This window comes from Schistocerca gregaria, chromosome 1 (assembly GCF_023897955.1).
Source record: "Schistocerca gregaria isolate iqSchGreg1 chromosome 1, iqSchGreg1.2, whole genome shotgun sequence".
Taxonomy (NCBI): Eukaryota; Metazoa; Arthropoda; class Insecta; order Orthoptera; family Acrididae; genus Schistocerca; species Schistocerca gregaria.
The window spans coordinates 453955187-454099365 of NC_064920.1; positions in this window are offsets into that span (position 1 = coordinate 453955187).

Below are 144179 nucleotides of genomic sequence, written 5' to 3' on the forward strand. Positions count from 1 at the left end.
TCTACGGGCGCTGCATGCGGTCCGAGTTGCAACTTCAGTAATGATTCAGGCATCGCATGATAATACGAAAACATTAATACATGTTGTTTCACGACGCACATTGCCATCTAGTCGCTCTTCCTCACACTGAACAAAAGCTGAGTACCCCTGTTCTTGTTCTGAGGAAGATGACGATAGGAAAATAAATTTTTAATGACTCGAAGACGACAAAGTCAGAGGCGGAAGACAAGCCGTACAGATGCAAGTACAGCACAAACTGAGAGCTTCTATCAACAGATGCACTGCCTCCTCCGCATTTTTTTCCTCTGATGTCCTTCGGTGTAAAAAAACACCAGAACAGTTACCGATCTTTGTAATCTGCAAATACTCAAGGATAAGATATTTATTACATTCTATACAAGATCGTCAACTTGACGAAAAACCGCAGCACATGCCGATCTCTCTGTAAGCGAAGTAACAAGCTTGGACTTGACCAGAACGACGATTGTCTAGTCCAGTCCTTCATTCTGAGCACAAAAAAAAATCATTTTGACGACTTCTTGCTCAACATCCTATTGTATACAGGGTGTCCCAGCTATCCTGTCCACCGAAATATCTCTGGAACAATGACAGCTATTGGAAAACGACTTTCACCGGTATCAATGTAGTGCTGGGGCCCATGAATGTACATATTTGGAAACATTCTAAAACGAAAGCATATGTGTTTTTTAACACAAACTTATGTTTTTTTTAAATTGACCTCCTATATTTTTTCTTCAGCAATCCATAGCATGACAAAACACATACACAACAGCGTTGATTGCATCGCAATATTCCCATTACATCCCGAGATATTAAGACGCGAAGTTGACGCTTGAAACACCCGACATGCGCTGCTAGCGCACGTCCTGAGGCTCAGGCGTGAACCCCATGCTGCCTGTAACCGCGATGTGATTGACATGCGTAATCACACTTCCATACTTATCAAGAGGTCCGAAACGAATAATACGGTCTGCTGCCATCAACTCTCATAAGCACATAATTACTTCCCTCTTGCACGTTTTACGTATCTACCAACACAATATGAACCAGTACCGATCGGTGTACACCCGTCAGGTGTCTTATTTATCCTGCAACCCCAAAATAAGGTTTATCTAATGCGTTATATTTATATGACTCATTGTGCCTGCCGCGCAGGTCCTGGCTCTACCTAGTCAAGTGTCCAACGTAGTTCCCACTACTGCTACAGTTACCACTTCGCCTTGTTTATGATTTGCGACCCATGCAAACTCCTGTACTCCAACACCCTCCGAGCATCCCATTTGTTGTTGCTTTGGCGTGCAGTACACCGCTTGCCAGTGTAGTCGTGCATCAGAGTAATCTACTGACGGCACGGAGGTAGTACACATTGTGAATAAACGTTGTGTTGTAGAACTTATACTGTACAGTATAATGTACACACATGAAGGTATGGTAGAAATGCTGCTGATCTATGGAGAATGTACGTTGACGGAAAATATGTTATGAGATTGTTGTTTGTTGGTAGTACTGTTAGCGATCATTATGATTATTAAGTTAATATGTCTGTTTTCTACCCTACTCTACATACCTGTACTGTACCCTGTTGTAGGTGGACGAAATGCTGTTCAGCCAGAACGACTGTACAGAAAACGATTCCCTGACAAGCCATCGCCTTCGCGCTGGATGTTTGGTCGTCTCACATCTCGTCTACGTGAAACGGGAAGCTTAAATCCAAGACTTCGACATCGTCCTAGAACACGCACAGATGAACGTGCTGAAGTTGCTGTGCTCGCTACCATAGCTGTGAATCCTCAAATCAGCACACGTCAAATTGAATGTGAAGTTGGTGTGTCGAAATCAAGTGCACAGCGTATTCTTAAACGTCATAAATTTCATCCTTACCATGTTCATTTACACCAGTATCTTCATGGAAATGACTTCCGCAATAGGGTAACATTTTGTCGGTGGGCTCAGCAAAAACTTCTGACTAATCCAAATTTTTTTGCAGATGTTCTCTTTACCGACGAGGCATCATTCTCCAACAAAGGTACTGTCAATATGAGGAATATGCATTATTGGTCCGCAGACAATTCAAAAAGTTAATGTTTGGTGTGGGATTATTGGAGATACCATTATCGGACCTTTCTTTATAAATGGCATCCAAAATGGCAGACAATACTCCAGATTTATACGACACAATCTTCCTATTCTCTTGGACACCGTACCTCTGAACCGGAGAATAGTCATGTGGAATCAGCATGACGGATGCCCTGCACATAACGCCTTACGAGCGCGACGACTTCTGAACCGTAAGTTCCATGGTAGGTGGATTGGACGAGGTGGCCTAGTTAGGTGGCCTGCCCGATATCCGGACCTTACACCGCTGGATTATTTTGTTTGGGAAGCAGTGAAGGATGCTGTTTACCAACATGAACCAACAACACCAGAGGACATGAAGCAACGCCATATTGATGCTTGTACAGCCATCAGAGAGGAAACAGTAGCGCGAAGTAGGGCATCCTTCATCCGCAGAGTAACCCTGTTTATGCAATCCAATGGGCATCACTTTGAGCATGAGATGTGAACGCTATGTTTAGTATGTAGTGCTGGTATCACAGTGGAAGTTTCTACAAAGGGCCATTTTACCCAGTGATGTTAAGAAACATTTTTTTGCAACAATTTGTCATTTAACGCATTAGATAAACATAACATTGGTAATTATGTGATAATAAAACTAATTGGTTAAACATGTTTACATTCATCTTCTATGTCCTACCCGAACTTCCCAAATCAAAACATTTTTTACCTAAACAACGGTAAAACTTTTAGTCCACTTGCTCGTTTCACTAAAATCATCAACATGAATTTTGCAATTACGAGTGAATTATTAACTGTCACTTGCGCTAGATATACAGTAAAGTAAAGTTTTAACGTTGAACGGCATTACCTTTTTAGTAACGGATTAACGATAAGCGAAGTTTATTTTGTGACTAACGTTGCGGTACACAGATATGTTACAGAACCGCATCACCCCTAGCCTATGGTATAAATACCTGCTGGAATGTACGACGTTAATGCAGGATGGCAGCAGACCGTATTATTCGTTTCGGACCTCTTGATAAGTGTGGAAGTGTGATTACGCATGTCAATCACATCGCGATTACGGGCAGCATATGGGGTTCACGCCTGAGCCTCAGGACGCAGCGCATGTCGGGTGTTTCAAGCGTCAACTTCGCGTCTTAATATCTCGGGATGTAATGGGAATATTGCGATGCAATCAACGCCATTGTGTATGTGCTTTGTCATGCTATGGATTGCTAAAGAAAAAATATAGGAGGTTCATTTAAAAAAACATAAGTTTGTGTTAAAAAATACATATGCTTTCGTTTTAAATTGTTTCCAAATATGTACATTTATGGGCCCCAGCCCTACATTGATTACAGTGAAAGTAGTTTTCCAATAGCTGTTATTGTTCCAGAGATATTTTGGATGGACAAGATAGCTGGGACACCCTGTATGTGTGTGAGTAAAAACCAGGGAAGGTCATAAACTTGTATAGCCACGTGGCACTCAGGGGTGTGCTAAGCTTAAAGGAAGGTTTACTATCTTTTATTTCAAAAAATCGATTTTTTTAAATTCTGTTTTTGAATCCATAAAAGCGTATAGAATCCACTCCTGAAACTGTTTTTCCGAATACGAAACGGAAATGTTTGTTATTCGCGTTTGAACGAAAAAAAATTCACCTGCCTGAAATCGGCCTTTTTCACGCACCAGTTTTTTTTCTTTTGGAGGACTATTTATTGTACCGGTGCTTGGGAAGAAACACACAAAACTGAAATGAACGCTTATGTTTGGAAGTTAACCCTCAACCATTTGCGTTCTGGTGCGAAGACTGTGGAGATTACGACTTTCCTGGCAGTGAGCAGCTTCAACGAAGGGTATTCAGCAATTCTCAAGACCATGGCAACGATGGACGTCACCGTCACCCTGGCACTCTATTCGACGACTGCGTCGAACCAAGCATTCGAGCCAACCATTCGGACAACCACCGGATTCAAGCGGCCGAAAACCGCTTGTCGCCGGCAGTACGAGCGGCTCTGGAGCAGCGCAGGATGGCCCAGATCGAGCAGAACGCCCTCTATGAGGAAGAGGAAGGACTAGTTTATGGATCCGGAAAAGCAGATTGAACGTACGTTGCATAATATTGCATTTATATGTAGTCAAAACTTCATACGCGTTTTTCTAGACATGACGTTTTCTTTACCGCGCCGATTGGTAACTTCAAATCTAGTGAACCGATTGGCATGATTCTCTGTTTCCGAGGAAGATAACTAAACTGTCTAGGAGTTGTACCACTTTTATTCCAATCCATCAACTATAAATATTTTTACTTGGCGCACGAAGTCGAAAAATCGATGAAAACAACCCTGTTTTTTCTTTAAATGGCCACCATTTTGTTTCCTATGGTCCAAATAACTTAAGCGAGGTACAACTCCTAAAGAATCTTATATACTTCGCTAACGTCAACTCAATTTTGATTTCAGACGAGCCGGATGACCTGTGACATACCACGCGTGGAGGACTATATCGAAATTTTGTTTCGTTCCGACGGCACTTCCGCCTTTGCTCTTCGACATTTCCGGTCGAAAAAATTCCAGTTTGTAGAGGAAATGTCAGTAAACATTTTGACCAGAATTTACATTGATATCTATAACAAATCCAGAGAAAAAAATTCTCAAAGAACATGCTTTTTTTGGTGCCAAAGACAGTAAACCTCCCCTTAAATCCTCATTCCATGGCTGAACCGTCACTAGTGGTGTCACATAAGACTGTGTGAAGACGTTTACGCTTGAAAGCAAGACCTTGGTGCATTTACAACAGTCAAGAGCTTTGGATCACCCCATCCCTTCATTTGCTGTCCATATAACGCTAACAAGGCCACCTGTGTTTGGGCGACACCGAACGTACTCTGGGTACCCCGCTTGTGAAACTGGAACGAGTCAGAAAACCAATGAAGCTTACTTAGTAAGCCATTTTCACTTATTATCCCTCACACTCTCATTTAAAGCTGTAAGGGTGCTTCAGTAACAGCCACTTTGAATTTCCATTCCCCAGTGCTGCTCGAAAAAATAATTGCTTGTTGGGCTTTGTTGTTCAGGGGTTGTTATAATCTGCTCGCTGATTTAATTGGCGACTGACGTTAACACTTAATTAAGTCATCCAGCAGTAGAGTTGCTCTTCACCGTATGAACTCATTAGATTTTCCAGCCCGACTCATTCTCTAGAAGGTCACACTCAGCACAGTTAGTTAGTTCATTATTCGAGAGACAGCGAGAAAGCTGATAGCTCTCTTATTGTTGTTTAGCACAGGGTAAGTGCGAACGGATTTAATTACTTTCTACATTTACGTAAACTCTGTAATCAGCAAAACACTGACCTGAAGCTACGTACAACTATTTTTTTCTTTCTCCGAATCGTGTTTTCAACGAACATTCCTGCACTTCCCTTACCTTGTTGGTACGGTCTTTATGAAAGGTGTATCGTGGACACAACAGAATTGCTTTACTCTATCAAACAACGTCTCCTGAAGACCACATCTTCTTTCTCCCATGATTCCTATGTAAGATCTCTGAGTACCCCTGAAACACTGTCGTACTGGCTGAAATGGATGCTTTCAAATACAGTGCCATGCCTCTGATCTGCTTTGATCTTTCCATTAGTCCAGTTTCAAATACTCCAGAAGTACTCAAGAATAAGCCTCATGAGAGATTGTCTCCAATTGCCACTGCACACCCTCCACATGGATTGTATGAGACTCCGTATTACATCGGCAATGCTTGCTGGAGCACTTCGAGAAAACAAAACAACGCTCAGTAATATCCTAGAAGTGTTCTATCAGTGACATATGAACATACAGATCAGAAAACAGTGATACCTGTCTTTATGCAACACCATATTTAACCAGAGTGCTGTTCTTCTGAAATATAACGTTTGGAGTTATGTAAAGAAGGAGCAGTATCTTGGTCTGCACTGCCTCGCTGTTGTAACGTGTGCTCCTATAATTACTCTCAATAAGAAGGACTCGAAATCGCTTGTTGTACCCGATCTAGACGCTAGATATGCGTGACTGTCAAAGTAGAGCAGGCTGAAGCAAGACTAGACAGTGTCGAACCGTCGACGCAGACTTCTGCACATCGGTTACTGTGCTCCAGACGACATTTTGGACGGAAGCTGTACCGGCCGTTACGGCCACGCATGCAAAATGGAGGAAGCATGGTACTGTGCTCACATTCAGTGACACAGTACACTCTTATTTCTGCATGCTGTCCTCATCCACCCCATGTTCCATCCACGTATTGCTGTCATAGCAGTATTTGCAGCATAAGCCTAACAGTCTCAGTACAACAAACCCTGTTCTCTAGTTCGAACTCACAGATATGATCTCCTTCCCTTTGACGTCGATAAGGCATACTGCGAATAAGATTCTTACTTCGGTGACGAGTCTTCACTTGTCATGTAGACGCTTCGGAACACACAAGACGGGGCGCTTCTGGATCTGCGTTTGCGCTATCTCGACAGTCCAATTATAAGTTACCTATTGCTGGTACACTGTTGCACTCATCCTTCTACTTTAATTCATTGTGACCAATACTTCTACACATTGCAATTTTGACAGAGGTCACTGAGTTACGGTACAGCTAATGTTGATGGTTATCAGATTGTTTTCCTTTGTGAACCATCACAGGTAATCAATCATGAAATGTTAGAAGGCATTAGAGCAGTGATTCATTCTCTACTTCCTCCTGACCCACCAGAGCAGAATCTACATTATTGCTCCATCTGGAAGCTTTCTGCTTGTCTTTTCCCTATAGGCTTAAGTCGAAAGTTCCGGGAGTGCAGCCAAAGCAGCACATGCGAAAAGGGTAACCCCGTAGAAGTTGGGAACAAACTGATGAATTTTTCACGTGTCTGAGAGCGGAAGTTTTATTAGCTCCCGACAGAATCTATTGTCGAGTGGTAATAGTGGAGTACAAATAAACAACGCAAGAAAAATGAAAATCGTAATGCTGTGAAAGCTGAGCATTCTCTGTCGACAGTCTAGTTGTTGGCGGTACATTGTTCTCCACATCCTTCAAGTTTATATTCATTGTGACCATTATTCCTACAGGTTGCAATTTTCACAGACAGATAATTCTGCTGGATAGTACATTGTAATAATTCGTAATATCCATTGCGATAGCCTTCCCATATAGGATGCAACGAAGATTGCTGTGGTGCCATTGCTGCAAGGTTTGTTGTGGTTTAAATGTATTCAGGAATACGGTAATGGTGCGCCATGAGTTACTTCGTGACTTTTTTTGATAAAAGAAATAAATTTAAATCGCCAGCCAATAGGGTTCACTTGTCACTTAATGGTACAGAAGCTCGAGGGAATATTCTTTAGCGAACTTTCCTGAAGTAACTTGTGTTGTTTCTTGTAGCATCGCTCGGTACTGCATTGTCTCCTCTGAAGTCTCTTCATAGTGCCGACTTAGTATCCACAGCCAGCTCCACTCCAGATGAAAAGGTATATTACGTTTTTTTCCCCGCCGAGACGCCGAAGGATTTTCGAGTCATTGGCAGTTATTGTCAAGCTTTAAGATCATTCTCATTTATTGTTCCGTCTTAGTTGCATATTTTTAATTAGATTACATGTTTCAATCATTCTGGACCATCTTCAGATCCAAGCAGTTGACCCAGCAACTTCTTCTGTTTTCTCAAAACCACTTCAGATCTAAGTAGTTGCCTCAGCAACTGGTCTTGTATACTCTGAACCACATATCAGAGTGCTCTGATATGTGGTTTTGAGTAGACAATACGGGTTTCTGGTGCAACTGCTTGGATGTGAAGATGATCCAGAGTGATCGAAACATGTAATCTAATTCAAAATTTACAACTGAGACGGAACAATAAATGAGAATTATCTTAGTGATCTAAATAGTTGCTGAACCTCTCAAAACTACTATGTCGAGCACAGTGAAGATTGTCACGTTTCTAGCTCGGAAGTGCTTCGAAGTCAGCTATCAATATATGGTATCTCCCAAAGACAGAAATTAAATTAAGGGATTAAGTACCTGTCGATACTGCGATCCAGAGAAACAAGATATTCGGCGAAAAATTGATAGTGAACTTATCGAAGAAACCAGGTCAGCATTTTCCTAGTGTGGAGGGACCTCAGTAAATTAAACCATCATGCCAGCCCACTGCTCCCGAATCTGAATCCATTGCGTTATCCAGTACGCCATGTCGACACATAAGGTAACTTTAGGACCTCAGCTTGGAAAGTGAGTGACATGGAACAGAAGTAATTCGTTTATCTAACATCGGGACAGTACGTAGTTTGTTTTGTTATGGTCTCGTGTGTTTGTTTACGGTCTTTCTAACCAAAACTAGGCGAGTATTCACTAGAAGAGCTGCATGATACAGAAGGCGAACTTTCCGATTGTGTAGGTCGCAATACGGTAATGCTGTCATCAGCCTGAAGGTTAGTGGGAACACCAGTGCTTTATTAGGGATGGTGCTATTGCACGTGGTACGCTGTTGCCTTTTTTCGACCCCTGATTTGACTTACACAGGCAATTGCAGGTGGAGCTACAGTTCAGATTCATCTCCAGACAACACAGCAGTTCGGCATTTTTCACGTTGACCAACATTGGCAAAGGGGAAAAAGATCTGTTGAGTAACGCATAAAAATTCTACTCCTAGCAGCAGTCGAACCCAGGACCATTGGATCCTTAGTCTGGCAGTTAACCACTGTGCTCTTCTTTTAAGTATTAAATTATACATTTATTCCTACTGTTATAGGCGTAAGAAATAATTACGTTGTGAATTACTCCACTTGTTACGTCACCTTTTGCCCAGCTTGACAATCAGATTCTAAGGACAGATACACTTGCAGATATAGGAGAGTCAATCCATAAGAAAGGCGCAATACTTTTTTCCAAAATGCAACTTTTCTATTCACGGAGGTCATAGAAACATTCTTCCCTCTTCTGTTCAAATCTAATTCAATTTGTTTATGTGAGTCAAGCTGTCGTAGCATTCCGACAAGATGGCTGGTGCACTTGACGCCTGTCTGAAGCAACGTTTTGCTATAGAGTACAGATGTTGTCAGAATGAAACAGTGGCAAACTTCACAAGAATTTGAAGAATAGATATGACCGCTGTATAGTTAGTCGCTGGGCAAGCAGATTATCCGTAGAAATGGTCGTATCACACAAGAATGGATTTCTTCAGCATGTAATAAACGTTATAGAATGTCTGTACACAGGTACAAAAAAAATGGGTGCAGAGTCATAGCACAAAAGAAAAGCCTAGCCTTTGGCGAGCATTGTTCTTAACAGTATTTGTTAGACTATTAGATGACGCAATAGCATAGAGGAAGATAAAATCCCTACATGCAAAGAAACGTGTTGTTCCATTCGAATAAAATTTGGCTTTGAGAAGGGTTTCGTGTCAGAAACTATATGCAGTACGTTTTGTTGAAGTCAAGTGTTAATATGTAATCTGAAAGCCACTATTGATGTTACTGACTACCCTGTTATCTAGTCCATTTTTATTATGTAGCACATCTTTCACAGCAACGCTTGTGCCATCTAAAATTAGAAGTTTTTTTTGTGTTTTCCGTCATGTTCAGGGGCAGATCATTGATATTTACCAAGAAGAACAATAGGCCCATCTCTGTGGCACTACTCACTTTACATGACTTCAGGTTCATATCCTTTCATTGGTCAGCCGGAGTGGCCGAGCGGTTCTAGGTGCTACAGTCTGGAACCGCGCGGCCGCTATGGTCGCAGGTTCGAATCCTGCCTCGGGCATGGATGTGTGTGATGTCCTTAGGTTAGATAGCTTTAAGTAGTTCTAAGTTCTAGGGGACTGATGACCACAGACGTTAAGTCCCATAGTGCTCAGAGCCATTTGAACCATTTGAATCCTTTCATTGTTTGTTATCACTGGATGAATCACTTGTGTTTCTACTTTTCCGATGTGAAGCGGACCATTGTCAAGCTTTTCCTTAATGTTTTAACTTACGCGACAGTGTTTATGACCCACACAATAAAATGATTTTGTTAAATCAAATAAAATACCTACTGTCCTTAACCTACGATTTAGCTCTGACAGGGCTCCGCACATGAAAGGATTACTCTGCTAACTTCCTTTCCTGAGCTCCTGAATCCAGCCTGCGACTCTGTCAACAATTTATGTATACTGAAATGTGCCACCACTCTTATGCAGTGCTTTTCTCAAGAACTTTTGTAAATACTAGCAGCAAAGCTACCGGGTGCAAGTTAACAGTGTGTGTGTGGTTGGTTGGTTGGTTGTTTCGGGAAGGAGACCAGACAGTGTGGTCATCGGTCTCGTCGGAGTAGGGAAGGATGGGGAAGAAAGTCGGCCGTGCCCTTTCAGAGGAACCATCCCGGCATTTGCCTGGAGTGATTTAGGGAAATCACGGAAAACCTAAATCAGGATGGCCGGACGCGGGATTGAACCGTCGTCCTCCCGAATGTGAGTCCTGTGCGTGTGTGTGTGTGTGTGTGTGTGTGTGTGTGTGTGTGTGTGTCAGATATAGCGAGGAAGAGTATGTAGCGTTATGAGGTATTAAGAGGTCGAGCGTACTACGTCGCTACGATGGGTGGCCGTGTGCAGCAAGCGGCCCGTGGCGCCGCATTAAACAGTGCAGTAAAGGCGCCATTACAGGGCTGAAAGGCCGGCGCACGACGTTCAGAGCAGAGCGCCTCGTATTCACCTGTTTACGAGCACGGTGCAAGGCGACGGGGCCGCCTAAGAGCGCCCTTCGCCAGTAACAGCTCCTTCAATGGCGCACTAACAGACGCATCAAGGCTCCCAGCACGTAAGACAGCTTTCTCAAGATACCTCTCTTTTGTGGTAACACCATACGCGGCAACAATGGCTCCTTTTTGTTCATCTGCCTTTGATGATAGAAACTGTATCTAAATTAGTTCGTGCGTTTCTCTATGACCGTTCATGAGTAACTTAACTCATTTTGAAGGAAAATGGCACTCCATTGTCCGCGATGCATGAGATCTCTTAATATCCTATTCCTCTGACTTTGTTGTTTCAAAACGTCCGTCGCATATTTGTGTGCCTGACGGCGATTCGAACCAGTAAGCTTCCTTTTCGTGTGTAACGTTCTTACTGACTAAGCTATCCAGACACGACTCAAGCCGAGCTCTCGTAACTTTACTTCTGCATCTGTGTTTACATCCATACCCCGCAAACCACTTTATGGTACATGCCGAGAACACTTCTGGCACCACCACCTCCTCCCACCTTCCATTCAGAAATGCAACGGGGGAAGCATAGCTGCCTACAGACCTTCGAAGCAGCTAATGCAGCACGTCAAGAATGAATTCAGTGATCACAAAGTATGTATGACGTGTTTCGGAATTGCCAGTCGCGGTGGCCGAGCGGTTCTAGGCGCTTCAATCCGGGACCGCGCAACTGCTACGGTCGCAGGTTCGAATCCTGCTTCGGGCTTGGATGTGTGTGATGTCCTTAGGTTAGTTACGTTTAAGTAGTTCTAAGTTCTAGGGGACTGGTGACCTCAGATGTTGAGTCCCATAGTGCTCAGAGCCATTTGAAGCCATGCTGCATACCCACGTGAGACAGCGTTTTGAGCACCTAGTACAATGTTGATGGCCCTCATTAGGGATCTGCTTTTGGCCGCTTAGGTTAATCGTCCAATATCCAGATGTCTGGGGAATTCGGCTGTGACAATGTTGGACTGCATGGGATCGTGAGGGCAGGCTTCCTCGTCGTCGAAATTTCCGATGTGGTCGTCTGACCACCACAAGGGACGTGGACAGCTGTATTCTGCATTAAGCATTCACATCTGCGCCCGCCGTCCGAGAACAAGTAACGGAATCCCTGCAACGTTCTATGTCTTACAGGACCATTGGTCGGAGACATTCAACAGCCGCACTAGACTGTCATCAGCACCACCAGACGAACGGCTGCGGTTGGAGTAGAACTGTGAGAGGCGTGGGCCGTTGACGAACAGCGTCGAATCGCCTTCGGCGATGAACAACGATTCTGCACTAACACGGATGGCCGTCGTCGGCGAGTAGGGTGACGACATGGAGAGAGTTCCCATTCTTCCAAAACTTTCCCATTCTTCCAAAATTGTGTTACTCCTGGCGTCAGGGCGCGGGGAGCCACCGCTCAGGACTTCGGGTCACCGCTGGTAGCGATTGAGGGAAGTCCGAGGGCGCAACGGTACGCCACAGTCATCCTGCGTTCTCATGTGTATCGTGGTGTCAGTTTTCAACAGGATAATGCTCGTCCACACGTGGCTTGTTTGAATGTGGAGTTTCTTCTTGGATATTACAGTACTCGACAACAAAGAGACCATTTCGTAGATCAACTCCCTTCCATTGGCAGAGTCCAGGATATCAAGGACTGTTGCAACGGTTGTGGAACAGCTTGTTTCAGGAGACGATACTACTGTTTTAGGACGCGTTTCCGAACCGAATCAAAGCGTGCATCCCGACCAGATACTGGTGCAACGTCATACTGATCAGTATGCACATACTGCCAAATTCTTTGTAAATATGGCTCCATTCTGTAACCACTGAAATCACGTAACATACTCTCTCAATCCATGAAATTTCACTGCCTTTCCCCTCTCCTTCTGAGGGCTTCTTTTTTTCCGGCAGTATTTTTTTTCCGTAGATGAATCGTTTTCCTTCATACATTGAAGAGCGAAAGAAAGTAGTATAGGCGTGAATATTAAGATACAGTGTAATATAAACAGGCACAATACGGCGCCGCTCTCGGCAAAGCCTGTATAGGACAACAAGTATCTGGCGCAGTTGTTACATCGGTTGCTGCTGATACACTGGCAGGTTAGAAAGATTTAAGTGAGTTTGAACGTGGTGTTATAGTAGGCACACGAGCTATGACACACAGCATCTCCTAGGTAGCGATGAAGTGGGGATTTTCCAGTACGACCGTTTCACTAGTGTACCGAAAATATCAGGAATCAGGTAAATCATCAAATCTACGACATAGTTGCGACCGGGGAGAAATCCTGCAGGAACTGGACTAACAGCTGGCTGCGGTGGTCTCGCGGTTAAGGCGCTCAGTCCGGAACCGCGAGACTGATACGATCGCAGGTTCGAATCCTGCCTCGGGCATGGATGTGTGTGATGTCCTTAGGTTAGTGAGGTTTAAGTAGTTCTAAGTTCTAGGGAACTGATGACCATAGATGTTAAGTCCCATAATGCTCAGAGCCATTTGAACCATTTTTGAACTGGACTAACAATGACAGAAGAGAATAGTTGAACATGACAGAAGTGCAACCATTCCGTATATTGCTGCAGATTTCGATACTGGGCCACCAACAAGCGTCAGAGTGCGAGTTATTCAACGAAACAACACCTTTCCGACCCGAAGGTCCACTCGTGTACTCTTGATGACTGCACGACACAAAGCTTTACGCCTCGCCTGTGTCCACCATTTGGGCTGCTGTTGACTGGAAACATGTTGCCTGGTCCGACGACTCTCGTTTCAAATTGTTTTGAGCGGATGGCCGTGTATGGGTGTGGAGACATCCTCATGAATCAATGGACCCTGCATGTCAGTAGCGGACAGTTTAAGCTGCTGGAGGTTCTGTTATGGTGTGAGACATGTGTAGTTCGAGTGATATGGGAATTCTGATACGTCTAGATATGACTCTGACAGGTGACACATAAGTAAACATCCTGTCTAATCACCTGCAATCATAGCCAGGAGCATTCAGACGGACGGGTATTCCAGCAGGACAATGCGACACCTCACACGTCCAGAATTGCTACAGAGTTGTGATGCGAGTGTAACATAAGGACGTAGATTCCACGAAGTATCCACATCTACACGCATACTCAGCGACCTACCCTATTGTGCATATTGCAGGGTAATTTGTGTACCACTTTTACTACCGCCCCCCCCCCCCTTTTCATGTTGCAGCCACAGTGGTGCTCGAGAAGTTGTTGGAAATCCGTTTTCCGAGCCCGTATCTCTCTTATTTTTCTTCTCTGGGTGATGCAGGTAGGAGAAGCAGCATGTTGATTTCCTCTTCTAGGTACGCTCTCGATATTTTAACAGTAAGCAACTCTATGATTGCAAAATGCCTCTCTCATAGTGTCTGGAAATAGATAAGCATGACTATTTAGTTTTTTCGCGATTTGAATCTATGATGTAACGCGGTGCAATCCTAGGGTAAAGGTGCCAGACTGACTAACTATGCCGGCCGGTGTGACCGCGCGGTTCTAGGCGCTTCAGTCTGGAACGGCGCGACCGCTACGGTCGCACGTTCGAATCCTGCCCCGGGCATGGATGTGTGTGATGTCCTTAGGTTCGTTAGGTTTAAGTAGTTCTAAGTTCTAGGGGACTAATGACATCAGATGTTAAGTCCCATAGTGCTCAGAGCCATTTAAACCTTTTTTTTTACGAACTATACTCAAGTTTCGGTCGACGAGGGTTTTTTAAGCTGCCTCTGTCACGGATAGAGTACACCTCCAGAGCTTTCTTCCAGTGAATCTCAGTCCGGCACCTGACTTTCCTACGATTAGTTTTATTTGGTCGTTTCACTTTAAATCGTCGTACTCCAAGATATTTAACCGGTTTGACTGCTTCCAGTGATCTTTCAACAAACGTGTAACCATACGTCAATCGGTATTTCTGCAATAAGATATATTTGTTTGTTTATAGGGTCAGCTGACAGTCTGTGCACTAAACGGAGATCGACTAAAATTTCACATCACTACGATTTCTCTAGACACAACAGCGTCATCCTCGAATGGTCTCATGCAGCCTAGAACGTTGTCCGATAGGTCATTCATATGTACACTTTGTCAACAAAGGTATCCGTACACCCCAAAAACCATACGTTATTCATATTAGATGCATTGTGCTGTCACCTACCACCAGGTACGCCATATCACTGACCTCAGTAGTCATTAGACACCGTGAGAGAGCAGAATCGGGCGCTCCGCGTACCTTAGGAACTTGATCAGGTGATTGTTTGTCACTTGTGTCACGCGTCTTTACGCGATATTTCCACACTCCTAATCTTCACTAGGTCCACTGTTTCCGATTTGATAGTGAAGTGGCAACGTGGAGCGTACTGGCCGACTTCGTCTGTTGACTGACAAAGATCGCCGACAGTTAAAGAGAGCGATGGTGTTATGGTGTAGTCATGTTTTTCATGGAGGGGGCTAGCACCCCTTGTTGTTTTGCTCGGCACTATCACAGCACAGACCTACATTGATCACATAGGCAGACATCTATCCCGACCATCACACAGGAATTCCAAACTGCATCAGCATCCACTGCAAGTACTATGACAGGCGGAAGGTGAGAGAACTTGGATTTCATGGTCGAGCGGCTTCTCATAAGCCACACATCACGCCGGTAAATGCCGAAAGACGCCTCACATAGTGTAAGGAACGTAGACATTGGACGAATGAACAGTGGAAAAACGTTGTGTGGAGTGACGAATCACACGATGTGGCGATCCGATGGCAAGCTGTAAGTACAGCGAATGCCCGGTGAACGTTATCTGCCAGCGTGTGCAGTGCCAACAGTAAAATTCGGAGGCGATGGTGTTATGGTGTAGTCATGTTTTTCATGGAGGGGGCTAGCACCCCTTGTTGTTGTGCTCGGCGCTATCACAGCACAGGCCTACATTGCACCTTCTTGCTTCCCACTGTTGAAGAGCAATTCGAAGATGGCGATTGCAGCTTTCAACACTATCGACCACCTGTTCATAATGCACGGCCTGTGGCGGAGTGGCTGTACAAGAATAACATCGTTGTAATGGACTTGCCTGCACAGAGTCCTGAAGTGACTCCTATAGAAAACCTTTGGGATGTTTTCGAATGCCGACTTCGTCCCGACCGACATCAATATCTCTCCTCAGTGCAGCACTCCGTGGGAGAAAGGGCTGCCATTCCCCAAGAAACCTTCCAGCACCTGTTTGAACGTATGCCTGCGAGAGTGGAAGCTGTCAGAAAGGTTAAAGGAGGGCCAACACCACATTGAATTCCAGCATTACCGAGAGATGGCACCACGAACTTTTAAGTCATTTTCAGCCAGGTGTCCGGATACTTTTGATCACATAGTGTATTTCGAAATGCAAGTCGTCCTGTAACACTCGCGTACGGTAACACAGCACCTGTTTGAACGTATGCCTGCGAGAGTGGAAGCTGTCAGAAAGGTTAAAGGAGGGCCAACACCACATTGAATTCCAGCATTACCGAGAGATGGCACCACGAACTTTTAAGTCATTTTCAGCCAGGTGTCCGGATACTTTTGATCACATAGTGTATTTCGAAATGCAAGTCGTCCTGTAACACTCGCGTACGGTAACACGAGAATAGCTTTTGAAAGGTAGGATGAGGGGTTAGATTGCCTAAGTAACAAGGATATGTTCAGTTGAATTGCGGAGAAAACATTTTATTGCACAAGTTGACTAAGACAAGGTTTCGGTCGATGGAACAAATCCCGTGGTACCAAGTTTGTAATTGAGGGACGTTAGGGGAAGTGGTAACGGAGGGGGTGCCGGGAAGTACAGTAAGCGAGTTCAGATGAAGAGGCTTGCACAATGTCGACAGGTGCACTAGAAATGAGTAACTTGGGTGATGACTCATGCTGGACCCAATATGGTAATCCAATGGAAGGGTTTCGGTTTGGGTTTGACTAATACCTCGGGACCCTTATCCACTATCATGTGTAGTGCCAACAGTGAAGTTGGTGGTGTTACGGTATGGGAATGTGTTTCCCTTACTGCGCTTAACGAAACGCTAAATGCGATGGGATATGAAGACATTTTACGGCATTTTCTACTGCAACAGAAGACGCTGATTGTTCGTAACCGCATTGCAGTCTCCCCTGTCATGCAGCAGCAATGGTTTCGGGCAGTAACGTTCCTGAGATGTTCTGGGTTGCCCAGAGTTCCAATCTGAACCCAGTGCAACACCTTTGGGAGGTTATAAATACCTGACATTATTGGCTGGAGAGCCGCAAATGAATTCAGTAACGCCCACATCTATAAGTGCCTATCTCCAGCTAAATCCACAAAAAGCTCTATTCTACGCTATACAATGCTCTTATGTTTTACCAAATATTAATATCATAACCCTAGAATATAAACGTACATTGTACTTTAGTAGTGTTGTACCAGCGATTTTCCTCGCTTCTTGTGTACTTAATCTGCGTATTGCCCTACAAAGCCAGCAAGTATCATTATATCTCTGTAAAATATTATAGTATCACATCTCGAAAAACACACCCTTCAGTTGTTAGCTAGACACCGAGTGACATCATTGTCATCGACAAATAAAATTAATACCAGTTGATAATTGTATTCCATTATTTGCTTACTCTAGATCTCATACTATTATCACTGCATAAGAACACATATATTGTGCATTCATTGTGAAATATGTAAGTGTCCACCTTAAATTAGTAACCTAGAGCTCGGTTTATGGCATGTTCCTTCCGATATTGATTAATCTGCCAAGATGTTATTACTTTTGTGCTATGTTTTGTGTTCGATAAATGCTTTACAATTAAAGAATCATTTATAACGATACTATTAATTGGAAATTTTAATATCATGTCTTCTGTGAGACGAAAAGTACTGCAAAAGACACTACAAGCTATAAAAGTAGGCTTTGTGCAATAGTCCTGTTAAGTGAAAGATATTTATTCTGTTAGCTATAATGTGTCCCCTTTACCTCTTTCAGTCAGCCTGCAACAAATGTTTAATGTTAAGCGCCCTGTTCGAAATAATCTCCGCGATATTAAAAATTGGCGAAATATTTTTACCTATTGTATTTTCCATTTTATACGACTGCAACTGCGCTATTTTCCATTTTAAAAGATTCACGTTGCATTCTGTCTTATACTGTTACACACACGTTCATAAAAAAACCTAGAAAACATTTATTATTATTCATGAGATTGCTGCCATCTGGTGGTACTCCTCTGTATTACTCTGTCAGCCTGGCTGGCACCCGGCAGTATGTAACCAGTAGCCAAGACAGACACATGCGGCATTTCTTGATGTGTCACACTTGTATGACTCCGTCTTGCCATGAGGACACATTTATATTTTTTAATGTTCTGCTCACTTTTCATCATGAGGTAATGTTGTCTTAGGGATGTATTTATACATTATCTATAAAAACTTATGTAAAGGTAATTTTGTTTTATTTCAAATTCGCAGTCCGTTACGATGGGACGAAAACAAATGTGCGGATTATCGCACAGTGTGATTTCATAAGCTGTACACTGTGGTTACGTCTAAAAGAACTTATGTAAAATCGTTAATTTACGATTACAGATACAACAGCGAAAATATTTTTGTAATTTTTGTAACTTTGCAGATCTAAAGATGGCAGCTTAGTCCTGTCGAAACTAAAGATCCAGTGTACTTACGCACGATCAAGGCAGTAAAAACTTATGTCTACAGCTGTCTTTACATTGACAGTTTTGATAAGTCAGACGACTGCGAACCAGATTCCAGCTTCCAGCATCACTACGTTTTCTCTGATTTCGACTCTTGAGGAGCACTGGAATGTCATTCCTCTCCAGACATTCAGACACCTCACTGAAAATGTCCCAGCAGAGTTCAACTCGTCTTGAAGATAAAGCGTGAACACAGCCCATGTCAGTGATCACTAGTAAGTGTCCGGATATTTCTGATCCGACAGGATATGTTTATAGCTTCGCAGGAAGAATAACATTTCTCATTTCGACCTATCTAAATAAATATTAATTTCACTTATTATTTTGTGATTTCTAGATAAAATAATGTTGTCTGAATCAGCCAGTAGGCGCTAAATCGTGTATCTGCAGAACGTAGTTGGTGTTAGTGACACCGAAAGTGATCGGCCGTAAGCAAACGCTGTCACAAGAGCAGGTGGGGCGCTGCAGAGCAGGTGTGCGCCGCGCCAGACAAGAGGCTGGAAGCCGGTGACGTCGGTCGAGGAACGGCACCCTGTGCTGCGTCTGTAAGCACGCGCTTTCGAGCGTGATGTCAGCCGTGACAAACACGACCTCAAAACAGAAGAGGAGCCTCTCGGCCGCTCCTTGTGCCGACCCGCGCAGCGCAGCAGAGGTTTGTTTGCACAGCCGCGCGACACCAAACCCACCATCCCGCCATCCCACCATCCCACCGCCTGGCCCGTCTGAAAGGTTGTCGGCCGCGGTGGGGAGAAGCGAAGCGCGAGTGCGTGCAGAGGCTGCCGCGCCGGGACGACGGGCTGCCTTACCGTCCCGAGACGCCGAGCTGAGTTGCTCTTTGCCGTCGGCCAGCGTATTTTCTTCGAGTCTTTCGATGTACAAACACATAAAGAGGAGTACGACAAGGATGTAGATTGTCGTCAGTGTTGTTCAGTCTGTACTTTGAGAAAGACTTTAAGGGGTATTAAGATAATATACGAGAGCTGTGCGGAAAGTAAGGAGCGATCGGGTGCGAAATAGAAACTACAGTGAAAATCCGATGAAGCTTTGCACAGATGTATTGAACACTGTCTCTAATGTGCCCGTCGATCGCGTCACGTCGCTCTCTTCGGCTCTGAGCGCACGTTGAGCACGCGAAAATGCAATGTAAATAGTGCCTCCCGCCAAGTATGTGGACCTCGTGAGAGATTACGCCTGATGTCGTGTATCCCACATAACGTAACTGCTATTCGTTTCCTGCTTCATGACAATTCTCGCCAGCGCTCTGCAGGGGCAATGTCGATGCTCTTGCAGCGTTTTCTGTGGGAAGTGTTTGATCACCCACAATACAGCCCGTAATTGGTTTCCCCTGAGTTTCATCTCTGCTCGCATGAACTGCTGGCTATGAAGACAACATTTTGGCACAGATAATGAGCCGTGGACCAGCGTAAGTAATTGGGGGAAAGCGTAAGCGGCTACCTTTTATGACGACGGTGTCGGAAAGTTACTACCCTACGAGAAGTATCTGGAACGTACAGTTAACGGTTGCAAACAAAGCATTTTTTATTTTCACAGTGGCTTCCATTTCGCGACCGATGGACCTTACTTTCCAAACAGCCCTCGTAAAATGAATAAAAATTAATACAACGAACATTCAGAATAATAAGATCTGCTGACGACGTAGCTGTCTGTAAGGAGAATGTAAAAAACTGCAAATGAAACTGTAGGAAGAATTAACAACATATTAAAAAGAAAAGTACAACACAAAAATTAATACAAAAAAATCAAACTTATGGTATGCGAACATCAATATATCGCAGTAGACATTTGAGTCAATGGATATACCACTCAGACAAGGAAATAGCTTGAACTGGCAGTGAGATGTGTACGATAACAGATGGAAATTAACGAAGGATTCAAGCTGCAAAAATGAGGTTTTGAAGAGGAGCTGCTGAATGTGATCAGACTGATGTGGTCAGGAGTACTATAGTCAGACAAGAACTAAGACTCAAAAGCATAAATGAACAGATCACTTTTATTGTAATAAACGGGAATATCATGTCCAATAATGAATGAAAATGACGTTCCTAAAATGGTAATGAACTAATAATCACCCCTGGCATTACACACATGGGACTAAGTGTGTACGTCCAGACGACTTGTTTGGTGTAGCGGTAATTAATTATATACACACACCATCCTCGTGAATCAGTCTCTCTATTAGTGAAAATTGCATCAGAAACAATACTTGATATGAAAATAGCCGTCAACTGCGAAAAATAGTAATCAAATGTTCTTGATCTAGGTTTCAACCCATACAAATGGGCGTTCTTCAGAAGTCTTATTACGTTTTGCATGCTGATCATAATGCGCTGCCAATAGACTTAGTCGTAATTGAAGTTGAAAATTGTAAAAACAACCGTCTGACCTTGTCAAACATAAAACAATACACATTTTAGATCTGGCCAGGGCGACCAGTAACGGATAAACATGCAACCCTACAGACACCCTGCAGTAGTTCCTAGGATTAGCCTTCACATACAGAGATAAAAAAGGCGCCGAGGGTCTTTGTAATGAAGGTTTGAGAATGTGCCAGATTTTACAATGTCGCTACACTTATCCTCTTGCAGAATATAGGTCAACGAAATTTTTGTCTGACGAGATGAAGGGGGGGGGGGGGGGGGGGGATACAGCTTAAAATTCACACAGCGCATCGCGCATGTGGAGTGAGTGTGAAACTGTGCCACTACTCATTTGAGCCTAAAACAACTTCCATTTGAACATTCGCTAGAAATTCAAAATTATGGAGGATCAATTTTTTTTTTCAACTTAATTTCAAGAACAAAAATCACATTTATTTCAAAATAACACTAAACCATAAAACAAACACATTTTAACGATTCATTTGCGTGAGTTCGAATATACAAAAACACTTTGCTAACCACAAGCAGTGTAAGAAAATCTTTACGGCCAGTGGTAGGTAACCAACTGGTCCTTATTTTAAAAGTCTCAGAGAAACTTATCTTGTTAAAATTAAGTAGGTAATAAATTTTCCAACTTAAGAAGGTACTGACATTTCAAAATATGACAAATAGTCTAACGGATATTTACAAAAAATTAATGCATCACTTTCGTGTTTGCCTACCGTTTTTAATGTACCGCCAAGTGAGGCATATTCCGTGTGTGGTTCGTTCATCTTGGTAATATTTCTTCTTTTTTACCACAGTACATCAGGTGGATCAGGACATACAAAATTTCTCCCCCCTACCCCTCCCACCCGCTCCTCTCTTCTTGGACATAGCCGATACGCATGTTTCATCAGTTTTGTCAAAGGACATAAGCATCTGCCCAGTGTACAGTTTCCCTTTGTATAGTACAACCTCAAAACTTTGAATCTTTGGCTGCTACTGCCATCTTTTGCCGTATTTTCAGCTCCTCCTCCAGGTTCCTTTTCTCCTCCTGAATGCTTTCCAGAATCCATGTCCGACGAGTTTTCGTCTTCAGCTCCCATCACAGCCTATTGGCGTACTTTATCATTGACCTTTCCCTCCTCGTGTTTATTTATTTCATCGAATCAGGAACCCAAACTGTCATCACTGTCAGCGTAAACAATATCATGTTCATGTAACTCCTCATCACTTGAAGACAATACACTACATTGTTTGGAGAGTTTCCCCTTCTTTTCTAATTAGTCCTTTCGTTTAGGGTCGTGTGTTTTCTTTGCTTGTTGGGCAGAGTCAGACGTTTCTGGCAAATCATCAAGTGTCATGCCATTGTAATGTGTCACATTCACGTTTTTGGCCCTATTGATTTCCGGTCTGCAGATTTCCTCTCGTTTCCCTCGAAGTTCATCAGGAAAGGCTCCAGTGACATTTCGGATGCGATAATTCTTTGACTCCTTTAAATTATCACACAGTTTACTCGAGACCATGATAACTTTGAAAACTTTGAACCCAGCGCACATATTGGCAGCAACGTTTTGATCAAACACACCCACCATCTTGTTCATTAAGGTGGGAAAACTATCTTGGGAAGTTTCATCATTTTTCCCTTTTTAGAACTTTCCTTCCAATTACTAAGGTCTCTTCACCACAGCCCTTTCATTGGACGAAAAATGCCACGTTCAATGTCTGTAGAAGATGCGTAGAGTGAGATGGGAATGCAATAATTTTTTTTAATGATTGGAAGCACTGAAAACTCAAACCAATGCACAAACACAATCTTGTCCAACCACCTACTCTTTCAGCGGTTAAAATGGGTTCCAAGTGGTCCCTCCTCCACCCGGTGCGATACATTCCATCTGCCTTGTAGGTAACGTACACAGAAGCCGTCTTCCCATTAGCACTTCCACGTGTCGCGATAAAAAGCACAACCTTTGTGGTATGTTTTTCGTATTATGGTGTTAAAATGGCTTTACAAGCCCCAGGATCATCCAGTAGATTGGACTCACCATAGTTCGAATGTTATGTTTTGGAACGCCCTCGAGTTCTTGTTCCAATTTGTCAAAAAACGAATTAATCGATGTGTCATCCACAGCAGCTGCGTCATTTGCACTGTATGACATTCTATTACTGAGTTTGTTTGAGTGTCGTTTGGGAAAAACTGTGCTCCAATACCTTCCAGGAATCTATTCGTGTCAAATAGCTTTTTATCAGCATGTGCAATTCAAACGATGGTATCGGGAAACGATATGTTGACAAGCATATCAAATGAGAAACAATCACTCTCTGTTCACTGGCAGAAATTACAGTTTGTCACCCTAAAATTTTAATAAAACCCCATTTTACTTTGATGTTAAGTGTGTTGCGATGTATGCCATGCCTGAAACACACATAACAATCATTCCTGTCAGTGGTAATAGGTTTGTTGTAGTTTTCTTCAGTCCTGAGACTGGTTTGATGCAGCTCTCCATGCTACTCTATCCTGCGCAAGCTTCTTCATCTCCCAGTACTTACTGCAACCTACATCCTTCTGAATCTGCTTAGTGTATTCATCTCTTGGTCTCCTTATACGATTTTTACTCTCCACGCTGCCCTCCAATGCTAAATTTGTGATCCCTTGATGCCTCAGAACATGTCCTACCAACCGGTCCCTTCTTCTTGTCAAGTTGTGCCACAAACTTCTCTTCTCCCCAATTCTATTCAATACCTAATAATTAGTTACGTGATCTATACACCTTATCTTCAGCATTCTTCTGTAGCACCACATTTCGAAAGCTTCTATTCTCTTCTTGTTCAAACTAGTTATCGTCCATGTTTCACTTCCATACATGGCTACACTCCATACAAATACTTTTAGAAAAGACTTCCTGACAAATCTATACTCAATGTTAACAAATTACTCTTCTTCAGAAACGCTTTCCTTGCCATTGCCAGTCTACATTTTATATCTTCTCTACTTCGACCATCATTAGTTATTTTGCTCCCCAAATAGCAAAACTCCTAACTAATTCCCTCAGCATCACCCGACTTAATTCGACTACATTCCATTATCCTCGTTTTGCTTTTGTTGATGTTCCTCTTATATCCTCCTTTCAAGACACTGTCCATTCCATTCAACTGCTCTTCCAAGTCCCTTGCTGTCTCTGACAGAATGACAATGTCATCGGCGAACCTCAAAGTTTTTATTTCTTCTCCATGGATTTTAATACCTACTCCGAATTTTTCTTTTGTTTCCCTTACTGCTTGCTCAATATACAGATTGAATAACATCGGAAACAGGCTACAACCCTGTCTCACTCCCTTCCCAACCACTGCTTCCCTTTCATGCCCCTCGACTCTTATAACTGCCATCTGGTTTCGGTACAAATTGTAAATAGCCATTCGCTCCCTGTATTTTACCCCTGCCACCTTTAGAATTTGAAAGAGAGTATTCCAGTCAACATTGTCAAAAGTTTTCTCTAAGTCTACACATGGTAGAAACGTGGGTTTGCCTTTTCTTAATCTTTCTCCTAAGATAAGTCGTAAGGTTAGTATTGCCTCGCATGTTCCAGGGTTTCTACGAAATCCAAACTGATCTTCCCCGAGGTCGGCTTCTACTAGTTTTTCCATTCGTCTGTAAAGAATTCGCGTTAGTATTTTGCAGCTGTGACTTATTAAACTGATTGTTCAGTAATTTTCACATCTGTCAACACCTGCTTTCTTTGGGATTGGAATTATTACATTCTTCTTGAAATCTGAGGGTATTTCGCCTATTTCATACATCTTTCTCACCAGATGGTAGAGTTTTGTCAGGACTGGCTCCCCCAAAGCCGTCAGTAGTTCCAATGGAATGTTGTGTACTCCGGGGGCCTTGTTTCAACTCAGGTCTTTCAGTGCTCTGTCAAACTCTTCACGCTGTATCATATCTCCCATTTCACGTTCATCTACATTCTCTTCCATTTCCATAATTTTGTCCTCAAGTACGTCGCCCTTGTATAGACCCTCTATATACTCCTTCTACCTTTCTGCTTTCCCTTCTTTGCTTAGAACTGGGTTTCCATCTGAGCTCTTGATATTCATGCAAGTGGCTCTATTTTCTCCAAACGTCTCTTTAATTTTCCTGTGGGCAGTATCTATCTTACCCTTAGTGAGACAAGCCTCTACATCCTTACATTTGTCCTCTAACCATCCATGCTTAGCCATTGTGCACTTCCTGTCGATCTCATTTTTGAGACGTTTGTATTCCTTTTTGCCTGCTTCATTTACTGCATTTTCTGTTTTCTCCTTTCATCAATTAAATTCAATATTTCTTCTGTTACCCAAGGATTTTTACTAGCCTTCGTCGTTTTACCTACTTGGTCCTCTGCTGCCTTCACTACTTCATCCCTCGTCTTCTTCTACTGTATTTGTTTCCCCCATTCCTGTCAATTATTCCCTTATGCTCTCCCTGAAACTCTGTACAACCTCTGGTTTAGTCATTTTCTCCAGGTCCCATCTCCTTAAATTCCCACCTTTTTGCAATTTCTTCAGTTTTAATCTACATTTCACAACCACTAGATTGTGGTCAGAGTCCACATCTGCCCCTGGAAATGTCTTACAATTTAAAACTGGTTCCTGAATCTCTGTCTTACCATTATATAATCTATCTGATACCTGCTAGTATCTCCAGGATTCTTCCATGTATACAGCCTTCTTTTATGATTCTTGAACCAAGTGTTACCTATGATTACGTTATGCTCTGTGCAAAATTCTACCAGACGGCTTCCTCTTTCATTTCTCTCCCCCAATCCATATTCACCCACTATGTTTCGTTCTCTATCTTTTCCTACTCTCGAGTTCAGGTCACCCATGACTATTAAATTTTCGTCTCCCTTCACTACCTGAATAATTTCTTTTACCTCATCATACATTTCATTAATTTCTTCATCATCTGCAGAGCTAGTTGGCATATAAACTTGTACTACTGTAGTAGGTGCGGGCTTCATATCTATCTTGGCCACAATAATCCGTTCACTATGCAAATGCAACAGTCTGGATGATTGACTGATCTGGCCTTGTAACAATAATCAAAACAGCCTTGCTGTGCTGGTACTGCGAACGGCTGAAAGCAAGGGGAAACTACGGCCGTAATCCTTCCCGAGGGCATGTAGCTTTACTGTATGATTAAATGATGATGGCGTCCTCTTGGGTAAAATATTCCGGAGGTAAAATAGTCCCCCATTCGGATCTCCGGGCGGGGACTACTCAAGAGGATATCGTTATCAGGAGAAAGAAAACTGGCGTTCTACGGATCGGAGCGTGGAATGTCAGATCCCTTAATCGGGCAGGTAGGTTAGAAAATTTAAAAAGAGAAATGGACAGGTTAAAGTTAGATATAGTGGGAATTAGTGGAGTTCGGTGGCAGGAGGGACAACACCTCTGGTTAGGTGACTACAGGGTTATAAACACAAAATCAAATTGGGGTAATGCAGGTGTAGATTTAATAATGAATAGGAAAATAGGAATGCGGGTAAGCTACTACAAACAGCATAGTGAACGCATTATTATGGCCAACATAGATACGAAGCCCACACCTACTACAGTAGTACAAGTTTATATGCCAACTAGCTCTGCAGATGACGAAGAAATTGAAGAAATGTATGATGAAATAAAAGACATTATTCAGATAGTGAAGGGAGATGAAAATTTAATAGTCATGGGTGACTGGAATTCGAGTGTAGGAAAAGGGAGAGAAGGAAACGTAGTAGGTGGGTATGGATTGGGGCTAAGAAATGAAAGAGGAACCCGCCTGGTAGAATTTTGCACAGAGCATAACTTAGTCATAGCTAACACTTGGTATAAGAATCATGAAAGAAGGTTGTATACATGGAAGAACCCTGGAGATACTAAAAGGTATCAAATAGATTATATAATGGTAAGACAGAGATTTAGGAACCAGCTTTTAAATTGTAAGACACGTCCAGGGGCAGTTGTGGACTCTGACCAGAATCTATTGGTTATGACCTGTAGATTAAAACTGAAGAAACCGCAAAAAGGTGGGAATTTAAGGAGATGGGACCTGGAAAAAATGACTAAACCAGAGGTTGTACAGAGTTTCAGGGAGAGCATAAAGGAACAGTTGACAGTAATGGGGGAAAGAAATACAGTAGAAGAAGAATGGGTAGCTCTGACGGATGAAGTAGTGAAGGCAGCAGAGGATCAAGTAGGTAAAAAGACGAGGGCTAGTAGAAATCCTTGGGTAACAGAAGAAATATTGAATTTAATTGATGAAAGGAGAAAATATAAAAATGCAATAAATGAAGCAGGCAAAAAGGAATACAAACGACTCAAAAATGAGATCGACAAGAAGTGCAAAATGGCTAAGCAGGGATGGCTAGAGGACAAATGTAAGGATGTAGAGGCTTATCTCACTAGGGGTACGATAGATACTGCCTACAGGAAAATTAAAGAGACGTTTGGAGGAAAGAGAGCCACTTGTATGAACATCAAGAGCTCAGATGGAAACCCAGTTCTAAGAAAAAAAAGGGAAAGCAGAAAGGTAGAAGGAGTATATAGAGGGTCTATACAAGGGCAATGTACTTGAGTACAATATTATGGAAATGGAAGAGGATGTAGATGAAGATGACATGGGAGATACGATACTGCGTGAAGAGTTTGACAGAGCACTGAAAGACCTGAGTCGAAACAAGGCCCCCGGAGTACACAACATTCCATTGGAACTACTAACAGCCTCGGGAGAGCCAGTCCTGAGAAAACTCTACCATCTGGTGAGCAAGATGTATGAAACAGGCGAAATACCCTCAGACTTCAAGAAGTATATAATAATTCCAATCCCAAAGAAAGCAGGTGTTGACAGATGTGAAAATTACAGAACAATCAGTTTAATAAGCCATAGCTGCAAAATACTAACGCGAATTCTTTACAGACGAATGGAAAGTTAGTAGAAGCCGACCTCGGGGAAGATCAGTTTGGATTCCGTAGAAATACTGGAACACGTGAGGCAGTACTGACCTTACGACTTATCTTAGGAGAAAGATTAAGAAAAGGCAAACCCACGTTTCTACCATGTGTAGACTTAGAGAAAACTTTTGACAATGTTGACTGGAATACTCTCTTTCAAATTCTAAAGGTGGCAGGGGTAAAATACAGGGAGCGAAAGGCTATTTACAATTTGTACAAAAACCAGATGGCAGTTATAAGAGTCGAGGGGCATGAAAGGGAAGCAGTGGTTGGGAAGGGAGTGAGACAGGGTTGTAGCCTGTTTCCGATGTTATTCAATCTGTATATTGAGCAAGCAGTAAGGGAAACAAAAGAAAAATTCGGAGTAGGTATTAAAATCCATGGAGAAGAAATAAAAACTTTGAGGTTCGCCGATGACATTGTCATTCTGTCAGAGACAGCAAGGGATTTGGAAGAGCAGTTGAATGGAATGGACAGTGTCTTGAAAGGAGGATATAAGATGAACATCAACAAAAGCAAAACGAGGATAATGGAATGTAGTCGAATTAAGTCGGGTGATGCTGAGGGAATTAGTTAGGAGTTTTGCTATTTGGGGAGCAAAATAACTAATGATGGTCGAAGTAGAGAGGATATAAAATGTAGACTGGCAATGGCAAGGAAAGCGTTTCTGAAGAAGAGTAATTTGTTAACATTGAGTATAGATTTGTCAGGAAGTCTTTTCTAAAAGTATTTGTATGGAGTGTAGCCATGTATGGAAGTGAAACATGGACGATAAATAGTTTGGACAAGAAGAGAATAGAAACTTTCGAAATGTGGTGCTACAGAAGAATGCTGAAGATTAGAAGGGTAGAACACATAACTAATGAGGAAGTATTGAATAGGATTGGGGAGAAGAGAAGTTTGTGGCACAACTTGACAAGAAGAAGGGATCGGTTGGTAGGACATATTCTGAGGCATCAAGGGATCACCAATTTAGTGTTGGAGGGCAGCGTGGAGGGTAAAAATCGTAGAGGGAGATCAAGAGATGAATACACCAAGCAGATTCAGAAGGATGTAGGTTGCGGTAGGTACTGGGAGATGAAGAAGCTTGCACAGGATAGAGTAGCATGGAGAGCTGCATCAAACCAGTTTCAGGACTGAAGACCACAACAACAACATGCTGTTTGTAGTAGCTTACCCGCATTCCTATTTTCCTATTCATTATTAAACCTACTCCTGCAATACCCCTATTTGATTTTGTATTTATAACCCTGTATTCACCTAACCAAAAGTCTTGTTCCTCCTGCCACCGAACTTCACTAATTCCCACTATATCTAATTTCAACCTATCCATTTCCCTTTTTAAATTTTCTAACCTACCTGCCCGATTAAGGGATCTGACATTCCACGCTCCGATCCGTAGAACACCAGTTTTCTTTCTCCTGATAACGACATCCTCTTGAGTAGTCCCCGCCCGGAGATCCGAATGGGGGACTATTTTACCTCCGGAATATTTTACCCAAGAGGACGCCATCATCATTTAACCATACAGTAGAGCTGCATGCCCTCGGGAAAAATCACGGCTGTAGTTTCACCTCGCTTTCAGCCGTTCGCAGTACCAGCACAGCAAGGCCGTTTTGGTTAGTGTTGCAAGGCCAGATCAGTCAATCATCCAGATTGTTGTCCCTACAACTACTGAAAAGGCTGCTACCCCTCTCCAGGAACCACACGTTTGTCTGGCCTCTCAACAGATACTCCTCCGTTGTGGTTGCACCTACGGTACGGCCATCTGTATCGCTGAGGTACGCAAGCCTCCCCACCAACGGTTCCATGGTTCATGGGGGTAGGTGGTATAGACATCTTCCAGCAAATCTTAAGATGAAAGTGGAACATACATGATATTGCCTGCTTCTAACAAAGTAGGTACCACCTAATATAGGTACGTAGGCACCTCCAAGTATGTTTTAAAAAAAAATAACAAGGACCCCAATGAAGAAATGAAATTAAAATGTCGTCTGAACTCACTTTCCAGCAGTTTCCCTGACGAAAATGTTCCTTCCTTTATTTCCTCCAATGCTAGGCATAATTGTTCATCTGTCCAATGGCGATACCGCTGTCCTCAGACATTTTTCGTGTTCGTACGGTTCATACATGTAAATAACAAAGGAAAAATGGGCAAAAAATTAGTGACACTCACTCACTCCCAAAAGTGCTGACTCCTCAGAACTCCATGTATTGTACGGAAACTATTCAATTCATAGAAATGTCCATACACAGTTATCTTCTAAATAGTTATAGCATTGGTGTACTAATCTTCCCGCGATTTAAGTTAAACTACAGTGCACAAACAAGACTGGACTCCAGTTATCAGTAAAACTGACGAATCAGCCACCAATCTAAAGAAATACTGATAGCTGTGATGCAGCTAAATAGGCAAGCCAACGAGGTCAACGCGACCGTTAACGAAACTAGCAAACTTCAGCGACCAGAAGGAACCCCCTACTTCTGCAGAAAAAACACTATATGGCACGCAAGTGTCAAATCCGTCGTTGACACATTCTCACCCAGTAGCGTACGTTCTCACCCCTATCGATCAAACAGGGAAAAGGTCGATAGGAAGACTAACAAAGAAGTGTAGAGATCGAATAGTGGTTAATCACCAGTAATAGCGGCACTGAAGAAGAAGAAGAAGAAGAAGAAGATGTAAGAGGCAGGTAACTAACACTTAAAGAAAGAAGAGCTGGCAACAGGCAGATAACTAACACTTACAGAAAGAAGAGCCGGCCGCTGTGACCGAGCGGTTCTAGGTCCTTCAGTCTGTCTGGAACCGCGCGACCGTAACGGTCGCAGGATTGAATCCTGCCTCGGGCATGGATGTGGGCGATGTCCTTAGGTTAGTTATGTTTAAGTAGTTCTAAGTTCTAGGGGACTGATGACCTCAGAAGTTAAGTCCCATAGTGCTCAGAGCCATTTAAACCATTTTTAAAGAAAGAAGAAGTAAAATCACCTTATATGTTCAAATTTCATCAGAGATAAAGAGCAGAAATGCACAGGCGAAGGCAACCTACTCCAAGAAAAAGATGCTGCTTTCATGAAGGAACGTAAATGTGGAGACAAAATTTTTTTTTGAGGTCTTTGATACCTGGTGCTGGAGGAGTTTGGGAAAGACCTCGTGGAAGGAAAACCTCACAAATGGAGAAACTGCTACAAGAATAGGCGAAAGAAGCTCTGTTACCACAGTGTGGAAGAAATGATCAGTTAGTTGGCCATCTCTACCGGCACAATAGCTTTCTAGTTCATTTAATGGAAGGAATTATTCTGGATAAAACAGGAAGAGGAAGATCCAGACTGCAGCAGGCCAGACAGATCAGATATTATGCAGGAGCAGGACCAAATCAGGAACTGAAGAGACAAATGGGAACAGGGAGGACAGGAGAAGAATTGCTGCCAAACAGTCTTGGGACTGACTTCCGAAAACAAACTTGTTAAGAAGAATCTTTCAACTGCTTGGCTGCCGTCAGCTGTCTTGTCCTATGTTCTCTTAATCCTTTCGACTTTACGTAACTACCACAATCAACACATTCTACATGTGTTCTCGGAGTCTTTCGCGACGGCATACATGAATAAAACGTTCTCGGTTTTCCAGCGGCGTCAATTCGAATAAAATCCTACAATTTTACTCGAATTGACGCGGCTGGAAAACCGAGGATGTTTTAACACATCCTACAGTTGATACTGAAATACCAAGCCATTTTTGTTAAAATATCATGGCTCGGAGGGCGTGGTCGATGTATAAAACTATTCACTGGCGTGTCGCCCCCTTCTGCAAGGGACATTTTCAGAGATGAAACTAGCAACTACATAGATGACAGTCTCTCTACCAGAAAGTTTCAAGAGAGCAAACACTTGCCTTCATTATAGTATTAATCTATCCACTGTCTTTTTCAGTTCAAGGGCCAGCCTCCTCAGTCTAGTCAGCTTCTTCGTAGCATCCTGTGTTCTCGTTTTCCTGTGATTTGTACTTTAATATTTTTTGATTAGTCTTCCTCCTGGCATCCCATCGATATGTTTTAGCTAGTTTACTCTCTAGTCATTGTCCTCCCTTAGTATGCCCCCCCCCCAAACTTCCCCCATCTCTGCTGCTACATCCTGGGCTACGTTCACTGTTCCTGATTTAACGTCTCTGGTAAGGACGTTCATAGACATCTTTGAAGTCCATGTATCTTTTAGTACGTCCTCATGTCGTATTCTATTGCTCTATTTAATTTTTAACATTTTTCAACAGCATTGCATTTCAAACTTCTGGTTTCTACTTTTCGGGATCCTGGATGGTCTACGTTTCGCTTTCACATAATGCTCCACACCGCCTCTGTTCTCATTCCACCGGCCACTGTGGCCGAGCGGTTCTAGGCGGCCCAGTCCGGAACCGCGCTGCTGCTAGGTCGCAGGTTCGAATCCTGCCTCGGGCATGGATGTGTGGTGTCCTTAGGTTAGTTAGGTTTAAGTAGTTCTAAGTCTAGGGGACTGATGACCTCAGATGTTACGTTCCATAGTGCTTAGAGCCATTTGAACCATTTTTTGTTCTCATTCCAGTATCAATATCCGAAGAAACCTTTTTCGCCTCTATCATGTTGCTTCTTGGACAGCAAAATTTTGTTAACTGAACCACTAATGTGTAGTTTCTACTTCTATTGTTAAGCAAGTCATTCTTCCTCTTCATGCTGCTCTGCATCATTTTCGTAACAGATTTTTTATCTTTAAGCCTTATTGTGCGCTAAGTGCGCCGTATATTTTCCTCGACAGGCGTTCTGCATTTAGCCAGAAAGGTTATATCGTTTGTCAACTATATCACTGGTATTTGTTCCTCTGGCGGGCGCTTTTACTTCTCTTCCGAATTTTTATTTCACCTTATTGTTTCATCGACTTATATCCAGCATGTACGTTTTCTAATAGCCTGCCCACTAAAGATCAAATTTTATAAACCACAAGCAAATAGCCCACTCAATACCCTAACCATACCAGCGATAAAACAAATTCTGGAATGAATCTTTCGATTTTCAGTGGTATATTTGCTTATGCGAAAATACCCGACGGATTTAAACCACCCGTCGGCCCGGTACCCGAAGTGAGTCTTTTACTGGGTGACTGACAGCGATTTGTGCATCCTACGACGTCGGTAAGGACACTGAAGAAAAATAAGCAGTCATTTATACATCCACTGCTGGACTATGCCCTTTTCAAACTTAATATTGTTGCACACAATTTTGTCACTCCTGGTTTCTACTTTCTTCTATGTTGTTCACTATAACGTGGAATCCAGTAAATAATGTACTTAGCTCATCATCCGTTAGTCCGTCTAGCTATATCCACCAGTGTCCATTTCAGTTTCACAACACACTATATAACATTCTCAAGTCTTTCCCCCTTATCCGTTTTTCTGTTCTTTCTAGTCATGTGAAGTTGTTATCCAACATGAGTGAAACATGCATTTTTCAGCGTTATTGATAGATATGCTGTAGTTATAGTGTTCTCTGTACAAAATTTGAATTGTTCTGCAAAATTCCGCGATGAAAACGATCGTAATCAGGAAAATTTTCGTCTTGTAAAATAAATTATGTGCCAATTTGCGGAAAAAAATGTGAGCACAATTCTGAATAGCTTCTCAAAATTTCTATAGAAAACCCTAAATCATTTTTTGTTCGGATAATAGTTCATGCGGTTATTGCAATAACGAGGGACACATTTTCACTTCATCACAAAATCACACCATCTTCGTAGAGCTAAGAACATTTTAACATAATTTTATAGGCCTAAACCTTTTTGAGACAACATACAGCTGGATGCAAGGCTTTTCATCCATGGAATTTATTAAACGCACATCTCAATCAAATTAATCTTACAGGATGACAGTTATTGAACTGTATAAAAAAAACGTGAATTACTTACAAACTACGACATGCAGACACTTTATTCAACATATAAAAGGAACTACTGGTATTCGGATTTAGGTTATGACATTTTCGATATGCCTGCTATCATTGGCAATGATGTGGTGCACACATAAAGCGAAATTCTACATTACACGGTGGAGTATCGGAACATCTATGCGCCGATGACCTCCTGAAAGGCTGTTTTCAGCTCATCATTGGTTTTGGAGTCAATGTTGCACACCTTGTCTTTAGTATAGCCCCACAGGAAGGAGTCGCATGTGTTTAGATTCGGAGAATATGGCGGCCAATGGAGTCGCATGCCAGTGGCCTTTGGGTACCCCAGAACCAGAATGCGGTCCCCAAAGTGCTCTTCCTGGACATCAAACACTCTCCTGCTTCGAAGAGATCGAGCTTCGTCTCTCATGAATCACACCATGTCGAAATCTGGGTCACTTTGGATAATGGGGATGAAATCATCTTCCAAAACCTTCACGTACCGTTCGGTAGTTACCGTGCCATCAACGGATATCGCACCAATTATTCCGTGAGTGGACACTGCACACCACTCAGTCACCCATCGAGGGTGAAGAGACTTCTCTATAGCGAAATGCGGATTCTCAGTCCCCCAAATGTGCCAGTTTTGGTTATTGACTAAGCCATCCAAATGAAAGTGGGCTTCGTAACTGAATCAAACCATACATGCGCATACTAACTCCCATCATCCCCCGCGGCCAACTGTGCTGTTTCAATGTCCTGACGCAAACCGTTCAGAAGTTTCATTTAGTTCAATAATTGTGACACTATACATTAGGTACCTGTGCTGATCATTAAATATATTAATTAAGCCGTTTAAAATTTTATTTGTGTCTAAAAATACACTTATATTTTAGGCTGTTAAGCAAATGCCAGGACGCCTTCTAGTAACGAGTGATAGCAGACAGCTCCAAGTTCCAAGCTCTTAGTGCTCCATCTTTCTCCGAGCTCTCTCTCTCTCTCTCTCTCTCTCTCTCTCTCTGTCTCTGTCTCTCTCTCTCTCTCTCTCTCTCTCTCTCTCTCTCTCCCTCTCTCTCTCTCTCTCTCTCTCTCTCTCTCTCTCTCTCTCTCTCTCCACTCTCTCTCTCTCTCTCTCTCTCTCTCTCCAACAAATCCTGTCCACAGTTGTCTTTACCAGACCACAGTCTCCCGCAGGTTCAGCACTATAAGCGGGATGTTGGACAGCGTTCACCCTCTTATCTAAGAGATCATTTCTGATTATTGATGACTGGTAAATGTATGTCCTTTGAACCGACGTAAATTAATTGATTTAACTGCATGAGTCAGTTATTCGTCTACCTCCTCAAAGCGAAGAAGATCCTACCCAATTGCTATTTACCAACCCTGAGCCCACCCCCATGCAGGCGCCGTGCTACTGTGCAGCGTGGGGTCTTATGCCTTGCGACCTGTTAAATGTGGTTGCAGTTGCACCCGCTGTTTGACCTGGATCCCTTGTTGCCTGTTACACAATGTAGCGATCATCTGCTGCTATAGATGACTGTCGTCGACCACCTCTTCTCCTTCGAGCAGCGCTGCCTGTGATTCGGAGGGTCCCATAAGCACGTGAAAGAACGCTTTTTTAGCAGTACGAAAACTCCTGGGCTGCACGCATCACACTTCGTCTTTCATCCAGTTTCCCGAAGATTCTTCCTCGAGTGAAACCATCCAAGTGTTTTCTCCGGGCTATGCTGTGATTCATAATACTACTACAGCGCACCATAACTGCTCGCTGATTGACACACAGTGCCTTTTCCCGTTCCTTCGACTGCCTCCAGTTGCGGAGTGCTACAGTCGGGCCGACCTCAGGCCATGAGACGAACAGCTTTCTGAGCACGACTGGAAGACCTCTGGCAAAATGCTCCTGCGCTTTCATTCATTTCCACCAAGTTGTCAATATGTTATCTTACTTTATCCCGGCCTCAAGTTTTACAGAGCAGTGTAATACTCGAAAATAAATCTACCAGTACGTGTGAAACCGAAAGTTTATAAACCACCTGTACTGTCATTTCTAAGATATGCTGTTGAAGTGTTGAAATTAATTGAGTAATCTACAACAAATTAATACACTGATTGACACAAACATATGAAGCACTCAGAAGGAGAGAACGAAACGAAATGAAACTTCCGGGTTTGGGATGATATCTAAAGTTATTTCAGTGACTACCGAATCTACTCAACTTCACAAAGAACTTGGCTGTATGACCACAGTTATCAGTGTGACTTTGCACCCCCTCTGCCCTGGACACATCCAATGAGTCGGTTCGGAATGATGTCATAAAGTCGTTGTTTTCTCTCCTGAGGGAACTGGCCCACAACTGGTACTTGAGATCCTGGAGCTGAGCTGGTTCCATACACGTCCTGTCGAGGACGGACCGTGGGATTTTGCTGGCCACAGGAGTACTACGTCACGCTAGTACTTCATAGAGACACATTCCATCTGTAGACGAGCATTATCCTGTTGAAAAATGGCACCACGATACTGTCGCTGGAGAAATAACGCGTGAGGACACGGGATGTCCGTGACGTACTGATGTGCCATCAGAGTATTATCTATTACTACCAGCCTTGACTTGAAGTAATACCTGATGGCTTCCCATACAACGACGCCAGGAATAACACCGCTGTGCCCCTCCAAAATATGCGACTTTGTGTTTTGGGTGCTTCACTCTTTTGTCGGGCAGTATATATGTGTAAGGAGTAATGCAAAGAAATGTCTGGAACAACGAGAAAGAATAGTCTGGTGTAATTAGAACCCGACTTCCGAGAAACGCGCATTTCTGTCAGTGTTCTTCATACGTATGCTGTAGTTCTAGAGTTCTCTGTGCAAAATTTGAACACTTTTGTAGAATTTCGCGAAAAAAATTGTCACAATTCTGAATTGCTCCCCAAGAGTTCTACAGAAAACTCTCTGACAATTATTGTGAAGATAATTGTTTATTAGATAATTGCAATAACGTGGGATCCATTTCACTGACATGAAGCCTTTCCATCGGAAGCTGTGCTTCGATGCTCTAGTTGTGATCGGTGCACGTTGGTACAAGACTACACACTTACTGTCAGCTGTCTTATTTGACCAACTGCTGACACCTATTGCAAGTTGCCATTTCTTCATCTACTTATTGTGGTGTACTAAAACAACTTTAATTTTATTAGTACATTGTATTTCGTTGACGCCCTCACATCAGCGACAACGTTTGTGATGGTGCCACGTGCATAGAGACTGGACCAAAGAGGAGTGGGGTCGCGTGCTGTTCTCTGATGGAAGCGGATTCTGAGTACTGCTTCTGGAAGTAGCCTCATATGGCGAGAAGTGGTACAACACTACACCGTAGTGCCTTATATATTCTTCAGCTATTCGATTTCTCGAGCTTATAACACTTTTTTAAATATACGTATAATGCACTGAAGAGCCAAACAAACTGGTACACCTGCCTAATAGTGTAGAGCCCTGCGAATACGCAGAAGTGCCGCGGCACGAGGTGGCAAGGACTCGAATAATGTCTGAAGTAGCGCAGGATGGAATTGACATCATGAATCCTCCTCGCTTTACATAAATCGGTAAAAGTACGACGGGGTGGAGATCTCTTGCCGCGCGGGATTAGCCGAGCGGTCTGGGGCGCTGCAGTCATGAACTGTGCGGCTGGTCCCGGCGGAGGTTCGAGTCCTCCCTCGGGCATGGGTCTGTGTGTTTGTCCTTAGGATAATTTAGGTTAAGTAGTGTGTAAGCTTAGGGACTGATGACCTTAGCAGTTAAGTCCCATAAGATTTCACACACATTTGAAAATTTGAACACTTGGAGATCTCTTCTGAACAGCACGTTGCATGGCATCCCACATATGCTCAATAATGTTCATATCTGGGGAGTTTGATTGCCAGCGGAAGTGTTAATTCTGGACGCATTATCCTGCTGGAATTGCCTAAGTCCGTCGGAATGCACAACGGACATGAATGGATGCAGGTGATCAGACAGGATGCTTACGTAGGCGTCACCTGTGAGAGACGTATCTAGACGTTATCAGGGGTCCCATATCACTGCAACTGCACCCCATTACAGAGGCTCCACCATCTTCAACAGACCCCTGCTGACGTGCAGAGTCCATAGATTCATGAGGTTGTCTCCATACCCGTATACGTCCATTCGCTCGATACAATTTGAAACGAGACTCGTCCGACCAGGCCACATGTTTCCAGTCGTCAATAGTCCCATGTCGGTCTTGACGGGCGCAGCGAGGCATAAAGCTCCGTGTCGTGCAGTCATCAAGGCTACACGAGTGGGTCTTCGGCTCCGAAAGCCCATAGCGATGGTGTTTCGTTGAATGGTTCGCAAGGTGACACTTGTTGATGGCCCAGCATTGAAATGTGCAGCAATTTGCGGAAGGGTTACACTTCTGTCACGTTGAACGATTCTCTTCAATCGTCGTTGGTCCCGTTCTTGCAGGATCTTTTCTCGGCAGCAGCGATGTCTGAGATTTGATGTTTTACCGGATTCCTGATATTCACGTTATACTCGTGAAATGATCGTACGGGAAAATCCCCACTTCATCGCTACCTTTAAGATGTTGTGTCCCATTGGTCGTGCGCCGACTACAACACCACGATCGAACTCACTTAAATCTTGATAATCTACCAGCTTATCAGCAGTAACCGATCTAACAACTGCGCCAGACACTCGTCTTATATAGACGTCGCCGACCGCAGCGCCGTATTCTGCTTGTTTACGTTTCTCCGTATTTGAATACACATACCTATAGCAGTTTCTTTCGCGCTTCAGTACATGCATGTACGTAATTTTGTCAGTAGTTAGTGTTTATAAGTTTGTAATGTATGTTGATAGGATTAATAAGAATTACCTAAGTCAAATCATTGTAGTAAACACATTGGTCATGTCAGGGGAGTTTTTATTGTATAAAACACAGAGAACGTATTTCGTGTAACAATCACATCGCAGGCGGAGAAGCAATTGCGAAGCATCGATGGAGTCGAACAGACGTATGTGTTAGTCCACAAATGACAAGGTATTTTGCATCGAAATGCTGTAATATGCGGCTAGGCAAATTATAAATGGGAATTAAGTATGTGGGGGCAGTATATGTATGCGAGAAAATTTTGTAAGTAATGAAGAATACTATGTAGCCCAAATTTATTCAAGCCACTCACTAATCAAGAAAAGCCTTTTGGTAAAAATGGATCTCATAATAAGAACTTCTTCGCACCAAAGCAGCATATCGCAAAGTAAGGTCCAGCCAGTATTTTGTAGCTGCGTGATAGACATACCAGCGTTATAGTAGCTTTTTGGAACGTTATAGTGCGTTTAGTTAAAGAACGAACCTCTCGAGAGAAACGTCATTAACCCAAGTCGCTAACTATTAGCAGGTTTACCATAAATTCCGAGAAAGTCACAAGTGAATGAAATAGCCACAAAAAGAGAAATCTATTTACATTTACAGTTAATATTCAATCGAGTGAGTATTGTAATATAATCCATAATAACTATAATTGCTCACATAGTATTGCACTACTACTGCAGACAATCAGTTGAAATTAAAAATTATTTGAAGTGAAATTCACATGCCATTACAAAGCAAGTTGGCTTTCATGTAGTCATAGTAGCTCTAGAATTTTATGTTATATTTTGTAAATGACATTACGTGCATATGTCCACATAGCATTATTACTGAAAAATAGTTGTTCCACTGAATGGAAGTTTTTACTGTTTCTGTTTGGTAAGCAGTCAGTTTCAGAGTGATAAGTAAAGAAAAATATTCAGTTTTTGTCACGATTTAGCATATTTTCAATCAGCGAGAATTATCTTGAGTTAATAACACAATACAGTTTCCATGAAATCGCGCGATTTATTAGTTATTACTGGTGACCATTAAGGTAAATAACATCACTGCATTCCAATTTAACGTTTTGCGTCCATGGTACACGTGGCTTTCACATGTAAGCTATCGCTTGTGGATTTTGTCAGGTTGCTGTTTTGTCTTTGCCATACGATATTCGCGTAATTTTGAAGACATTACAGTCATTTAAAAAAATTTAATTTTTGCTCGTTTTCAAGCTGACGAACGTCTTATTTTGCAGTCTAAATTCTTTCAAATTAAATTCTGGCATTCAAAATTAAGGTTACTTACAGTGAGATTTTTATTTATTACCATTTTTTTTACATTTCGATTGTTGTACGTAGTTGTTGGACTCGTGCGATAGCGCTCAGGTTGTAACTACCTGTATTGTATCAATAAGCATTGATCATCGAATTCGATACCTTGTTTCCACTGACAGCGAAACATTAGATACACCTGTCGCAATAAAAACGTTACATATACAGTAGAGTATAGGTATGTTATAGCGGAAAAACATGAACACCCATTATTAACTTCTGGAAGCCGTCTTTGCCCCATTCAATGCTTACAAACTGTAATGGTATATGTGATGCAACAGGACAGGAAATGGAGCCTGTCTCCACTGGAGGTATTTTTTCTTTTATCTTTACTGCCAAATTTACATTTTAGTTGATATTTTCAGTCAGATACCTCCACAAAATTATGAGCCATGTATTCAAACAGTATTTTGTTCTTTACTCTACTGGACAATGTCTCACGCTACTCCATAGTCATGAACACAACACATACCTGCCTTATTAATTGATATAAATCGGTCTCATGGAGATTCAAACTTCTAAAACCCGTCGTGTAAATTAGTAAATTGTGACGTAACAGTAAACATGTTGTTTCACTCGATATCACCAACAGTCACGATAAAGCCTAACAAAAAATTTTCGCTGGCCGGTGTGGCCGAGCGGTTCTAGGCGCATCAGTCTGGAATCGCACGATCGCTACGGTCACTGGTTCGAATCCTGCCTCGGGCACGGATGTGTGTGATGTCCTTAGGTTAGTTAGGTTTAAGTAGTTCTAAGTTCTAGGGGACTGATGGCTCAGATGTTAAGTCCCAAAGTGCTCAGAGCCCCAAAAATGATCGCGTTGAGAGTGTAAATGAAAAAGTGATTGACACGGATCTCATTGCCAAGTCGTTTAAACCGAGAAGCAGCTACTACGTAGGGAACCACACCTGGAGAATTTACTCATAACCGGTGTCGTTAAATAAATTCAACCCCAGTCACGTCCGCAGCTCGTGGTCGTGCGGTAGCGTTCTTGCTTCCCGCGCCCGGGTTCCCGGGTTCGATTCCCGGCGGGGTCAGGGATTTTCTCTGCCTCGTGTTGCCTGGATGTTGTGTGATGTCCATATGTTAGTTAGGTTTACGTAGTTCTAAGTTCTAGGGGACTGATGACCATAGCTGTTAAGTCCCATAATGCTCAGAGCCATTTTGAGCCCCAGTCACAACCCACATCCACAAAAGACACAATGATACAAAGCTTTATCACAGACAACGGACACAACAGCCAGTTGAAAACAAAGTGAAGTTTGCGCAAGATACTACTCAGATTGAATTAAATCACAAGAGAGCACAAGTTACTGTTGGCACTCCCTTTGGAATCTTAAATAAAAGGAATATATAAATTTTACATATTGTTCCATAATAGTCGGCAACTGATTTCTAGCATTAAACACATATCCAGTTTTCATCGACAAGTAAATGCTGCGGAGCCGATCTTACACGAGCCCTATCAAGATTTACTCAGGAAAGTAGCAAGTTCACTCGCTTTGGTACAACTAAGCCCCGTAATGATGTAACTTAGCAGGCGGGCGCTCACCATTAATTTCCGTTATATGGTCATAATTACGGCCACAACGACCTCACAGCAGGTACACCTCAGTGTGGCTCCTTCGCCACAACGCAACCGAATAATTTATTTGTGGCTACCAATCACATAAGCAGCAGCAAACCACCTTTCCAAGTTGGTAACGGTAGCTATGTAGTGGATATGTTAACGTGCTCATCACTGAAACTAAATTCCGTGGACAATGTACGCCCAAAGCCCATCCTCCTTACAACGCTTGTGCATCAACTCGCGCCCTCTCGCGTCGCGCGCTGGGTACTGCCAACGCCACCGGTCAAGAGGTCGACGCTAGCTTACAGCATATACACTGAAGAGTTAAAGAGACTGGTACACCTGCCTAATACCATGCAGGGCCCCCACGAGCACGCAAGGGTGCCGGAACACGACGTGGCATGGGCTCGACTAATGTCTGTAGTAGTGCTGGACACCGTGAATCGTGCAGGTTTGTATACAAATCCGTAAGAGTACGACGGGGTGAAGACCTCTTCTGCGCAGCACGTTGCAAAGCACCCCCGATATGCGCAATGGCGTTCATGTCTGGGAAGTTTGATGGGCAGCGGAAGTTTTTAAACGTAGAATAGCTTTCCTGGAGCCACTCTGTAGCAATTTTGGACTTGTGGTCCCATTGTCCTGCTGGAATTGCCCAAGTTGTTGTGGTTGGCAGGAGAGCCAACCGTGTTAGTAAAGGAGGCCGAAATGCACGCGTTTTAGCTCACGCAGGCTGGCGTGAGGTCTGTAACATGACAAGGGAATTAGAATTGAGAAAAACGGACGTAACTGGTGGAATACTTAACTTTAATCCATTAATGGAGAACGTCGCTCTTTATGGTACATGATTCACAATATCAATAGTACGGATACTGGCACCTTGCTAGGTCGTAGCAAATAACGTAGCTGAAGGCTATGCTAACTATCGTCTCGGCAAATGAGAGCGTTGATGTCAGTGAACCATCGCTAGCAAAGTCGGCTGTACAACTGGGGCGAGTGCTAGGAAGTCTTTCTAGACCTGCCGTGTGGCGGCGCTCGGTCTGCAATCACTGATAATGGCGACACGCGGGTCCGACGTATACTAACGGACCGCGGCCGATTTAAAGGCTACCACCTAGCAAGTGTGGTGTCTGGCGGTGACATCACACAAGTCAGTCGGAATGCACAATGGACATGAAAGGATGCAGGTAATCATACAGGATGCTTACGTACGTGTCACCTGTCACAGTCGTATCTAGACGTATCAGGGGTCCCATATCACTCCAACTTCACATACCTGACACCATTACAGAGCCTCCACCAGCTTCAACAGTCCCCTGCTGAAATGCAGGGTCCATCGATTCATGAGTTTGTCTCATAACCCGTACACGTAGAACCGCTCGATACGGTTTGAAACGAGCCACGTCTGACCAGGCAATATGTTTCCAGTCATCAGTAATCCAATATCGGTCTTGACTGGCCCAGGCGAGGCGTAAAGCTCTCTGTCGTGCAGTCATCAAGGGTACACTAGTAGGCCTTCGGCTCCGAAAGCCCACATTAGTGTTGCTCCGCTGAATGGTTCGCACGCTGACACTTGTTGATGGCCCAGCATTGAAATCTGCAGCTATTTGTGGAAAGGTTGCACTTCTGTCACGTTTTCCGGCCGCAACGATGTCGGAGATCTGACGTTTTAGCGGATTCCTGACATTCACGGTACACTGGTGAAATGGTCATACGGGAAAATGCCCAATTCATCGCTGCCTCGGAGATGCTAAGTTCCATCGCTCGTGCGCCGACTATAACACCACGTTCAAACTCACTTGAATCAGCAGTAACCGATCTAGCAGCTACACAGACACTTACTGTCTAATATAGACGTTGCCGACCGCTGCGCTCAATTCCGCCTGTTTACATATCTCTGTATTTTAATACACATGCCTAAATCAGTTTCTTTGGTTCTTGATTGTGGATGCAAACGTATGAGGAAACCCTGCTTACCGATGGTAGAACTGACCAACATTGACTGTACTGATATGTGAATGAGGAAGAAGCTCCTAAAAATACGTCTGAAGAACGGCATTGAATGAAAATGATCGTGGACCAACGAAACACGAAGATGGTTCAAATGGTTCAAATGGCTCTGAGCACTATGGGACTCAACTGCTGTGGTCATCAGTCCCCTAGAACTTAGAACTACTTAAACCTAACTAACCTAAGGACATCGCACACATCCATGCCCGAGGCAGGATTCGAACCTGCGACCGTAGCAGTCCCACGGTTCCGGACTGCGCGCCTAGAACCGCGAGACCACCGCGGCCGGCGAAACACGAAGAAAATGGAATTGGAAATATTAGATACCTATTGCTGTCCAAGAATTTTAAAAATTAAATAGACAAAAAGAGAGTTCGTAATGAAATGAAATAATCGTAGTGCATCGATGGCCGGTAGTGCCCACCAGGGGAAGTTCTGCTGCCGAGTTGCAAGTCTTGTAGTTGACGCCGCATTGGGCGACTTGCCCGTCTGTGATGATAAAATGGTGATGAAGACAACACAACATCCAATCCCCGAGCGAAATTTTCGACTCTGCCAGGAATCGAACCTAGGCCCCTCTGCATGGCAATCAGACAACTCAGATAACGTGGAATGGGGGGGGGGGGGGAGGGGCGCGGGAGGCGGACTTCGTGATGAATAACTTCTAAACAGAAGAGGCGAGGAAAGAAGTTGGGCGTAGGTGATTGGCAGAGAATAAAAGTTAGGGAAAAATGCAAAATAACAACAGATCAGTTGAATGACTGTTGACTTTTTAAATAAAGCGTTCGTGTACTGACGTCACGTGCTTCCCTGTTGCCTCGCCACTGGTTGCTTTGCACCTTGTTGCCGTCACACAATGTTTCTTTTTTTCCCGGATCACGAAGAGCCCTTACTTTATGGACACGAGTGTAGTAGTGACGCAGAAGGACTCATTAACAAGATGACTGTACGCTGGACGGCGCTTTTTACTGCTATAGATTTTTCGCAAGAATGGCGAGTAGGGCGACAGAGTGTCGTGAATGGCTGGGCCGCGTGACGGAGCAGCCCGGCAGCGCGTCACGCTATGCCACGTGTCACGTCAGCCGTGGCCGCCGCGGTCAAGGTTGGCGCCGCGCACCTGTGTCTGCGACAAACACCAGCATTCTGGTTTCGTAAGGGCAAAATTTCGAATGGGGGTATTTCGAAGCCATAGGTGACAACAGTGTTGCGTAGCGGCTCAAAGTGGTGTCTCACGACCACTCCGAGCACTCGCAACCCAATTTCCAATAGACAAAGGGTTTATTTGCATGTCGTTCTCGGAGTTGATGTGGATTTAACCTTCTTAATTGCGTAAAAGAATGCCAATGTGGGCCACCATTTGTATTCTAGGTTAAACTGGGGTCTTCTGACCCATCCTCGTCACATAACTGACTCGAAAAACTACTTACGAAAGAAGTAGGCAATAGGAAATCGCTTGCTATAAGACAATGTCTTGTTTTTTGAGTCAGTCTCCATTACTGAATCTTGCCTACTGCACACTTCATTTCTGCGTAAATGTTTCGAACGCCACACTGTACAAGGACAAACAATTATCGCCACATCACAATTAGGTTAACTAAAGATTCGCAAGCCTTTGAGGCTAGCAGTGGTTGTTCTATATGAATAATTCATTTTGACTTTTGTTTGGTGATTTCGTATGTGGTTCTCGGGCGGAGGAGAAAATATTCTGCTCGTACGTAAAGCCACTAAGCTGAAGTTTTAAACTTTGCGATTAAGAAATAATTCACACAGGAGGCTCCTCCAATCATACCGTCGTTTGACTGTCACACAGACACCCGTAATGAGGACACAGAACTAGATGTCCATGGCTTAGAGAAGCAACTGAAATAGATGGAAACAAGTAAGTCACCAGGTCCGGAAGGAAGCCCATTTCGGTTTTATAGAGATACTCTGCACCATTAGTCTTTTACTTGGAGGTTGCATTTATTGCCATTCTCTCGTCCAGCTTAAAAAAAGCTCAGGTGACTCTTATAATACAGGTAAAAAAAGTTCCGCATAATGAAAGACCTATATCATTGACAATGGTAAGGTGCAGATTTCTTGAACAAATGCTGAGTCATAAAATAATAAATATCCTTGAGACAGAAAAGCTTCTGTCCACGGCTGAGCACGATTTAGGAAGCATTGCTCGTGAGAAACTCAGGCTCCCATTTTTTCACGCCATGTCCTACAAACCATGGATGGACGGCAACAATACATTCCATGTTGCTACATTTCCAGAGAGCGTTTGACACGGTGCCCCATTGTACTGTTGACGAAGGTCCGAACAGAAGAATTAGGTTCCCAGGTGAGTGAGTGGCTCGAAGACGTTTTAAATAATAGCACCCTGTACTATGTCCTTGACGTCGAGTGTTCTTCAGAAGCATGATATCGTTAGGAGTGCCCCAGGGAATCATGATGGGACCTCTGTTACTCTGTACATTCATAAATGATCTGAAGAAGTGGCTGAGCAGGAATCTGCGCGTGCTTGTTGGTGATATTGTGGTGAAGGTGAAGGTAACATCGTTCACTGACTGTAGGGGATACAAGGTGACTTAGAAATCATTTCTACTTGGTGTGATGAATGAAAGCTTGCTCTAAACATAGAAAAATGCAAATGAATGAAATAGGGAAAACAATCTCACAATGTTCGAATACAGCATTAGTAGTGTGCTGACACATTGACGCCGATTAAATTTCTAGGTGTAACTGTGCGAATCGATATGAAATGGAACGAGCACGTAAACACGATAGTAGAGAAGGCGAATGGTCGACTTTGGTTAACTGGGAGAATCGTAAGAAAGTATAGACCATCTATGATGGAGACCGCCCATTGAACACGAGTGCGACTTATTCTTGAAAGGAAGTTATCGAAGCAAACACAGGCGTGGTGTTAGATTTGTTATCGGTAGATTCAAACGGCACGCAAGTATTATGGAAATGCTTTGTGAACTCAAATGAGAATCCCTAGGAAGAAAACGACGTTCTCTTCGCTAAATACAACTGAGAAAATTTAAAGACCTGGTATTTGAAACCGACTGCAAATCGATTCTACTGCCGCCAATGTGTGAGGACTACGAAGATAAGAAATTAGGGATCGTACGGTGGCTCATAGACAGTCGTTTTTCCGTCGCTCTATTTGCAAGTGGAACAGGAAAGTAAATGGCTGTAATGCTATGTGGTATTGTCCACCAAGCACTGTACGGTTGCTTTAAAGAATATGTATGTAGGTGAAGATATAGAGATACCAAATAGACAGTAATGATGTACCGGTATACAGATATTGTCCATAATTCTTGCTGGTCGTAATTTGAATTAATTCAGAAGCTATTAATTTCCGCCAGAGTACAGTTTTCTGTTGTGAGGGAGCTCTTTGTGCTAAGTCTGAACGGTTCTTCGCGCATCAGTACACCAGAGAAATAGTTCCGGTCGTACGAGAAAGATAGTGTCTGGCAACCTTACGTAACATATCAGCCTGCCCAAAACTGTGCAGTTCAGTACAGTTAGGTGGGCTCTAAAAAACGCAGCACTCTGCGCAGTCGACCGTTTTCTTAGAAAACTGAGGTCTTACAACAACCTCGGCATTGGGATCCAAATTCTGCCGCTGCCTGTGTCTCCAGACCACATTCTCCGGCCACTTAGACACTATGCTGAAATAATTTACATGGGTGCTACAGGCAGCAGATAGGTCAACAGAAGATTTCTGGTTAGTCGGAGAAACAGTTAATGATCTCGTCGCTGGCTAGTTGCGACAATCAGTTCATCCGTAGTCCCGATGATAACTCGTAATTTCGATTACACCCGCACCACCTACGTCTTCATGTTGCCGATGAGGCAATCTGCCATGTTCTTCAGCAATGGGCCATTATTACATCTACATCTACACCCATACTCCTCAAGCCACCTGACGGTGTGTGGCGGAGGGTACCCTGAGTACCTCTATCGGTTCTCCCTTCTATTCCAGTCTCGTATTGTTCGTGGAAAGAAAGACTGTCGGTTACCGTCTGTGTGGGCTCTAATCTCCCTGACTTTATCATGGTCTCTTCGCGAGATATACGTAGGAGGGAGCAATATATTGCTTGACTCTTCGGTGAAGGTATGTTCTCGAAACTTTAACAAAATCCCGTACCGAGCTACTGAGCGTCTCTCCTGCAGAGTCTTCCCCTGGAGTTTATCTATCATCCGTAACGCTTTCGCGATTACTAAATGATCCTGTAACGAAGCGCGCTGCTCTCCGTTGGATCTTCTCTATCTCTTCTATCAACCCTATCTGGTACGGATCCCACACTGCTGAGCAGTATTCAAGCAGTGGGCGAACAAGCGTACTACTTCCTTTGTTTTCGGATTGCATTTCCTTAGGATTCTTCTAATGAATCTCAGTCTGGCATCTGCTTTATCGACGATCAACTTTATATAATCATTCCATTTTAAATCACTCCTAATGCGTACTCCCAGATAATTTATGTAATTAACTGCTTCCACTTGCTGACCTGCTATTTTGTAGCTAAACGATAAGGGATCTATCTTTCTATGTATTCGCAGCACATTAGATTTGTCTACATTGAGATTCAATTGCCATTCCCTACACCATGTGTCAATTCGCTGCAGATCCTCCTGCATTTCAGTACAATTTTCCATTGTTACAACCTCTCGATACACCACAGCATCATCTGCAAAAAGCCTCAGTGAACTTCCGATGTCATCTAACAGGTCATTTATGTATATTGTGAATAGCAACGGTCCTATGACACTCCCCTGCGGCACACCTGAAATCACTCTTACTTTGGAAGACTTCTCTCCATTGAGAATGACATGCTGCGTTCTGTTATCTAGGAACTCCTCAATCCAATCACACAATTGGTCTGATAGTCCATATGCTCTTACTTTGTCCATTAAACGACTGTGGGGAACTGTATCGAACGCCTTGCGGAAGTCAAGAAACACGGCATCAACCTATGAACCCATGTCTATGGCCCTCTGAGTCTCGTGGACGAATAGCGCGAGCTGGGTTTCACACGACCGTCTTTTTCGAAAGCCATGATGATTCATTCCTACAGAGTAGATTTCTAATCTACAGAAAAGTCATTATACTCGAACGTAATACGTGTACCAAAATTCTACAACTGATCGACGTTAGAGATATAGGTCTATAGTTCTGCACATCTGTTCGACGTCCCTTCTTGAAAACGGGGATGACCTGTGCCCTTTTCCAATCCTTTGGAACGCTACGCTCTTCTAGAGACCTACGGTACTCCGCTGCAAGAAGGTGGGCAAGTTCCTTCGCGTACTCTGTGTAAAATCGAACTGGTATCCTATCAGGTCCAGCGGCCTTTCCTCTTTTGAGCGATTTTGTTTCTCTATCCCTCTGTCGTCTATTTCGATATCTACCATTTTGTCATCTGTGCGACAATCTAGAGAAGGAACTACAGTGCAGTCTTCCTCTGTGAAACAGCTCTGGAAGGAGACATTTAGTATTTCGGCCTTTAGTCTATCATCCTATGTTTCAGTACCATTTTGGTCACAGAGTGTCCTAACATTTTGTTTTGATCCACCTAACGCTTTGACATAACACCAAAATTTCTTAGAATTTTCTGCCAATCAGTACATAGAACTTTACTTTCGAATTCATAGAACGCCTCTCGCATAGCCCTCCTCACAGTACATTTCGCTTCGCGTAATTTTTGTTTGTCTGCAAGGCTTTGGCTATGTTTATGTTTGCTGTGAAGATCCCTTTGCTTCCGCAGCAGTTTTCTAACTCGGTTGTTGTACCACGGTGGCTCTTTTCCATCTCATACGATCTTGCTTGGCACGTACTCATCTAACGCATATTGTACGATGGTTTTGAACTTTGTCCACTGATCCTAAACACTATCTGTACTTGAGCCAAAACTTTTGTGTTGAGCCGTCAGGTACTCTGTAATCTGCTTTTTGTCACTTTTGCTAAACAGCAAAATCTTCCGACCTTTTTTAATATTTCTATTTACGGCTGAAATCATCGATGCCGTAACCGCTTTATGATCGCTGATTCCCTGTTCTGCATTAACTGTTTCAAATAGTTCGGGTCTGTTTGTCACCAGAAGGTCTAATGTGTTATCGCCACGAGTCGGTCCTCTGTTTAACTGCTCAAGGTAGTTTTCAGATAAAGCATTTTTTTAAAAATTCACTGGATTCTTTGTCCCTGCCACCCGTTATGAACGTTTGAGTCTCCCAGTCAATATCCGGCAAATTAAAATCTCCAACCAGAACTATAACATGGTGGGGAAATCTACTAGAAATATTTTCCAAATTATTCTTCAGGTGCTGAGCCACAACAGCTGCTGTGCCCGGGGGCCTATAGAGACATCCAATTACCATGTCTGAGCCTGCTTTAACCGTCACCTTCACCCTAATCATTTCGCATTTCGGATCTCCGTCAATTTCCTTCGATACTATTGCACTTCTTATCGCTATAAACACGCCTCCCCTGTCACTGTCCAGCCTGTCTCTGCGGTATACATTCCATTCTGACTTTAGGATTTCATTACTGTTTACGTCTGGTTTCAGCTAACTTTCTGTCCCTAGTACTATACGGGCGTTGTGACCGTTTATTAATGAGAGCAGTTCTGGGACCTTTCTATAGACACTCCTGCAGTTTACTATTAGCACATTAATATTGTTATTCCCTGTTGCATTTTGCCTACTCCTACCTTGAGATAGACGATATCTTTGTCGCTCGCGCTCTATTACATGTTTTATTCTCCATTTTGCATCGTCCTCTGGTTGCTTATCTGTGTGGGTTTTACTGATTGACATACCGTTGTCTCCCGGTCTAGTAAGAAATATCTCGTACCCAGGCACCATTGTCACCTATTTCAGCTCTTTTACCTTGTTCAAGCGGGTGAGCTTCATAAATAATGCATACGTGGATCTTTATCAGCACATATGTATTTAACTGAGTGTGTAGTCACCTCTAAGCCAAAGGCTTTGCCGCAGTGGTAATACCGGTTCCCGTCAGATAGCCCAAGTTAAGCGCTGTCGGGCTGGGCTAGGAAGCGGGGTGCACTCAGCCCTTGTGAGGCAAACTGAAGAGCTACTTGATTGAGAATTAGTGGCTCTGGTCTCGGTAAGCGGTGTGCTGACCACATGCCCCTCCATATCCGCATCCAGTGACGCCTGTGGGCTGAGGATGACACGGCGGCCAGTGGGTACCTTTGGGCCCTCATGGTCTGCGCCTGAAGAATTTAGTTTAGTTTTAGTTTAGTAGTCCCCTCTCACTTTAAAGTTTTGCTAATCCCTTTCATCCTTAAATATCATCACGTCTGATCTGTCTCACTGTCACTGTGAAGGAAAGAGCGAATCACCACTGTGGTTGGAGATGAATTCGATGTTTTATGCACCATGGGGGCAGTGTGCTTGGTAGTTGGTGCTCTTTTCCACGCCACACAGCTGGGAGCGTGGTTTCACCTTTTCTCTCGCTGCGTCCTAAATCATTAACGTTCTGTATTACGTATTCACATGTAGATCTTCATCTGCAATTCTTTCCTCCAACCATCGCTTCAGGCACACCTTCCAGCAACGACTCATATACAGGGTGCGTTCCAAAAGTAATGCAATTTTTTTTTTAAAGTAATTTATTGAACAGATTTTGCACAAACACTTAAAATTCTTCAAAGTACTGTCCTTGGGCCTCTACACATTTTTTCCAGCGACTCTGCCATGACCGGTACGCGCCCTGGAAGGCGTCTTCTGGGACCTCTCGCAAGGTCTTCGTCACGGCGGATTGGATCTCGTCTATGGACGAAAAACGGGTTCCTTTCAGGGCTGACTTAATCCTAGGAAACAAAAAGAAGTCAGCTGGGGCGAGGTCAGGACTATAGGGGGGGGGGGGGGGGGGGCAGCGTTGGCACCTGGTGTTTGGCCAGGAACTCGCGGACTCGTAGCGCATTGTGGCAAGGCGCGTTGTCGTGATGGAGTTGCCAGGTAGCGGAGATGTCCTTTCTCGTCCTGACGACCCTTTTGCGGAGTCTTTCCAGCACATCCACGTAGTAGGCAGCGTTAACTGTCTGTCCTTGAGGAACAAACTCCTTATGGACCACTCCTTTGCTGTCGAAAAAGACAATGAGCATTGTTTTCACTTTTGATTTGCTCATTCTTGCCTTTTTGGGCTTGGGGGACTGATCAGTGTGCCACTCAGAGCTTTGGCGTTTTGTTTCTGGGTCGTATTCAAAAACCCAGGTTTCATCAGCAGTGATGACGTTGTCCAAATAATCAGGTTCAATTTCAACACGTTGCAAAAGTTCACTTGAAATTTCCGCTCGGTAGGTCTTTTCGTCGTCTGACAACACCTTGGGCACGAGCTTGGCGCACACTTTCCTCATCGCTAAATCTTCAGTAACAATGCGAAAAACAACAGTAGACGACAAGTTCAGTTCATTGGCAACCATCCTGATACTCAATCGACGGTCAGAGTCCAACAGTTGTCGCACACGAGCCACATTGTTGTCGGTTTTGCTGGTTGACGGCCGCCCAGAGCGTTGTTCGTCGTGAACCTCTTCCCGGCCTTCCTTAAAGGCCTTTAACCACCTCGAAACTTGTGAGTAGGACAGAGCAGAGTCCCCGTAAGCCTCACGAATCATTTTGTTAGTCTCCTCAAAAGATTTGTTCAGTTTAGCACAAAACTTAATCGCGTAACGTTGCTCGATCGTCGATTCCATTTATTCCGTGACACGGTCGGCGCGCAGAGGTTTACAATAACAGACGTCCTGCCGCTTCCACAGCTCGGAGAGCACTGAAACCGGTTTCGCGGCAAAGCTTAGCGTCCCCCCCACCTACTCCATGTGGCCCGCTCCCACTCCGACTACTAGGAGCGGCGCGGGAAATTCAATTGCATTACTTTCGGAACGTACCTTGTATGCCCGACCATTATTTCTCCCATCCGTTATGTTATTTACTAGGCATTTGTAAGCGGCGCGGCAGAACCAGAGATAGCTGGCCTAGTGTAGATTTACACTGTGTCGACGAACACCGTTGACCGCTGCCTTTAAGCATGACATATACACTAGTGCAGATCAGTACAAACACATGAATAATTGCAGGAAAATTAACATTGTCGGTTGAAATAGTTGTTCAAAGTGTACATGCAATACTATGAAATGCCGTATATTGGCAAATGCAGTCAAATAGTATCGCACTTGATGTCAGTAGTACAGTATATAACAAGATGTCAATGATTCAGGTGGCAAAGGATGTAACTTCGTACAAGGGCTGTGGGCTCTGTGCAGTGCTAGTGTGTGCCTACATGCCTTTACTGCAGATAGGAAACTGGCATGAGCAGTGGCAGTGAGATATTGTGTACATAAACCACGACTGTGACAGTGGCTCGCGGAAAACAGTTATCGTGTGATGAATGTGCAAATATTGGTATGAACAAGGAAGGGGAAAACAGTAATCGTCAAATTGCCAGGAAGTAGAACTTTTCAAGTACACTAATTGATAATTTAGTTGGGTTGAGCGCACGAACGGACAGAACTGAATATATGAGCAAAGTAAAAATTTATCTGAGGCATAAAAAGGGTTAAGTTGGAGCAAAGCAAGGATCATATCGGCTATTCTTCTCAATTTGTTGTTAATTTACAGTTGCCAGTAACTGTCAGATGGGTGCGACAAATTTTGTTACAAGACAAACATCTTGCATTCAAGAAACGACTGCAGGAACCCCCTCTAATACCCAAAAATAAACAGTCTGGATTGGCGTTTGCTGAAAAAACACCTGTTATGGACTTCAAAATCGCATAAAGTTATCTTCAGTAATGAGAAGAAGTTTAATTTAGACGAGCAGGATGGATTTCGATATTATTGGCATGATCTGCGAACAGAGCAGCAGGTACGAATGAACAGAAATTTTGATGGGGGAAGTGTTATGATTTGAGCAGCTTCTCCATTAAAGGTAACTTACGCTTTGCTTGGCTGAACACTAGAACGAACTTTGACATCAATACTTAGATAATACTGGCAGAAGTGATTAGAATGTATGAGGATCTAGGAGCAGAAAGTCTAAGTCTCAACGAGATAATGCATTTTTATACGTTTCTGCTACAGCCAAAAAGTGGTTTGAAGATAAACATACCGATGTCTTGCCCTGGCCTAACGTAGCGGGGATTTGAACCACGTGGAAAGCCTTTCGGTAATATTTACAAGACACGCTTATCGCAATGGAAGGCAATCTGAGGCCGTATGTGAGCTGAAAAGAGCGATACAAGAAAAGTGGGCTACAATTTCACTGCAGAAACTACAGACCTAAAGAAAATCAGTGCCAAAGAGATTTTTGACTATGTAGTAAAAAACAGGACCGTGAGTGCCTTTATATCAATTTCCATTAAGGAAATGCAAACACCCTATTTTGTTACTCGTGTTATTAAAGAAAGTATGTAATTCCATCATGATTGTTTATGCTTTATATGTGTCTATTAGTTTCATGGTAAATTCAATATATTCGTGCTTCAGGCATTGTACTGTTACTTTCGTGGAACACTGCATTTATACTGATTTCCGGTACTGCCCCTGTTTTGCCGCGACACTCTTAGCCACGTGCTTCTGTTCAACCCACAGAATGTGTTCTTGCAGTTAACTAATGTCAACTGGCACACTGAGAAATGACAAACACGAAGCGCTGGCAAAACTGTGCGTCTGTCGAGACCAAAAACATGTATTTAAAGTGTGGAGTACTCTTAGCGTTGCCAGACGTCCCATTCTGCCTCGGGCATGGAGGTATGTGATGTCCTTAGGTTAGTTAGTTTTAAGTAGTTATAATTCTAGGGAACTGATGCCCTCAGATGTTAAGTCCCATAGTAATTAGGGCCATTTGAATCATTTGAACCAGACGTCCAGATCTTCGCGGGATGTCCACGCATTTTGAGGTGTCATGTCACGTCAAGCGTAGGCCTTGCGGGGGACACCAAACGACCCAGACTTCAGGCACTGCTAACAGTTTTAAATATGACGCATTTTCACTTCAAAAATGAGAGCTCCTCGCTACTCTCCACTTCTTCGATTCGTAGTTTCGTTTTTAGTAATAAACAAAATGCAGCGCCTTAACCACTTCAGCCATCCAAGCAAGTATGCAGAAACGACTCAAACTTCCTTATGTCACACTAAATTAAAAGAACGAGTTGCTGAAGAAACAATACCGTCACAAGTGACACAAATGTATCATTTTGGGAAGAGCTAAACATTTGCTTGGAACAGTATGTTGACACTGAACGATCAGATTAATAAGTCATGCTTATATTGACACGTATTATTTATAGAAGAATGGGAAACTGGTAGAAGCCGGTCTCGGGAAGATCAGTTTGGGAGCATACGGAGCAGTACTGACCCAATGACTTATCTTGAAGATAGACTGAAGAACGCCAAACCTAGGTTTATAGCTTGTGTGAATGCAGAGATAGATTTTGACTGGAATTCGAATGGAACTAGGGTTAAAAGGCAGGGAGCAAATTGTTATGTACGACTTGTATAATTGTTAGTCTTGAAAACAAACAAATCAGCCTTGTGACACATTCTGCAAAATACCACTCAATGATCCCTTATTGAATAATGTTCTGGGTAACTTGACATTTAGAAAGTACTGATTGCACAAAAGCGAACAATAAGAATAACAGGCGGCCGGTGTGTCCGTGCGGTTCTAGGCGCTACAGTCTGGAACCGCGCGACCGCTACGGTCGCAGGTTCGAATCCTGCCTCGGGCATGGATGTGTGTGATGTCCTAGGTTAGTTAGGTTTAAGTAGTTCTACGTTCTAGGGGACTGATGACCTCAGAATTTAAGTCCCATAGTACTCTGAGCCATTTGAACCAATAAGAATAACGTGTGCTGCTCGTCATGTAGGTATATCTTCAAGTAGCTAGGTATTTTAATTGCATCATCACTCAACATGAAATTCAACAATGAAATTCGCCGTAAAGAATCTATCGTAATTTGAGAAGTATGCTTATGTCCATACTACAACACTAGAGGATAAAAGTACCTCCATTCAGTATCATTACAGCAGTCAGTGGCTCAAAAAGGAACTCAGCATGCAGTAATTTTTGATCATTCGCCCAGTTACATAAAATGCCTGACAAGTATCAAAGTTAATTTTTAATCAGTAGCCCTACCGGTGCCTTTTATGTAAAGTTCGAAAAAATTAACAAATAACTTTTTGCAATTACGTTTTTCACTCCTCCTGGAAATTATACTTTCCGTGACATTATGCTTTTCGAAAACTTGCTCCTCATGTAATGTTTATCTTTTCGCCAGAAAATACCTCATTTACAACTCTTGTGAACTTGTTGGTCATATTGCTCTAGTCAAGGTTATTGTTTTCTTAAGCGATTTGCGCTTCTACACACTCCAGTTTTCTCAACCATCAAACTGTTGCGACAAGGGAAGGTAGGGTCGCGTTGTGAACAGGAGACCAAGCACAAGGTGTGGACGAGTGGTCTAGTCCACACCCCGAGATGTCAGTGACACAGCGATATTTGCAATAACATTTATTAGTCGCCTAAATTGTAGAGAGTTATAATTGCCTTCAGAGAGGCGTGCTGCGAAGAAGTGCTGATGCCTTTTCAGCAAGTCGCGACATTGCCCCGGCACCTCAATGCAACGGCCGCGTGCTGCACTGGTGGCAGCATAGGAACTAGAAGGCGTCGACCGTCGAACGGTCCCACGTACACTGCGACTTCTACCTCAGCGCTCTAGAAAGCAGCCCGTGGCGCGCTCAGGTGGTCTAGGACGTCGGTTGTGGTGAAGATTTGGTCCTGGTCATCTGTCGTCGATTTGCCAACACTACAGCAGATGTTCACTATAATTTTATATAACATTTTTGGAGAACGGTGATTTTTTGTCATAAAATTATTTAAAAACCGTCTTGATTTCAACTTCTGACCGGTTTCGGCCTTTTGGTTACGGGCCATCATCAGACTTTGCACTGTAATAACAGAATTAAAAGTGGTATATTACATAGAGAAGTCAGTGATGTAAAAATATACTCTAAAACAATGCATAATTACCTATCTGGATGACGGCGATGGCGAATGACCCGCTGTGGAGGACTGTCACTGTAACTGATGCTGATGGCTAAGAAGTCACGAGTTATACAGGATACAGAGAGTGCTCTCCAGAACCTAAGGCAACGCCGTCAGCCAATGAGGAACGACTTACATATCGTTTTCATTTTTAAATATTTAACTTTTAAATTTAACTAATGAGTTTATATTATTTTATGAGTTTATATTAATTTATGTTTCATAATCTATCTTATAGCCAGTCTCATAAAATGCATTAAAATTTAATGTAATTCGTTAACTGGGGGCTGGAGCGTCGTCTAGAGGAAATAATTAGCATTATAAGATCAATAATTTTATAGTTACAGCTATTTATTCGTAATAAAACCAAATGTATGGCGTACTAATACAGAACTTATACATATTGACTAATCTGTATTGCTACTCAGTTATTTAAAGTCTTAAAAACACTACAAAAAAACTAAATGCCTAATTGTGTATGTGTGGCATCTCTTGGTGCCTGTAATAACGTATTAGGACGCCGTATCCATGAAGACATCCAGGTAGATATATCTGTCAGTTGTCAAAGATGTACTTGACGCTTTTATAACACTGGAGATCAATATCAATCACCAAAGATAAAAGAGGACTTGTTCACAGAAGAGGCGCCAGTTTAGCCAGGTTATGTTATTGTGGGTAATCTGTTCACAAGAGGAAATGATTTCCTACAAATAATTTAGAAACATTTGGAACTTAGAATAAAAATGTATCATAAGAAGAGCAGTAAAAATGGGAACTTATGTTGAATGTTCCCCCATGAACCATGGACCTTGCCGTTGGTGGGGAGGCTTGCGTGCCTCAGCGATACAGATGGCCGAACCGTAGGTGCAACCACAACGGAGGGGTATCTGTTGAGAGGGCAGACAAACATGTGGTTCCTGAAGAGGGGTAGCAGCCTTTTCAGTAGTTGCAGGGACAACAGTCTGGATGATTGACTGATCTGGCCTTGCAACATTAACCAAATCGGCCTTGCTGTGCTGGTACTGCGAACGGCTGAAAGCAAGGGGAAACAACAGCCGTAATTTTTCCCAAGGACATGCAGCTTTACTGTATGATTAAATGATGATGGCGTCCTCTTGGGTAAAATATTCCGGAGATAAAATAGTCCCCCATTCGGATCTCCGGGCGGGGACTACTCAGGAGGACGTTTTTATCAGGAGAAAGAGAACTGGCATTCTACGGATCGGAGCGTGGAATGTCAGATCCCTTAATCGGGCAGGTAGGTTAGAAAATTTAAAAAGGGAAATGGATAGGTTAAAGTTAGATATAGTGGGAATTTGTGAAGTTCGGTGGCAGGAGGAACAAGATTTTGGTCAGGTGAATATAGGGTTATAAATACAAAATTAAATAGGGGTAATGCAGGAGTAGGTTTAATAATGAATAAAAAAAATAGGAGTGCGGGTAAGCTACTACAAACAGCATAGTGAACGCATTATTGTGGCCAAGATAGACACAAAGCCCATGCCTACTACAGTAGTACAAGTTTATATGCCAACTAGCTCTGCAGATGATGAAGAAGTTGATGAAATGTATGATGAGATAAAAGAAATTATTCAGGTAGTGAAGGGAGACAAAAATTTAATAGTCATGGGCGACTGGAATTCGTCAGTAGGAAAAGGGAGAGAAGGAAACATAGTGGGTGAATATGGATTGGGGGGAAGAAATGAAAGAGGAAGCCGTCTGGTAGAATTTTGCACAGAGCATAACATAATCATAGCTAACACTTGGTTCAAGAATCATAAAAGAAGGTTGTATAAATGAAAGAATCCTGGAAATAGTAAAAGGTATCAGATAGATTATATAATGGTAAGACAGAGATTTAGGAATCAGGTCTTAAATTGTAGGACATTTCCAGGGGCAGATGTGGACTCTGACCACAATCTATTGGTTATGACCTGTTGATTAAAACTGAAGAAACTGCAAAAAGGTGGGAATTTAAGGACATGGGATCTGGATAAGCTGAAAGAACCAGAGGTTGTACAGAGTTTCAAGGAGAGCATAAGAGGACAATTGACAGGAATGGTGGAAAGAAACACAGTAGAAGAAAAATGGGTAGCTCTGAGGGATGAAGTAGTGAAGGCAGCAGAGGATAAAGTAGGTAAAAAGACGAGGGCTAGTAAAAATCCTTGGGTAACAGAAGAAATATTGAATTTAATTGATGAAAGGAGAAAATATAAAAATCCAGTAAATGAAGCAGGCAAAAAGGAATACAAACGTCTCAAAAATGAGATCGACAAGAAGTGCAAAATGGCTAAGCAGGAATGGCTAGAGGACAAATGTAAGGATGTAGAAGCTTATGTCACTAGTGGTAAGATAGATACTGCCTAAACGAAAATTAAATAGACCTTTGGAGAGTAGAGAACCACTTGTACGGATATCAAGAGCTCAGATGGCAATCCAGTTCTAAGTAAAGAAGGGAAGGCAGAAAGGTGGAAGCAGTATATAGAGGGTTTATACAAGGGCGATGTACTTGAGGACAATATTATGGAAATGGAAGAGGATGTAGATGAAGACGAAGGGGGAGATAAGATACTGCGTGAAGGTTTTGACAGAGCACTGAAAGACCTGTGTCGAAACAAGGCCCCGGGAGAAGACAACATTCCATTAGAACTACTGACCGCCTTGGGAGAGCCAAGCATGACAAAACTCTACCATCTGGTGAGCAAGATGTATGAAACAGTCGAAATACTCTCAGACTTCAAGAAGAATATGATAATTCCACTCCCAAAGAAAGCAGGTGTTGACAGATGTGAAAATTACAGAACTATCAGTTTAATAAGTCACAGCTGCAAAATACTAACACGAATTCTTTACAGACGAATGGAAAAACTTTTAGATACGGACCTCGGGGAGGAACAGTTTGGATTCCGTAGAAATGTTGGAACACGTGAGGCAATACTGACCTTACGACTTATCTTAGAAGAAAGATTAAGAAAAGGCAAACCTACGTTTCATAGCATTTATAGACTTGGAGAAAGCTTTTGACAATGTTGACTGGAATACTCTCTTTCAAATTCTAAAGGTGGCAGGGGTAAAATACAGGGAGCGAAAGGCTATTTACAGTTTGTACAGAAACCAGATGGCAGTCATAAGAGTCGAGGGGCATGAAAGGGAAGCAGTGGTTGGGAAAGGAGTGAGACAGGGTTTTTTAGCCTCTCCCCGATGTTATTCAATCTGTATATTGAGCAAGCAGTAAAGGAAACAAAAGAAAAATTCGGAATAGGTATTAAAATTCATGGAGAAGAAGTAAAAACTTTGAGGTTCGCCGATGACATTGTAATTGTGTCAGAGACAGCAAAGGACCTGGAAGAGCAGTTGAACGGAATGGACAGTGTCTTGAAAGGAGGATATAAGATGAACATCAACAAAAGCAAAACGAGGATAATGGAATGTAGTCAAATTAAATCGGGTGATGCTGAGGGAATTAGATTAGGAAATAAGACACTTAAAGTAGTAAAGGAGTTTTGCTATTTAGGAAGTAAAATAACTAATGATGGTCGAAATAGAGAGGTTATAAAATGTAGACTGGCAACGGCACGGAAAGCGTTTCTGAAGAAGAGAAATTTGTTAACATCGAATATAGATTTATGTATCAGGAAGTCGTTTCTGAAAGTATTTGTATGGAGTGTAGCCATGTATGGGAGTGAAACATGGACGATAACTAGTTTGCACAAGAAGATAAAAGAAGCTTTCGAAATGTGGTGCTACAGAAGAATGCTGAAGATAAGGTGGATAGATCACGTAACTAATGAGGAGGTATTTAATAGGATTGGGGAGAAGAGAAGTTTGTGGCACAACTTGACTAGAAGAAGGGATCGGTTGGTAGGACATGTCCTGAGGCATCAGGGGATCACAAATTTAGCATTGGAGGGCAGCGTGGAGGGTAAAAATCGTAGAGGGAGACCAAGAGATGAATGCACTAATCAGATTCAGAAGGATGTAGGTTGCAGTAGGTACTGGGAGATGAAGAAGCTTGCACAGGACAGAGTAGCATGGAGAGCTGCATCAAAGCAGTCTCAGGACTGAAGACAACAACAACAATGTTGAATGTTCAGTAACCGGCCAGGAGGCTACACGAATACGCCACGCCTGGTCGGTGCGGAGATGGCAGGCTGCAGATCATCCGCGATAACGCGAAGACCTGTAGGGGAGGAGGGGTGGCAGCACCCCAGTCTTCAAATCATATGATAACCCAGTAGGCAGCAACAGCAGAAGACGGCTGCGGTACACATCAAGGTGGCTGCGTCTCTGTGTTTAAATAAGCAAGCAGGTAGCAGGCACACCATCCTCGATCAGCCCAACCTTTTGTCGTTTCACTGAAACTCAAATGACTGTCATTTACGCTACTCCTTCTGAAATGGACAGAGTTCTAGCATGTCCGAATGTGTGCCTGAGCTCCGAAAGCCTCGTAATTTGAAGGGCTGAGCACGCGCCTACGACCCGATGGCTCTGGGTGTATGAATGCATGTGCCCTCATTTATCAGACGCGTCAGTGCTCCTTGTCTAGCCGTTGTAGTTCAGTGAGTATTCTGGGTCACCACGCTTGGTTCTTCTTGCCTACGTTTGATTTTTCATTTGCGCTCGGGCGTTGAATTAACGTATTTTTACAGTTCTTTTCCATGTGGCATGCTAATTTTTGCGTTTCTCCTTTACGTGCTCTGAGATCGCGTAGCAGTACCCGTCTCTTTCTCTGACGTCTGTTACATTGGCGGTGCGCTTTATTGACATTCCGAATGGCACACTGGCCGAGAGCTGACATTCTCTGTACTGAGCTCGCCCACTAGAACTTTGAAAAATTTATGCGTGTGCCATAAAATTATTCTACTGTACTAGTAAACAGCGATTGTACACTAATGTAGAGTTTTAGAGATAATAAAACAGAAACATCTCTCCGTTTAAAATTAATTTTACATGGCTTTAGCAGCTAGTGCTTGTGTGTTCCCCTTGTCTGAGAGCAGAATTCGATTCCAAATAATTTCAATGCAGCTCACGCCGAATCAGTTATGACAGTATAACGGACATATTTAATGAATCTTTAAAACGATTGTCACTCGGATTCTCTAAAAAGCATTACATTTGTTTTTATTCTTTGAAAAGTCCACCCCGATAGCTGAGTGGTCAGCGTGACGGATTGCCGTCTTGCGGGCCCTGGTTCGATTCCCGGCTGGGTCGGGGATTTTCTCCGCTCAGACACTGGTTGTTGTGTTGTCTTCATCATCATTTCATCCCCATCCGGCGCGCAGGTCGCCCAGTGTGGCGTCGAATGTAATAAGACCTTCGCCTAGGCGGCCAGACCTGCACCATAAGGGGCCTCAGGCCAATGACGCCAAACGCTCATTTCCATTTCCATTCTTCGAAAAATCGACTGTCTATAGTAGAGACGGCGAAAGAAAATCCCTGACATTTGCAGTGGACTTGGAGCGGTTGCTTCACGGTCCTATGTCAACCAGCCAAGTAAAGTGATTTTGTAGAAGTCTCTATGGTAGCACTTCAGTGTTGTCGCAGAGACTACTGTTTCAATTGCTGCTGCATGCCTGACAATATTGCTGTCAGAGGTAATGGATCTTCGTTCGACGATTCTGCTATTGCACCATTGCTGACTGGGTACTGAAAAGGACGTGCGGGATGGAAATATTTTCATAAAAACCAAAAATTCGTTTCCTTTCCTTGCTTTAAAGGATGAGTGTACGTGACAGTAATTGCGTAAGGCGTGTAGTGCCGCCTTTGCGCAATTTTTGATATACGGGGGAGTGAGAAAATAGTGAACACGTTGCCCGTACACAATATGGGCCGGCCGAAGTGGCCGAGCGGTTCTAGGCGCTACAGTCTGGAACCGCGCGACCGCTACGGTCGCAGGTTCGAATCCTGCCTCGGGCATGGATGTGTGTGAAGTCCTTAGGTTAGTTCGGTTTAAGTAGTTCTAAGTTCTAGGGGACTGATGACCTCAGAAGTTAAGTCCCATAGTGCTCAGAGCCATTTTTACACAATATGGTACGTACTCCCTAAAAGTACCAGGTTAGCTGTCGGGCCTTCAGTTATACGTTATTAGTTGTCTCGCTATAAGATCCTGTCAAGAGATTTGGATTTCGTTGGAAGATACCTGGTGATATGGTAATTAGCACCAAAATTCCTAAACATTTCCTTACATTGTTCGTCACTTTCTTATGAAAATTTCTAGCGTGCCTTCTGATGCCAAGAGTCTTGAATGCACTAGTGCTTCTTCTAGTACTTTCAATAGACTTATTTCCTCCCTCATTCTTTCTAGGACCTTTCCATTTAGCATTTTATCTTCCACTTTCTGTAGCACCAAATTTTAAATACATTTATTTCTACTTCTCTTGTTTACCAAGGTTAACTAAGGGTGTTTCCGTATAATTATGTATTCCAGGCATATTTTTCCGAGTTTCACCCTCAACTTAGAATCCATATTCTATAATTACTTTTGAATACATTATGGGAGTGACAGTGATCAATGTTTCCAGAATGAGATTTTCACTCTGCAGCGGAGTGTGCGCTGATATGAAACTTCCAGGCAGATTAAAACTGTGTGTAGGAGACGGATACTGGCAGAAGTAAAGCTGTGAGTACCGGACGTGAGTCGTGCTTCGGTAGCTCAGTTGGTAGAGCACTTGCCCGCGAAAGGCAAAGGTCCCGAGTTCGAGTCTCGGTCGGGCACACAGTTTTAATCTGCCAGGAAGTTTCAGTGATCAATGTGTTACAAATATTTACTATCAAAAACAGTCTTGATCACAATTTATTTAGTACGGTGACCGGTTTCGACCACTACTGTGGTCATCTTCAGACCAATGAGTAAGAACCTCCTTCTGCTGGTGAATCAGTAGTGATTCTCCAACAAAGGAGGTTCTTACTCATTGGTCTAAAAATGACCATAGTAGTGGTCGAAACCGGGCACCATAATAAATAAATTGTGAACAAGACTATTTTTGATAGTACATATTCTATAACATGATTCCAGCAGATACTTTTCACTTGTGTAAATTTCATTCTCCTGTGTAAATATACTTCTAAACTCTTTAGTACTTCGGTCGTTCTGTGAAGTTTTATTTCGTGGTTGATACAATTGATTAACTTTTCATATTTTTATGTCAACTCCATTGTTAACATTTACTAAGTCACTACTGTCCATTCTACTGCCCAACACCAGTATCGTCTTTACGTCATGCGTCCGTAACTCGTGTTCCGTTCTAAGTATGAAATCAGTTCTATTGAACACGTCATTCAAGCCTTACATTCTTTTTTATGTATGTCGACCTTGTAAATGGTGTACCATCATCTACCCCTTCGATTATCTTCTAAAGTTCCTTGCACGTCTTGTGTCACTTCTGCAACGTTCAAGTTAGACAACAATGACAAAGAGTACCTATTGTACCAGGCCTTTTTACTAACGTGATCTTGTTCTTCTTGATTTCCCCTTCCATTTACTCTTTCTTAGATACTGTATATCACTCTTGCTTTATCCCCATTCATCACAGAATAGTGATTCTTTTAGTCCACTTTATTCCTCTGCATCTATAATTGCAGTGAAAGTATCTTGTTTTTCTTTGAGCTTTCTTCCACTACTAACCGCAAATTCAGGATGTCTTCCTCTGTGTGTTTGCTTTTCCTGAGATCAAATTAATTTCGACCACTACCTCTATCGATTGATAGTTTCCAGATATACACTCCTGGAAATGGAAAAAAGAACACATTGACACCGGTGTGTCAGACCCACCATACTTGCTCCGGACACTGCGAGAGGGCTGTACAAGCAATGATCACACGCACGGCACAGCGGACACACCAGGAACCGCGGTGTTGGCCGTCGAATGGCGCTAGCTGCGCAGCATTTGTACACCAGCGGCGTTAGTGTCAGCCAGTTTTCCGTGACATACAGAGCTCCATCGCAGTCTTTAACACTGGTAGCATGCGGCGACAGCGTGGACGTGAACCGTATGTGCAGTTGACGGACTTTGAGCGAGGGCGTATAGTGGGCATGCGGGAGGCCGGGTGGACGTACCGCCGAATTGCTCAACACGTGGGGCGTGAGGTCTCCACAGTACATCGATGTTGTCGCCAGTGGTCGGCGGAAGGTGCACGTGCCCGTCGACCTGGGACCGGACCGCAGCGACGCACGGATGCACGCCAAGACCGTAGGATCCTACGCAGTGCCGTAGGGGACCGCACCGCCACTTCCCAGCAAATTAGGAACACTGTTGCTCCTGGGGTATCGGCGAGGACCATTCGCAACCGTCTCCATGAAGCTGGGCTACGGTCCCGCACACCGTTAGGCCGTCTTCCGCTCACGCCCCAACATCGTGCAGCCCGCCTCCAGTGGTGTCGCGACAGGCGTGAATGGAGGGACGAATGGAGACGTGTCGTCTTCAGCGATGAGAGTCGCTTCTGCCTTGGTGCCAATGATGGTCGTATGCGTGTTTGGCGCCGTGCAGGTGAGCGCCACAATCAGGACTGCATACGACCGAGGCACACAGCGCCAACACCCGGCATCATGGTGTGGGGAGCGATCTCCTACCCTGGCCGTACACCTCTGGTGATCGTCGAGGGGACACTGAATAGTGCACGGTACATCCAAACCGTCATCGAACCCATCGTTCTACCATTCCTAGACCGGCAAGGGAACGTGCTGTTCCAACAGGACAATGCACGTCCGCATGTATCTCGTGCCACCCAACGTGCTCTAGAAGGCAGCAAGATCTCCGGATCTGTCCCCCATTGAGCATGTTTGGGACTGGATGAAGCGTCGTCTCACGCGGTCTGCACGTCCAGCACGAACGCTGGTCCAACTGAGGCGCCAGGTGGAAATGGCATGGCAAGCCGTTCCACAGGACTACATCCAGCATCTCTACGATCGTCTCCATGGGAGAATAGCAGCCTGCATTGCTGCGAAAGGTGGATATACACTGTACTAGTGCCGACATTGTGCATGCTCTGTTGCCTGTGTCTATGTGCCTGTGGTTGTGTCAGTGTGATCATGTGATGTATCTGACCCCAGGAATGTGTCAATAAAGTTTCCCCTTCCTGGGACAATAAATTCACGGTGTTCTTATTTCAATTTCCAGGAGTGTATTCAGTAGTGCCTTTTTCATATCGAGATGATGAAGCGTTTTCTATTTCACAGATTTTGTGCTATTTCCTTTACTGTCCACTGATTTTAATAACTCCGCAGATATCTTGTCGACTCTGTTGACTTCTTCAAGCTCAAAAGATTCACCACAACTTCACCAATTCTGCTATATATGCCATAGAAATTGCACCTAATTGTAGCAGCGAACATTACGACTCGGATGTACAACCAGAATTTGTTTATGACGACAAAAACAAGGAACCTTAAGCTGAAAAATTGTTATGGATCTCGACCATAACAGCTTCCTTGATTCCGCTTTCGGTTAATGGGTAATGCTGAAACAAGAAATTGGATCACAAACTTAATTCAAACTTTTAATGGTGCGCCATCAAGCTTAAGCCTACAGACTTCCTAACTGGCACTTGAGAAACGTCAGCGTTATTGGCTATATGATAAAGTGTATCGACGTAGGATCGCAACAGTAATAATGAACTGCCTCACCAAAGTCCTCTTCTACTGCCCGTGTTTTTTCGTCGGTCAATGTGGGTCGTACATTCAAAAGAAAGAGTTCTTTTCAGGGGAGCAGATTTGTTTTTACGGCATGACCTGTTCGCATCACCGGCCTTTTCAGAAGGATGGAGCAGCTTGCCTGACTGCTCCCCTGTTCGGCTTGGCCAGGCTGCCTCCAAATCGTTTCTCTTCTTTCCACTTAACATGCTAATCTGTATTAGCTTATTTCGAAAGGTAACGTTCACTTATACATTTAGTATTCAAATCATTTCTCCGATTGCAACTCACTATTCAGATCGAGGGTGGATCCAACATGAGGTTATGTAAATGTGCCTATATTGTAGGACTGTTCTGGAAAACTGTCCCATAAGAACGCACAAGCCAGCAATCCATGTTTATGTCATTTTATTGCATTAAATCAAATACTAATGCAGTACGTCTCAACCTAACTGGCACGGCATTTGTGATAGTGGGCAATCAAGGTGAAACTTCTGTGTTTTTACTTAAACTTCTGAATGTAACTGAATCTACTGAATGCTTTACTTCTAGTCTTTACCACGAGATGAAATTGCTGAGTGAAATTGAACCTACTGAGTGAAACAGAACCAACTGTCTCTTCGCTTGATTTTATCATGTCACAGACCTCCAGAATTTTCCCTGACAAATACAACTCAAACTTCTCCTATTCATTTATGGCCTACAATATACAAACGCAACGTAATCTGACAGCAAATAATTAATACAAAAGAATGACACTGAATTAGAAGAAATCCTAACAATAACCTACACTTTTTCATGACTCACTTACCTCACAGAAAATCTTCATTACACGAACTACAGCAATAACAACAAGCAGCAACTACAGCCAGCTAAATAAAAAATTCTACTATAGGCTCTGACTACTAATAGGCATGTGGTTAGCAAAGGAAAGATTTTGTTGCAGAGCAAATAATGTATGTAGCACATTTTACCTTAATCATGTGACAAAATTAGATAATCGTCAATAATACCATTTCCTAAACATTAGCAGATACACGAATCATCATTTTAGAATCCATTTCCAACCAACACTAAATCTCCATGAAGGACACATGTCCAAACCGTCCGATCGCGCTAACACTGCTAACCTCCATCACTGCTATTAACTTCTAACTGCAAGTCCTCCCGACCACACTCTTACCGAAGGCGCAGAGTGCTGTCAGTGATATCAATGCAGTCTACAGCACTGCCAACATACAAACAAACAAACAGGCTACTTACAAAGCGAGTTTACTAATTATCACAATCAAACATGATTAACTGCTTCAAGTTATGAGACTCATTACTAAGTCCTATTTTTAAAATTTACAGGGATTAAGAGGCAAGTCATTCAACACCCATTAATTCCTCTGTGTCACATTACAACACTAATGAGCTAACTGATTCGTCGTTACATTAAAGTTTGGAGAGCTGCTGTAGTCTCTTACTACACTTATGGGAAACGATATGTTGCAGGACGACCCCAAGGATCTTATACGACAACAATAAATGAAAATTAAATCTATCTGTGAACACGTTTTGCACATGTCCTATGAAATTCACATCGGGAGGTCTAGTTTATAACCCAAAGCGCTGAATTGTGTTTTTGATTAGTTTGCTGAATTTTTTTGTATGACGACACCTGAACTGTCAAGCGTTATCGGTCAGTAGGTCAAAATCTAATGACGTGCACAATCTCTAAGGATTTCTCCTGTACAGACCTGCATCGTCACTGTTTTACATAGGAAGTTATCAGATCCGTCCGGTAATCTAAAGAACATCTATCACGCACTCCAAGATGAAACTGCCAAACCCGAAAGCGTATCTTTCACTGATATTTGATGGATGCTAATGGTTTCTAACTTGTCGCCTGATGTTGCTTTTCTAGCTCAGTCGGAACTCATTCGTGACCTGCCCTCCGATGGTACACAGCCCAATGTACTTGTCGGTGTGCCCGCTATGAATGCTCCCTCTTGTAACAAGATGTGAGCGACACAGTGAGGCGACGAAAGTCAAGGGATGCCTCTCATTCGACCAAAGTATTTTCTTCCATTGCTCCGTAGTCCAGACTGTGTGGCTTCGACGGCAACTCCCTTCGCATGCAACTCCCTTCGTGTTGTTCTGCCGACAGTGTTCGCGAGTGCAATATTCAGTCCTGCAGTGACTTTTGCAGCTGCCATCCTGTTAGTTTTCGTCAGAGCCCCCTTCAATGACAGTCCGTCACAATCACTCAGCACACATTTTCGTCCGCCTTGTGACTTAACAGATGACGTTTATTCCTATTTCCTTGTATGCGGTGTAATCTTAGATACGTTGTGTCTTGAAACACCAAACACATCGTCCACATTGGTTACGGAAGCATCCATCACAAGAGCACTAACAATTTGCCCACGTTCAACAACTTGCCAAATAGCTTCGACAGAAAGCACTCACAACTACACTGAACGCTTTTCTGACCGTTACTGGCAGTTGTGATCTATTGAGATCATCGAACATGTGTCGAATGGTTCAAATGACTCTGAGCACTATTGGACTTAAAATCTGAGGTCATCAGTCCCCTAGACTTACACTGCTGGCCATTAAAATTGCTACAGCAAGAAGAAATGCAGATGATAAACGGGTATTCATTGGACAAATATGTTATACCAGAACGGACATGTGATTACATTTTCACGCAATTTGGGTGCATATATCCGGAGAAATCAGTACACAGAACTACCACCTCTGGCAATAATAACGGCCTTGATGCGCCTGGGAATTGAGTCAAACAGACCCTGGATGGCGTGTACACGTACAGCTGCCCATGCAGCATCAACACGATACCACAATTCATCAAGAGTAGTGACTGGCTTATTGTGACGAGCCAGTTGCTCGGCCACCATTGACCAGACGTTTTCAATTGGTGAGAGATCTGGAGAATGTGCTGGCCAGGGCAGCAGTCGAACATTTTCCGTACAGGACCTACGACATGCGGTAGTGCCTTATCCTGCTGAAATGTAAGGTTTCACAGTGATCGAATGAAGGGTAGAGCCATGGGTCGTAACACATCTGAAATGTAGCGTCCACTGTTCAAAGTGCCGTCAATGCGAACAAGAGGTGACCGAAAGTTGTAACCAATGGTACCATCACACCGGGTGATACGCCAGTATGGCGATGACGAATACATGCTTCCAATGTGCGTTCACCGCGATGTCGCCAAACACGGATGCGACCATCATGATGCTGTAAACAGAATCTGTATTCATCCGAAAAAATGACGTTTTGCCATTCGTGCACCCAGGTTCGTCGTTGAGTACACCATCGCAGGCGCTCCTGTCTGTGATGCAGTGTCAAGGGTAACCGCAGCTATGGTCTCCGAGCTGATAGTCGATGCTGCAGCAAACGTCGTCGAACTGTTCGTGCAGATGGTTGCTGTCTTGTAAACGTCCCCATCTGTTGACTCGGGGATCGAGACGTGGCTGCGCGATCCGTTACAAAATGGTTCAAATGGCTCTGAGCACTATGGGACTTAACTTCTGAGGTCATCAGTCGCCTAGAACTTAGAAAGTAAACCTAACTATGCTAAGGACATCACACACATCCATGCCCGAGGCAGGATTCGAACCTGGGACCGTAGCAGCAGCGCGGTTCCGGACTGAAGCACCTATAACATGTGTCGTTCGTGATGACATTTAATGGCGCAACATGCAGGTTTTGGTAGAATCTGCATTCATGTTCAAACAAGACTCTCTCGCAGTGTTTCCACATTTATGTCCGACACCTGTATGTCTGTCGTTTCTGCTCGATGCATGAAGCAGCCCTTGGGGAACCACGAACGTCGTATTTGCATAACAGCCATGGGATCCCGAACAGCGCGAGCGTCAACATGGTGGAATGATAAACATCAGTCTCGCTAGACTATCATCCAGCTACTGTCGAATTCCGACACACGTCGGTACTCGCCCCTCCTGCTTATAAGATGAATAACACGATCTTCTCAGAAACAACAAACATCCAAATGTAATTTCTGAGAAACTCACTGTCAACCTTTCCCTACATACAGAATATAGATGGGGTGACTCCTGTCTACTTTCTGAGTTTGAGGTGAAAAGATAATCATTTGCTTATCCAAAAGTCTTCATGGTAATTTGACGTTTGTTGCGTGCTATCTTTCTAATGCTGCAATTTTATTGGCCAAAAGTGTATTAATTTCGATGCATAACAACAAGAACTGCCCTGGGGGTGCATCATATCAGGTGCTTAAATGGAAGTGCTGCTTGCTACTGACATAGGTCCAGAATGGGCAGAAATTATCGTATGGCAGTGGTAGATATGATAATGCGATAATGTAGATCCGATTTATGCTGAAAAAAATTAGTTCCGAATTTGGTCATCACGTGCAAATCTGCTGCTATACAGCATCTCGTCGATGTCTCCGCTGCTCATGTGGAACAAGCTATGTAAGCATCGGTTAATAATACAGGGTGTTACAAAAAGGTACGGCCAACTTTCAGAAAACGTTCCTCACACACAAATAAAGAAAAGATGTTATGTGGACATGTGTCCGGAAACGCTTAATTTCCATGTTAGAGCTCATTTTAGTTTCGTCAGTATGTACTGTACTTCCTCGATCACCGCCAGTTGGCCCAATTGAAGGAAGGTAATGTTGACTTCGGTGCTTGTGTTGACATGCGACTCTTTGCTCTACAGTACTAGCATCAAGCACATCAGTACGTAGCATCAACAGGTTAGTGTTCATCACGAACGATGCAGAGTTGGCAGAAGCCCATTTGATGTATGGATTAACACGGGGCAATAGCCGTGGCGCGGTACGTTTGCATCGAGACAGATTTCCAGAACGAAGGTCTCCCGACAGGAAGACGTTTGAAGCAATTGATCGGCGTCTTAGGGAGCACGGAACATTCCAGCCTATGACTCGCGACTGGGGACGACCTAGAACGACGAGGACACCTGCAATGGACGAGGCAATTCTTCGTGCAGTTGACGATAACCCTAATGTCAGCGTCAGAGAAGTTGCTGCTGTAAAGGTAACGTTGACCACGTCACTGTATGAAGAGTGCTACGGGAGAACCAGTTGTTTCCGTACCGTGTACAGCGTGTGCAGGCAGCTGACTGGCCTCCACGGGTGCACTTCTGCGAATGGTTCATCCAACAGTGTGTCAATCCTCATTTCAGTGCAAATGATCTCTTTACGGATGATGCTTCGTTACAACGTGATCAAATTGTAAATTTTCACAATCAACATGTGTGGGCTGACGAGAATCCGCACGCAATTGTGCAATCACGTCATCAACACAGATTTTCTATGAACGTTCGGGCAGGCATTGTTGGTGATGTCTTGATTGGGCCCCATGTTCTTCCACCTACGCTCCATGGAGCACGTTATCATGATTTCATATAGGATACTCTACCTGTGCTGCTAGAACATGTACGACACAACATGTGGTTCATGCACTATGGAGCTCTTGCACGTTTCAGTCGAAGTGTCCGTACGCTTCTCAACAACATATTCGGTGACCGATAGATTGGTAGAGGCGCACCAATACCATGGCCTCCACGCTCTCCTGACCTCAACCCTCTTGACTTTCATTCATGGGGGCATTTGAAAGCTCTTGTCTACGCAACCCCGGTACCAAATGTAGAGACTCTTCGTGCTCGTATTGTGGACGGCTGTGATACAATACGCCATTCTCCAGGGCTGCATCAGCGCATCAGGGATTCCATGTGATGGAGGGTGGATGCATGTATCCTCGCTAACGGAGGACATTTTGAACATTTCCTGTAGCAAAGAGTTTGAAGTCACGCTGGTACGTTCTGTAGCTGTGTGTTTCCATTCCATGATTAATGTGATTTGAAGAGAAGTAATGAAATGAGTTCTGTCATGGAAAGTAAGCTTTTCCGGACACATGTCCACATAACATATTTTCTTTCTTTGTGTGTGAGGAATGTTTCCTGAAAGTTTGGCCGTACCTTTTTCTAACACGCTGTAGAATCACTTTTATGCCTTATTCACTTGTTTGACCTTTTTTTTGCCCACATCCTATTCCTGATCCATTACATATGGAAACATTTGTCTACGTCATGTTTGAATTCTCAGCACCAGATTTGCACCAGGTGGCCAAAACTGGAACTAATTTCTTCCAGCGCATATCGGTTCCGCATTAACGCATTAGAATATTTACCAAGTGTTAATGCCACACGCTAACTACAACCCACACTGGGCCTCTGCGAGTAGCTGCACTTTAATTAATTACAACCAGCAGCTGTTCTTCTTTCAAGTCAACCTTGAAGTCAGTGACGTGAAAAGCAGAAGCACGAAGTCTTCTTCAAGCAGATACCTTCGTGTTTAATTTGTGTGGAATCTGCAAATGGCTCTCTGTCGCAAGTCGTCTGCTAAATAATACCTCCAAGCCATTTCGACATTTGGGTATCCCACTCGTCTTCTCCCACTGTCCAGACCAAACGGCATTCGTACCGTCTGCTGAGTACAGACGATGCAGGCTGACTGCCGTACCGTTGGTTCTCATATGGAAGATTCAAGCACGGTGGCAACATCACACCCGTTTCTAAAGTAACTGCACTTGCCGAAATTTTCTCAAGTGTAGGATTATGGTGAATGAGAACGTTAAGTCTAAAATAGTTGCATCAAAAAATAAACACAATTCTTTAGAACAGTTGGCAAGATACGACTTAGATGTTATTGCGTGCCGGCCGCGGTGGTCTCGCGGTTCTAGGCGCGCAGTCAGGAACCGTGCGACTGCTACGGTCGCAGGTTCGAATCCTGCCTCGGGCATGGATGTGTGTGATGTTCTTAGGTTAGTTAGGTTTAAGTAGTTCTAAGTTCTAGGGGACTAATGACCACAGCAGTTGAGTCCCATTGTGCTCAGAGCCGTTTTTTGTTATTGCGTGAAAGTTGGTTTGCGTTGGGTGCTTCGAAGACTGGTCTAAGGCACGTACTTACGCCAGTCTGTAATGTGCACGTCTCTTTATCTTTGGATAACTGCAACAACCCATATTTGAACCTGCATCGTAAATTCGAATTTCCACCTGCTTGTTTGAGCCACCACCTTCTCCCCGCCCCGCATCACACACTTGCTTCCATTATCTAATTGTCTATTTTTTGCTGCATCAGAAGTTGACCTGTCACCCAATCACTTCTTTTAGTCAGACTGTGCCGTAAATTCATTTTCCCAAGGGTTTATTCAGTATCTCTTCATTCAAAAATGGTTCAAATGGCTCTGAGCACAATGGGACTTAACTTCTGAGGTCATCAGTCCCGTAGAACTTAGAACTACTTAAACCTAACTAACCTAACGACATCACACACATCCATGCCCGAGGCAGGATTCGAACGTGCGACTGTAGCGGTCGCCCGGTTCCAGACTAAAGCGCCTAGAACCACTCGGCCATAGCGGCCGGCTATCTCTTCATTAGTTACTCGATCTACCAGTCTAATCATCATGTAGTTACTGACTGCTCCTTACTGCAAAGATCTCTTAAATTTTCCCACAGGTGACATCTATCACTCCCCTAATCATACGTGCTTTTTCAGCCTAACATTTGTTCTCTAGGTCCTCTTGCTTTACCATTTTGGGCTTTTTCTCAGTCCCATATTTAGACTATGTATTCCCTTTTGTTTGCTTCATTTTCTTGCGTTTTGATGTACAGGACAATCGGATTAGACACATATTAATCTAATATGTAACAACTTGAGATGTAATTGAAATATTTATTGCAGTTTGCCTCTATAGGTATGGTAAATCAAAATTTTTCTGTGTTTACTTGCGGCACTTGATACCGCTTGCGCATGCGCGTAGCTTCTTAGTTCACGTAAATGCGCGTCAGTAGAAACGTGGATCCACAGCAGAAGACGTTCTGTGTCCTTTCTCTCACGGAGCTGAAGTCTGTTGCACTGGTGCAAAGTCGTTGTCAGAGTAAGTATGAACTGTGACTAACTGACAATATTCCCACTTACTTAACAATCAAGAAATGAGACATGTGGCTTCGGGAAACTGGGACTTGCTTTCGACGTCTGGCCACCATGCCATGCATGCACGCGGTTCCAGAGCTGTTGAATTAGTCCCTACGTCCTTCCAGCGCAGTCCTCGTAAGTCAGTCCAACAAGAAAGTGTACCAGACACCACTTCGTGATCTACCAGACTTGCACAATAGCTTTCGTGCAGCTATAAAAAGAAATGGTTCAAATGGCTCTGAGCACTATAGGACTTAACATCTGAGGTCATCAGTCCCCTAGGCTTACAACTACTTAAACCTAACTAACCTAAGGACATCACATAAAACCATGCCCGAGGCAGGATTCGAAACTGCGACCATAGCAGCAGCGCGGTTCCGGACTGAAGCGCCTACCGAGCGGTTCTAGGCGCTTCAGTCCGGAACCGCGCGACTGCTACGGTCGCAGGTTCGAATCCTGCCTTGGGCATGAATGTATGTGATGTCCTTAGGTTAGGATTTTTTTTTTTTTTTTTTTTTTTTTTTTTTTTTTTTTTTTTTTTTTTTTTTTTTTAGCGACTAGGACCGCTTGGCCACTTCGGTAGGCTCGTGCAGCTATCGCAAATGTTTGTGTGTGCAGTACTGCGAAACTCTTGAAGGGTAGCGGAATAGAGATCAGATGTCTTCACTCAATTAATGGTGCAGATATCGAGATGCATTAAGTGTGCAAAAAAACATTTTGAGTTACCATACGTCTCAAATTATTACATGTTTTTATTATAACACGTTTTAGTCGAACACCCTGTACATAAACTTGGCAAACATCTGTGCAATCAAACTACGTTGTGGGGAAGCGACATCCTACTGTAACACAAAAAATCACGACTGAATACCGGTAGAGGAAGAAATTTTCACAGACAATATTTGCGGACGAAGTGACTCCAAATGGTCAGATTTTGCGGCAGTATATTAGATTAAATTTCAAACCTGTGTGTCATGGAGTGAGGGCCTGTGGCTTTGTTATTAGTGATACGCACGTCAATTAATAAATAAATAAGCATTAAGAGCGGTGATTTCAAACGGTGTAACCCATGTGGCAGAACTAGATTTCACCCTTCCCTTCCCTTTCATTATCATCATCATCATGATCAACAACAACAACAAGACACTCACACATCGTAAAGGTAAGGTGCTCTGGGACCACGAATAAGGAAGTCCTTCCGAATTAAGCGACTCAGCCCGAGAATCCCTCTCGGGGAAATAGTACAGTAGTCACGTCTTCGTTTTATGTGGGTCTTGTACCAACCATGACATCAGAATCTAGATGCATTCCAGGCTGATATGCATGCGCGTCCTCCCACACTTCTGTGGTTTTACGTGGTTTTACACGACGATCAAGTGAATACTGTATTGGTTTCGTATATTATTGGAACAAGGTAAATAGAAAATCCACGAGATAAAGAGAGAAGATACATTTTCAGTACATTAAGGAAAACGGAAAGGAAATAATGTTAACTGACAATTCGAACTGATGTTACTGTTTTTAAAACAATAAATAAAATGTGAAAGGGCTTCGGTCTTTCATATCAACCAACTTCAGTGTACATTTTGGGCAGCTTGCCCCGCGCTTTTCAACTATTCTGTTTCGCCATTTCACGTCCAGAAAAACAATACAATAAACACAAAGCCGGCCGGAGTGGCCGTGCGGTTCTAGGCGCTACAGTCAGGATCCGAGCGACCGCTACGGTCGCAGGTTCGAATCCTGCCTCGGGCATGGGTGTGTGTGACGCCCTTAGGTTAGTTAGGTTTAATTAGTTCTAAGTTCTAGGCGACTGATGACCTCAGAAGTTAAGTCGCATAGTGCTCAGAGCCATTTATACCAGAAACACAAAACAAGATAAGAAAACAAAGCGCACGACAATCTGTCCTTTAGGCAAGGGCGACACATCATGGTCACTAGGAAGTGCATCCAACAACAGAAACAAGATAAGGTTTATAACTCGAGGACGCCTAGTAAGGGATAACACCAGAAATTGGAAATTTGGAAATTTGTGGTACGTTCCTATGTGACCAAACCTCGGAGGTCATTGGTCCCTAGGCTTACAGACTACTTTATCTAACTTCAGCTAACTTACGCTAAGCAAACCAATGCCCCAGGAGGACTCATACCTCCGACGGGGGGAGTCGTGCGAACCGCAGCAAGGCGCCGTAGACCGCGCAGCTACCCCGCGCTGTGATACCACGAGAAAGAAAAAGGAACGTAAAATGAACAAATTCTTGAGCCGTGTCTGAGAATGCACATCAATGTACACATCTGCGACTGTGCTTTGGCTGTACTTTATGTCTTATTTTCCCTTAAATGTATGCCGGCCGGTACAAATTGCCACGGTTATTCTTTCCCTAGCAGTACAAATAGCCCCAGATACCCGGATCGTGAGGACAAACGCGCGTCGATCCGAAGTGACTCTGGCACCATTAAAAAAGGATAGTGCTCTCCCGCAGTTTAGGCCGGGCAGATCTTGTGGCTCAATTCGCTTAGCATAAGAAATTCAGATCACCCTCATTTGGACCGAAGCGCTGAATGTCATGAATACTGAGGTCCCGTAGACGAGCGCGTTGACTCCCGATTCAGATTTCGCATGCAAACTGGATCAGCAGACACTGAGGAACGCCCTGTCTGAGTCCGAGGGGAATCCCCTCGCTCCCTGTCCGCGCTGTCGCCGAGTTGGGCCGATCGCCAAACTGTAGACACTCAAATAAATCGTTAAGCGCGTAGAACACTGGCAAAACCTCCGGTAATAGCTGAACGGGTGTATTTTCCTCATTTGCGTTGCAAATCGAGAACGCTGATCGCTAGCCAGGTCGCATCCACGTTACCGAAAGGAGTTCGACACTATACCAAACCGTCGCTTGATATCAAATATGTTCTTAGTGGAGGAAATCTAGTATGGAAAATCTAGATATCAACAGCTCATTAGAAACATAGTGTCCCTTGCAGAGACGTGATAGTACCGTTAAGGTTTCCGCCGTAAATACGCTGCAAGGTCTTCGTATGTTATTTAGTGAATAAGATCCTTGACTCTGTGTTTAGCTTTATCTATATTTGACTTGCTTGTCATTCAGATGTGCAGCGTTGTGGCATTCTTATTTGAGGCTTAATATGGAGCAGTAGAGTTTTACACAGACTGGGGTCTGTTTGTTGTGAATCTGGGAGAAGCTATCAGAAAAGTTTATTACGGACGTGAAAACTCATTCATAGTATTTCCTCGTTCTTTTATGTTGATTGAGAAGATTTTGAAGGAAATATTTGTTTGTCAGAACTACTAATTGAAGGAAATCTTTGTCCCTCATATAACATAAATTATTTGTGGGGACTTCAATGTTGATTCACTGAAAGAGTGTAATAGGAAGAATGACCTGGAAGTCTTGCTCGGTTCTTTCAATTTGACATCTGTCATTAATTTTCCTACTCGGGTAGTAAAGGACAGCAGCACATTGATAGATAACACTTTTATATACCAAGATAGGTTTAAAAACATAAATACTTGTCCTGTTGAGAATGGGCTTTCTGATCATGATGTTCACCTAGTCACAGTATATGACATAGCTCCATTCAATAATTCAAAACTACCCTCCAAAGTTGTGTGTTCTATTAATGACTAAAGAATTAGAAATTTCAGAGAAAATGTTCAGCAGTTAGACTGGGATGAGGTGTACGAGGAACCCGATGCTAATTTAAAATATAACTTATTTCATGATACACTTGTAAGAGAATTGGAAAACGGTTTCCCCAAGAAAGTAGTTAAATCTAATTATAAGAAACTATGCAAAAAACTTTGGTTTACTAGAGGAATGAAAATATCTTGTAACCACAAAAGGGAACTGTATCTAACAACAAGAAAGAATAATGATCCAGAAACAGCGAAATATTATGAAAACTACTGTGCTACATTAAGAAAGGTTATTAAGAATTCCAGAAGCATGTGCATCATGTCTGAGGTTAATACCTCTGATAACATAATCAAATCAATTTGGAATATTATTACAAGGGAGACAGGACAACCAAGAGTACAGGATGACAGCATCACCATCAAAGCTAATGGAAGCTTGATAAACAACAAGCCGGAAGTCGAAAACATTTTGAATAATCATTTTTTAAATGTTGTAGAGAAAATAGGATCTAAATGTTCATTAGAAGAAGAAAGGCAGTTAATCGAAGAGGCCTTACCCACACCATTTCATACAATCGAAATTCCACCCACCTCTCCATCTGAAATTAGGAAGATAAACTCTCTCAAGAATAAAAGCTCACATGGGATTGATGGCATTTCCCAGCAGGATAATAAAAGCTTGTTCCCAAGAAATAAGTGGGATTATTAGCCACAGATGTAATAGCTCTCTGAAGTAGGGTATTTTCCCAGATAGACTGAAGTATGCCATTGTTACACCACTGCATAAAAAAGGGGATACGTCTGATGTCAACAACTACCGCCCAATCTCTCATCTGACTGCCTTACCCAAAATTCTTGAAAAAGTAATGCATTGTAGAGTAGCTTCACACCTTTGTAAAAATAAAGTTTTAACAAAATGTCAGTTTGGTTTCCAGGAGGGTTTTTCAACGGAAAATGCTATATGTACTTTCGCTAACGAAATATTAAATGCTCTGAGTAACCGGAAGTCACCCGTTTGCGATTTTTTGTGATCTATCAAAGGCTTTTGATTGTGTAAATCATGGAATACTTCTAGATAAGCTCAAGTACTGTGGTATGAATGGGACAGTGCTCAAATGGTTTAAATCATACCTAACTGGAAGAGTGCAGAAAGTTGAAATAAGCAGTTCACATAATATGCGAAAAACTGGTGATTTCTCAAACTGTGGAACAATCAAGAATGGGGTGCCGCAAAGTTCGGTCTTGGGTCCTCTGCTGTTCTTAAAATATATTAATGACTTGCCATTCTATATTCAAGAAGATGCAAAGCTGGTACTTTTTGCCGATGATACAAGTATAGCTATCACTCCCGACAGACAAGAATTAACTGGTGAAATTGTAAACGATATTTTTCAGAAAATCATTAAGTGTTTCTCTGCAAATGGGCTCTCATTAAACTTTGACAAAACACAGTATATACAGTTCCCCACAGTAAATGGAATGACCCCATTAATAAATATAGACTTCGATCAGAAATCGGTAGCTAAGGTAGAATATTCAAAATTTCTAGGTGTATGCATTGATGAGGGGTTGAACTGTAAAAAACACACTGAGGTTCTGCTGAAACGTTTGAGTTCAGCTACTTATGCTGTTAGGGTCATTGCAAATTTTGTTGATATACATCTGAGTAAATTAGCTTACCATGCCTATTTTCATTCTCTGCTTTCGTATGGCATCATATTCTGGGGTAACTCATCATTGAGTAAAAGAGTGTTCATTGCACAAAAGCGTGTAATCAGAATAACTACTGGAGCTCATCCAAGATCATCCTGCAGACACTTATTTAAAGAGATAGAAATCTTCACTGTAGCCTCACAAAATATATATATATATATATATATATATATATATATATATATATATATATATATATATATATTCACTTATGAAATTTGTTATTAACAACCCGAACGAATTCAAAAGTAATAGCAGTGTACATGGCTACAATACTAGGTGAAAGGATGATTTTCACTACTCAAGGTTAAATCTAAATTTGGCTCAGAAGGGGGTAAATTATGCTGCCACAAAAGTCTTTGGTCACTTAACTAATAGCATCAAAAGTCTGACAGATAGCCGTATAGCATTTAAAAGGAAATTAAAATAATTTCTTAATGGCAACTCCTCCTACTCATTAGATGAATTTTTGGATATAGTAAATGGGTAATTTCCCAACCTCAAAAAAAAGAAAGAAAAAAGAAAAGAAAATGAGTGTCATGTAATATTTTGTCTAATGTAATATCTTGTATAGACACCTTTTATTAACCTGACACGTTCCACATCATTAGGAAGTGTCGTATTCATGATCTATGGAACAAGTACTAATCTAATCTAATAATATTTATGATTAGTGTTAATTTGATCTGTTTCTCTTTCATTACGTCACAAATAACACTAAGATTGAAATGTTTGTAAATTTTTTAATGATGGAAGTTTTTAATTGTTAGAATCTTTTGTAAATAATCAGAGTCTGATTTCTCAAGAATGATTTTCTTTAAAATTAATTACTCATAGTAAAGTTTTGAATATTTTGTGATGTATGATTGCACTTTAGCCACACAAAGTTACAGATTGTTTCTGACAAGGACAAAAGTAAGAAATTAGTAGAGAGTAGTTTATTTCACTTTAGCTGCTGCATCTGCTGATTTGTATTTGCTTTCGAGAACGTCTGTGCTCCAGACACAAAAAACAGCATACTGAGCAAGACGTAAATCACTTTTATTTCAGGGCAGATCTCACCTTGCATTTTTGAGAAAACTGTTTGCAGTAGGGACTGCCAGGTATCGAGCCAGCAAGCAGATTAATTCTCAACGAAATTTAGTGGCTATTCCAGTTTTTAACATTCCACTTCATACGTCGCAATGTTCATAATGTACTTTGGTACTGAGTTTTGGTTATATTGTTTCCGTTCACCTAACAATTAGTTTCCTTTGGCATTTAATTATATTCAGCTTCTTTATTTCTAATTTTGCATTTCATGAAGTTCAAAATCTTATTTCACGGCACTGTTCACAAGCTCAACACAGGGCCACCAACATTCAGTTTCGCTCAGCAACGAATACGATATTTAAAGTATGCTTTATATGAGGATAAAGTTTTTGAAATCATTATATTCTGTTTTCTTTTACATTCAGATAATTTTGTAGATAGTTTACAACACTATTAGTTAGAATGAGTTAGTAGCTGGAGACTGTTTATTGAGAAGATGGAGCTAGTTACTGCTTAGAAAGGTGTTATTCCCAATGAATGCGATGCTCTGTTTCCTCGGTGGCTAACGCTCATGGACACAGGTTTCCATATACAGTCCATTTTTGTCCTGGAACTCTTAAAAATCTTCAACGCTTTTCGATATAAAATAGGAAAACAATATGTGGACGGAAAACCGTGACTAAAACCGTCATCCATCAAGGCAACACAGCATAGCAATCGTAGGAGACAAGGCCTTTCTACACAGCAGCTAGCACCATCTTCTCCACTGGCTATCGTGGTACTCAGACGAGATCACTGAACAGCAAATAATATTGCGAGACGTTCCACTTACGGTCCGTCAGCGTACAAAGTCGCCTTTGCTGCCGAAGGGGTGCGCCTGTGGCAGACGCCTGAGCCTGAGCGTCATTGGATGAGGTTTCCGTAAACGTGTTCCCATCCTCACGACATCCTCTACAACCCAGCGATGTTTATCGCAACATTTGCTAGACACCCTGTATACAGGGTATTCCCGCAAGAGCTCGCAAAAATTTAACAGAACGTAGAGGATGCTCCACTGGGGGGAACTTGGGGCCAGAGCAGCCAGCTTAAACAGATAATAGGAATAAAATCATTTACATTCGTTACAGTTAACCCCACATACCATGAATGTACCATTTTTATACGGTATCTCACAAAATCAGCTGAAACTGACTGCAATCAACGTCAATGCAAGCATGACGTGTGATGCACCCGTACAAATATTCCTGGCATTTTCAGAGTGACATCACGGGCAGCTACAATTCTGGCATCTAATTCCATATTGACTGGGGCCTCATTTGACATGTGACTTTAGATATCCTCATAGGAAATAATCAAGGGGATTCAGGTCAGGTAATCTCGCAGGCCATAGAATAGGACTTCCCCTTCTAATCCAGCGGCCAGGAAATACAGCACTGCGATCGTTGCGGACATCCACGCTGAAGTGGGGCGATGCAACCTCTGTCGTTGATTCATAGCACATTCTGTCATGGAACAATGTAAATACCACACAACAGAGCCACCTTATGGACAAGTAAAGTAAACAAAACCTACATCATGACTTCCTGGTAATCAGTCTCGTCCTTCTTGTTTTCTTGCAGGAGACAAGGAATGTACATGTAAATAAACAGCGCAGTACTTGTAAACTTGTACCCATGTTGTATTGTATTGTATTGTATTGTATGTTAACTGGGGACGTAGAAACGACGGAGAGGCTCTGTTCCCGACGCAGCCGCAGTGGTCCACAACCCCTACCGTAGTCCACTTCACTCTTCCGCCGGCCCTACACCGAACCCAGGGTTTTTGCGAAGTTCGGCCCCCGGTGGACCCCCCAGGGAACGTCTCACACCAGACGAGTGTAACCGTTATGTGTGCGTGGTAGAGTAACGGTAGTGTACGGGTACGTGGAGAACTTGTTTGCGCAGCAATCGCCGACATAATGTAGCTGAGGCGGAATAAGAGGAACCAGCCCGCATTCGCCGAGGCAGATGGAAAACCGCCTAAAAACCATCCACAGACTGGCCGGCTCACCGGAACGCGACACAAGTTCGCCGGGCGGATTCGTGCCGGGAACCAGGCGCTCCTTCCCACTCCGGAAAGCCGTGCGTTAGACCGCTCGGCTAAGCGGGTGGGCTGTTGTACGCATGTTAGTTGTAAAAAAAGTTTGGAAACAGTAATGCTACACAAAGCGACAAACAAGTTTACTTCCGTATCTCCTTAAGTTGAATTCAAATGGTTCAAATGGCTCTAAGCACTATGGAACTTAACATCTGACGTCATCAGTCCCCTAGACTTAGAACTACTTAAACCTAACTAAACAAAGGACACACATCCATACCCGTGGCAGGATTCGGACCTGCGACCGTAGTAGCAGCGCAGTTCCAGACTGAAGTGCCCAGAACCTCTCGCCACAGTGTCCGGCTTAAGCTGTATCTCCGACCCCAGGTTCTCTCCCTCAAACTATTCAGTGGAGCATACTGTATGTCCTGTTATAATTTTGCACGCCCTTACGGAACATCCTGTATAAATACCGCATCTTACTTAGTGCCTCAAGCAGCCTCTAGTGTCGTTTGGGCTCTAAGGCACCGCTGCATATATAACGGATAATTCAGATTGTAAGATCAGTTCTGATTTTACAATTTACGTATTTCTGTCTCCGTCTGCCATACGTTAATTTCATGCACGATCCCAACAGTTCTTACCTGATGGTCTGCCGGAAACGTGAAGCAAAAAGATTAGTTCATACCAACGAGAAAACGTTCTCCTTTCTTGTGTTCATCATTACCAGGTTCTGCTAAGGACCAAAGGTAATTCATATATTCCTAGTGCGTTCTGAATGGAGATCAATTGCTCAGTGATTACTTCTTCTACAAGGAACGATATCATCAGCCGGCCGCGGTGGCCTCGCGATTCTAGGCGCACAGTCCGGAACCGTGCGACTGCTACGGTCGCAGGTTCGAATCCTGCCTCGGGCATAGATGTGTGTGATGTCCTTAGGTTCGTTAGGTTTAAGTAGTTCTAAGTTCTAGGGGACTAATGACCACAGCAGTTGAGTCCCATAGTGCTCAGAGCCATTTGAACCATTTTTTCGATATCATCATTGTCTCGAAATTTGGTAGAAAATCCGAAGAAATTCTGGTCGTATGTAAAGTACACAAGCGGCAAGACGCAGTCAATACCTTCGCTGCGCAGTGCCGATGGTACTGTTATCGACGACTGCGCCGCTAAAGCGGAGTTATTGAACGCAGTTTTCCGAAATTCCTTCACCAGGGAAGACGAATGGAATATTCCAGAATTTGAAACACGAACATCTGCTAGCATGAGTTTCTTAGAAGTAGATACCTTAGGGGTTGCGAAGCAACTCAAATCGCTTGATACGGGCAAGTCTTCAGGTCCAGATTGTATACCGATTAGGTTCCTTTCAGATTACGCTGATACTATAGCTCCCTACTTAGCACTCATATACAACCGCTCGCTCACCGATAGATCTGTACCTACAGATTGGAAAATTGCGCAGGTCGCACCAGTGTTCAAGAAGGGTAGTAGGAGTAATCCATTTAACTACAGACCTATATCATTGACGTCGGTTTGCAGTAGGGTTTTGGAGCATATACTGTATTCAAACATTATGAATCACCTCGAAGGGAACGATCTATTGACACGTAATCAGCATGGCTTCAGAAAACATCGCTCTTGTGCAACGCAGCTAGCTCTTTATTCGCACGAAGTAATGGCCGCTATCGACAGGGGATCTCAAGTTGATTCCGTATTTCTAGATTTCCGGAAAGCTTTTGACACCGTTCCTCACAAGCGACTTCTAATCAAGCTGCGGAGCTATGGGGTATCGTCTCAGTTGTGCGACTGGATTCGTGATTTCCTGTCAGGAAGGTCGCAGTTCGTAGTAATAGACGGCAAATCATCGAGTAAAACTGAAGTGATATCAGGTGTTCCCCAGGGAAGCGTCCTGGGACCTCTACTGTTCCTGATCTATATAAATGACCTGGGTGACAATCTGAGCAGTTCTCTTAGGTTGTTCGCAGATGATGCTGTAATTTACCGTCTAGTAAGGTCATCCGAAGACCAGTATCAGCTGCAAAGCGATTTAGAAAAGATTGCTGTATGGTGTGTCAGGTGGCAGTTGACGCTAAATAACGAAAAGTGTGAGATGATCCACATGAGTTCCAAAAGAAATCCGTTGGAATTCGATTACTCGATAAATAGTACAATTCTCAAGGCTGTCAATTCAACTAAGTACCTGGGTGTTAAAATTACAAACAACTTCAGTTGGAAGGACCACATAGATAATATTGTCGGGAAGGCGAGCCAAAGGTTGCGTTTCATTGGCAGGACACTTAGAAGATGCAACAAGTCCACTAAAGAGACAGCTTACACTACACTCGTTCGTCCTCTGTTAGAATATTGCTGCGCGGTGTGGGATCCTTACCAGGTGGGATTGACGGAGGACATCGAGAGGGTGCAAAGAAGGGCAGCTCGTTTTGTATTATCGCGTTATAGGGGAGAGAGTGTGGCAGATATGATACACGAGTTGGGATGGAAGTCATTACAGCATAGACGTTTTTCGTCGCGGCGAGACCTTTTTACGAAATTTCAGTCACCAACTTTCTCTTCCGAATGCGAAAATATTTTGTTGAGCCCAACCTACATAGGTAGGAATGATCATCAAAATAAAATAAGAGAAATCAGAGCTCGAACAGAAAGGTTTAGGTGTTCGTTTTTCCCGCTCGCTGTTCGGGAGTGGAATAGTAGAGAGATAGTATGATTGTGGTTCGATGAACCCTCTGCCAAGCACTTAAATGTGAATTGCAGAGTAGTCATGTAGATGTAGATCATCACAGTCCCTGAACGTATTAGTAACCCTACGTGTATTAACCAATGCTTCTCGTAGGTATATTTCATTAATTTTGGCAAATTCCCGTTCTCGATAATCGCTTACACACAGTAGATTTCCAAGTCTGTTGCGCTGATTAATACACCCAAACTATCGAGAAGTAGTTCGAACGGTGAGAAAAGTGTTACGTGTACCCATAAATTCCACTGCTAATGGAGTATAAAGTTTTTACCTCACTAATTATTTCATTCGTCGAAAACTCATTAACCAGCGGAAAACGTACGCACTTGGCGGCCCGAAACTTAGCGTTTAAGTTATTGCCTGGTCGAGCGGTAATTGGAGGGAAATTTACACAGCGTTTAGAGCCCGCGAGAAAGAAATATTCGTGCAACAGCTCGTAGTTGCGGTCGGTAGGTGCGGGCGGCAGTCTGCCGCACTAGGACCGCGCTCCGCCAACTTGCGCTGCAATATTTTTAAATTAACAAACTTTCTCCCCCTTTCTGTTATTTTCACGTCTGCTTTACGAGGCACCGAGCAAGACTTTCTTCTGAACTTAGCAGACGCTTTTAGAGGGCCGCAATTACCGCTCGCAATATCTGTTCTCTCCAAGAAGAATCTCTTAGAAATACCGCCAGCAGATTACATTTTGTAATTTTTAATGTGTTCCTCCTTTCGGGGAGACGTTTTAAATTCCTTGCAACACAGATAGTACAGGGTGGACCCGAGCTCTACCGACAGAATTTCCGAGCCTGTTCGAGAATATTTTCTGAGTATTTTTGTTGGTTCCTGCCCACTCGTCTCGTATAGGGTGCCTGAAGGATGCTGCGTTCCCGGAATTCTATACTACAATTCAGACAAATAACATTAATAGTTTTATTTCAATAGAGCAGATTTGAGAATACTTAACTTTGGAGTTACATCGCAAGTTACAAGCAAACAGTAATAGTCTTCGCTACACACAAAGTCGAAACAAGCAATGAATATGGATCACTAAGCATTCTACTACGCCGCACTATGCTCCGCGAGTACTTTCCACTAATGTCCGTATACTGAGAGGATCTGAGCACTGACGTCCGCTACTGAGCACTAATGTCCAGCTGAGGCCAGCAGGAGTGGCGCTTATATTCACTTCGTCTTGAGGGAGCTCCTGTCGTGGCACAGTCCTTGTAAGCGGGCCATTGGCTGTCGTTTCCTCACCGCCTTCTCTGGTCTTGCGTTCGTCCTCTTCGTTCTGGAACTTGTGGTTACGCCAGAACTATTTTGGTATAAAGGAGCCGTCGTCGCTGCTGGCTCATTACAGAATGCTTGCATTTCGTTTGACTTCCTAACGTCCAATTTATTTTTAAACCTGTGCTGCCCTGAAAATGCCTGTACAACAGTGCACATGTTGACGGTACGCGGCGTGTGCCTCGCTTGTAAATAAACTTGTTCCATTCACTCACGGCTAGAGGTGTCTAACTACCGTAGGCTACCTTAGACTCCCATAAATAAGCTAGGCTATGGTAGTTCTCCCAGTAGCTTTACTAAGTTAAGGTCGTACCCGCTTTACCCATATGTTGTGTGTGTTGCATATAGATCGGGCGTTACCTCGTACCGATCGCTTTCTTTACATGTGCGATAAGTATCTTACTAGATACCGCTAAAAACTAGAAGTGGTGAACCGTCTAGAAACAGAGTGAGGATGTATAATGGGTCAGGTAACGTAAGGAACCTTTTTTATTCTATATAGCTATCCACCTGTCTGTTATCTCAAAGTAAACTGTATTTGTAGTAAAATTGAAACTGTCAACGTTCAGTTCACGTGTTATTCGAAAACTGTTTATTTCTAACGTGCAACAGAGGTATGTTGTAGTAAAAATAAAGAAAACAATACACATTTATTAACAGCGCTAGAAAACGCAATTTCCTCAACAAAAAGGTAAAATATGAGAACCGCAAAACAAAAATATGTCAAATATCCCTTCAGTACTTTGCCGAACTTATGTAAAACATGCTTCTGTTATTCATAAGCAACTTCCGTATTTATTGGTAATAACACGAAAACTCTTGGCTTTGGTCATGATGAAGAACGTCCTATCGAATACAAAATAATAAAAATATTTATATACATATTTTGTATATTTGTGCATGTAAACTGTATTTGCTTATTTGGTTACACAAAAGCACAGAAGATATGCTATCGCCTATTTCCCATTGCATATAAGACCTAATGTATATTCTGTAAGGAAATAAAATACACAGTCGGCCAACAATGAATGACGTTTGGTTCCAACTATGTGAAAAAAAGGATAAGTCGTTGGCTCCCATGTTCTCTCTTACACAATCATTTACCCTACCAATTTTATCAATGCTGTCCGTAATTCTACTGTCTACTACGTCATTCATTTAGTGTATCAAAAATTACGGGCCCATAGTTTTGGTAGAGTGCATCTCTGCTCACAGTACTTGTTGTTTACCCTTCACCCTCAAGCTTGCATTCAGTTCTGGTCATAACCATCTCTTCCGGCAGCGTTATTTGTAAGACGCAGCAGCCGCGCGGGGCAGCCGTGCGGTCAGGGGGCGCCTTATCACGGTTGGCACGGCTGCTCCCGTATGAGCTTCGAGTCCTCCCTCTGGCACGGGTGTGTGTGTTGTCTTTAGCGTAAGTTACTTTAAGTTAGATTAAGTAGTGTGTAAGCCTAGGGACCGATGACCTGAGCAGTTTGGTCCCATTGGACTTACCACAAATTTCCAAATTTAAGACGCAACATAATGCATAGGTTCACTGATGGAGAGTCAGCCAGTATGCAGCTCGTCTATCGGTTCGCTGAATGCAGTCTAAGAGCGGCACCACAACGCAATGCTGATATGGTCCTGCAGTTGGCTAGGATATGTTGTATTAGAGTGTGCTTTGTTTTGACTTGAACGTTTTGGTACCTGTATACTGCAGGTTCTTCGCTGTGGACCTGCGGAAACGCGTTCTCTTGTCAGGTGAATCACGTTTTTTTGTCACACAAGGTCGATGGTGGTGTCCGGATACGCGTCATCCAGACGAACGCCTGCTCGAAAAACACATTGACACGGACGCATGCATGGGGGGACGATATTATACAGATGGTCGTGCAGTCGGTTCTTGGGAGTGGACGTCCATGACTGATGTTAAATGATAGGAGATTAGGTGAAATAAAGAGAATATGTACGGAATACAAGAAGCGCTGCTATGATGGGAAGTCATCATGTGTATGCTAGTGTAGCAGGACGAACAGACTAAATAAAGTGGGCAACGGGAGGGGAGGTGGTTCACGTTAAGATCTATTTGTGGTCGGTCATGGTGCGCAGAGCCAGAGGCTCTGCCTCCTCCCCCCCTCCCCCCCCCCCCCCCCCCACACACACTCACGAAAAGAAAGGAAAACATATGTTCTGCCCGAGGTATGGATCACAAGAAAGAGAAGCAACTGAGTTCCGCTCTCCAGAACCTGGAAACGTCCACACACGTGACCTGCCTCCTACACTCACTACCGGCTAAGCCAACAGCGTGAATTCGCTAGTAATTTCAGCAAAGGGCCGAAGGCGTCTCTTGTCAGAAGCCTTAATCGATCAGAAAAGCATCGCTTATGAAACGCATACAAATTTAGTCGCGTAGGCACAGCGGAAATTACTCTGGGAGAAAACGTGAAAGGACTTGACTATGGTCTTTGAAACACATTTCTTTTTACACCAGTTCCCCAAAATATTTCTTGATGGCTCCCATTATGTACAGTGTTGTGGAAAGAGGAACGTTCACCTGGGCTTCCATAGGACCTGTGGTTGTCCTGGAAGCCACATGACAGTTGTGGACTGCGTAAGCATTACTGCAGACCTCCCTGCGTTCCCTTCATGTTTGATGTCTTGACCGCTGGCGATGGCATCTTCCAGCAGGGTAACTCTCCATGACACAAGTCCAGAATTGTGCTACAGTTGTAAGCATACTGTTTCGGTTTTTATGTTGGTAACGTCACGTAGCGGTCTGTATGAAAATCACTGGCTGTGTTGTGTGCAGTCTGTGGCTGGTTGTCATTGTTGGAATATTCGCTATGCGGTGTTGGGTAGTTGGGTGTAAACAGCGCGTAGCGTTGCGCAGTTGGAGGTGAGTCGTCCGCAGCTCGTGGTCGTGCGGTAGCGTTATCGCTTCCCACGCTCGGGTTCCAGGGTTCGATTCCCGGCGGGGTCAGGCATTTTCTCTACCTCGTGACGACTGGGTGTTGTGTGCTGTCCTTAGTTTAGTTAGGTTTAAGTAGTTCTAAGTTCTAGGGGACTAATGACCACAGCAGTTGAGTCCCATAGTGCTCAGAGCCATTTGAACCCATTTGGAGCTGAGTCGCCAGCAGTGGTGGATGTGGGAAGAGACATGGCAGAATTTTGAGAGCGGACGATCTGGATGTGCGTCCATCAGAAAGAGTAAATTTATAAGACTGGATGTCATGAACTGATATATATATTATGACTTTTGAACACTATTGAGGTAAAAACATTGTTTGTTCTCTATCAAAATCTTTCATTTGCTAACTATGCCTATCAGTAGTTAGTGCCTCCAGTAATTAGAATCCTTTATTTAGCTGGCAGTATTGGCGCTCGCTGTATTGCAGTAGTTCGAGTAACGAAGATTTTTGTGAGGTAAGTGATTCATGAAAGGTTTAGGTTATTGTTAGTCAGGGCCATTCTTTTGTAGGGATTATTGAAAGTCAGATTGCGTTGCGCTAAAAATATTGTGTGTCAGTTTAGTGTTGATCAGAATAAGTAAAGAGAGAAATGTCTGAGTACGTTCAGTTCTGCTCAGCTGTTTGAAAATCAAATAACGTAAGAGTTTTTCCAGCACTGTCATTCATAAATTTTTCTAAGGGGACGTTTCACAGTGTCTTAAAAAGTATGATTGTGTACTCACCTGGACGTCTTGGACACCGAATCCGACTTATCTGAATGCAATGGAACACACATGAAATGCTACCAGGAGTCAGTTCCGCGTCTCCAAACCACCAGCACTTGATTTACCGGGATTGTGTGACTTCTGCGTCGTCATCTGTTGCCACATACCTCTGCGATCTACCTAGGATTTGTCGAAATTCATGCAAAGCGTAATCGCTGCTTACTCCGTTTCAAAGATGGACCAACACGCTACAATGGCGTGCTGAAAAGTAATACCTCACTTAAAAGCTTTATTAACAAGACAAACGTTATTAACATTCTACAGCTTCATTCTTCATGCATTCGCATTTACTTCTCAACAAAATCACACCAGCGATGGACACATTTCTCCAAATGAGACCCCAATTTGAAAGTTTTACTATCGGTAATTATTATTATTTAGGGTGGTAAACGTTTTCCTATTAAAAATTGTTATTATGACAACAGACGTACGGAAACGTGTAAAGCTTTGTCTCTGACAGTATAATCGTTATACTTACTTTCTTCAGAAACTGCTATGCTATCTAGTGAAACTTCATCACTGTTATCATAAAATCTAATATGTAGCTGTACAGCTTGTATTATGAAAACCGTTATCGCGACATGGCAGTATTCAAAAATTTTCTGGAACTTTCTGCTAACGGACATGTTAGTATTCTGATAGAGAAGAAAAAACAGAAATTAATTACTCTCACTTTAAATCATGAAACGTCAGTTCTCTTGTATCTCAATGCGATTCTTATAATGTTCTCCAACATCTCCTGACAATTATAGTGTAATCTTATGCACGCAACAGACAACTTTCCTCGTCTTGCCTCTGCAAGTCCATTTTTTATAGAAATTAAATGATCAGGAGGAGTTTAGTCAAGAAGCCTAAAGCGGGGGAAAAAATGAAAGGAATCAATAAGAACTTTTAATTTACTCTAGTCTAAAAACTGACGATTAACACACCTTTCTCTTCCTTGGATAGTTTGATTAGCAAAAATTAATTACTTCACAATGTCTTTAATCAATAATCACGGGTCTGGTGACAACATAGATATGAATGCTACTTTCCCTTGTATGCATACACAAATTTGACAGAATCCATCCAATGAGCAAGCAAGTCACAGCTACGCGCAACAAGAAAGCAGAATTACCAAAAAATCCTCAATTAACACAAAAATCTTCTTTATTAGTGGATATAATTGAATCAATCTGACACGTTCTTTATTGGAAACCTGTCAGACGTGTTGTCTGAACGTTAATGCGCTGTCAATTTTTAGTCCTAAGTAGGTAACTGATCTCAATGGCAGATCGTGGTCATTTATTTGGATGTTTCTGATTGGTGGCTTCCTCTTTGTGATGAACAGGATTACCTTGCATTTTACTGCGTTTATTTTCACTTTCCATTTGTTACGCCATTTGACAACGCCGTTCATATGCCGCTGTAGTCTGGCTACTATATAATTGATGTTTCGACCACTGTTATACAGAGCAGTGTCGTCTGCATAAAGGGCTACCTGCCCCTCAGGTTCTTTGGGTACATCGTTGCTATATAGAAGATACAGGAGGGGAGCAAGCACGGATCCTTGGAGCACTCCAGCTTCAGTGTTTCTAATGGGGCTATCAGCTCTGTCCATCTATGAGTAGAACGTCCTTTTGGTCAGAAATGATTTGATGAGTTTTAGGATGCTTTGTAGGCAGTTGTAATTACACATCTAATATAATAGGCCTCCATGCCAAACAAGGTCGAACGTCTTTTCGATGTCGAGGAAAATGGCTCCGGTTCTGCTGCCCTGGTGTTTCTGCGTTCATATGTGCTCTACCAGGCGAATGGCTTCCTGTATTGTGCTACGTCCAGCACGAAATCCGAACTGTTCTGGAGTTGGGATATTGCTGGCTGCAAGGAACCCTGTGGTGGGGTTTGGATTAGGATTTCTAGGAGTTTGGAGATATTACTGAGTAGGGAGATGGGCCTATAGTTCTCGGGATATAGGCTATTTTTGTTCGGTTTGGGATTCGAAATGACTTTAGCAAACTTCCAGGCTGAAGGGAAGTAATTTATTCTAAGGCAGTTGTTGAGGATGGCGGAAAGATGAGAGATGGCAGGTTGGGAAAGATTTTTCAGGAAGAGAGGTTTTATGCTGCCGGTACCGGGGGCTTTAGCATTGCCGATTCGCCTGGTAATTGCACTGACCGTCCTCTCACTGACTGTCTCGAAGAAGGTGTCCATTCTCTGCTGGAACTTCCGGGCTAGTTGTCTTTCCTCTTTACGTTCGTTTCTATCGAGTTCCTCCTCATCCTCGTCTATGGCATTTTCTCGACATTGGCTTTCTAGCTAGCGTAAAGTATCTCGGTGTTGTTATATCTCGACTAGGTTTTCCATCCGTTCCGATATCTACGGACCGTCACTGTTATAGACCTATTTGTCCCGACATCCCGACAAGATTATTTAAGCAACACCATACGGAAGAATCGGGTAGCTCCCATTTGAGCCGGTCGCGGTGGCCGATCGGTTCTAGGCGCTTCAGTCCAGAACCGCGCGACTGCTCCGGTCGCAGGTTCGAATCCTGCCTCGAGCATGGATGTGTGTGATGTCCTTAGGTTAGTTAGGTTTAAGTAGTTCTAAGTTCTATGGGACTGCTGACCTCTGCTGTGAAGTCCCATAGTGCTCAGAGCCATTTGAACCATTTTTTTTCCATTTGAATAGCGATCTGATAAGACGGTTCTTTCTAAACAGGATACAAAGTCAATAATGTTTGAAGTAATTATAATAAATATATTTTTACTTACATCTCAGAGTGTCCCGAGCAGGTTCCACCTAGATATGGCAGCCTTAATCTCCTCGAAAATGTTCTCCCAGTCTGGCCAATGGGTCTTGCGTCGCATGATTTGCATTGTATGTCATAGACTGCCCCATGTCCTAATCTGCTCTTCCCCTTCACAATACGTAACGCTCCTTTTCCATTATTTTAGTTACTCTTGCTGTGGCGAAACAAGCGCTGTATCATGGGAGAGATAGAGAGGCGAGTGCATGTGCCGGGACTTACCCTAGCTCACTGCTAGTAGCGCCACGTCACCACAACGTGGCAGTACGTAGCACATAAGTATTGCACCATAATTTAAGAATGGAATCAAAAGCATGTGCTTTAGTATATTAATTTGTAAACTGTCAAATCTCAGAATGAAAAGGTCAATATTTTCCCTAAATACATCGTTTTAAGAAAAAATAAGTGACGCTAAATAATAAAGCTAGAAACCCAAAAATTGGTCACAATGTGCAGATGTATGCCAAAATTAACTGATTCAAATGTCAACGTGACTAAACATATATTTTGGTCAGAATCTGTGTTTTAAATAAACATTCAAGGCGCTAAATATTAGACTTAGAAATTTGTATGAAGCTTCAGCTCAACATAAAAACATTAATTATGTAACCCCACGGAGCTACCTCTAATAGTTTTCGAGTAATTAACAGAAAACTAAATTTGGAACTAAAAGATCCTTATTTGTAGTAGATTAAGTATCTGTTATATTAATACTAGATAATTTTGGTTATAGCACGTGATGAAACCTATTAAATAATAGAGCTATAACAAGTTTCAAGGCTTCGATGTAAATAATAACAAATACAAGGTCTCTCAATGTTGTAGTTTACGGATCAGGTTCTACTCTCAGTTCCGTTCTGGAAATTTTAGACGGCAAAGTTTAAATGCAGGTGAGCTAAAACTTTTCATGTGATTTTAACCAACTTAACTACATGCACACAAAAATTGTGAAGATTCTAAATCAATACACAACACTGTTATAAAATATTGTGTGTCCGAGAAAGTGGCAATTTAGAGGCTGCTACCGTGGGCTTAGAGCGGATGACAGCCGTCCGCTGCGCCACATAACTGTTTAAACACAGCCCGAGAGGCAAGACTAAGAGGGAAAAAATAAGACAGCCAAAAAGCTAATGTTTTATTGTCAATGTTTTATTACTGAAGGCGAAGCCGCAAGGCTTGAACTTCTATTTTCAGACTGAGCAATCCAAGATGGCCCAATAACTTCTGCAGCGGCGGCAAGACTAGCCCTCACTTCGCACCCAGCCACGGTACGATACGCGTCAGTCAAACGCCGTAGTGCGCTGTGCCTCGGATGGCGTCAGAGACAGGCTGTTACTAAAAGCATATTTTCAGTAATAATAGGAAGTGAACTCGCGAGGACTGTACACTGTCCTGGGTCGCTTAGATTTTGCGGAAATAACTGTCAGTGTGCCGCCCGTAATATTAACAGATCTGCGGGGCAAGTTGTGACAGTTATTTCCCACTTTTGTGGCGAGCAATTACCTTGATTATCAGGAGTCAAGGCGAAAGACAATTTAATAGGAGCTTACCGTAGAGATCGCCTCTGAACCGCTCAGAGTGCTGTTTAGGATGGAGAGAGTTCTTGTCAGTATAAACATAATGAATATTACCAACTCAAAATCTTCATTTATAATCATAGTCCAAATCCAGCTGAACAAATAGAGGATAGAAACAAGAATGTGGACTTGCAGACTGGGAACTATGGTCAGTATGTTCTCCATATGTTCTCCACCGCCTTCTGACTGACCACAGAAGTAGTTCCCAGGCTCTCGTAAAAGAAAGCGAACAATATTTACAGCAATTCAGCAATATTCTAATATTTCAAATATTTTCTCCTATTTCTTATGACTGATATATATAATTATTATTTATTGTGAACCCACATCGCGGCTATCGGCCTCGAGTATGGGAGCACGATTCGTTACCAAATAAACCTGACTGTGTGCCTTATAGGCCACACATCTCTTATTACGCGCAAAATATTCTCAACTAAAAATGGAACGAGTGTTACTTTGAAGTAATAGCAGTGTAAATCAATGTTACTTCGTTTTATTATCCTTTTGTCACGTAACACACTCCCTAACTATGTCTAGCCTCATCCCCTCTTGTGTTAACAGTTAAGTTTATTTCACACTCATTCTGAAGTAACCATTGCTATTTTGCGTTTCTACATTAACTGAACAGGTAATCACTCTTCGCGGAACCATTTCCGATTATATACTGGTGGCAGTATGTTCCGCCATGGAAGTTACTAATTAACAAACACAATACTGTTTCAACCACCAATTTCAGAAACAATCGGTGCGCCTGACTGCGAATAAACCAAATCACTGAAATACTTTTACCCTACGAAACAGAGCAATATTCTCAGACTTACAATCATACTTCCTAGCAAATTCTGCTAACCACTTAACGCGCGGCGCGGCTTGCACGCTAAACTCCATGCGTGACCAGCAGCGCCCGGACATTGTTGAAGTTGAAAACAAGAGAGTGCGCCCACCAAAAAGGGTGCTCGGCTTCGTAAATTAGAAAAACCAAAGATGGTACGAAATACAATAACACTACGTCATAACACCAAAGATGGCAGTACTCCTTACAAATGTCGTGTTTGAAGCTGTATCTCACCAAGTTTCTTACTTGGGACGCTAATCTAATTTTGTAAGGTTTGAATATATTTGCAAATTTCTCAGAGTTTTTACCATAAAATGGCGCAGTAACAGTCCGCTTTTAACCCCTTCTCCTTTTTATAAGCCGATTCACCGCATTTATACCGCAACTGCCATTCCCTGCTTTCTAACTTTTTTTCATTCATTTAATCTCTGCTCTGCATACATTGCTACGTTTGCCGCCCTGTACGCAGATTTTTCATATGTTCGCGGGTGTCACGATTCGTTTGAAATCATTACATCTGCTGTAGTAGGCTTTCTGAAGACGTGCAAGTCAAGTAAATTATCGTTGCTTATTACACCTAGGTCGAAATCTTGAATGCGGTTACTACAGTCTTCATCTACGGTTAACTCAACTGATGAGAGAGCGTGAATCTCAATACACATTGTTGCTCGCTTTCATCGTTTAATGTGGCCGTATGGTGAATAAATATAACGATTGATTTAACAACCGCTTCCTGGCTGGTTGGTTTGGGGCATAAAGGGAACAAACTACAGGGTCATCAGTTCCTCCGCTTCCTGTAATACGTAAGATGGACAATAGAATAACACTGCAAATTTTATGCGTCACAGCGCAATAAATTCAAAGATCCAGTTATATCTTGTATCTCTGTCATAAAATCGTTGATGTAATTTCGTTCTTCAAGTTTAAAAAACTGATTAAGGCACGTTAGCCTCGTCCTTATCAAATTTCTTCTTTACGTCTTCACATAAAGAATCGTTTCTATGCTATTTAAAATTTTACGAATTAAAATTATAATATTTAAATTCATTTATACTTTTACATTATAGAAATCCAGTATAAATTATTTTACTAAACATGCGTTCAAAATCTGTGTTTTCCAGTTTCTTAATATTTTTAGGACGTGTCGATTACACGCATACCCGCACCCATTTCTGTAAGTAGAAACTTTCAATCTAAATTTCTTGTCACAAAGTCCGATTACTGTTTTTCTCTACGTAATACACGTTATTCGGTCGCATTATACATCATATTATCACGGTCCTCGGTCACTAAGCTTTTCTGGTCCCCAACAATGACTCTGCGCCTGAATACAAAGGAAACATTTAACGCAGGAGATTTATTTTGGCCAAGCGGGAGGTTTAAGTATAATCAGAACCGAACTCCTGACGTCTGTTTTTTTTCTTTCATTTTTTGCATCTGCTGTGCTCACTATGATGTATCCCGCTTCCGAACAATTAGCTTTGGAAGAATTAAGTACGTGCGTTAGCAGTTCATTTCCTTTCCCTCTTTACTTTTATGAGGCTTTCATTACAATGACTTCAGTGCTTTCAACCGTACCATTAACCCCCCACTGCAAGAGACGTAATGTAGTGTGAAACTCACACGTATGTCACGAAGTGCCCCGTAGTACTGCACGTCCTGTCCATTGATTAGTGTCAGTTGGCGTGGGATCAGCCGGTCTTTGCATTATGAATTGGCTGCAAGGTCTAAAGGCTTACTTCATTATACTTTACCCTATAAAGTCGAAAAGCTTATTCAGTTATACTTCACCCGCTTCCGTAGCCGAGGTCGCTAACGCTGAAACTTCTAAATATAAATTTTTACTTAAATTGAAATAACTGAGAAGGTGAAACTTCTACGTTTTTACTACAAGTGCTGAATGCTTTACTTGTTTTTATCATTTCTTTTCAAACACTGACCTACAGAATTGACCCTGCCAAACTTATCCTATTCATTTATTACCTAAAATATACAAGCATAACGCAATCTGACTGCTCAAATAATTAACGCAAAAGAATAGCCCTGAATTAGAAGAAATCCTAAAATAATCTACACTTTTTTCAGAACACACTTACTCCAGAGAAAATTTTCATGACACAAACTACAGCTAAATACAAAGGTTCTAACTACCATAGGCTCTAACTACTAATAGAGACGTAGTTAGCACAGGAAAAATTTTTTTGCAGAGCAAACAAGGTTTTTAGCAGATTTGATCTCAATTATGTGACATCCAGTTCCAAAAATTAAATAATCGTCCGTGATATCCAGTTCCAAAGCTTATATAATCTTCAATAACTCCATTACCCACATTTTACAATCCATGTCCAACCAATATTAAGTCTCCATGACGGACACGTCCAGACCGTTCGCTCGCGCTAACACTGCAAACCTCCATCACTGCTAACTATTAACTTCTAACTGCGAGTCCTTCCAACCACAGAGTCACTTACAGAGGCCTCACAGCGCCGTCAGTGATATTAATGTAGACTATAGCGCTGCCAATATACAAACACATAAACAGGCTACTTACAATGCACGCTCATGCGTTGGCACTCGGCTCGGAGGTAAGCCGGTTCAAACTCTGCAGGTAAATGATGGAATTTTCACTGCCAGAATTTGACCAGCAAGGGAAGGAGAGGTGATGTTGTAAAGTTCTTGATCATCAGTCTTTACGCCAATGGCCCTGACTAAACTTCAAATCTCTCCACAGTGTCTGATCAAAGGAGGTCACAGTGAAGATGGTAATCCGTCGGACTGGGACGTGAAATTCGTTGTCTCCCTTGGTGTTATACGAGAGGAGTAGCCTCCGAAAATAAACATACTGTCGCGCGGGATTAGCCGAGCAGTCTCAGGCGCTCCAGTCTTTGCCTATGTGGCTGGTCCCGGCTGAGGTTCGAGTCCTCCCTCGGGCATGGGTGTGTATATTTGTCCTTAGGATACTTTAGGTTAAGTAGTGTGTAAGCTTAGGAACTGATGACCTTAGCAGTTAAGTCCCATAAGATTTCACACACATTTGAACAATAAACATACTACACTATTTTCACACGAGCGCAAGAAAAGGAAACAGCTTGCTGGGAGGAAGAATAATATGTGGATTTCACCCGCGGTCGTCAAGTAGGTACCTCTACAAGGAGTTAGGCATTTTAACTGCGTCGCCGCAATGCATATATTCGCAAACGATATTCGACGTAAATAATCCATCACAAATTGAGAAGAACGGTCATGTCCATAACGTCAATACTAGAGGAAAAAATTACCTTTATTACGCGTTATTAAAGCTATCAGTAGCTCAGAAAGGAGTTCAATTAAAGCAATAATACTTTTTTATGACTTGTCCAATAACATAAAATGTCTGACAAGTTGCAAATCAAGTTGATACTCTAATAAAAAGTTGTTTCTTTTGGGCATCCCTTCTATTCTACGGACAAATTTGTATTTAAAAACTGATAGCCTGTAAAAAAAATTTAAATAATCATAATGAACTTATTTTCACGTGCAGTTGTATGAGTATAACTAAAAAATAATGTGTTCAGCAATGTTAAAACTAAGTGTGTATATACGCATTGCGAATTGATGCTTTTCACATCGTTTCGACGGGAGAATAGTCAATGCAACGTGTAACTAACAGGCATGTGAACCTACTGCGTGTGACATCTGGGCCAACAGTTCCATACGACGTTTACATTTTAAACTGATGATTGTGTTTTTTGGCGTATTGTATATGAAAGATGTACTAGACTGAGATTTTCACTTTGCAGCGGAGTGTGCGTTTATATGAAACTTCCTGGCAGATTAAAACTGTGTGCCCGACCGAGACTCGAACTCGGGACCTTTGTCTTTCGCGGGCAAGTGCTCTTCCATTTATTTATTTATTTATTTATTTTGTTTATTTTTTTTACCATCTGAACTACCGAAGCACGACTCACGCCCGGTACTGACAGCTTTACTTCTGCCAGTATCTCGTCTCGTACCTTCCAAACTTTACAGAAGCTCTCCTGCGAACCTTGCAGAACTAGCACTCCTGAAGGAAAGGATATTGTGGAGACATGGCTTAGCCACAGCCTGGGGGATGTTTCCAGAATCAGATTTTCACTCTGCAGCGGAGTGTGCGATGATATGAACAGGCTGTGGCTAAGCCATGTCTCCACAATATCCTTTCTTTCAGGAGTGCTAGTTCTGCAAGTTTCGCAAGAGAGCTTCTGTAAAGTTTGGAAGGTAAGAGACGAGATACTGGCATAAGTAAAGCTGTGAGTACCGGGCGTGAGTCGGTAGCTCAGATGGTAGAGCACTTGCCCGGGAAAGGCAAAGGTCACGAGTTCGAGTCTCGGTCGGGCACACAGTTTTAATCTGCCAGGAAGTTTTAAAGATGTACTAATTTTCCACTGTAAGAGTTGCTTCGATAGAAGTCGAATGGCCTCGGTCGATACTGACAGCTTTCTCGCTGCAACGAACCTAGTCAGTCCTAGCTAGCAGTTGATGCTGTATCTATTGCGTATGTGCTTTCGTTAACGAAATTACGTTATTAGTTTCAAATAGTTGGCAGTGGATGTCCTGTGTATATGTTAATAGTCACAGAGCGATGTTTACACTGAAGTCATATCCCGACAAGATTGCCATCGTACTAGCAAACCGTACCGGAGGACGAGGAGGAGATTAGTGTTTAACATCCCGTCGACAATGAGGTCATTGGAGACGGACCACAAGCTCGGACTAGGGAAGGATTGGCAAGGAAGTCGGACGTGCGCTGTCAAAGGAACCATCCCGGCATTTGCCTGACCCTATTAGGGAAATCAGGATGGCCGGACGTGAATTTGAACCACTGTCCTCCCGAACACGATATTGGATGCTAATGTTGGTAGTGACAGGAAGCAGGCGAATATCGGCCAGCGACTAACACACTCTTCTGACTTCCCTCTAAACAGCTACATACTGCCATAATCCATCGCACCGAGAGTTTTCTTACAATGAACAATTAATGGTCTGTGTCTCTTTTCGTATGAAAATGGAGATAGTCGTCTTGTTGCCTTTACGAATTGAAAACTATTACATACATCTCCTGTTTTAATAAAATCATATGGCAAAAATGGTTGGGAGACCCCGAAGGGCAGATTCACCCACCTAAGTTACAAGGTTTTCCCTATTCTTCGCGCCAGCCGGCACCTTTATTTCCCGACGTACAAGAACTGTGTGCTTAAGCGCACCTGTTAAGTGCGGATCACTGTAATGAACGTATATGTAATGTAGTCTAGTATAGTGCCTGACGGATGGATCACCATTTGCAGTGTCGCATGTGCTCGCTTCATGGGACAGTGAGAAGTTTGGAATGAAATCCAGGACATTGGCACAAAGACTGGTGATCGGGAACTTCACGGTACCACCTCTCTTGTTCCCTCTGCCGTAAAGAAAAAAGGGAAAACCGACAGTCCGCGGCGTATCTGGATGGTCACCCATCCAATTACTGTTTACTAAGATGATTGTACACTTCCGTGTTTAACAACACAAAGTGACGTAGTATTTCTATGTTTGGGAACAGTCATTTTGGTTTAAATGGGCGTGATACATACATAATAGTACTTAAGATGTAGTTTGACTGAAATGGCATTATAGTTTTCAGTTTATGAAATCAGATAATACCGTAAGAATTCATGTTGACGGGACGTTTACAATAAAAAAGCAACACAACATATCAGTACAATCACATCAAGTACAGAAATAAAAAAATAAAAAAACCCAAACCTGCTGGGACTCCACAGGCTTGCAAATAAGGATAAAATTTGGTTCAGCACGCCAACAGGCTTTGGTACTCATACATCATGGAAAATATGGAAATTAGAATTTGAATCGATAACTTTAACAGCCGTACAGGCCTGGATATGGGGACTTGTAACCTGGAGACTGTACAGCATTTTTTTTTCCTTATTGTCAAAATATGGTTCAAATGGCTCTGAGCACTATGAGACTTAACATCTGTGGTCATCAGTCCCCTAGAACTTAGAACTACTTAAACCTAACTAACCTAAGGACATCACACACATCCATGCTCGAGGCAGGATTCGAACCTGCGACCGTAGCGGTAGCGCGGTTCCAGACTGTAGCGACTAGAACCGCTCGGCCACTTCGGCCGTCCCTTATTGTCATTTCATTTCCGCATCTGGGGATGGGCTGGCAGCAGCGAAGTAGCCGCTCTTCAGCATACAGTTTTGAGAATATAACCGTAATGTTTTAAAACGTAGAAAGGTGAACAAAATATAAGTATTGAAAATTTATGGGTGACACTGATGCGGTGAAGTTGGCGTTTCGTGGCGAGATGCTCAGAGGCGGCGAGATCCAGGAGGTGGTGCTGATGCGGCACCTGCTTGATGACCAACTTCAGTAAGGGGTGGGCTGAAGAAGTTGCGCTTGCACGGTGCAGAGTGAAACGAAAGGTGGGGGCAGAATTGAAGTTGTGGAGGGGGAGAAAGGTTGTTGGTGTGGTTGTGGGAGGGGTGGTGACGGGAGGGATCTAGGCTGTTGTGTGGTTCGAGGAGCTACTCAGTGCTGGGACAGAATGCAATAAACAAGGGCGTCTACTCGGAGAACAAGAAAGTGTGAGTAGTTTTCGGAATATGTGGGAGTGACATTTAAATGAAATACGGAACGCCATTGTGACCTGAAAGAGGATATGTGAAAACTCGAATGGGTGGAGGTTTTTGTGGACAGTGGTGACGAAGCGGATAATGTCTTCAGCATTAGGAGTCGGGTGCACGGAGATGTGTGGGTGGAGTGGTGTGTCAGTAGGGCGGACTCGGACTGTCAGTGCAGATTTGGTAAGGCTGTATACTTATAGCAGTAAGTGGGATGGGCCTGGTTGTAAGTGTTGTAGGTGGGCAGGCTGGAGGTTGGGACAGGGTGGTACAGGTGGTTGGCTTTTCAGTGGGGGCTGGTAGGAGAATTTTTGCTGTCAGAGGTTAAATGATCATTGTATATGAGGGGTTTTGTGGCAATAGTAGGGCTGGGCTTCGGATTGGGAAGGCTCAGTTTTGTGTTTGTGGTGACAGATGAAGGCTCCATTCTGAAGATGGTGATTTTTCGTTAAGGGGTAACCGGAAAAGATGAATGATGATAAATTCGAAGGGCTTTTCGGATTTGGGAGTCAGGATCAGAATTTAGCTCCTGCTCAGCTTCCCCACTGTGATCTCAGGGTCTGCCCCCTTCATCACAGTAGTATGGATCGGTGGGGAATAAGGGGAGGGGTTGGGGCTATCTGGGTCGTGGTGGGCGTAGTGTGAGCAGGGAGATATGTGGACCAAAAGTGATGGAAGGTACCCATTGCCGCAGGTGACTGTGGAAATCAGGATCAGAGGATTTGATGATTACAGAGTCTTTGCGGGGTATTAATTGTGATGTGTTGAGGTTTGGAAGGTGCGTTTTATTTAGAGTATTGAGGAATCTGACATCAGGATGCAATAGGATGAAGGAATCTGTTGAAGGAAATGTCTGGGGTGAAATGGGAGCTGGCTCCATAGGTTCAAGTGTGTGTGGGTCTTGTGGGGCACCAGCTGGGTGTCAGAGATAAGTGGGGGATCTGTGCTAGATGGGTTGCAAAGATCTTTTGCGGATGGGGTGTCCGGGGATATTGACTGTGGAGTGCAAAGAGATTTTGTACAGCTTTTCTATGTTTCTCACCAATGGTTGGTGGGGCTGAAGCTGATGCAGACATTGCTGATACAGCCCAATCTGCGGCATATGTTTTTTGTGCTGATTTGGTTGTTGCTGGAGTAAGTGTAGCTTGCGCTTCTGCTTCTGGATCAAAGTGTAATGATGATAGTGGTGGCAACTGAGCAGCAGTAAGGGCTGACAGCACTGCTAGCTGGTGCAGTTCTGACACTTGTCGCGCTGGTGGCGGCAGCGGCAGTGGAATGGAGCCTCAGCATACGCTGGACTGATGACATTGGCAATTCAGCTGTTACTTAATTCTGAAGACGTAGTGTGTGTCTGGGAGTGGGAAGGCAGACGGGGGTCATCCGAGTGGTGGAGATGGTGGCAAAGGAGAGAAGAGCAGGAGGGGACAATGAGTAGGGGGTAAAGGAGAACGTGCACGTGGGAGTGGAGCACAGGTGCGAGTAGATGACTCAGCATGTCGTATCTGCAGGATGATATATTGCTGAATTGAGGTAGCGCCGGTGGTCACTAGTTCATAGAGGCGAAGACTGACAGTGAAGACGTGGTTTGGTGATCATTGGCGATGTCCAGCAGCGAGGGATAGGACCGATGGCAAATGTGATGACTGGCATCGAGAATTGACAACAATGACCATGGTGGGCAGTGAGGACTGACACTAATAGCGACGTCTGGCAGCGAAGGCGATGTTGATGACGGACAACGAGGCCTTGCAGTAATTCCGACGTCTTTCATTGAAGGCGATGACAATAACTGGGCAACAAGGCCTGCCTGCAGTAGCGAAGACGCGGACAGCGTCGGCTGGTTGCGTTTCCCTCTGCAGCTTCAACCCTGAGAGCACCCCAGGCAGCTGTTATTCCCGAAGAGAAGAGGGGTTCGACAGTACTATGTTCCACATATTATATACACCGTGATGGAACCAAAAAGATGAGAGTACAGTGTAGGAATGTCTGTGGAGAGAGCATTAATGTTCAACGTACGTCGCCAAGATTAAATAGAAATAGTGGACGCTGGTGTGTAGCTGTTGTTTACAGTTTGCGCAGAAACTTTAATATTACATTAGTGGGCAGGGCGAAGTGGTAATCCGGCCGTAGCAAGAACTACCTTTGTCATGTCAATAGGTAAAGACACGTTCTAATTCAAAGCAGTGCGCTTTGTTACCTCGCGGTAAGAGCGTGAAAAGTGATCACGAAAGCTATCGTGGAAAATAGCATCGTGGGAAGCCACGACAACTTTTAGTTAACGTCATGAATTTCATTGACAATGAGATTCGAGATTGGTGCGATAGAGCCGACAGAGAAGGAAACGGAAGGTTCAAGCAAATGTTTGTGGGGAAAGTTAAGTAAGACAAAGGTGTGCAAATTACGGAAGAAGGATACGATGCCGGCTGATACTGTTGTAAATATTCAGTTTAGTCGTCCGTCAAAGTGTTTCTCCTCTTGCAGTCATCATAAACTGCTTTTGACGTAATACATGGCCTTCCGAGTCTCCTAATAACACAACAGTAAAAGATAGTCTCAGCGCTTCTACAGCAATAGTGACAGGGTGGCCTAGTCGTGCCGAAGCAGTAGCTCCGCATGCTCGGTCAGGGGACGACCCACACTTCTGTGGAAAAAGAAGAGTGAAGTTCTCATCGTCCGAATTTGAGAGATGCCATGTGACATCCGTACAGAACCGCAGAAGAGAAACGGCAAAGAAAAATATAGGAAGGAAGAGAAAAAGAGAATTTGCGTTTTTTACTAGTAGCGCCGAAGTTCAGGGTTCGATCCCCAACAAGCACTTGATTTTTTTTATTTTTTTTAAGTTCTGCAACTAAGTGCACTCAGCCTTGAAGGCCAATTGGAAAGGTACGTACCTGAAAGTATAAGCAGCGCATTGATGCCAAAGTCAACAGACAAGCGTTACGTCGAAAGGCTTGTACTAGGCAAGGTGACACATGATGTTTATTTATCAGCAGCAAACGCATCAACCGAATGGGGCAGGATTCTTTTATCTGCTTCAAAGTAGAACATGTATGATACACACAATAAATATTTCATTGCGGATACAGATAAGTACGTTATTAGGCAGAAATTTCAGCGATTTATACAGTCATGACAAAATGGGAAAAAAATTAAAACTATTCAAACAAGGAAAGCCGAACTTTTGACATTAATCAAGGAGCAGCAGCCTTCTCCCCATAATTCACTGACGAAACTGAAAGAAAACGGTTCACTGCCTCCTGCTGTCGTAAGATCAGAGACCTAAATGCAATACAACTGAGCTGGAATCTCGCGAAGACGACGATCCGTAGTCGGAATACGTCAAGCATCTCGCTCTCTAACTCGAAAAAATACGGTCCGATGCTTTTGCTGCTAATAGGTAAACATCGCATGTAACCTTACATAACGCAAGCAACTTTAATGACTTGTTCTCCAGTTTCGCTGTGTCTCTATCCAAGTAGCTTTTCAGCTGACATAGCGCTGAGTGTACGTCCTAGAATTTATCACGAGAAAAGAATTTGATGCAGCCCTCAGGAATCTTGCGAAAAAAAGTGTGCCTTGACTGCGGAATGAGAGACTTAAATAGCAGGCGACGAATCAACAGACACCGCTATGGAAAATAGCGACATCTCTGTGGAAGGTAATTTTACGACGAAGCGTCGTGGCAGGAAACATGATAAATACCGCACTTCTCGCTTCCTCTGTTTTCGTTCTAAATGGGCACCCCATCAGTGGCGCCTGCAGACATCTTGCGGGTGATGGCGCTTCACTTGTCATAGTACTCGAGTGTACGCCACAGAACACCAACTATAAGAAGGTAAGAGGTAAGGCAAATGCTACGGTACGAATTTATATTATTGGATGAATTAACCACACCAATCACGACAGCAGTGCTCCTAGCATCCTGGCAGTAAACTTAGAATACCGGAAAATCTGGAGCAAGCGACATCACTGGGGAAGGTAATGTTTTAATTCTAAATATGCGATTTAGATGATTTTTTCATTCATAATTTATGAGTGGGTCTTGTAGTCTAGTAGTAAGGCACATGCCTGGAAACTGAAAGGTATTTGTGACATTGAATAGCAGTATATCAGAGAAATCTCTATCAACAAGTATAATTAACTTTTCGTGGTTGAGGTTCACACTCAAATAAATTTTTGTAAATAACATCGTGGGTACCTTTTGAGTGTAAAATTATTTATTTTTGAAAGACAAATTGCAGTTTCGACCGTTTGGCCATCGTGTAGTGGAAATAATTACGATTTAGCACATATCAAAACCTAAAAATCATCTGAAATGGCATGACACAGAAGATGGTTTAGCTGGTTTTATCATAATGTTCTCCTGATTACGACTACTTGTGTGTACTGCGCTCTCTGAATTGACACTTCGAATATATTGCCTTATTTTTGCATACATCCGTAATATTTGGTGGAGTAAATGATTGCATATTTGTTTTTGTGTCATGTAAAAAAGAAAATGCCAGAATGAAATTTTCACTCTGCAGCTGAGTGGCAGATGAAAACAGTGTGCCACTGTTCGATTTAAATGTGGTGTAAGTATATTGTTCGTACTCTATTTTAGTTCGCATCCATTTCTCGTACTTTCTCGTATTTAATGGATAACTCCATGTAAGCAGCTTTTGAAAAAATTGGTATTCAACTTCATTACGGCTTATCACGGAATGAGTATGTGTTTCTGCTTTGAATGGTGTTCCATCTTGCCACTGAGTATGCTTTGTAGTCTTAGTGACTAAGCAGTTTTTCCTTGCAAATGCTAAAAACGTAACTGTAGTCGCACAAATGTGTTCACACGTTATTAACAGGTACTCGAAACAACACATTATAGCGGAAATCAGTGTACTACAGTCATCCTCAAATTCCAATAAAATTTTAAAAGCACATAACGCACGCTCTCATTCTTTCATCGTTAGATCTACTAGTGAATTATGTACAACTAGAGTTTATTAAATGCAGCAGCATTCAGTTCGGTGGAAGTAGGTTCACACTACAGCACACAGTCCCATGTACCAATATGCATATCGGTATAGAATATTCTGCTGCATAATACTGCCTGGCATAATAACTCTGTCACTACTGCTACAAAGCATACTCAGTGACAAGAAACAACACCATTCCAAACAGAAATACATACTCATTCTGTGACAATATGTGCAAAAGTTGAGTATCAATTCTGTCAAAAGTTGTTGACATGGGAGTCCTCCATGAAATGCTAGAAAGTACGAAAAACGAATGCGAACAAAACTAAAATAGAATACAAGCAATAGACTTGCAACGCACTTCTATCGATCAGTTCATATAATATCGATTCATCGGCAGGAACAAATGTCCACAGAACGCTATGTGACGAAACCAGAATATGTTTTATATTTTAAAAAGTCTGGAATTGTTCCCTGTTCACAGTATTGCGAATGCGAACAAATTTCGAGCAGAATATGAGCAGCATACTCACAATGCAATTCAAAGTACACAATACACACGTGAAGTCATAACCAAGAACACAATACTATGAAAAAATGTTCTGTTTTGAACGAAACCCAGATAAATATGGAATCTCCTATATAATCCAAACAGCAATCGAGATGATGGGTTGATAATCTTGAAGCGCTCCAAGTGGACTGGCTGGCTTGGAGGAGCAAACAAGGGTGGTGCTACCGAAGTCGCTATGTGAGTTTCATCTCCCCCCATCACTGCTCTTCGATGGAAATATAAATTCGTCGAACGAGGAAAAGTTACTTTGGACCAAACAAGAAAAATCGTCTCTTAAACAAAGGCTCTAAGGCAAATACTTTAAGATCTACAAGCACTTGTACACCTTCAGTGCTGTGACACAAGTCTCTTCAAATGGAAACTCTTTCCTTTCCATATTTAGAGAGGCGGTAGCATGGACCAAAACAAGAAAAAAGGTCCAGTAAACATAGGCTCTAAAGTGCACACCTCGACAGCTTGAGAGTTGGCAATACTCTCTTAGGATTTAAAGGTTGACTACAGCACGCATACACAAGCTCTGGAATCTAAGATATTGTCGTCGCGCTTCGCAGATCACAGATTAACTAGTGGCATGTTTTGGAAGCGAGTGTAGGAGCCCGCGCGCGTGTGATGGGCGAGGGTTCGTCGCCGAGCTGCCGTACTGCCGTGTCCGCCAGCAGCGACACAGGATTTGGTATTGAGTTGATATTTCTTTAATAATTTGCAGCGCTTGTTAATTTAAAGAAAAGGGTTTGTGTATGTGCGTAGCAGCAGACGGTAATTTTGATAATGATGTGAATTGAATTCTTAAGGGAAACCATTGTTAGGCGAATAGATTAATTATTGATTTTTGTCATTGATTTCTTTTGTAATTGTCTGGGAATTGTTTCACTATGTATTTAATTGAGAAGTATTTCAGTCTGTCTCAAGAGTTTGATTAATTTGCTTTAATGCCACTGGAGGCAGATTTACATACGAAGCGTTTTTCCAAATACTTCTAGCGTTTTGCTAATTGAATGAGAAAGAATCGCTTTCAGAATATAGTTTTTTAAAAGAGGAATTACTTTTTTGGGTTATCATTTATCGAGTATAGATTTGACCAAACGCTTTCTCTTGAATTATATGTAGTTGTAGTACGCAGCAGGAGCAGCAGCATCAACAGCAGGAGCCGCCATATAGAACATGCATTGCACTCAGCATGAATAATAGGTTTTTTTATGTTTTTGTTAAATAATGGAATGCAGCAGATCAAGCAGTGGCAGCAGAAAGACCAAGTAAGTTATTTGTTGCGCACAGGACCAATTTAAAAAAATAGAGTTTAGGGAATCTCTGTAATAGTAAAGTTAACAACAGTACAAGCACGAAATTTTCAGTAGAAAACACGGGATAAGAAGATAGACCTCGCGACTTTCAAGCAACAAGCACTAATCCATTTTCGATACTGTGAAACACGTCTCTTCTACTGAACAAGTGCTCATACATAGCTACCGGCTCCCAAAATGTGGAAATCGAGAGCTTGCAGTAGAAGAAGAGATGTGTTTCAAAGTATCGAAGATTAACATTTGCTCATAAAGTCACGACGTAATGAAGACGTAACTTCTTCGGGCTAATTAATGTGATTATACGCCTATATGTTGATGAGAAAAATGTTGGATAAAATTTGCAGTGTGCAAGTGTCCAGCTAGACTGTTTCGAGCAATGTTCATGTACGTACAGATAATATTTATACGTGGTAGTCTGAGTCATTTCTTTCGTATTAATCAGTTTTCCAAACAATTGTGCATATTTTATATTGATGATAATGATCCTATGACGAGGTGAATGGTTAAGCGCGATTAATATCCCTAAGGACGAACAAGCATTACAAGTATTCTGCCAGAAACTAAAATACAAATATTTCTAAGTGTGAAAAATCGCTAATTTGATTTATAAAATATCTCTGAATTACATGCTTTTCGAGACGTTTTCACTGTGGCTTACTAGGGAGCCATTTAGCAACGCCACTACAGCTTACTTCATCACAACACAGACTCGGCGATACGCATAATTCCAGTAAGAAACCTAGAATAGCGGTAGCTACCCCTCCATTACCTCTAAAAAAATAATCTTTTTAAATAAAAATGAATATTTAATATACTACGTTTATAAATCGAAATAAAAGTGTAAAGTAATTTCTGCTGGTTCTTTACATATTCCTAACCTCATGCAGATAGTCTTGAAAATTTGTGACTGTGAATTTTTAATAGCATGAAAATAATTGTAAGATTTAAAACGAAAAATAACAATAAAAGAAGAACTATTCAGTCAGTTAGTAATGTAAAACAAAGGAGGTTAACTGTTCATACATCATTTAAGTATTATATTCACCCCATGTGTTTCGTTTCAAATCTTACAAGTATTTTCAGAGCTATTAAAAATTCGCAATCACACATTTTCAGAACTAACTGTGTAGTGTTAGAAATCTGTATGGGGCTAGCAGAAATTATTTTGGGTGTAATAAAAATTCATTTTTATTTAAATAATTATTTCCTGCTATTTAATCTTGTGTGTGTCAAATTTTTCATTCGATTTCGAACATTTTGATGAGATTACAACATAGACATGTGGTAAATTTCAGGTTTATTTCAGTTTCTCTCACCTGACTATATCTCATGAAAAGACGCTGAAGGTAAAAAATTTGAGAATCTAGTTCATACTGAAGCTCACGAGCAGCCCTTCTATTTGCTCCTGTGAACGTGTACGCGTTATGCAGCTCTTGGAGGCACTCACGTCCATCTAGAAAGTATTTACTGAGGTTAACGATGGCGATATTGGCCTGATGTACTCGACGATGCCCTTTAGCTACACTGTCTGAAGGACCGTCCTAAGATATACCAAATTAAGGCCTGAAGATGTCTAGATAAGGTGAAACGCGAAGTTGATAAATAAAACAACTAAAATTGCAACCAAGACTGTTTTCAACTAATACTATTAAACACTGGTTTGCGGATTCATGCCACAGATGGAATGGAAGAACTTCTTTTAGCTAACCATTCGCGACTGTGGATAAGAAAAGGAAGAAACAGCAATGGTACACAAAGTACCCTCCAATACGCTCCATACAAGAAAGCAAGGTAATATGTCATTATCATCCGGTTCTGAGCTACGTTCAGAATTTCAGATGCGTTAGATGAGTATGTGCCAAGCAAGATCGTAAGAGATGGGAAAGAGCCACCGTGGTACAACAACCGAGTTAGAAAACTGCTGCGGAAGCAAAGGCAACTTCACAGCAAACATAAACATAGCCAAAGCCTTGCAGACATACAAAAATTACGCGAAGCGAAATGCAGTGTGAGGAGGGCTATGCGAGAGGCTTTCAATGAATTCGAAAGTAAAGTTCTATGTACTCACTTGGCAGAAAATCCTAAGAAATTTTGGTCCTATGTCAAAGCGGTAGGTGGATCAAAACAAAATGTCCAGACACTCTGTGACCAAAATGGTACTGAAACAGAGGATGACAGACTAAAGTCCGAATTACTAAATGTCTTCTTCCAAAGCTGTTTCACAGAGGAAGACTGCACTGTGCTTCCTTCTCTATATTGTCGCACAGTTGACAAAATGGTAGATATCGAAGTAGACGACAGAGGGATAGAGAAACAATGATGGAATACCAGTTCGATTTTACACAGAGTACGCGAAGGAACTTGCCCCCCTTCTTGCAGCGGTGTACCGTAGGTCTCTAGAAGAGCGAGGCGTTCCAAAGGATTGGAAAAGGACACAGGTCATCCCCGTTTTCAAGAAGGGACGTCAAACAGATGTGCAGAACTATAGACCTATATCTCTAACGTCGATCAGTTGTAGAATTTTGGAACACGTATTATGTTCGAGTATAATGACTTTTCTGGAGACTAGAAATCTACTCTGTAGGAATCAGCATGGGTTTCGAAAAAGACGGTCGTGTGAAACCCAGCTCGCGCTATTCGTCCACGAGACTCAGAGGGCCATAGACACGGGTTCACAGGTTGATGCCGTGTTTCTTGACTTCCGCAAGGCGTTCGATACAGTCCCCCACAGTCGTTTAATGGACAAAGTAAGAGCATATGGACTATCAGACCAATTGTGTGATTGGATTGAGGAGTTCCTAGATAACAGAACGCAGCATGTCATTCTCAATGGAGAGAAGTCTTCCGAAGTGAGAGTGATTTCAGGTCTGCCGCAGGGGAGTGTCATAGGACCGTTGCTATTCACAATATACATAAATGACCTGGTGGATGACATCGGAAGTTCACTGAGGCTTTTTGCAGATGATGCTGTGGTGTATCGAGAGGTTGCAACAATGGAAAATTGTACTGAAATGCAGGAGGATCTGCAGCGAATTGACGCATGGTGCAGGGAATGGCAATTGAATCTCAATGTAGACAAGTGTAATGTGATGCGAATACATAGAAAGATAGGTCCCTTATCATTTAGCTACAAAATAGCAGGTCAGCAACTGGAAGCAGTTAATTCCATAAATTATCTTGGAGTACTCATTAGGAGTGATTTAAAATGGAATGATCATATAAAGTTGATCGTCGGTAAAGCAGATGCCAGACTGAGATTCATTGGAAGAATCCTAAGGAAATGCAGTCCGACAACAAAGGAAGTAGGTTACAGTACGCTTGTTCGCCCAATGCTTGAATACTGCTCAGCAGTGTGGGATCCGCACCAGGTAGGGTTGATAGATGAGATAGAGAAGATCCAACGGAGAGCAGCGCGTTTCGTTACAGGATCATTTAGTAATTGCGAAAGCGTTACGGAGATGATAGAACTCCAGTGGAAGACTCTGCAGGAGAGACGCTCAGTAGCTCGGTGCGGGCTTTTGTTAAAGTTTCGAGAACATACCTTCACCGAAGAGTCAAGCAGTATATTGCTCCCTCCAGCGTATATCTCGCGAAGAGACCATGAGGATAAAATCAGAGAGATTAGAGCCCACACAGAAGCATACCGACAATCCTTCTTTCCACGTACAATACGAGACTGGAATAGAAGGGAGAACCGATAGAGGTACTCAGGGTACCCTCCGCCACACACCGTCAGGTGGCTTGCGGAGTATGGATGTAGATGTAGATGTAGATATCTAGGTAATTGGCAGGTACTTTAAAATCAACTGGAAAATTTGTACCGAGCAAACAGACAGACACAAGAAAGCGATGTACATTGAGAGATCAGAAAAGAATTACGATTCCAATGTTGAAGGCTGCATATCTAAAAAATCGAGGCGCCGCTGTTAGGTCTGCTCTCTCCTTCCTGCTACAGGTCTTCGGGTATGATGAGTCTGAGAAAGGTGCTACTGCGGTTGCTTTCAACACATCGTCTCTTTCCCTTACTAAAGCGTGCAAAAGTGCGTCATTAGTGGTGAGTTTTGAAATACATCTACACTTCTCTTGTTACCATGTTGAAATTATCGTCTTTTGCCAAAGCTGAGCACAGTTTTCAAAGATTCATCTCACTAATATGATATCACTGTTGTGATTGCGACGAAATACTCAAACAATGTTGTACTAAACAAGCACCATAGGACATGTCAAGTCAATAACTAATGACTTTCTTTTCGAGAAACACTATTGAGAAAATTTAGAGAACCGGCATTTAAAGCTGACTGCCGAACGATTCTACTGCTGCCAAAATACATTTCGTGGAAGGACCACAAAGGTAAGATACTAGACATTAGGGCTCATACTGAGGCGTTCAGATAGTCGTTTCTCCATCGCTCCGTCTGCCAGAGGAACAGGAGGGGAAATGACAAGTTGTGGTACAAGATACCCTCCGCCACGCACTGTACGGTGGCTTGCGGAGAAATTATGTAGATGCAGATGCAGATGCAGAAATCTCATTCCCACTATAAAAATAAACGTCTAATAGATTCTCTTTAAAAATACATTATTCCACTGAAAAAATCGATGTTTACGTAGATATTGTGGTAGACAATGAAGTATCACACATTAAAAGTGCGTTATTTGTGATTAAGTGGCACTCAGGTGCTGCGAAGATTAAGTTCATTCAGTAAGGTTCATGGCTCAGCTTAAAGAAGAGAGTCCAAGCACTTATCTGCAGAAGCCGAAGTGGGCTGTAAAGCTGTTATGTAGGCCATAGACACATCCGACTACGGTTAAGAATCGAATAAAATCCATTGCAGACGCTATTAAAAAGTGCTATTTCCACGAGTTACTGCTGCAATTATCATGAAAGAAATTCTTCCGAAACTGATATGCGAGTGGGTGATGCACGTAAAATAACTTACACTACAGTGGCCGTAAACACAATTAATGAGACGAGGAATATGGAGAGCGAAGTACTGCTTACCACCCCATTTCCCGATAAGCAAAAAAGGGCAATTAACGTCTTATTGGAGCTTGTTCGCAGTTTAGAGACTTTCCAAATTTTTACGAATTTACTGAAGTCAGCACCTTTCACAAAAGATCAATGCTCTAATATGGCGGCAGCTGTGAAAGATTTCCCTACACGTCCCTTGCACCTGTCATTGTCTTAGCACTTTGCTCAAACATACTCTGAAGTCGAAGTGTTTATCATCGCAGCCAGGACTAGCTTGTAGGAGAGACAATAGACTCGTGTAAGCAACTAGTGGCTTATTGTAAGAAAGTTGGTCTTTCAAAGAGTCTCACAAAACCACTCAAACACGAGGTCGAAGTCCAATGGAACAGTTCGTTAGACATGGTTTCAATACTTGATACTCTCATTAATGTTAAGTAGTTGCTCCCACAAAAACAGATAAGTAGACTTCATATTACAGATGATCAGACTCCAAATAAATTTATCTACCCATTCGCAGAAGCTTCTAATGATCTAGAACGAGACTGCTATCCAACCCTTCATTAGGTACTTCTCTGGCTATGTAAACTACTGGACGATCAACTGAGACTTAATGAATTAGATAGTGATGCCATGGTAGTTCTTAAAATCAGATGCACAAGTTACGTGGACAGAAAGAATGGTAAGTTTGAACTGCACTTGTACCACAAGATCTCAACACTTTTGTGTCCCTCTTTTCGTGGTCTCTTGATGCTGAGTGGCACCGGCCTTGCTGCAGTGGCTACACCAGTTCCCGTCAGATCACCGAAGTTAAGCACTGCTGGGCGTGGGCGGCGCTTGCATGGGTGACCATTCGGGCCGCCTTGCGCTGTTGCCCTTTTTCGTGGTGCACTCAGCCTCGTGATGCCAACTGAGAAGCTACTCCACCGAATAGTAGAGGCTCCGGTCACAGAAAACCATCATAACGACCGGGAGATCGATGTGCTGACCACACGCCCCACCTATCCGCAGTCTCCTCTGAGGATGACACGCCGGTCGGACGGTGCCGATGGATCACTTGTGGCCTGAAGACGGAGTGCTGCTGATGCTGAGTGCTGAAGGGACAGACAATGTTCTCAAAGAGGTTGGTGCTATGTGTGTAAAGAGTTCACTTGAGTGAACAACTCCATGAGATTTTTGTTGTAAGGTTCTGAAGCATGATTGTGAGTGAATGCCATTACAAATTACGATTCCATTCCATCGGGTTACTCATGGTACACACGAAAGTACGTCAGGTCCATCGAAACCATCGCCTCCATTGAAATCCTAGAGGTATGCGAGATGTCAGGACAATGTAGAAGAAGACCGCGAAATACTGTTGTATCTCTCAATCGCAGCTACTGAAAAGGATGCATAGACGGAAACTGACATTCTTGGGTACTGGAAAGAATGTGCAAAGACAGCGTGAACCCCTGGAACGTGCAGCTAAGAGTAAGTCGCTTGGACGCTAATGTTGTGAATGACATTTTATTGGTTCACAGAAAAAATGATCGGTTAAATATTTGTGATTTAAGTTCATAAATGTGGATACTATTCAGTTATCTTCTACCGTCGTCAAAGACTCGGTACCTTATCGAAAGCCTGTGTCTTTATGTCTATGTAACTGTCGACTATCTCTGAATAGAGAGCATATATTAAAATGAATTTACAGCGTACACACTGAATATATGGGTATACGCATTCAAGCGCCAAAGAAACTGGCATAGGCATTCGTATTTAAAAACAGAGGTATGTTAACAGGCAGGATACGGCGCTGCGGCCGGCAACGCCTATATAAGATAACAAACGTCTTGCGCAGTTGTTAGATCGGTTAGTGTTGCAACAATTGCAAATTATCAAGATCTGAGTGAGTTTGGTGTGGTGTTATAGTCAGCGCACCAGCAATGGGACACAGCATCTCCGAGGTAGCAATGATGATGATGATGATGATGATTCGTTTGCGTGGCGCTCAACTACGCGGTCATCAGCGGCCGAGATAGCGATGAAGTGGGGATATTCCCGTACGACCATTTCATGAATGTCCCGTGAATGTCAGGAATCCGGGAGACGATCCCTCAAGAACGGGACCAGTGACGACTGAAGAGAATCGTTCAACGTGACAGTAGTGCAACCCTTCCGCAAATTGCTGCGGATTTCAGCGCTGGGCCATCAACAAGTGTCAACGTGCGAACCATTAAACGAAACATCATCGATGTGGGCCTTTGGAGCCGAAGGACCACTAGTGTACCATTGATGACTGAACGACACAAAGCTTTATGCCTCGCCTGAGCCCGTCAACATCGACATTGGATTGTTGATAACTGAAAACATGTTGCTTGGTCGGACGAGTCTCGTTTGAAATTGTATCGAGCGAATGGAATTGTATGAGTATGGAAACAACCTCGTGAATCCATGAACCCTGCATGTCAGAAAGGGACTGTTCAAGCTGGTGGAGGCTCTATAATGGTGTGGGGCGTGTGCAGTTGGAATGATGTGGACCTCTGGAACGTCTAGATACGACTCTGACTGGTAACACGTGTCTGATCACCTGCATCCCTTCATGTCCATAGAGCATTCCGACGGACTGGGGAAATTACAGTAGGAGAATCCGACATCCCACACGTCCAGAGTTGCTACACACTGGCTCCAGCAACACTCTTCTGAGTTTAAACACTTCAGTTGACCACCCAACTCCCCAGACATGAACATTATTGAGTATTCCTTGGTTGCCTTGCAAAGTGTTGTTCAGAAGAGATCTTCAACCCCTCGTACTCTTATGGATTTATGGACAGCCTTGCAGCATTTATGGTGCCAGTTGCCTCCAGCACTACTCCAGAGCCGGGGCCGTTGTGGCGGAGCGGTGCTACGCGCTTCAGACCGGAATCGCGCTGCTGCTACGACCGCAGGTTCGAATCATGCCTCGGGCATGGATGTGTGTGATGTCCTTACGTTAGTTCGGTTTAAGTAGTTTCTAAGTCTAGGGGACTGATGACCTCAGATGTTAAGTCCTATAGCGCTTGAACTACTTCAGACATTAGTCGAGTCGATGCCACATGAGTGTTTTGTATCGGTGTAATAAATATACATGTCAAATCCATCCGTAAGTAAATTGTTCCAAAATAAATAAAGTATACTCCTTCCTCTCTCAAAAAATGGCTCTGAGCACTATGCGACATAACTGCCGAGGTCATCAGTCGCCTAGAACTTAGAACTAGTGAAACCTAACTACCTAAGGACAGCACACACATCCATGCCCGCGGCAGGATTCGAACCTGCGACCGTAGCGGTCGCTCGGCTCCAGACTGTAGCGCCTAGAACCGCACGACCACTCCGGCCGGCCCTTCCTCTCTCCAGCAGCCCAGCACAGTCCTTTTCCCTGTGAAGATAAAGCAGTGCACAAACAGTCAGTGCTTGTAAAAAAACGCCTCCGAAACTGTAGTCAACCGCAATGCCGACTCCGGACGCGTCCACCGCCGACATTTAAAAATCGAAGAGCACTTAATGACATCCATTGCGCTGCCTCTTAATCACGCTGCTTTTGGAGTCATCGTGTGTTGGCGACAAAAATCCTGTTCTTCGCATCTAAATGCTCACTTCAAAGACATTTGCATCTGTGTGATTCTCAAGCTGTTCGACAATTAGTTCCTTCCCCCATGAGGAGAATGGTGGACACTGTCGGAATTTCGGATATCACAGAGAATTAACGCGACAAGTGCAGCGAGAACATTTACGACGACAACACAGCAGTAATTTACTGTTCACTTTGGTACCTTTGTCAGTACTTGGCCTTCCTTTGTATATTTTATTTAATTGGTCCCCTCGCCGCTTTCAGCGGAAGCAACAGAAATAAAAATAAAACAGCCCGAGATGGGCGCTGCGGCCCGCTGCGTATTTCATTCACGTTTCCGCGGCCATCCGACTAATTTATTGCTCGAGTAAATAAACATTCCGGCGCCCCAGTCCTTGTTTAAGGGGGCCGCGCTAATGCCTTTCTGCGGGGCCGCTGAGTAAATTTTCCGCGAGGAAGCTCCCCTTCTTATTTGAGGGCCGGCGCTTTTTGGCCGCCATTTAAACAGCGCCGTGCGGTGCTCCAGGTCTGTCTCGACACTGGACTACACCCAGGGGCTCGGCGCTGTTTCATCTCACAACAAACAGAGGCGATCTTAGCGACTGCAACCAGTAAACCACGTTCTCCTGTTGCTCATAAGCGGGAGTTATTTCTCCTGTCGTCTTCTCTACCTTGTGCTCCAAACACGGCCTTTATGAATGAACGGTATCTCGCTCAAAAAGTTTACCAGCGCATTTTAAAAGTTAAACTGTTTGTTGATGGTGTACAGCAATAACCAGTCACAAATTGGTTTTGGCTTCCTTTATAGAAAAATCAGACAGACTGCCTCCTTTGCTCAAAATACATGTTACGTTGGTTTATAGGTGAGATGCCGTAGGATAAACAATAGTCCACATTTCCAAAAAAAATGTTTCAAATGGCTCTGAGCACTATGGGACTTAACATCTGAGGTCATCAGTCCCCTAGAGCTTAGAACTACTTAAACCTAACTAACCTAAGGACACCACACTCATCCATGCCCGAGGCAGGATTCGAATCTGCGACCATAGCGGTCGCGCGGTTCCAGACTGAAGCGCCTAGAACCTATCGGCCACACTGCCCGGCTCCACACTTACAAATCTGTAGTAATGATGCATGCAACACAGACTTACGTTAGAATGCAACATATGTGAAATATTCATCTGAATCATTTGTTTTTACAGTTTTTCTCTAAATAATCATATTCTTCTTGTCGTTCATTTTTTCACACTTTCTGGCACTCACACACACACACAAACACACACACATACACACACACAGGCGTGCGTGCTTATTTGTCCTCATTATTACGCACTTTCGTTGGGCCACAAAAAAGTTACCAATGGGCAGCACATGTTTTAACTCACTTACAACATATAAAAAGAAATGCAGAGCGATTACTGAGTATATCATTGTCCAAGATGCTGCGATAGAGTGACATAACACAAAAACATGACATTTAGGGACGAGGATGCGAACATCATTGTTATGCTGCATTGAAAATACATTTTACATTAAATATAGGGCATTAAAATATAGAGGAAGAACTTACATTTAGCGAACTACAGCATTCTAATCCTATTTTACAAAACTGCAGAAAAGTAAATGCGGATAAGAAAGTATGCAAAAGCCCTGTGTGATACTTGAACAGTGCTGTCAACCCTGCATTAAAATTTAATAGTGAAACTTCCTGGAAGATTAAAACTGTGTACCGGACCGAGACTCGAACTCGAGACCTTGCCTATCGCGGGAAAATGCTCTGTCGACTTTTTTGTTATTAATAAGTTTTAACTTACGTATAGTAAAAGTCGCATAATATTTTCTGGACTAATAAAAATTAATAAACAGTGAAATAATACTGGAAATTTAATAAAAGTTCATGCAAATACTCTTGCCTTCTCATCACATTACCCTTCAAATGTAATAGGTAAGAAATAATATGACTAGTGTTGAAGCTATATTAGTTTTTTTAAATGACACTGTACTCGATCCAGCGATTTGTCATAAAGTTTTTTTTCTGTATTCCCGTCTCCTGACACAGGATAAGGGAGAGACAGCGGGAAGGAAATATTGTACGTTCATTTAATTATTTTAAGTTTTTTTATTTTTTATTTAATTTTAATATCACAGGAAGAAAAATAATCGCGTATGAAGAAAAGGAAAGAAATATAGGGCCGAAGTGACATCCTCGTCACTTTACTGGGAGGATATCATGACCCGTGAAACTACGTAAACCTGGGAGCGTAGAAAGTTCGCAAAGTGCGCTTTGTGTTTAGAGCGACGTCGGACGATCTCATATTGTTCTAATAGATAGAGCCAATAGTCCATTCCCGATATCACGTTGCGCTAGAGCAATCCAGCGGATTACCAACGTTTTCTGGGAGGGGGAGAATACCGCATCCGGGAAAAACAAAGCATCCTTCGCGATCGTGGAGTCGTCGGTGCGGCGAAGTGCCATGATACGTTGCGTCAGCCGTCAAACATCCTTCGTCTCACCGCACTGCAGACAATGTTCGTCGGTGTTCTGCATGCCACATATAAGGAAATTTGTGGTAAGTTATTATGGGACCAAACTGCTGAGGTCGTCCGTCCCTAGGCTAAATAAATGTAAATGTCGTGTGACTAGGGCCTCCCGACGGGTAGACCGTTCGCCGGGTGCAAGTCTTTCGACTTCACGCCACTTCGGCGACTCGCGGGTCGATGGAGATGAAATGATGATGATTAGCACAATACAACACCCAGTCCCTAAGCGGAGAAAATATACGACACAGCCGGGAATCGAAACTGGGCCCTTAGGACTGACATTCTGGCAGGCTGACCGCTCAGCTACAGGGGACGGACGGTCCCAAGGCTTACGCACTACTTAATCTAAGTTAAACTAATTTACGCTACGGACAGCACACATACCCATGCCCAAGGGAGGACTCGAACCGAGGCAAGGCGCCCCAGGCCGCACGGCTACCCTGCGCGTCCTACATACAAGGCTAAGCGGGAAATCTACCATGTGAATGTCGTACAATCGTCGGTGGGTTGATTAATGAATACCAAGAAGATCTCGCTGCCGTGGCGACGAGAGGCTTATGGACAAGCCGCCAGATCTGTCGTCAATACCTCGTTGTGGTACACAAAATGGAAACCGAACATCGCCGTCCCGATGCTGATGTTAGCTGACAGTGGTGTGTTTGGAGTGAGTGGTGAGAAATAATTGAACACTGTAGCAATAGCTTTCTACATTATGAAATAACGTGTACATAGTGTCTGTAGCGGACCCACTGTTGAGCACTGAGAAGCGTCTGGACAGAGCAATACAGGCTTTTAAGATAATGTGGTAATTTCTTTGCGAGAATGTTTAAACACGACAGTATTGTTTACTACGGATAAACCAAATGAAGTTGCGCTGTTGTTGACAGACTGGCCTCTTATTCCGAAGGATGAAGGCTTTAATTTTGTAGCGGTACTTTGAATTTCGCCGCGCTACACTTGTTCCCTCAGATAAAAATTATACCGTCGCAGCGCTATGAGCGCTCGACGGCAGACAGTAACTCTTTTCTGTTTTCTATCTGTTTCGTAATTGTCTCTTGATAGCCGAAGCGCAAGGCAGACGTGATCTGATGAAAACGTAAAAAAAAAAAAATCTTGTTAGCTAGTCTTGATCTGATTTTAATATGTAGACATATTGTGTAACTTGTTAAGAAATTCGGAGGATGGAAGTAGCAAAGTAAATTAAATTGCATACAGCATCAAGATAATTTCACTTGGCATAAATTAGTGATTCCTGGACGATTGCAAGATTTCCGAGCAGACTTTTCACGCAGAAATGAAGTAGGAGATTTTTGAAGACCTGGAAGCCGCACGAAAGAAGACCTTTAACCTGGTAAAGGATGAACTCCTATCTACGCCATTTCCCCCTGTCATTACATTTTGTTATTCTCTGTTTCTTTTTCAATATTTTTTGTAGTGGAAATTGGTTTACCTTTTGCTCAAAAAACGCCACAAGGACCACCCCAACAATAGCTTTTCCGAATCACAAGGTCGGATAGGTTTTCTGTAATACGAAGTCCGAGTCGCTTTTCATCTTTTCCCTTTTTCACGGTCATTTACGATTTTAAAACCCCCTTTTTTCACCATTTTTTCCCTCATTTCCAACCTTTTCTTTTCTTCTCTTCTATTTTTCTTCTTTATTAACCACTACAACTGGCTCCCGCGACAGGACGCAATTTTCGGTTGTGTCGTTTTTGAGCAAATTTGAAACATTAATTTGTATTTTTTCCCAACAGAGGATAACCAAAAATCCTGATATTTAAAGGGTAACGAAAAGACCAACTTTATTGTACCTAAGCAAATGATCATACAACAATATTGTAAAGAATTTTTGTAACTAATTCAATCTGTTTTTCTTTTCATGGCATATATTGATGCAAAACTGTTATTTTGAGACCTTTTGGTGATTATCCGATGGAGATGTATTAAGAAAATCCATATTTTGACGAATACTATTTACGCAGAAGTGTTTGACCAGCCGCTGCAGGAGAGAAAATTTAATGGTGAGTCACACAATTATGTTTCATTTAAACGTTCAATAGCCAACTGCAGAATCCATTTTCCCTTTCCACGCATCCTGTAGATTTCTTCTAGATTTTTCCAAAATTATCTATCTCTATTGCAGTTTGTGGTAATTATAGTATTGTTGTAGCATATGAAGATCGTGAATTTGACCACCAAACAGTATTTGTTAAGAACTATTTTGTCCGCCCTGCTGCATCATTCTCAACCATTGTTTTGCAATAGAGCAATCATTTACATCGACGAGAAAATATTTCATCTTAAATTTGAGTCAAATCTTTATTAATCAGACTTATATTATTCCCCTTTTGACTTACGATTATACATCCTATTACAATGGAACGCGGTAAGGTAGAGATAGTTTTGGCAGATGAGTTAAGTGAAGTAGATTCATCGTTCAATCAACAAGAAAGTCCGCGTTTCCCTCCATGGACGAGTTCACAGATCAATGCAATGATTTTGCCTCAAACTCGCAACATTTGTGATAATACACAGATGGCGACTTTAAATGACGAAATGTGGAATGGACGCGAGACTACACCGTCAGCCCCATTGTTACCATCAATGTCAGAACCGAATATGAGACAAATTCAGCAACGTGACACAATTCGGACACAGGAGACTGACAAACTGGACCGACTATTAGAGTTATTTGCAGACATGAAACGAGACGTTAGTCAGAAAATTGACATATTAAACCATACTATGACCGAAAATTTTGAACGAACGACAAAACAGATGACAGAATTAAATAACACCACTCAACAGCTCAGCCAGCGATTTGAGACATTGTCCGACCGAGTCACTAAACAGGAAGAAACTTTGGTTACATTCACACATGAAACAAAAAACAATATCACCCGATGTGAGAATCAGTTAGCTCAAATAGTTAATGTGCAGCAGGAAGTGAACACCCGAGTGGAAGAGTTAGCCCAGGCCCACACTTCAGCTAGCTCCACCCAAGAAAAGCTGACTGAAGAAGTGGGAAATATTACCCACAACTTACAATTGTAGTTCTTGAACAAACCCACCTCAAAGAAAAGATAGAAGAATTAGAAGACCGAGCGGACCTCGCGTCACTAAACAACGACACCAACATGGCCGAGAGAATTGTACATGAATGTAAATTGTGTGACGACTATCTGGAGAAAAGACTTGAAACAATTACACAGGACATGCTTTCAAAAACAAAGACACATGTTAAAGACATAGAAGACGAAGTGACAAAATTACGAGACAATGTTGTGCCGTGTTTGGCGATTGGTGCAAACGCATCGTCAGGGAACGACAAAACAGCTAAAACCATGGCTAATGACACAGAAAGAACACCTTTTGTGGAATCACCTATTTCCAATCAAAATTACAATGTGCCGCTTTCTTTTCCACCAAACGAGCAATATTACGGTACGACACCTAGACACGTTTGTAAGGCATGGATATTTCCAGACATTTTCAAGTGAGGAAAGGGACAAAGTCCACCCTATTGTGTTTATTAGATCATTTGACGGTGTTTTTCCACGTAGTTGGTCAGAAGTCGATAAAATCAGATACGTCACCAATCTCATGAGAGGACGAGCAGCTAAGTGGGGTGCCGCTATGAAGCGGCGGTGGCTTACGTTTGAGCAGTTCGAACAAGCCTTCTTCGACGAATTCTGGTCCGAGAATGAGCAACAGAGTCTAAGGAGAGAAGTGTGCAACCCCGAGATCCATGACCCTAAAAAAGAGACATTAGGACTTTGAGAGGTACCTAGACAAGACACTGTACTGGTCCAAACCAGCCGACTTTCCAGTGATAATTGACACTTTAAAGAGCCACTTACCCTTTCCATGCCGATACAGATTAATAGGAGTACCGGAGAATGACGTTAAGAGTTTGTTAAACTTCTTAGATCAAATGGACGTAGTTTACAGAGGAGATTCACGCCATTCAAATTTTACTCATGTTAGTAACCAAAATCAGCACCCACCCCAAAGGAACCGTGGTGAAGGTGGTTGGTGGAACCATCCCTCCGCGCCGCGACACAGTACGATGCCTGCGCGCGAAACATAATCAAATGGAAACGTGTATGACGGTAGGAACAACCGCAGAAATTGGTGGAATAATAATAACAGCAATAATTATCACCCATATCAAAATGGTAACTACATGCAAAATGAAAATCATAGACAGTACAAGAACAACCGCAATGGGAGACGTGAGAATAACCGGTACAACCCCGGCTACTTCGACAGGAACATGCCATATAAAAGACATAATTCCCATCAAAACAATAACGATCCCAAAAATCACCGACAGAATATGTGGAACACACAAAATTCACGCATGACAAATCATAACCCTCCACGGAATCCGCCGCCGTTCCCCAGTACAGTTACGCACTCCCCGCCACGAAGTAGCAATAACAATTGCGGCGCGCCATCAGCTGACTCGTGGGCGCCAACCGGCCGGAATGTAAACATAGTGGAGATGGTCAATGAACCCGGCCAAACACAGCAGACGACGGAAGACAGTCGACGACCGAGCTAAGCGCTCGTGCTTCGGTCGGGAGGTGTTGTTAAGAGCGCAACGGCTGAGACGGTTTGTTTCCTCAGGTACGATGACAAAATGACAGCAAAACAGGAATTAACAAACCTGTCAGGTTGATGACCTTGTTCTTTTGCGTTCACATTCCAAGTCTACAAAATTAAAACAACTGAACAAAAAATAGCAGCTATTATATTCGGGTCCTTTCAGAATAGCAAGCATACCTCACCCAGGTTGTTACTCCCTAGAATACCCGTTATCTCACAAGCCGAGGGGGCTGCATCCCCACAGACATTTGAAACCCTTTGTGCACTAAAACAACATAATATAATGATAACTAAGTTGAACATTAGCAAGTTGCTGTGAAAACGAGATCATAAATATGTGTATTGTGACATGAACATTAAGTTATACAGCCTAAGAACACAAACATTAATTTATGGAAATTATATACTGCAGTTACACTTGTACACACAATTATGAAGAGAATGTTAACCCAGGTGAGTACACTTACTGAATGAGAAAAGATATTCATATAGGAATGAGGTCTACGCAGGTTACATTGGTTGTTAATTATAAATTATAAGGTGAATCAACAACTAGTTAGTTATTTCAAGGCACTGTAATGAAAGGAAATAATATCTATTGAGATCAGTAATGACGTAGGTGTGTAGCAGAATGAATGAGGACGTAAGAATGAATGATCAGTATGAATGAGTTAATATTTAGGTTAGTATAAGAAGGTACGTTACTGTGAAGTAGTTGATGGAGACAAGAGATTATTTGAGGAAGACGATATTGGAGTTTTATGAGAATGGAAGTGCCAGATGGCCCCACGTATGTGATATATTAATTTTTGATGAGGAATATGTTTAATGTATAAGGATATATATACTATTATGAATATGAGTAAGGAATGAGTGAGAATGTTTTGGTAGTATTGTGCTACACAGAGAAGTGAGTAAACAGTCTACATCTTTAAGATTACATAAGAATTTCAGTTTGAAAGAAAACATTTGTGATGAGTTAGAACACGTGCGTACAAGGCGTTACACCTCGTGGTCGTGCGGTAGCGTTCTCGCTTCCCGCGCCCGGGTTACCGGGCTCGATTCCCGGCGGGGTCAGGGATTTTCTTTGCCTCGTGATGACTGCGTGTTGTGTGATGTCCTTAGGTTAGTTAGGTTTAAGTAGTTCTAAGTTCTAGGGGACTGATGACCATAGATGTTAAGTCCCATAGTGCTCAGAGCCATTTGAACCATTTTGAACAAGGCGTTAAATGTGAATCTATTTACAGTGCCCTTGAAAATGAACGAATGTAAGAAAAGCAGAGTGAACATAATGATGATTACAGCTCTTGACAGAAGTGTAATAAGAATGTGACTCGGAAAGACATAAGCTTTAATTTATTTCGGAAGTGTAACTTAGTAACCTTTCGTTAAGTTTTGTTAAGCCACTGTGTGGAAGAACACATTTATAGTTAGTGTTCAGACAGGAGAATGATATTTTAAGGAATTTAAGTTGAAGTATAGTTTTTACACAGCCCTCATGTGAATACATTCGTGTATACGAAAGTGAAATTTAGTGCCATGTTAGCCTTTATTATACTTCCACACAACAGAAAACCCTAAGGAAGCAAAAGATAGGAGAGTTATTAAGGCCGTTTTGCGACTCGTACAACGCCTCCACTTAAGCGAACAGATGACAAAATTACATCTACGTCGAAAACAACATTTGGCTTTTCAGGTAATGCAAGGTAAGTGCAAAGGAGCAGTGACCACCCGTGAAACCAAAGTCAAGCAACGGACACTGAGAAAGAGACATTTTTACAGTCAATTATAATACTATGTTCTTTATTTATGTTTTATAGAAAGAAATGATGTGTATATACACAACATACATGATGTTTAACCTTCATTAAAGTAGAAGAAAGTTCATGGTTGAACTCTTGAGAGGAAATTTGATATGTCATTATATAATACACATTATGAGAGAGACAATCTCTGAGAGATATATTTTCCATTTGTATAGAAGGTATCCACAAGAAGTGGAGATATCGAGGAAGTGCTGAAGAGCTATGTGATTTACTCATGCAAGGATTTGTTAAGGTATAATACACTAAGTCATATGAACAATCACAACACAAACAGAGAATCTGTCATGATGTTACACTACACAGACTTGACGTAAGGACACTTACATTTACCCATGATTTGGTAAATTGTAAGCACCTCCTTTCACACACCCCTTGCAGGTATGCAAAAGTTATAATGTATTATGTTCTCTTTTTATGTATTAGCTGTTGGATTTGGTAGTTTATAGGTAGTGAATAGTTTCTTCCAGTCTATCTTTCTTTCTTTCTCCATTATCCTACCACCTCCTGCAGCTGGGTATTGTTTGTTTATGGAATGTAAGAATATATTGTGTGACAGTAAACTTTCAGGGATGAATAAAAAGACATGTATATTGATGGCATTACAAGCTGGTCAACCACTAGCCAGATATGGAATCAAAAGAAAGAAAGAGATAATAAATGAAGGAAATCCCGTGCTTTAAATATTAAGTTTGATATCCCTTGGCACGCCCAAACCTTAATAAAAAAAATCAAAATGACCACAAACCACAGTAAGAGAAAGCCAATGGGACTTAGTATAATTTTTAGTGTAAATATTTCACATGCATATTCTTGTAAATTTATATGTATTTGTACATGCGTTAAAACTTTGCATATTGTCAACATATTTTGAAATGTGACCACGAAATGTAAGCTTTCATAATTAACGATGTAAACATGCTTGGACAAAGTGGACTGTTAAAATGTAAATATGGCAAAAAGTGTTGCAAACTGTGAAGGTTATAAACGACGAATTTTGTGTTATTTGTGAAACTTATTGTGCATAAACCAAATAACTGTTTGTAAATCGACATAAACTGCAATTTACCTCGACGATAATGAGGATTTTCACACAGTAAATGAACGTTTGTTGGCAAGTGTAAACAACGTGATGAAACACCTACCTTTGTGAACATCGACGCCGTTGTTCCTGGCCGGCCTTCAGATGCTTTGGAGACAATAAACTCAGCACCTGTCGTAGGCGATGTGGAGGCTAAAAACTACATCGACCATATATGCCCCGGGAACAATAGTAGTCGTAACAGAAGACATGGACGTTGCTTCAGATCACGCACACGCTCAATCTTATGGTGTCACCGGACTTAACACGCCATTTATTTTGGAATAACAACTTGTAATGAACACTATGTGAAAGTGAATACTGTGGAAGACTGTCATAACACAGCGATTTTGAAACTGCCGCACGCGAAATTCAGTGATGCTATTGCGCATGCGCAAAGACTACATGCTGCCAGAGATGCATTGGGAAACCAACGCTGGAAGCACACAACATTAACTGCGCTGGCGAGCAGCTTGTTCAAACGAACTGTATGTAAATATATATTAATTTTGTAAAAAGGATCAAAACTGTAATAATTGTATTTAGTTTATAGGTTTGGAAAGTAAGTGTTGACAAAGATTATCCCCTATGGATGCACGTGGCCTTTCCTATAAAAATATGCATATATTGACATTTAGGTATATCTATTATATTGTTTGCTAGTCTGCCACGCTAAATGTTTTAGCTTGACAGTCGAGGGGGAGATGTAGCGGGACTTTGAATTTCGCCGCGCTACACTCGTTCCCTCAGATAAAAATTATACCGTCGCAGCGCTATGAGCGCTCGACGGCAGAGAGTAAATCTTTTTTGTTTTCTATCTGTTTCGTAATTGTCTCTTGATAGCCGAAGCGTAAGGCAGACGTGATCTGATGAAAACGTAAAAAAAATCTTATTAGCTAGTCTTGATCTGATTTTAATGTGTAGACATATTGTGGAACTTGCTAAGAAATTCGGAGGATGGAAGTAGCAAAGTAAATTAAATTGCATACAGTATCAAGATGATTTTACTAGGTATAAATTAGTGATTCCTGGACGATTGCAAGATTTCCGAGCAGACTTTTCACGCAGAAACGAAGTAGGAGATTTTTGAAGACCTGGAAGCCGCACGAAAGAAGACATTTAACCTGGTAAAGGATGAACTCTTATCTACGCCATTTCCCCCTGTCGTTACATTTTGTTATTCTCTGTTTCTTTTTCAATAATTTTTGTAGTGGAAATTGGTTTAACTTTTGCTCAAAAAACGCCACAAGGACAACCCCAACAATAGCTTTTCCGAACCACGAAGTCCGATAGGTTTTCTGTAATACGAAGTCCGATTCGCTTTTCATTCTTTCTCGTTTTCACGGTGATTTACGACTTTAAAACCCACTTTTTTTCACCATTTCTTCCCTCATTTTCAACCTTTCCCGAATCATTTCTTTTCTCTTCTCTTTTTCTTTTTTATTGACCACTACAATTTCAGTCCTGGCGTCCTAATTTAGTGTCCTGTGTTTCCCTAATTACTTCAGTCCAGTTCCAGGATGATTCCTAGTATAATGCCACGGCGACTTCTTGCTACTTGATTGTCAAACTAAACCTGAAAGGATGTAAATGCTCGTATATAAGTGTTACGTATTCTAGTTCTTAAACTGTAATATTACGATATGCACAGTATCCTTGTAAAGGTAATCCACGGGTCAACCAAACTATTGCTTCTGTCACTGCTACTATTAGTACACCTCGTCCGGTGTTATTTCGACGAAGCATCTTTGCTTTCAAAAGTGGCGGGAGGTGGTTGGAGTCCCTCCTCGGATCTAGACATGGTTTTGAAATACATTCAGTATCCGTGAACTCTGTAGTTGTATATTGCGAAAATATGTGCAATCTTTGTAAAGGAAACGTTAAGAGAAGAACAAGGAAACGATTAACTATATATCATAATTTCTCTAGCATACAGAAGGCTGCTATCAAACGAAGACTGAGCAATATAGCCAAATAATAGTCAAATAGCCATAATAATAGCCAAATATAACAGTTTTTTAGGTAAACGAAAAATAACTGGTAGTTGCGATTGTATACAATAATTTCATCTGATGCAATTCTTTTCTCCATTCCTCCTGCCAAATGTGCTTTTTCCGTATAAATAGATTAGTGCCATTCATGATCAATCCTCTTGCTGCTTTAGCCATTTCAGCTCACTCCTCTCGGTTCTGTTGGAAATAATTATTGGAGATTCGAACAAAGTCCTCGATTTAAAGTCTGCCTTTATGCCACGAATTATACCTGGCAATCTGTGTTATGAGTTTACTGTCCACTACTCGCAGAACGTGTAATTTGAACATCAGCGACAGAGATTAGCATGTTCAACGCAAAGTGAACTAATTACAAAAATCGAGCGTGATTCAGCATTTGATGGTCGGCTATCAGCTGTCTGTCAGATCCCTGCGATAATAGCAGCACCGACGTGCTATATAATCTCATTGATGTTAACAATAAAAACTATGAGAATTTCCTAGAGTTTAAAAAGAGTTACATGCGGAAATTTTGAAGTCATCCGAATAGCACCAGAATTTTTACGTTAACGGTATTCATCAGCAATTAAAATGTCCCTGATGGAAACAGAGCAAATACAAACCCGAAAGAACGTATTTTACTTGCCAAAGTGTATTAGATTTATGATAATCGAACAATCTTCTAAAATCATATTTTTAATAACTTACGAGTAGTCCCACCGCGCGCGCGCGCTTTTGTGTGTGTGTGTGTGTGTGTGTGTGTGTGTGTGTGTGTATGTGTGTGTGTGTGTGTGTGTGTGTGTGTGTGTGTGTGTGTGTTTAAACCTTTAATAAATGTAGACACAAATGCAGAGCGCTTGTAATAATTAATTGTGCTGCGTTGTAAACAGTATGTACTTAATGTTAACATTCGTGTATGGCCAGCTATACATCGAGCGAGAGGACGTAGTAGTTAGCACACCGGACCCAGCAGACCGTCGTTCCTTAATCACTGAAGGTCAATGCCAGGTTGGTTTAAGAATAAAAACTACGGACAAATTCCTCCTCTGTCTTTCCTTCGATTCGAGTTCGTGGTTCATTTCTAATGATCTCCTTGTCGAGAGGAAGTTCCTGCCTTTCCTTTCTTGTCTGTTTCGAATCGCGTTCTTAGGAGCTTGCATGCAGTGCTATAAAAGCAGGTGCTAAGTTCGTGACATGTACTAATTGGACGTGAATTGAAAGAATCGTCGAGCGGTCTGAGGCGCTGCAGTCATGGACTGTGCGGCTGGTCCCGGCGGAGGCTCGAGTCCTCCCGCGGGCATGGGTGTGTGTGTTTGTCCTTAGGTTAAGTAGTGTGTAAGCTTAGGGACTGATGACCTTAGTAGTTAAGTCGCATAAGTTTTCGCACACATTTGAACATTTTTTGAAAGAATCGTGTAGGAAAGTAAATACTGTAAGACGAAAGTAGCAAAGAAATAAGACAACGGAGAGTACAACATCAGGCTTCGAAATAAATAAAAATAAAAAAGGGGGCGAGAAGTTTGTCAGTCTTCTGCAGCCACCACATTCTCTCCTGTGCCAGCCTCATCTCGGAGTAGCACTTTCAGCGAACATCCTCAATTAATTGTTTGATATATTCCAATATCTATCTTCCCTTACACTTTTGCCCTCTACAGTTCCGTCAAATACTGTGGAAGCTAGTTTCTGATGTGTAAACAAATGTCCCATCGTCGTGTTCCTTCTTCTTGTAAATGTTTTTTCACACCTTCCTCTCCTCGCCTATTCTGGGAGAACCTCATCACTTCTTATCACCTCACCTAATTTTCAACATCCATCGACAGCACCACATCTGATACGCTCCGATTCTCTACATTTCCGGTTTTCCCGCAGTCCATAGGGTAATACAGTGGCTTACCGACAGTTGTTCTTCAGTGGTAACATGGGTACCCTCGCAGTCTCACCGTCAGGAGGCTTGCGGAGTACTGATGTACACTCATCCTCATAAATTAAAGGTAATTGCAGAATGTGGTGCCACACAAGCTGTCACTACACAAAACTGGCGCTAATAGCATAGGCACATAGGGAACACACGCGACAGAGATCTGTAAGCACACAGTATTGGTGATAAGTTGAGAAAACCGTCCCGAAACACATGTGCTACAAAACGCCACTGTTTCCTGCACATGTATCCCGACATCAGTTTGGGATATGATCATCATGTACACGTACACAGGCCGCACAACGGATTAGTATACTCTGTATCAGGTAGTCGAGCAGCTGCTGGGGTATAGCCTCCCATTCTTGCACCAGTGCCTGTCGGAGCTTCTGAAGTGTCGTAGGGGTTTGAAAACGTGCAGCGATACGTCGACCGAGAGCATCCCAGACATGCTCGATGGGGTTTAGGTCTGGAGAACAGGCAGGCCACTCCATTCGCCTCACGTCTTCCGTTTCAAGGTACTCCTCCACGATGGCAGCTCGGTGGGGCCGTGCGTTATCATCCATCAGGAGGAAGGTGGGACCCACTGCATCCCTGAAAAGGTGGACATACTGATGCAAAATGACGTTCCGATACACCTGACCTGTTACAGGTACTCTGTCAAAGACATGCAGGGGTGTACGTGCACCAATTATAATCTCACTCCACACCATCAAACTACGACCTCCGTACAGGTCCCTTTCAAGGACATTGTTGGAATCTGGTTCCTGATTCACGCCAGATGAAAACCCGGCGAGAACCACTGTTCAGACAATCCCTGGACTCGTCCGTTAACATGACCTGGGACCCCACACTGTTCCAATGGCCATGTACTGTGTTCTTGACACCAGGCTTTACGGGCTCTCCTGTGACCAGGGGTCGAATAAATGCACCTTGCAGGTCTCCGGGCGAATAAATCATGTCTGTTCAGTCGTCTGTAGACTGTGTGTCTGGAGACAACTGTTCCAGTGGCTGCGGTAAGGTCCCGAGCAAGGCTATCTGCAGTACTCCGTGGCCGTCTGCGGGCACTGATGCTGAGATATCGGTCTTCTTGTGATTTTGTACGCTGTGGACGTCCCGTACTGTAGCGCCTGGACAAGTTTCCTGTGTGCTGGAATCGTTGCCATCATCTTGATATCACGTTTTGTGGCACACGGAGGGCCCATGCTACAACCTGCTGTGTTTGACCAGCCTCCAGTCGCCCTAGTATTCTGCCCTTCATAACGTCATCAATATGTGTTCTTTGAGCCATTTTCAACACATAGTCACCATTAGCCCGTCTGAAAACGTCTGCACACTTACTCACTGCACCGTACTTTGACATGCACCAACACACCTCTGCGTATGTAAACTGCTGCCAGCGCCACCGTGCGACGACCGCAGGTCAAATGCACCACATGGTCATACCCCGAAGTTATTTAAACCCGCAAACCGCCCACCAGAGCGTTCTTTCACCATATGTCAGCATTGTCCTTAATTTATGAGCATGAGTGTAGATGTAGATGTCCACGATTCACGTCCATCTGGTGCTGTGTTCCAAACGTTCATGATCGAAATTTCTTCCCCAAAATAAGGCCGGTGTTTGATACTAGCAAACTTCCTTCGCCCAAGAATGCCGTCTTTTCCTGAGCTAGTTTGCTTTTCAGCCCTACTTGGAAGTTTATCTTGTGGCATTTTACTTCCACGGTAGGATAATTTCTTTACTTAGTCCACCTTTTGGTCTCCAGTTTCAATATTAAGTTTACAAAAGTAAAATTGTCCAAATGCGATTAGCACTCACTTGCTGAGAGTTACGCACAAACTTAATTGTGGATATAGACAGTTAATCAATCCCGGGTACCGGGAATCTTGGTAATTTTTGCCTTTTATCGACATTGATACTGCCAAGAAATCGGTTCCGTGAATTCCAAGACTTTAAATGTTTTAATTTTACGTCTGAAATCGAAAAACAAAAACAAAAGAGATATTTCTTTCCTGTGACGTAATTACTAATTAGCAATTTTCTGATTTCTTCCTTTACTTGTACTGTGAATTATTGCTTCCTCGTAATTTTATAAGTCGACGTCAACGGAAAGTACGCTATAGATTCTAATGAGTGAGTTTGCTGGTATCACAGTACAGTAAGACACCGTAAAACCAGCAAACGACGGCGCGGCACTTTTAAGAATTCGGCATCGCTTCAAACGTAGGCTACTGAATATTTCGGACGTGATAGGCGAAATTGGGTCGCGTTCGGCAATGGAAAAACTTTCGAGCCGTTTAGTGCTAACCGTTGTTTCAGTCACCTGGCGGGCAGCTTCTGTTGTGCGTGAGTTGTCTACAGCGATTAAAAAGTAGCTTTTTACACTGTAATCACGGTTAGTGCTGCTCTGTGTCGCAGTTACGGTAGAGCTGCATATTACTGCGGGAATGTTTTCTCAACCAAGCACCTCTCAAAACAAAGTGGAAGTGAAACATAAACATCTAACGCTTAGGATACAGCTACAGCTTAACATCACTAATCAAAATGAGAAAGATGAGAATAGAAATAAAATTATGAAAGGAAATGAAGTTGGTTCTTCAACACTCTATCACTGAATCACGAAAAACTTTGAAAAAGCCCAAACTAGACCAGATGGACGAAATTTTGTACAAGTGGTTCTGTGCCAAAAGATTTGAAGGAAGACCTGTAACTCGGCCTATGATATAGAAAACTGTAAACAGATACGTGGTGATCTGGAGTTAACGGAAACTGAAAGTGTCTTCTCTTACGGTTGCCTGTACACATCAAAAATCATCATGGGATTCGGGAACTTGACGTAAGTGGCGAGCTACCATCGGCCGGTCAAAATGCAGCTGAAGAATACAAATAAACTTTTTGCAATTTGGTGGGACACCAATACTTAGCTGCTAGTCAAGCTTGCAACGCCGATTAAACGTACCTACTTTTGCGTTCTTTACCTACTGCAACTTTGGCAGATACAAAAGAAAAAAAAGTAAGAAGGGTCGGTTGACAGTTTTATTGTCTTCAAGTGTTTCAGGTGAGCACATGTTGACTCATTATATTACTCGCAAGTACAAAAATTCAAGAGTTTTAAATTTTACTGTAACTTATGGAGCTCATTTCAATGCAAGGATGAGTTCATAATTGTTTAAAGGCTGGTTTTTCGGTAATTTTATATCTTCTGTGTGACACAAATTAAAAACGAAATTGGTTTGCCTGAAGAGAACAGAGTTTAACTGTTGCTAGATAACTGTACAGCCCACCCTCCAGCGTTCGCCACATCTCCCAATAAACGGTATTTCCCTAATTCAGGATGCAATTACAATTTTCAAATATTTTTACAGGTCTTCTTTGCTTCAAGCGCTTTTCAATTCAGATTCTTCATTTTCAAAAAAAAGTAACATTAAATATACTATTTTTTGAACCGATTTCTAAACCGCTTTCTAAACATTCATGGCGGTGTCTGTTTGTTCTATATCGTGTCTCCCTACCACTTTCGCGCAACGACGCTCTGAGCGTGTTTTTTAGGGAATTGACTAGTTTGAACCTCGGACCTGTTGCTGGTAAGGAGACACCAGACCACACATGACATGTAGAATTCAGAAGAGTTCAGCGAGACAAGCGATGATATAAGCCAAATAATAAATGATCTCAGCGTCAGCTCCACTGCACTCCCTGCAGCGGCGGGCAGCACAGCTCCGCTCACCTCGCCATCTCGGAAGCAACTCTCTTTCTAACTTCTCCTTACTAAAATTTACCGAAGTTGGTTTAAAAAAACTATCTGGCTGTGTTTTCATCTGACCAATCAAGGTCTCAATGTTAACCTTAAGCTCCGCCTACAAAAATTCTGTCTATCCAATGAGAAACGTTATACATTTCGTGGTAGGGCAATGTTTTTAAAGTTTGCAACGTAACAGAGACGCGAAAAAGTCTCACGCTAAAACCTGCAGCTGGCGTGGTCCTTTTAGCGTTATCGTAAGATCTATACTGTTCTTCTGGAGGGCTCTATCTTTTAACATGGGGTGGGGGGTGTTCCTAATGTAACAGACATGCGAAAAAGTCTCACGCTAAAACTTGAGGGTGGTAGTGGCCCTTTTTGTGTTATCGTAAGATCTATACTGTTTTTCTGGAGGGCTCTAGCTTTTAACTTGGGCTGGGGGGTGGTCCTTGACGTAACAGAGACGCGAAACAGTCTCACACTAAAACGTGCGGGTTGTGTGGCCCTAGTGGTTAGCTGGCGATGTGGGTGTCCAGTCCGTCCCTTATCGTAGGGCCTTCTAGGTTAACACGGTTCTACTCTCGGCTTCTGTTCTCGTTTCTCCCCTCGGAACTGCGTCGGTCTCACGGTGGGAAGGTACGACATGCATTTAGGCATTCTTGTGTTAGTCTGTGGTATTCCATTTGCTCACTCGTTACTAGTATTACTTTGGTTAATTTAATATCACGATTTATCCGGAGCTATGTGACATACTACTGGATTTGCTTATCAAATCAGGGTTTTCATGGAAGGTGTTGGATTTGCCTGACACCTTACAGCCTACGACAAAGAACAGGACTCCACTACCCCAAATGAAAATGATGCTGCTGTTATACCGTTGGAAATATCTGAAAATGAAATAATAAATTTGCTCTGAGATGAAGTTTTGGACTGGATAGATACTGAGCATAAAAAACCTGTAGTTGAAGAAATGTCAGACGAACTGACTGTAGAAATTATGAGAGGATCACAAGAACTTCAGCCATCAGATACGGAATGCGATGAAGAAGAAGGGCTGACGTAACAAATTCAACACCTCCACCTACCAGGAATGAAACAGCTGTCGCTATTGACACACTTGTAAGATTTCCCGAAAGCGGCAAACCGCACAACGCTGCAGAGCTTGCAAGTCTGTGTATGATACGTAAAGGGTTTTTGAAGGAAACATTGGACACAAAAAATAAAAGGACCTTAGGTCTTATTTCAAGTGAATAAAATGTAGAAATACTGTATGCACTGCAGTATAAAACATACACAGTACTGTACTACAGCACAATCTTCAAATTACATTGCAGGATGTATGTGATGAAGTTTTTTTTTTCATTTGTCCTCTAAAATGTTGTTTTATACAGTATTATACATTGCTATCGCTCAAATGAAAACCCTTAGTATGTGATATAAATTTCAGCTCTACACGTTCCTCAGGGGAACGGGTGTTGACAGACGGAAAGACAGACAGACGGGTAACAAATGACGAAAAAATACATTTTTTCGTGTGATATAATTACAAATTAACAATTTTTGATTTTTCTTTACTTTGAGTGTGGAAGTTTGCTGCTTGCCAAGATTCATGATCTAGACCAAGGAGAAGCACCCTATAAATTTCGATGAGTGAGTTTGCGTCACATATATTTCATCCTTGTACTCCTACCTGTCCTTGAAAAACAGGGTTCTTAACAACCGAATAGACAGACAGACAAACGGACAGCGAAGTGATGCTATAAGGGTCCTGTTTTTACCGGCTGAGGTACGGAACCCCAAAAAACAGAGCAACTAAATTTCTGGATGACCCTCGTAATTACTGTCCTCCTCTTTTCGACACCGCTAAATCGCTGTTGTCCACTCGTAAAGTTACTGTTCAGCCCTAAGGGCTGGTGTAAGTTGTTTGCGCCATTAATGACAACACTGACTCTCTTGTTCGAAACGTGTGGAAGCCTTCCACAAGCAAGCAATTTGTTCGTCGTGAGCTTTCCATCTCGGAGAGAGGGAACTGGTGTGTCGGGATGTCTTCCAAGCAGGGGGAAGAAGCCAAGCAAGGTACTGAAAACGGATCCACCCACTGTTAACTTCCTCCACGGTACACCGAAGAGGGCGCGGGAGTTCCGGGCCGCGGCAAGTTCTCCCTGGTGAAGCCCTGTGTGCCGTGGAGGGACCAGCCACCAGTCAGTCCGGCTCACTCCGAACAAGTAAGTAAACGTAATCTCTTGTCTCTATATAAAGAAAGACATATTGTAATTACACAAAATACTTCAGTATTCGTCCACTCTGTAAGTCAATTTCAACCTCATTAAGAATGAGGGATATTCGAAAACTACTGGTCGCATGCTTAAATGTAAATGTTTACATATGAGAACAAAGTTGTATGAATGCTGCGCCATCTATTCCTTCTTTACGAATTCAGAGGAATCGTTGTTCTGATTTGGTAGGCATCTGATTGCGGGTGAACGCAAACAAAAAAGCAATTGCCAAATGCGTGCTGTAGTAACATTTACTTATACGAAAGGATCTACAGCTGCTCACATGGATCAGATGTCTAGTTCCTGCACCTACATTAACGAATGAACGAAATCTTAGACAGTGGAGTCTTGACTTCAATACACTACTCGCCATTAAAATTGCTACACCAAATAGAAATGCAGATGATAAACAGGTATTCATTGGACAAATATATTATACTAGAACTGACATGTGATTACATTTTCACGCAATTTGGGTGCATAGATCCTGAGAAATTAGTACAAAGAACAACCACTTCTGGCCGTAATAACGGCCTTGATACGCCTGGGCATTGTGTCAAACAGAGCTTGGATGGCGTGTACAGGTACAGCTGCCCATGCAGCTTCAACATGATACCACAGTTCATCAAGAGTAGTGACTGGCGTATTGTGATGAGCCAGTTGCTCGGTCACCATTGACCAGACTTTTTCAATTGGTGAGAGATCTGGATAATGTGCTGGGCAGGGCAGCAGTCGAACATGTTCTGTATCCAGAAAGGCCCGTACAGGACCTGCAACATGCGGTCGTGCATTATCCTGCAGAAATGTAGGGTTTCGCAGGGATTGAATGAAGGGTAGAGCCACGGGTCGTAACACATCTGAAATGTAACGTCCACTGTTCAAAGTGCCGTCAATGCGAACAAGAGGTGACCGAGACGTGTAACCAGTGGCACCCCAAACCATCACACCGGGTGATACGCCAGTATGGAGATGACGAATGACGAATAGACGCTTCCAATGTGCGTTCACCGCGATGTCGCCAAACACGGATGAGACCATCATGATGCTCTAAACAGAACCTGGATTCATCCAAAAAAAAAAAAAAAAAAAAAATAATAATGTTTTGCCATTCGTGCACCCGGGTTCGTCGTTGAGTACACCATCGCAGACTCTCCTATCTGTGATGCTGCGTCAAGGGTAACCGCAGCCATGGTCTCCGAGCTGATAGTCCATGCTGCTGCAAACGTCGTCGAACTGTTCGTGCAGATGGTTGTTGTCTTGCAAACGTCCCCATCGGTTGACTCAGGGACCGAGACGTGGCTGCACGATCCGTTACAGTCATGCGGATAAGATGCCTGTCATCTCGACTGTTAGTGATACGAGGTCGTTGGGATCCAGCACGACGTTCCGTATTACCCTCCTGAACCCACCGATTCCATATTCTGCTAACAGTCATTGGATCTCGACCAACGCGAGCAGGAATGTCGCGATACGATAAACCGCAATTGCGATAGGCTGGAATTCGACCTTTATTAAAGTGGGAAACGTGATGGTACGCATTTCTCCTCCTTACACGAGGCATCACAACAACGTTTCACCAGACAACGCTGGTCAACTGCTGTTTGTGTATGAGAAATCGGTTGGAAACTTTCCTCATGTCAGCACGTTGTAGGTGTCGCCACTGGCGCCAACCTTGTGTGAATGCTCTGAAAATCTTATCATTTGCTTATCACAGCATCTTTTTTCCGTCGGTTAAATTTCGCGTCTTCGTGATGTAGCAATTTTAAGGGCCAGTAGTGTAAAAGCCCGTACGAATGTGACTTGTGAAGAGCGGAATGGTAAGCCCATTATCCACGCCGATGACACCATGTAACAAGCCCTCCGGCTGATGAATTTCCTCAAGTTTGACACGACACAATTAACATGACTATCAAGAGACTAACCGCGATGTTGCGAAATTTGGTGCAAAGCTCACACTGGAAATGCCTCCCGGCCAATACGAAATGTAAAGGATGAAAAGTGGAGGGCCGATATCAACAAGGTGGAGATGATTTGTTCTCCCAGACTGTTAAATGCGTCAAGGTGTGGATATCAACTCAGAAGCGAAACAGTTAAGTCTGTGCTGCCTTTTAGTCCCACCAAAACGGAAAAATTCAGTCTTAACGACGTTGCGTCCACTGCCTCACAGATTTACTCTCCGTGATGTCGGGAGGCGATTACAGCTGACAGCTTTGTGAAGACGTGAAGTACAATTTTTTTCAACATGACAATTGTCTAACTACAAGATAATTGAAACTGCTTGCAATAATTATCACTTATTGCGATTTAAATTGTATTATAAGTAAAAATTTAATACACAACAAAATTAACTTCAAGCACAAACTGAATTCATTATACTTGCTTACCACTGCTTCTTCTCAATAGAATTTTTAGAAATGTATATAAGGTGTGTGTTGATGTGCTTGACTGTAGTTAAGTGTAATCACAGCGCATAAAAAAGAATAAGTGGTAGAAATGACTAATGAAAAGACTTTCGTAAAAATGGTCAGTAATTTGTCATATATTTCGCTGTTAACGGGCATTATGAGTGTAAACTAACGCGTTCGACATTACAGTGACAGACCGCATTTATAATCCATTGAACAAGCAAACAATTAAACATCATCTGCGAGTAACTCCAGGTAATGATGACCAATAACATCGAAAACTACCGATATCTCAAAAAGTAACAATTAATATCATTTTAGGACCTTATCCAATTCGTGTCCTGTAAATGATAGGGGTTTACATATGGAAATACCGGATGTTAGACGAATTTATCCAGTTGTATTCTCGCGTGGTATTAGAGCATACAACATGGTGGGAGAAATTTAACTTCTCCTTGGGCAATATGTTGAGCAATATAGTCTGCATAATTCAAAGGATACAAAGTCGTAATCAAACAGGCTAGGAAATGTTGACAAACATATTTTTTAAACCACGAGTCTTTAAAACTAAGAAATATTATTACTTTGTTGCAAAGTCCGCATCGCAGTACCATCGTCACACCTCTTTGAAAATGTTTCCGAACAATCTCATTGCAATAGGTTCAAGGCTTATACCCATCATCAATTCCCTGTCAAATTATTCTTTACGAAGCTTTTCAGCATGCCGCACAGACTGTGCCCACGCTACAGGTGGGATGTTGCCTATTGCCTCATGCACAAGTGATTCCGTGAATGTTATCTTGAATGGTTTATTTTTTTCTCCGCCATAGGCTTATCCTTTGCCTAAAATAGGACTAAACTGACAGTGACACGTGGGTAAACGCAGAACTGTGTGACCCCATTCACGTGCAAGGAAATCAAGTTTGTACGTTCTGTCACGTGACATGTAAAAATTAACGAACTGCAGGAGATCGGCACGAGTCTGGTTTACACTGTGCTTAATATATTTATTTTTAAGCCAGGGAAAACATCCGCTTTTTTTAGTGTTTATACGTGGTGTTTTCTCTGTAACTGTTGAATTGTAACTGGTAATGGCCGACTTCGAAGCAAGGTATGACTATAATGTGAATCATGTCACAAAACTCACAGCGTTCTTTTCCGGATGGTAGTCACTGCTTTTTTTCTTACACGTAAATACAAGTTTACTCTCAGAAACAAAACCAGACGAAGAGTGAACATGCAGAATAATTATCCGAGAATCTACTCCTGTGAAAACTTTAAAACAGCCAGTACCGTCACTCATTTTCCAGCAGATCTTCCGGGAATGATTCTAATTGACCCATGTTTCATCAAGGTAATATGCCGTTGAACTACCTCCTTATCTTGTATCGTTAATTTTTATATGGGATGTAGTTCGTGTTGCACCTTGGTTACCTCTCTGAACTAAAAACTCTGTTCTTAATATATCAGGAACCAACGCCTTTTAAAATTCTGTACATTGACAAAGCACTTACCACTGAAGTTATTTTTCTCCTGCATAAATGTAACAAGTTTTTATGATGTCTCGCATTCATCATTCTCATGCAGCACTTTAAAACATAGTTGTCAAAACCATCCATTTGCGTTACAGGTTCCTTGCGATTTCGATACGATACGAAACCAACTTTATCTACGTTTCCTACATCTCTGACACTTTCGTTTACAATTCTCTTTACAGTTCTCTTGCCAACACCACATGGTTCTGAAGTCCGTTCTTGTGTTTTCAAATGTCACCAGTAGGAGACCTGCTTTCAAATTTACGTTTCAAAATGTTGTAAATGCGATAATTAATCCCCCTCGCCTGCTTGTGAAGCACTTCACATTTATTGCCGTCACCTGGCCTTTTTTTTAATCACACTTAAACATTTACAGATACACATCAACTCCTGTACTGCTACAAGAAAAAAAATACAAGAAAACTGACAACTAAATCAATAATTCGGTTGTAGCGAAGTAAGGCAACAGTACAGCATGTAGCAACTGCTAGCCGCTCGCAAAGAGAATGAATATTATTGGCTGCCAGGGGCTAATGGAGGGGGATGCACAGAACGGCTGAAAACTGAGCCGCCTTCAAACCTGACGCGGACTTAACACCTCTTCTTGCAAGAAAAGGGCAATTGTTTAGAGATAACAGTAATAATTTTTTTAAGCTCCATGGCCTAGTGCAAGTCTGTCATTTGGACGCCACCTTTCGTGTCAGCATGGCTCTACATAACAGTCGATGCCTTCCTGAATCTCACTGTCTTCCTGTACGTCTCGCAGCAGTCCGTAATGCAAAAGGTTGTCAGTTACGATCCGCACGAGTGAAACGCCCTAACAGTTTCAATGTGAAATGTGAACCACGTGTCGTTTTTCACGAATTTGCACATAGTGTGAGTCGAAGGCTAGATTAAAAGGAAGACTGAAAAATCAGTGACTGGACCAGGATTCGATACCGGGACTTTTAGGTTTACACGCATGCGTTGGTTTTGTGTGTGTGTGTGTGTGTGTGTGTGTATGTGTGTGTGTGTGTGTGTGTGTTTTGTTCGTTGCATTTCGTAGGAGCGGACGTCAAGGGACAGCCGTTCAGGTTCGTCATTGATCCATTCACTCATTTTTTTTCAGACCGCTAGACCAATACGCATGACGTAGTTTAAAGATAGAAGGAACGGTATTCGAGGCCTTTGTTGTCAGTTCTTCCAATTCCAAGGCGGAGACTTTCTACAATTCCCGGATCAGAATAACACAGTGACTCACAGATACTAGCTTATAAAAAAGATACCGTAGCAATAAGAAACTAGAGAACAGGCTCGATTGCATCTCGTTTCGTTCCCAGTTCACATATCGCTCTGCAGACGACAATTACGGCTGCTAACGTAACTTGCGATTCATTTTCGTCTTGTCCTTCGCTCCATGTTCTGATTACTTATTTTATAATACCCAAAAGAACGTCAGCAGCTAAAAGCAAAAGTGAGCAGCTATGTATTCCTACAAAACAAATCCAGTGCCGTAAGTTTACGGAAAACGCACATAATAATTCCTTGAGTGTACAGCTGTTCCTGCTGCGGCAATAGTGACGGTGTGGTGACAGCGAATCGCCCACATCACCCCTTTCCGTGTCTAACTGACAACCACTTTGTTATGTGAACAATGATCATGTGGAAAGGAAACAATTACTCGTGCGGGTCTAAAATAGCCAGTAAAAGCATTTTCTAATTAATGTATATGATGTTTTCCGACCGAACTGACCTTAATTTGTAACCTTTGTACTACATAGGAAACAAAAAACTTCTCTCTGATGGTAACATTACCATACTGCTCCTAGCAATTCTCGTAATGTTAGCCGAATTTATTTCCCTCTGTTCCCATAGCCTTGATTACAGGGAAAGCTACACCATACATTCACTCGCCCGCAGAGCTACTAAGTGATACTGCTCTACGTATGAAAAGGCAGGAACTGTGATAAAATGCCGGGCGGAGTGGCCGAGTGGTTCTAGGCGCTGCAGTCTGGAACCACACGACCGCTACGGTCGCAGGTTCGAATCCTGCCTCGGACATGGATGTGTGTGTTGTCCTTAGGTTAGTTAGGTTTAAGTAGTTCTAAGTTCTGGGGGACTGACGACCACAGATGTTAAGTCCCATAGTGCTCAGAGCCATTTGAACCATTTTTTTGTAATGAAATGCAGCAAGAGCTGCAGATGATAGAATCTTCGTGCAGGGACTGGAAATTGAGCCCCAACAGGTATTGCGTCTAAATATACCGAAATACCCATTGTTGTTCGATTGCACGATAGGCTATCAATAACTCTTAATTCACTCTCGTAAAATATCTGGACCGGCCTAAAGAGGAATAAGTTAAATGTATTCGCAATTGCGAATACGGACAACCATCAGTCCGTCAGCCGTATAATGAAATGACAATGAAAATCTGTATCGGGCTGAAACTCGAACCTGGATTTCCCTATTATCGCTATCGGTCGCCTTATCATTTGGCTATCCGTGCACGTCTCACGGCCAGATCAAAACTTCCATATGTCATCAGTCATGCGTCTACATCCATTTCGTATATTCCTGTACGGATGAGACATTTAACTTAAAAGTCGCTTGCCCGTTGTCG